This window comes from Brassica napus, chromosome C9, assembly GCF_020379485.1.
Source record: "Brassica napus cultivar Da-Ae chromosome C9, Da-Ae, whole genome shotgun sequence".
Classification (NCBI taxonomy): Eukaryota; Viridiplantae; Streptophyta; class Magnoliopsida; order Brassicales; family Brassicaceae; genus Brassica; species Brassica napus.
Genome location: NC_063452.1, coordinates 56,298,797 through 56,442,290, shown reverse-complemented (window position 1 = coordinate 56,442,290; position 143,494 = coordinate 56,298,797). Strand labels below are relative to the sequence as shown.

Here is a 143,494-nt window from a genome sequence, read left to right as displayed (position 1 = left end):
TTCTGCTCCATGTTGACATAAATATTTTGATTTAGCTTCTTACTTTTGACACATGCGGGAACGATTTATCTGACATTTTAACCCCTCTTCCCAAAGAAAAAAAGAATAGAGATCAATTTGTCGTTTGGTGTGGAGGGTGGAAGATGGAAGAGCGTCGAGACTGGTGTACTGCCTGGTATTATTGGTATTTATTAGTTTCACTTATTGATATTTATTATGATAATGGTATATTTCTGCTCGTGTCAATAAAAATGGCTGGACCGAGTAGGTGGTGCCATTGAAGAAATGGGAGACCATACTATCGCTACGTAGACAACTTCTTGAGCACATATATATCCATGTCACCTAGTTTTTGTTTGGTATTACAAATAAATATTTGCATCTTTAAATCTTTAAATGCGATTGCGATTAAAATCTCGTTTTTGTCTTTGTATATTTGATATTAAATTAACAATTCGGTTATCTTGTTTTTTTCAGCGTATATGGTGACCAAATATAACCTAAATAAACAAAAACTCAAAAGTAAATCACTGAACATTGTAACCTGATAAGTGATAATCGATTTTTGTCACAATCAAAATTATAATCGTCAACCCACATACAATCTATGGTTGATCACTAATTCAGTACAAAATTATTATATCACGTAACTGATGCAAAATGAATAATCACTCTGTCACAATATAATGGATTTAAAAAAAATATATAAATATATAATGGATTTTAGAGTTTTCCAATATACTTTAATGCTTAATCATAAATACATCATTTGCTATAATAAACAACTTATCATAGTTCTACTTCACTACAATAACTAAATAAACTCACTTCGTTCTTCAATATATCTTGAAATTTATAACTGAAGGTACTTTCAAGTTGTTATTTCCTTAAAATTTGATTTTACAGACTTTTGAAAATTCAACAATATGGTGTATATTTTTATAATATAAATAATTTATTCATATAATGGAATTTACATTATAACAAATTTTTCGTAGTCTGAAAATAGAAAGATGGAAGTCACAAAAGTAAAATAATAGAAAGATCTAGTGGGCAAGTCACTTAATCGAGGATGTCCGAAACCGAAATTATAAAAATGATTTGATAGATGGTATTCTAACTTCCAGGAAAAGGTGCATTATTGAAAGTTAAGCAATTGTACTTCATACACCCCAGAGATAGCCTATTTACAATCCATACCTTAAATCCTTCCATTTTTCTTCCCCCATCACTACCATTTTCCCCCATTTGTATGGTATCCCACTCTTATAAGTATATTGAGCTAATTAGCTCTTGAAAGTTTCCTTTAATTTTATACTGGAAACTATAATAGCCACAAGCAATATGTTGGTCCTTTTTTTTTTTTTTGTTAACGTTGGATAATTATGTTATTACAAACTATGAAAAATATTATAGACGATTTTACAGCCGACAATTCTACATGCCTTATGAGTATTCACGCCTGACTGCATCACTTGAGCCGTCCTATAGGATCCACGCTTGACGGTACTCCTTGTGCCATACTGCAGATCTCTTGTAAGTTTTTTTTCCATTAATTCGCATAATTCCGCTTTCTCTAGAGATCAAAACTCAAACATTCTAGTGTAAAAGCATTAATGAACCTTTAATCATACCACTGGACCAAAATGGTTTCCACCTCAAAAAACCTTGTTGGTCACGAACATTATCATAGAGAAAGCTTTGTTGGTCATGAACATTATCATAGAGAAAGCCTTGTTACAAAAAAAAAAGCACTATCATAGAGTTTTTCTCCGAAGATTTAATTATGTTTCTTTTTCTCCTTAACTGTTGTGGTGCAATTGGGTATTTATGAATGAATATGAAACTTAGGTTCTGGACCATTTTGCGTAGCCACTAACAACCGTCATCCGTGCATATGTTAATGTTTAAGTTGGGTGTATATAAGACATAATTAATCATATATAGTGTAGGTGTACTAGGACCAATAAGCAGTCAAAAAATAATATCAATGAATCATGATATGAAAGCAATGTATTTTGCATGAATCATGATTAATAAATGGTGTCAATATAAATAACCCGCATAACCACGGTTCAAAAAAAATGGTAAACTATTCTCCGGAGAAAGAATGTGAAAGCTCCGGTGGTCACGCGAGTGGAAATCTGGTGAGGTGCAGATTCGAACTCGGATCCCTTTAAAAATCCACGGAACGCCTTGACCGTCCGACCACATACGCGTGTTTACGGTTAAGTATCATACAAATGGTATTAAAAATCAAAAGCTACTTAACTCTACCTCATTTAAATATATGTGATGGATTTAAATTTGTTTTTGCTTCAATGAATACTATTAAAACACTACAAGAAAACATCGACATACTGAGGGAAAAAATTGTCAGTATGTCGTCGGAATAACGTTATTCCGACGACATACCGACGAAACAAGTCCTCGGAAATAACTCCTCGGAAATTTATTTTTCTTCGGAAATCCCTCGGAATTTTCCGACGGAATTCCGAGGAAACAAATTTCCGAGGAAATTCCGAGGACCACCAGTTCGTCGGAAAGCTCCTCGGAATATACCGAGGGAGAACTTCGTCGGGATATTTCGATGGACTTTCCGATGGTCCAATCCTCGGAAGTTCCGACGAAATATTCCTCGGAATTTTCATCGGAAAATTCCGAGGAACGGGGTCCCTCGGAATATTCCGAGGAACATGTCCCTCGGTATATTCCGAGGAACGGGGTCCCTCGGTATATTCCGAGGAAGGAAGATGTCCCTCGGTATATTCCGAGGGTTCAATTCCTCGGAATGTAAAAAATATTAATTTTTTTTAAAAAAATAAAATTTTTGAAATTTAAATTCGAAAAATAGAAAATTAAAATTAAAATTGAAATCATATTAATTAATATTCAAAGTTTCACAAATAAAAATAAAACATTCTGAGTTTTTGGAAAAAAAAAAAACTACGGGTCTGGCACGTCCGGGAACACCTCGTTCGGGTACATCCTCTGCATCATCTCCATCATTTGCTGGTTCAGCCTCCTCTGTGCCTCATAGCCCGCCTGTTGAGCCGCCATCTGGGTCTCCAACAAAGATATGCGATCATCCTTGTCCTTCAACTGAGCCGTAAGTACTTCTGGATCAACAAAGGGCGGTGGTACAGAAGAAGGAGGAACCAACCGGGTGCGACGACCCAAAACGACCAAACGTCCCTTCTTCTTTGGAACCGACTGAAATAGAAAATAGCCAAATTTACAAATTTAAATCAAGAAATAAATAAATTGAACTTAAAAAAAAAAGAACTTACGGATTCAACGATTTCGTTGATTCGAAACCGGGATAAGTTGGTCGAAGCCGTCGAAGCGTCATCCTCGGTTTGAAGCTGAGACACTTCGTCTTGCACCAGAGTTTGGACCAGGCTGACCACTTCCCTCACAAGACCGTTATCAATCTGGCCGGTCTTCTTGTTGGTATACGCCCTCTTCATTAGGGCGAGATCATCAACCGGCTCGACATCATTTTCTTCCGTCTTGAAAAAAAAACATAAATTAAAGAAACATTAGAAATTAGAAGAAATAGACAAAAAATAAAATTTCAAAACTTAAATAATTGAAGAAAAAACGGCTGAACTTACCATGCGATCTCCCAGAGAGGCAATAGATTGAGCACCCAAGTTATGCTTGAAGACGCCCTTCCCTTTACTGTCGCTCTTGCGGTTGGTGGAGTTGGTGGAAGAAGTTTCTTTCGTCTCTTCCTTATCCCAATGCGCACACAACTCCGTCCAGACCGTGTTGTTTATCGACTTTGTGACCTTTTAATAATAAAAAAGAAAATAGTTTAAAAATTAAAAAAATACTTTAATAAATTAAAAAATTGTTTAATAAATTAAATCGAACCTTATTGATTTCCCACTTCTTCTTCCATTCGTGGATCTGCTTCCCGTAGTTGTCCATAACTTTATGGACGAAGTGGTTATAGATAAAGAGCGTCTCATTGGAATTCCAGGTTAATTCTTGCTAAAAAAAAAAACACAATTAGTAGAAAATTTATATTAAAGATTAAAAATATAAGTAAAAAATTAGAATACTTACTGCAAACTGCCGAAACCACAGATGCTGCTTGTCGGTAGGGAAGTCAGTGAAAGTCGGATGTCCCTTGTCGAGGGCCGAGTACATCATACGGTTGATCCATGCGGTGATCCCGTTCCCGGATCGGTTGAACCTAATAAAAAGAACAAACGCTTAATAATGAATCAAATTTTAATGAAAAAAAAAATGTTTAATTACCATGTTTGACCCCGTCCATGTGGATACGGAGTGAGATAGGGAAGATGGTCACGACCAGGCTGTCGAACCAACTCCGCAACACTCATCACGCCCGGAGGACCCGGAGGAGCAGGAGCGGGTGCAGCAGCGGGAGCGAGAGGAGCAGGAGCGGAAGCAGCACAGGGAGATGTATGGTACGAGCTGTGGGGGCGAAGGGGAATCCTGAAAATGGCTTGAATCCCGAGACTGGCTCCCCGTACCACCACGACCATGACGCTGTCGAGGCCGGGTCTGATCATCATGCGACCTGTAAATTATAAAAAAAATATTTAATAAATATAGAAATATATAAATTAATTTTTTTTTAAAAAAAAATCCCAAATAATAGTTTTTAATCACAAAAAAAGTTTTATAGACATTAAAAATGTTTAATAAATATATAAAAATAGTTCTAATAAACAAAAAAATAGTTTTAATAAATAAAAAATAGTTTAATAATTACAAAAAAATAGTTTTAATAATATTAAAAATGTTTAATAAATAAAAAAATTTATATAATATAAATATAATTTTTTTTTTTAAATCCCAAATAATATAATCACAAAAAAAGTTTTATAGACATTAAAAATGTTTAATAAATATATAAAAATAGTTCTAATAAACAAAAAATAGTTTTAATAAATAAAATATAGTTTAGTAATTACAAAAAATACTTTTAATAATATTAAAAATGTTTAATAGATATAGAAATTTATATAATATAAATATAAAAAAATTAATTTTTTTTAAATCCCAAATAATAGTTTTTAATCACAAAAAAGTTTTAAAGATATTAAAAATGTTTTGTAAAATCCAAAAAATCGAATTTATATACAAAAAACGTTTTGTAAAATCCAAAAAAATGAATTTATATACAAAAATCGTTTTGTAAAATACAAAAATCGAATTTATACACAAAAATCGAATTTATAAATACAAAAAAAATCAAAAATTTATAAAAAAATTCTAAATCAATTCAACAAAACAAATTATTCAACCAAATCACAATTCTAAACCTATTATACAATCAAATCACAATCCTAACCAATCACCCTAACAAAAATCTATCAAATCTACACAAAAACCTAACAAATAGAACCTAAGAGAGTGGGATAGGGTCTTTACATGATTTGTGTAAGAGAAAGGGGAGATCGCCGGAGAAGAGGTCGGAGAGAAGGGGTAAATCGCCGGAGAAGAGGGAGAGGAGGTGCAGAGGAAGAAGAGAGAAATGGGGAAGAAGAAGCGGCTCGTGGTTATAAAACCTAGGGTCCGACGGAATATTTTCGCGAAATATTTGCCCGGTTAAATGAAAATATTCCGAGGAAATTCCAACGGATACTTAAATATCCCTCGGAATTCCGTCGGAATATTTCGAGAAACTAGTGTTTGGGGTTTCAAAACATCAATTTTTTTTTGCCGTATTTCATTTCTTATACAATTGTAATGCATACCATTGAGGATTCTTTGTATATATGATCATAAACCATGAAATAACAAATTTCAAAACGAATTGAAAGTATTCCCTTTACCGTTCATTAAAGTGTATAAGTGTTTCTCTTACGTTGTGGGGATTTCGTTCATACAATCGGAAAATTGTTTATTATAGGGTAAGGAACAAATGTTTGACTTCATAATCAGTCTAAGACACTTAATAAGGGTTATATAAGTGTTATTCAAACCGCAAAACGTTGTTTTCGGTTTAAAAACCCTATTTCCTCGGAATTTTCTCAGAATATACCGAGGAAATTCCGAGGAAACCCTTATCTTCCTCGGAATTCCGTTGGAATATTCCAAAAAAAAAAAAAAAAAAAAAAAGTCGATGCTAGTCTGTTTCCGAGTCATCATCACCAGATGAATCTGAATCTGGATCTTGGTGAAACTCTCCAATCACTGGTTCATCCTCTATGTGAACGACAGCTTCCTCTCCGAAGTCGGTTAAATCGACTACAAGGCCAACTCCAGCTAAATCTTCTGCTGCACTTAAGTTGCCGGATGTGCTTGGTTGTAGTGGGTCTTCCAGCTCAGAACTTCCCTGAACTCGGCCTCTCGGGTTGAGTCTTGTAACAGTAACCAATGGATCATCTCTGTTCCTTCCATGCGTTGTTCATCCAGATAACATACCATATGCTGAAAAATCACTTATTGTCCACATTAGTACTGCCCGCATTTGAAAGTTTTCTTTACACGAAACATCATATGTTTCAGCACCTTGAGCCCATAGTTGTTGCAACTCATATATTAGTGGCTGAAGAAACACATCAAGTGATCTCTTAGGATGCTCTGGTCCGGGAACGAGAATCGAGAGAAACAAAAACTCTCGTCGCAAGCACAAGTTTGGGGGTAGGTTGTATGGTGTAAGAATGACTGGCCATAGAGAATACTGTCTTCCACTCTTGCCAAACGGGCTGAAACCATCAGTACATAATCCAAGGTAGACATTTCTTCTCTCATACGCAAACTCGGGATACTTTGATTGGAAATGCTTCCACGCTTTTGCATCTGAAGGATGTCTGATCTCACCATCTGTTGAGTGCTCCGCATGCCATCTCATTGGTTGCACTGTGCGTTCAGACAGATACAACCTCTGCAACCTTTCCGTCAAAGGCAAATACCACATCCTTTTATATGGCACTGGAACTCTTCCACTCGTATCTTTATAACGAGGCTTTCCACAAAATTTGCATGTAACCCGCTGTTCATCCGCCCTCCAATAAATCATGCAGTTGTCGCTGCATACATCTATTACCTGATACGATAAACCAAGACCAGCTACGAGTTTCTGAACCTCGTAGTATGAACCAGGAGCTACATTATCCTCGGGTAGAATACCTTTTACAAAATCAGCAATCGCATCCACACAGTCTTCAGCCAAATTATAATATGTTTTAATGCCCATCAATCTTGTAGCAGATGATAAAGCTGAATGACCATCTCTGCAACCTTCGTACAATGGTTGCTTTCCAGCATCCAACATATCATAAAATCTCCTAGCTTGTGCATTGGGTAAATCTTCCCCTCTAAAATGATCATTTACCATCTCCTCAGTACCTACACCATAATCTACATCCGTTCTAATTGGTTCTTCTAATCTAACCGCTGGCTGAGGTTCGCTAGTACTACCATGTTCATAATTAGTTTCCGCATGATGATACCAAATTTTGTAACTTCGTGTAAACCCACTCAAATATAGATGAGTCCAAACATCCCACTCTTTAATAACCTTTCTATTTTTACAATTAGAGCAATGACATCTTAACATACCTGTTTTTGCTTCCGGTTGTCGGTGAACTAACCCCATGAATTCGGTTATACCTCGTTGGTATTCTTCCGTAAGAAATCTCGTGTTCGGATCCAAATGAGATCGATCGATCCAAGAACGAAAATAATTTGAAGAAGACATGTCTTTTATGAATCAAATTCGTGTGTAAATAGAGTAAGAGGGAGGATGAAGATATGGAGTGAATGAAGAGGAAGAGGAGTGCTTGTATTTATAGTTAAAATCCTGCCGACAGACCGAGGAAATTCCGACGGAATTCCGACGCCAACGGCTAGTTCGTCGGAATTTCCTCGGAATCTTTAAAATCCCCCAACGGCTCTCCAACGGCTATAATATATCCTCGGAATTCATCGGTTTTTTCCGAGGAATACATTTTTCCTCGGTATTTCATAATAATATTCCGACGGATTGATATTACCTCGGAATTCCGTCGGTATATTCCGAGGAAATTCCGAGGAAACCAAATTTTGGGTTTCCTCGGGATATCCTCGGAAATTCCTCGGGAAATTCCGAGGATTTCATTTTCCGTCGGAATGTCCGTTAGAATACCGCTGTTTTCTTGTAGTGAAACAGAAGCACACGGTTGAACCAACTTGTCTCTAGATAAAATATTTTTTTAAACTATATCTTATAATATTTTCATCAAATACATTAATATTAATAACAACATATCTTAAAATCTAAAATCTAGCCTAACTATGGCAAATATTGCCCTATAAACTTGCCTACTAAATATAAAACTCGGATTGCATTTTATATTTCCAAATATTGTAGTTTGCAAGTTTCCTAAATAATAGCAATAACTAGGTAGTAACCCGTGCCTTGCACGGGTGAGATTATTAATTTCATTTTTTAGGATAAGAAGACATTAGTTCTGTTTAATCTGGATATCGGTTAGGTTTTACGTTTTTTTTGTTTTTAGTCTTCTAAAATATAAGTACCATTCTAAATCCATATTTATTTATTTTTTTCTGTAAAAATGAGTGAGGTTTTTCATTTTTTTTATGAGAAACCAAAAAATATTATTATTTGTTTGGTTTCATGTTATATGCATTTTAGACTGTCTGATGTCGAGCCAATGGTTTCATTTCACAATTTCTAAACTAATGTAAAATAAAATAAAATCTAAATAATAGTTGAAGACAAAGGACATCTAATATTATTTGTGTTTTTTTTTGTAAAAACAATATTGATGACATTTTAAGATTATGTATTTTATATAAGATAATCGAATATTATTTGTGTTGTTTGAATTTTCATATATATTAGACATCATATAAAAAGTTGTACATTTATACTCATAGAAATTTGTCTTATTGAGTTTAAAAATATAAATTTTAGAAATAGTAGGTTTAATAGAATTTATATTTAATAGTTAATTTTATTTTATTTAATTTTGTATTCCCTAAATATAATATATTTTATAAAGTAAAACAATTTGATTTTTTAATGGATATTAAGAATGAGAGAAGTGAGTTTTATCTAGGTCTAATAAACCATATTAAAGTCACAATGTATCTCCAATAAATATGAATTAAAAGTCATATATTTGTACCTTGCTATATATATATATATATATTGCCATAAACCAAAGATGTGAAATATATGCAAATACACTATCATTAGTCCACTTTTCCAATCACTCAATGTAGCAAAATATTGTCAAAAATACACACAGTGGTTCCCTTCGGTATAAGAAAAATCGATTTTGTAATTCAGTTTAATAGGTTTAACCATAATAATACAAATTTCATCTACGACAAAATCTTGCGTGCATGAATAAGCAGCCTCAATAACGAACTCCAAAATGTATAAAATAAACAAAATCTTGCACGTAAGATCATATGCTATAACACAAACTAAAGATGTGCCCTCTGTTGAGAACTTGATTTCTTAGCTGACATAAGCTAAGTTTTGTACAACATCAACAAAATATTGCACGTAGGATCATGAGCTATAACATCAACGAAATCTTGCACTGACATAGCTGTCGAGAACTTGATTTATGAGCTGCCTTTAGTTTCAACCTCCACGCAGCAAGTTTTATTTGCGGTTGCTGCAAATGAGAGATGTTGAAGCTGGATGGAAGCAAATTCAATAGAACAAAATGGGGAGTAGCAGGTAAAATCTTGTTTGTCATCAACCATGTCACTCTTTCGTTAAATTCATAGTAGCTAGTCTTGGATAAACGCTAATGTGAAATGTGGAGTACCATGGCTAGTACGCGATCACATGAAATAACCTGTTGTTCATGGCCGTCGAGCTTTCTCAAGGGTATCATTGGGTATCATACGCTTTAGAGGCAGGCCTTCCAAATTTTTTTATGGGCAGTTGATTGCTACACAACACTCCATCTCTAGAACGCCCATCTCTAGAACGCCCAGGCCGCACCACCACCACAGCGACCTCCACCCGACCACGTTATCAGTTTATATAGTGTGTGATGGTCCGTCGTGGTTGAACCAATTAATCCAAGAAGAAGAAGCTGTATACATTGCACCAGACTGAGACTACTCGATGCCTTTCAACGTAGCATGCTCTCTTGAGGTGTGATGGCCTCTGTTTTGGATAAAACACCATGTTTTGAGCTCTTTATATATATTACTGTTTTTTATATGTTTCAGTCCTTTTTAAGACTCAGTTTCTCTCCTCTCTTGTACCTTTTGTAGAGATTGAGATATCTCTTTTACCATAATGAAGTTATAAAGTGTTATAGAAAAAATAGTTTAATTTTGAGCTAAATAATCTGCGATTTGGTATGAGGTAAATGAGCTTTGCATCATATCCTTCGGTATGAGCTAAAGGATACGACTTCCTTGTGTTTAATTGTAAGCAAAATAGTAAACATTATTGTGAGGAGCTCTATTAAGGCGACACGTCGACGTCTGTATTTTCAAATTAATGTGAAACTGTCACTTGTCCAATATAGTGTGAAAGCACTAAATGACAATACTTCTTTTTTAATATATAGGGATTTGTGCATAACTTTTGGAAAAATAATATATGCTACAAATAAAATATTGCCAAATCTTGTGAAAATTTGAAACTTTTTTAATCACAAATTAAGTACAAGACATTCAGAATTAGGTGTAGTATCATCCCCTAAGAGCCTATTCCATCGCCTTTCTAAACAAAAAAATAATTGGCAGCTGTTATGAAGATCACCAATTTCACTAATGTCTAATATTCTGTAATTGACTTATATGGATCCATATTCGTTTGTTACAAGAATATATAATTCTTTTTTTTAACACTGCGGTATGGACTTTTAGAAAAGTTTTTTTTTAACGTCCGATTAATTATGCTATTACAACGATGAGAAATATTACATATACGATTTTACAGCCGACAATTCTATCATCATATGAGAATACACGTCTAGCTGAATCACTCCGAGCCGTCTTATGAGATCCATATTCGATGATACGCCATGCACCATACTGAAGACCTCTTGTAATCATTTTTTTCTATAATCTGCATAATTTGTTTTTTTCTGGGGTTTAAACCCCAGACTTTCTGGTGTAGAAACATTAATGAACCCTTAATCAAGAGGGTTTCCACTTTAGAAAAGTGCTAAGCAAGACAATTGGTTTTTTTTAAATGGATAGAAAATGTTTTTCCTTTTAACTTCATATTGATAAATGACATTAATAAATGATATTAAATTTGGTTACAAATCATAAATATGATCACGCCACACGTTTAATATCTGTTATATTTCATTAGGTTTGAGATTATACTATTTGAATACTATAATTCTAAAAGATATACTATCTAGATTTCTTTTCAAACCATTTATATATAAATATTGAATGCCATAATAAATACAGTTAAAATATTTTATTTCGTATGAAACATATTAAATTAATGGGTTACTCTAATGTATTTTCATTATATAAATTACATTCTTTAAATCAAATTAATTTTTAAGAATAAAATATTATGATATTAATATTTTGAAATATATATATATATGCACCAAAAATAAGAAAAAAATATTACAAAAAAGTATCAAAATATCTAATATATTCTTTACATAATATGTCTTTAGAATGGGTTAAAATTTAATAAACTTTATATTATATATGTACCAAATAAAAAATGTTTACACACAAAACTAACAAAACTAAATATCAAAAGTTAAAGTTTCGTTAGAAAATAATTGTGATGAATCTGTGCAGTTTATGACGGGTGCACATGTGAATAACACAGTTTAAGGTAGGTGCGCGGGTATACCAGAAAACTTCTAGGACATAAAACCTGCAGATTGCATATCATACTTATTTTGTATTAATAAAACAAAGCCAAAGTGATTAATTTTGTATGTACAAAACCCAATTTTTGTAAGAGTTTGGATGTAAACAAAACCTAAATTATTCAAGCCCAATTTAATTAAATTATTAGATATGATCTATATTTTAAATTTATTTTTGAAAAATTAAAAAATTTACAAAACTACATTAGTTTTTGAAATTTAATTATATTTTACCGCTAACTTATTAAAAGGTAAAGAATAACAATTGAAAATATGATTGTTTAAGTCAAGTAAAACATACAAATTTTAAAATTCATTAATTGTAATAAAATACATTGTATTATAAAAACTTTATGTTTAAATTTAATGTTTAAGTTTAAATTGCAGATAAGAATCTGACAATAAAACATTAATACCACATTATAAAAATTATAAATATGTAATAAGATACTTAAAAATATTTAAACTCTCAAGTATACTTATCAAAGTGCAAACGTTTAAGTTCAAATCTGATCTCACACTTTGAGAAAACGTATATGATTATTATGTAAAATATAAACCAAAAAGTTATTATGTACTTTGAAAGTGCAGATTAAAATCTAGTTTCTCTTGTTAGGCGTTCTTTGGATTTGTTTTTGTTTTTGGATTTGTTTCGTCATTGTTCTCTAGTCTTTTTGCCTTTGATGTGTTTAGAGTTGCCTTTTCATATTTTCTTAAAAAAATATTTGTCTGCAATTGCAAGTTCATGCATCCCATAAGTTTAAACCACTAAAATCCCTAAACCTTTTTTCATAAGACGAGAGAGGGTTGGTCAATTATTGATAAAAAAGTACAGACAAATGTATCTCTGTAAATCATTTAACTGATCAAATAGTATATTGGGACCTAGTATGCTTTCGTGTTGAATTAACTTTTACAAGAAACATGTGTACCACTTCTGTGAACCATATGCCAGTTGCCACTCCAAATATAAAAATCCACCAAATTCATCTTTTTTTTTTGAATAAAATGTTAAATTTGATTCAAAAGAAATACACATTGTTACAACAGTTGCTACTTTGTTTTTTACTTTTTCAAACCGATGAAAAAAGAACAGCTTAAGTTCCTACATATGCAATCCAGACTTGAAAGACTCTCTCCAGTCTCTTGTCTTGAGTCATTAGAGACATAACTATGTTCTTGGTCATCTTGTCTATTGTTCTGAAGAGGTTCTCCAGAGGCCGAGGATTCTCCCCATGATTTCTTGAATTTCTCTCTCGCCAAATCACGTACACTGCCGACTGGAAAACGTAACGAGTTAGGAAAATCTCAACCCGCGAGAGCTTTAGCTGAGACATAAAAGCCAGAATGGCACTCCACTCCTCCGTATAGCTATTCCCCATGATCCCATTCATCAATTTATGCCATAAGAGTGAAGTGTAACTACACTCAAAGAAAAGGTGATTTCGAGTCTCCAAATGTTGATTACATAGCACACAGTTACCATCAATACTTGTGTTCCAAGCAATCATCCGGTCTCCTGTGGTAAGTCGGTTGCGTATAGCAAGCCAAGTGCAAAATCTGAATTTTGGAGTGGCATGACCAAACCAAATTCCTTTGTGCCAAGACACCTTTTCACCTGTGGTTCTTACAGGGTTCCACGTATCCCGAGTACTGAACTGAGGTTTATACACATCATGTTTCCCTCTCCAAAGAACCACGTCCTCTGCAGCAGATTGATTCAAACAGCAAAGCTGGTGTTCAATAGTGAGAAAACGATCTTGTCGATGAGTTCTTCTTCTTCTTTTTGTCCGAGCTGTCTGGATAGTATCATGCTGTCTGATTCCCATGTCAATCTGACCCCGTGGACCTATGGATTCCATCAAGCAACCCCCAGAAGACCACTGATCATACCAGAAAGAGGTCGACTTCCCGTTATTAACCTTAACTTTACAAAATTGTCAAGCAAGAGGTCGGATTTTTAGAATTTTGCGCCACATCCATGAACCTTTTTGATCATTCTCCTTTACATACCAGATTGACTCATTCTTGAGAATGATTGAGTTAATCCATTTTACCCAGAGAGATGACTTATTTGAGATCAGCCCCCACAAGAACTTGAGCTGAGTGACCTTGTTCATATCTTTTAGAGATCGCAGACCAAGACCTCCTTCCTCTTTAGGAAGACAAACTTCCTCCCAGGAAACCTTCGCTTTTTTTGGATTAAGATCATTGCCAGACCATAAGAAAGCTGAGAAAATCTTATATATCTCTCTAATACACGCTTGTGGGAGCCGAAAAGCAGAGAGCCAAAAGCTGGATATACTCCATATCACTGAGCCAAGGAGTTCCAGCCTTCCAGCATAAGATAAGAACCTGTTCTTCCATGATCCTATTCGGTTTCGGATTGTTTCAATAAGAGGCTGGTAATCAGTGCTTGACATGCTCTTAGTGGTTAAAGGTAACCCTAAGTAGCGAACTGGAAGTTGATCCATTTTGAAATGAAATCTATTCTCAATCTCCAACCTGTTCTCTTCAGCTACTCCTCCCATGTAGATAGTTGATTTTTCCATACTGATTCTCAGCCCAGAGTACTTCGTAAATTGATCAAAAACTCCAACAATGCCCTCCACTGAACGCACTTTCCCATCTGTTATCACCATAAGATCATCTGCAAACATCAAGTGGGTTAGGCCTTGATTTTTTCAGCGTGGGTGATAGGAAAATCGTTGTACACTTGCTGCTTTGTCTAAGAGTTTAGAGAGAACATCCATGACAATCACAAACAGGTACGGAGATAGCGAGCAGCCTTGTCGAAGCCCTCTCGTACTCTGGAAGTAGCCATATAGCTCACCGTTAATCTGAACTGAAAAAGAGGCTGTGGAGATACATAAAGAGATCCGGTGAATAAACTGCTGGTGGAAGTTCATTGCGCTGAGGATGTTAAGAAGGAAAAGCCACTGAACAGAGTCAAATGCTTTAGAAATATCGATCTTGATAGCACATCTAGATGATGTGTTTTCCTTGTGATAATCTTTCACAATCTCAGTAGCAAGCAGCAGATTTTCTATTAAGAGTCTCTCACTGACAAACGCTGACTGGTTTGCAGAAATAAACTGAGGAAGAATCAGCTTTAATCTGTTGGCAAGGCGTTTAGATATCACTTTGTAGATTACATTGCAGCAAGAAATCGAACGATAATCCTTCATCTCTGTAGCATATGTTTTCTTTGAAATCAGGGCTAATATTGTTGAGTTGACCCCTTTTGGTAGAAATCCTTTTGCTAAGAAAGCCTGAATAGCCACTACAAACTCTGCCCCAATGATTTCCCAAGTAGATTTATAAAACTCTGCATTATACCCATCTGGATCGGGTGATTTGTTACTTGGCATAAAAAACAGAACTTGTCTCACTTCTTCTGGTGTAACAGGACGTAGCAGAACATGTTGATCTTGTTCTACGCACCTGAAAGGTAGGAGATCCTGAAGGTTCTCGACAGTCATTCCAGTGAAATCATCTGGCTGCAGGAATTCTTGGAAAAATCCCTCTGCCTCTGCTTTAATTTCGCTTTCTTCCGTGACCAGAGTACCATCTCGACATCTGACTTCCCTGATACCATTAATGGCCTCCCGAGTAATAATGGCTCGATGATACGTCTTATTATTTTGATCTCCTACAGATAGCCAATGTAACTTTGATCTCTGCTTGAGGAAGTCCTCTTCAAGACCAGCCACAAATTCCCATTTTGAATAAGCTTCACTCTCCAACTGTTGGTTCTGAATCGAGGGGGAGCAAAGGTTAACTTCCAGAGCTTTGCAGAGTTTCTCATGTGCTTCCTTAGCCTTTTTGACCAAGTTACCCATCTTATCTTTGGCCAGGTTTCGAATTAACGGCTTTAGACTTTTAAGTTTTTTGGAGAAACGAAATAATGATGAAGTGGAGAGAAAAATTTCCTCTGTTCCTGCCCAAAACTCTTTAACCATGAGCTTGAATTCTTCTAAAGAAGTGACTGCATTCACAAACTTGAATGGTTTTCTTCTTGTGTGACAGACCGGTGGAGTGATATGAATCTGACACCTGAGTGATCAGAGCATCCACCAGCTTCAAAAACAGAGTACGATTGAGTATAATGCTGTCTCCAAACATCATTAACTAATACATGGTCCAGTTTCTTTGAGATAAGATTCATTCCCCGTTTGTTGTTCCACGTGAATAGAGACCCATGATAGGCCATGTTCACCAGAGAGCAGTGATTCACTGTATCCTGAAATCTTCTCATACCGGATGTAATAACTGGTGAGCAATCAAAATTCGAATGCTCAGACATGTCTAAAGTTTCATTGAAGTCCCCCAATATCATCCAAGGCTTGGGACCAATGATTGGAGAGTTATAGTGATCACATAAGTCCCTCCACAACTCCTTCCTTTCTTCTACCAGGTTTGATGCGTAAACAAAGTAGCAAAAACAAAAATTGTAATCAATTTAATGCAAACTACTGTCAATTATCAACGAACTATTTATCCCTTGGATTATAAAATTTCTTTTGCATGTTATTCTATTTTAGCTCTTCACTACTTATGCAGCAAGACATAAAAAGCACGATAGATAGAGTATACAAAGCAGCACATGTTCTAAGCCCAAACAAAATGAACGTGATCGAATTTTGATTTCCAGAGGGAGATATCACGAATTCAAATATGCATCTCAAAGCTCTATTTTTTTTCTGATAACCATGAAGATCCTAAAAGCTTTTTAAGTTCAAAGATTAATTCCACGAAATCTTGCATCCGGGTATACAAAACTCATCGTTAAAAGCGCGACTAAGTGGTCAATGCTATTCGTACCCAGAACGAAAACTTTAGTCGGAGCCCTTTACCACTAGGCAAGCCCGAAAACTCTGTTTCTCGCCGTTGTTAAGATCCAACCAGTTTTTGTTGTTAGTAACCGTACGTAACTAGCTTTTTTTCCTCGACGTGTAACCGCACATGGGTTTGCTCATTTTGATGCAGCATCTTGTCTTGGTTCATCAAAAATGATTCCCTCGCAAATCGTGAAAGTCATAACTCTACTCCTTGACAAACCAATACTTCTATAACACCTTTTAACAAATAACAGGATACCGATATTTTTCTGTTGGTTAACACGTTTCTAAAATAGAAACGATAGCCTAACCGAGACAGAACTGAAAATCATTTTGGTTATTTTGTACGTGTACACAGACAAGAGACAATACAAAGCATGTGTTGTCCTAAAAGATGGACTCCACACGTCGTCCAGATTTCATGTGATATTTTAAATGATTTCATGTGATATTTTAAATGCTTTTTTTTAATTAATCCAGGGTATCCGAGTCATGAAGGAATTTAAACTAATTTTAATACGAGATGCAGTTTACGGATAGACATTTTCTCTGAATACATCAATGGACCATAAAGAGATACCCATATCTATATAGGTGTCCAAAAATATGTAATTTAGTTTCGTGCATCAAATGTATCAACTTGAAACGTATTGGTGTACCAAACTCATCTCCTTACCATTCGACTAAAAGATACAAGATATTTTAAATGTTTTTGATGGGATAGTCTTACAGATTGCATACTATAAAAATTTAGGCTTTTATATAGGAACAAAATTTGGTTTTCTAGTCTTCTAGGTTTTCATAATTTATGTACACTTGAAATTTAAATCATAAAATGTATGAAAATATTGATATGTTTTCATTATATAAAAGATGTAATTATTTTTAACAAAACAAGATAATATATTAGAGTAAAAATACAATTATAAAAATTATGATTCATAACTATGAAATCATTGAAACTCTTTTGGTAAATCATGTATGATCTTAATTGATTGAATGTATAACAACCATATTCAATATTTTGAATTATATCATTAATCCGTATTATTTTTATAAAATAATGAAAATTGTTAAAATAGCTTTAAATTCTAATAGCACTAGGTGATTTTCTTGTGCTCATACATGTGTATAAATATTTCTAAAGTAACTATATTATAATATTTTATTAATATTTTATTTTTATTTTTAATTATTCTGTTATTTATATTGTAATCAATATACATGATTTATTTTAATTAGACGTATAATTTTGGATATATAATATCTCGACTGTTTGATTATTATTTGGATATATCAGATAACATTTACTTTTTCGATTCAACTAAGATATTTTTATTATACATATTAAAATTTTGATTACTTTTGTTATTTTAATGTAGTTTTATTTTTTTATTTATATATATATTTTAGTAAGATTATGTATAATTTAATATATGTTGTTTTGAGAATCAAACAGTAAAAGTAAACTAAAGTGTTGATCGATTCAAAGTTCCAAAAATAAACATAACAATGATACTTAATTATAATAGTTGGTTAATATATTTATAATATTATTTGAGAATTTCGTATTTATTTAGTAATATTCTGAGTCGTCTATAATTTATATGTATAAAAATATTACTATAAATGAAAATATATTATTTTTTATTTAATGTTTGACTCTGTATAAAAATAATTGGATAGGTCTAGTTACTCATTTGTGGGTATATTATGTTATATATATTCCGTCAAATTTAGTATAACTATTTCTAATCTAATTTGACCAAATCATATTTATTGTATTCATTGCATTAGTTTGGTTTTCATCTTAGATGTGTATATATATTTATGAATTGGCTATTTGTGAATAGCCTCATGGCTATGTTAATTTTATAAGATTTATTAGTTTGGTATAAGTTAATTTAAAAAAAAATGAAATTATAAAAATAAAGTGATGGTAGATACAAAACTGCATAAAAACATAACTGATACATTCTAAAAAGGAAGGTTAATTCTTTACTTTAATATCAAGATTATTTTTCTAAACTTTCTTTTTTTTATGAAATAACATTAAATATAAAAAAAATATTTTCGTTTTAATTTTTATCAATATTTTCTTTATCATATATTTTATTTGAAAATATAAAAGGAAACATAAAAAAAGAAAGATTATATTAAATTTTATTTATTAAATATATCTTAGTTTACGTTATTTAAATTATTTTGTAATATGAAAATAGATTTATTTAAATAAACTGCTTAATACTTTTAAAATATATATATATATTTATATATATTATGTTGTTTAAGACTATTTTTTAAAAAAGGAAGATTATGAAGATTATGCATTTAGGTGGTTGTTGTCTTAGAAATTTAAATATACTTTATGAAGATTATGTATAACTTAAGATATATTGTGCTTAGAATGAAATAAAAAAAATAAACTAAAGTGTCTGATTCGAAATTTCATAAATTAATATAACAATAATATTCTGAAGTCTCATGCATCACAATACTAAAAGGGGGATAATCTCCAATTCTAGCATGTCCACGTCAGCATAAATAATCCTCCAATCAGAACATTTCTTTTTCGGGCCGGGCTTAAATTTTTTTCTGAATTGACTTATGCGTGTGGGCTTCTTTTGATTTGGGATTGGGCTTTTAGATCATCTAATAATTAGACCTAGGTCTACGACGCGGAGCTGAAGTAGCGTGTCTCTTCTCGCCTCCTCTACCACTTCGTCTTCTCTCTTCTCCTCTGCCACTTCGGCTTCTCCCCCTAAACCATTTCGACTGAGTTTTAATCGATCCATCAATACTCCTTCTTTATGGTTTCGTTTCAGCTCCTTTTTTCCTCCTTCTTTATATACCAGAAGCTTATAATTTCCTGATGTCGCGGAGTTAGCTGATGTCGTTAAGCATTTCTCTGCTAAGTATGGCAAAGATTTTGTTTCAGCTGCTGTTGGGTTGCAGTCAGATTCTGGTGTGAGCCGCTTGGTGAGTTTTGGTTGCTTGTGTTGTTGTTTTCCTTTCTCTGATGTTCGTAGGAGAGAGGCATCATTCTTGATGATGATGATGATGATGATTCTTTCTCTCTCTATGTATGCTTAGTTGGTGGATGAACTATCGGTTAAAGCTCCTGATGGTCCAACGAAGAAAAAAATTTTGAAAGAGATTGCTACGGAGCATAATGTAACATGGGAACCTGAATATTTGGTTGAGCCAGATCCAAAGGAGACTGTATTGATGGTCAGTAACTACATCTTCATTTCATAGCCTAAACTTCACCAGTCTGTTTCTTTAGTATAAGTTTCCTCAATGGCATTTTCAATTTCTGTGAGCAGAGTGGAGCAAGTTCCTCTCAGTCCGTGAGTGGAATAAACTCATATTCTTCAAGAATCCAAACAATCAACCTCCAGAGTTTCAAGCTCCATCTACTGCTAACGTGGAGCGGAACTTATATGAAACTGGCGGAATATCTTCCAGCCGCACTGCTTCTACTAATCACTATCGTTAAGATCCAAGACTTTCTGGTTAGTTTTTTTTCATAAAAAAAACTTTTTGTTTAATGTTTGTTCTATCTGTGTTGAAGCGTTAGATGTAACAAATCGTTTCTTCTTTTATACAGGAGATAAGAATGGTGGCAGAGAACACAGACCCTCATCCAGGTTATGTGGATTCATCTCCATGCGAAACAGAATTTGCTGATGCTACGACTGCTGCACATGCAGCTGCTGAATCTGCTGAAAGAGTGAGTTTTGCTGCACGTGCAGCTGTTGAGCTTTCAAGTAAAGAAAGGATGAGGATGACAATGCAGAGTTCCACAGAGTCGCCGAACTCATCCTCTTATGATAATATAAGAAACGAACCTTCACATAGACATAGTAGCTCAAATGTGGAAAGCGGAGGTTTTTTAAAGAAGAAATGCCAAGAAGCATTTATAGGGAAGAAGAAGATCAATCTACTACCAGGGCAGAGCTTTCTAAGAAAAATGTTGATGAACAATCAGAAAATGCTTCATGGAAGAGAGGTCATTCTCGAGATAACTCATTGGAGATGAGGCAGAGTGATTCATTTGCTAAAGTAGGAAGAGCGAAGCAGCATCCAATTAAACATGATGTCAACGATAGCTGTTCAGAAGATGTTCAGCTCAAGAAACAGTCAAGCTTGGCTTCATCGAGTTCACACACAAGCTATGTTTCTGATGACAATAACATCATCTTTGAGGACAAACGATTTCAGAGCACTGTTGAAGATACAGAGAGAAAGAGTCATGGTCACGATGTTGCTCCAGTCATGGTCACGGCTGATAAAAGTATATTATCAGTTTTTGTTTTATGTTGCCATAGTAGATTATTTATGGATTGGGTTTGAATTTATGAACCATTATAAATATTTTATAAATGATTTTAAACATTTTTAAATGATTTATAATGTCAGTTTTAGTTTTTGGAAATTTAAAGTATTTATGAAAATGGTTATCTCTTAAAGATAGATTTAAATAATGATATCAAATTTGGGGTAAAAGCTAAAATTAAAATTCTCTCGGAAATCATAACATACATTTGTTTCTCCAAAAATTCTAAAAAAGGATGTTCATGTCTAATTGCAGCTTCTAATGTTTATTCCTTCCATATATTTAAATTTATTTTTTCAAAAGAAATTTTGGTTCATACGCTATTATGTGTTGTATTTAATTAGAAAACAGCTTATCCATAATTGTGTTTCAATTTACAGAAGTCCAACGCCAAATAAGACTTATTTACTATAATGTTATCAAAATTATATTAGAACAAATTTACAAAAACAACATCTACGCATTCTTAAAAAAGTTTTTTTTTTGTTTACCCTAGAAGGCGTAGATTTGTTAAACTATATAATCTAATCTCTCCTTAATACATTTACATAAGTTAGTTATTTATGTTATTACACAAAGAGTTGTAACTCTTCATGTTGTGTCTTTTAGTATAAAGAGTTGTGTCTCTTATACTTGTACTGATTCGATCTCTATATAAAGATCAATCATCTGTTGTAAACACAACACCAAATCTCAATAATACAAAAGTATTTTCAGAAAATTTTATAAGCCGGAAACGTCTATCTTATTCTTTCTCTCGAACTCGTGTGTAACACACTGTGATCATTGTGTAACACAAGCGGTTGGTAAAAGATTAACATGGTATCAGAGCTTTACGTTTGAGAGGACAAAGAACAAAGCACTAGTAAGAGAAACACTTGGCGTGGAGAAAAAGAGGCTAGAGGATTTTGTCATACGATTTCAGAAACACTCGAAACGATGAAGAATCAAGTAATCCCCATATTTGATGGAGAGAAGTACGACTTCTGGAGCATTAAGATGGTAACCATTCTCAAGACCAGGAAGTTATGGTCTGTGGTTGAAGAAGGCGTAGCAGCCCCACCAGCACAAGTGGATGAAACCCCTGAAACAGCAAGGGCAAGATCGCTTAGAGAAGAAGCGATGATGAACGATACATTGGCTTTGCAAATCTTGCAAACTGCTGTATCGGATCATATCTTCTCACGGATTGCAGCAGCATCAACATCCAAAGAGGCGTGGGATGCATTGAAGGAAGAGTATGAAGGCTCTCCTCAAGTTCGTTTGATTAAACTTCAAACATTGCGAAGGGAGTATGAGAATCTGAAGATGTATGAGAATGAAGACATTAAGGTCTTCACAGATAAGATAGTTGAATTGGCAAATCAACTAACTTATCATGGTGAACAGAAGTCGGATGTTCAACTTATACAGAAGATACTCATCTCTCTCCCAGCCAAGTTCGATAGCATAGTCAGTGTGTTGGAGCAAACAAGCGATTTGACTTCAACAAAGATGACAGAATTGATCGGGATCTTGAAGGCTCATGAAGCAAGGCTGGCTGCAAGAGAAGAAAGCACCAGTGAAGGAGCATTCGATGCTCGTGTTAAACACAAAAATTCTGGTGTTACACAAGACAACTCAAAGCGCCAGGGAGGCAAGAAGTGGTGTGGTTTCTGCAAGAGGAACAACCACAATGAGAGCGAGTGTCTGAGGAAACAGAAGAAGGATGATTCAAAGAAGGATCACAGAAGTAACAAGGAGTGTTACAATTGTGGCAAGTTAGGCCACTTTGCAAATCAGTGCTACTCAAAGAAGAAAGAGAAGGCACATGTGAGTCTCGAAGAAGACTCAAATGAAGATCACATGTTGTTCAGTGCGAGCGAAGCAGCAACAACAGTGATGGAAGATGTCTGGTTAGTAGACAGTGGAGCAACTAATCATATGACAAAGGAGGAGAGTTACTTCTCAACACTTGATAGGAGTATCAAGGTTCCAATAAAGATTGGAAATGGAAGCACAGTCATGACAGCCGGTAAAGGAGACATTACCGTCATGACTAAAGGTGGCAAGAAGACCATCAGAAATGTATTCTTGGTTCCGGGTTTGGCGAAAAATTTGTTGAGTGTTCCACAAATTGTTTCAAGCGGATACCGGGTGAGTTTCCAAGAGAAGAGATGCATCATAGATGATGCAAAAGGAAGGAGGATAATGGATATCCCAATGACTCACAAAAGCTATCGAATCAGGATGAGTTCGGCTCAGGTAGAAGAAGCCATGAGCGCTAGTGAGCAAGGAAAGATGGAGACATGGCACAAGAGACTTGGTCATGTAGGCGACAAAAGGTTGCAACAAATGCAAGACAAAGACTTGGTAAAGGGATTACCAAAGTTTAAAGTCAAGAAGGAAGCATGTGAGGCGTGTAGACTTGGAAAGCAATCACGCAAAAGCTTCCCAAAGGAATCTCAAACTAAGACAAGAGAGAAGCTTGAGATTGTACATACGGATGTATGTGGGCCGATGCAGCATCAGTCTGTTGATGGAAGCCGATACTTTTTGCTATTCTTGGATGATCATACTCACATGTGTTGGGTATACTTCATGAAGCAAAAATCAGAGACTTTCTCACTGTTCAAGAAGTTCAAAGCAATGGTGGAGAAGCAATCGGATTGTACCATCAAGACGCTGAGATCAGATGGAGGTGGTGAGTTCACTTCACGAGAATTCAACCGGTTCTGTGAAGAAGAAGGAATCAATAGGCAAGTCACCTTGCCTTATTCACCACAACAAAATGGTGCAGCAGAGCGCATGAATAGGACTTTGGTGGAGATGGCTAGATCGATGTTGGCAGAGCAAGACTTACCGCTCAAGTTATGGGCAGAAGCGGTATACACTGCCTCATATCTTCAAAACCGTCTGCCATCAAAGGCAATAGAAGAAGATGTCACTCCTATAGAGAAGTGGTGTGGACACAAGCCAGATGTGTCACACATGAGAATGTTTGGTAGCATATGCTACATACATGTCCCGGATCAAAAGAGGAGGAAGCTAGACGTCAAGGCAAAGCGTGGAGTCTTTGTTGGATATAGCAACCAATCCAAAGGCTATAGAGTTCTCATCCTGGAGAATGAGAAGATTGAAGTATCAAGAGATGTCGAGTTTGAAGAAAGCAAGAAGTGGGATTGGAAAAGGCAACAAGAGGTGAGGAAGACATTGGAGTTGTCTATGGAAGACTCTCACTCGCCTGAAGGACAAACCGAAGGTGCATTCAGCCCTGAGGAACAAACCGAAGGTGCATCTAGTCCCGAGGAACAATTTGGAGGTACTTTCAGTCCTATTCTCTTTCAAAATGATAATCATGATACTAGTAGTGGAGATGAAGAAACTTCTGAGGCACCAAAGAAGTTCAAGTCCATGGTCGATATCATGGAAAGGGCACCGAGAGTAGAGCTTGATGAAGCGGCTCAAGCAATAGAAGCTTGTCTTCATGCAAATGAAGAACCATACACTTATGATGAAGCGTGTGGTACCAAGGAATGGAGAGAAGCGATGAATGAGGAGATAGCCATGATTGAGAAGAACAAGACGTGGGAACTAGTGGACAAGCCAAAGAAGAAGAATGTGATAAGTGTGAAGTGGATCTACAAGATCAAGACCGATGCAAACGGCAATCACATCAAGCACAAGGCGCGGCTAGTTGCAAGAGGGTTCTCTCAAGAGTATGGTGTTGACTACCTTGAGACGTTTGCTCCTGTCTCAAGACATGATACAATACGAGCCATACTTGCATATGCGGCTCAGATGAAGTGGCGATTGTATCAGATGGATGTGAAGTCAGCCTTTCTCAATGGCGACCTCAAGGAAGAAGTGTATGTCACACAACCGCCTGGGTATGTGACACACGGGAAAGAACACAAGGTGTTAAGGCTACACAAAGCTTTATATGGTTTAAAGCAAGCCCCAAGGGCATGGTATGGAAGAATAGATTCATACTTTCTTCAAAACGGTTTTGAGAGGAGTATGAATGATGCGGCTTTATACATCATGAAGCAAGGAGGAGATGTGTTGATCGTGAGTCTATATGTGGATGATATAATCATCACAGGAAGCAACATCCAGAGCATCAACACATTCAAGGAGAACATGAAGAAAGAATTCGAGATGGTGGATCTTGGATTATTGAACTACTTTCTTGGAATGGAAGTAATTCAAGACAATGGAGGCATATTTCTTTTACAAGAAAAGTATGCAAACAAACTTGTAGACAAGTTTGGGATGCGAGACAGCAAGAGTGTAAGCAACCCACTTACACCACAAGGAAAAGGAGTTGAGGATGACAAGGAGTATGGAGATCCGACTAAGTATAGAAGCATCGTTGGAGGGCTTTTGTACTTGTGTGGATCAAGACCTGATGTGATGTATGCAAGCGCCTATCTCTCAAGATACATGTCATCACCCCGCATGAAGCACTACCAAGAAGCCAAGAGTGTGTTAAGATATGTCAAAGGAACATCAAACTTTGGAGTATACTTCACAAGTGTGAAAGAACCAAGACTTCTAGGCTACACAGACAGCGATTGGGGTGGTTCTAAAGAAGACAAGAAAAGCACTTCAGGTTATGTGTTTACTCTTGGATCAGCCATGTTTTGTTGGCAGTCAAGCAAGCAACAAACAGTGGCGCAATCAACAGCTGAAGCGGAGTACATAGCCGTGTGTGCAGCAGCAAATCAAGCAGTGTGGTTACAAAGACTATTTGAAGACTTTGGTCAGAAGTTTGAAAGAGGCATTCCGATCTTATGTGACAACAAATCAGCAATAGCAATTGGGAAGAATCCAGTGCAACACAGAAGGACGAAGCACATAGAGATCAAATACCATTTCGTGAGGGAAGCTGAGCAGAAAGGAATCATTGAACTGAAGTATTGCAAAGGGGATGATCAACTCGCAGACATTCTCACAAAGGCATTGGGCGGTTCAAGATTTGAAGATCTAAGGAAGCAGCTTGGAGTCAAGTCGAGATATGATTAAGGAGGAGTGTTAAACTATATAATCTAATCTCTCCTTAATACATTTACATAAGTTAGTTATTTATGTTATTACACAAAGAGTTGTAACTCTTCATGTTGTGTCTTTTAGTATAAAGAGTTGTGTCTCTTATACTTGTACTGATTCGATCTCTATATAAAGATCAATCATCTGTTGTAAACACAACACCGAATCTCAATAATACAAAAGTATTTTCAGAAAATTTTATAAGCCGGAAACGTCTATCTTATTCTTTCTCTCGAACTCGTGTGTAACACACTGTGATCATTGTGTAACACAAGCGGTTGGTAAAAGATTAACAAGGTTCACCGGCCAATTATAGCAAGTCATATCATATTTAATTTTTTTAGAAAAAGCAAAATAACAAAAATTTGCTAAGTTGTATTGTGTTTAAAAAAAAAAGTAAAAATAAATTAAAAAAAATAGTATTAGCTGCAAAAAATGAGTTTTTTTAAAAACATTATTAATGTTGTCAATAAAATTACACTAAATCCTATAGTTTAGGGTTTACCCAAGGGTTTAGAGTTTACCCAAGGATTTAGGGTTTACCCAAAGATTAAGGGTTTACCCAAGGGTTTAGAATTTACCCAAAAATTTAAGGTTTAGTTTTTAGGGTTTAATGTTTAGGATTTAGAGTTTATTGTTTTGATGACTGCGTTAACAATGATTAAAAAAAAATTGTACTATTTTTTATTTATTTTTACTTTTTTTTTTAATTTTTAAAAAATAATATAATTTAGCGAATTCTTATTATTTTGTTTCTTTTTTTTCAACTACTGAATATGAGTTCGCAGACTTTTATTGGTCGGTGAGTAAATAATTTTTCTAAGAAATATCAAAGTACAGATCAATAATTTTTCTATATTTAAATTATTGGTCACTAATAATAGTATTATTACATTACATCATTTCCAGTAAATATTAATATTATTTTATAATTTAATATTTTTATGATTTAATAATGCATAGACAAATTTTAAACGGTTTCAGTTCTAAAACGGTTATCAATCATCGATTTTAAAAAATTTACGTAAAACAATAATAATAAATGTAGGTGCATTATTGAACAATTTTTTTTGTTCTGATGTGTTTTACTTATATGAAATTTTGATCCCTAAAATGTTTCATATCTTATACAGAAGTTAAGTTTGCCAAACATACTAAAAGAAAAGTAATTCAAACTATCTTCCTAATTTTACTGTGAAAGTCAGGTTACTCTTTTTCATTTCATATAATAGAAACTTATTTGAGATTAATATAAATAAAATTTTAAAACGAGAAATAGAATTTTAAAACTAAATTTCCTCATTTATACAAAAGATTTACCATTAAAGTAAAAATAGTAAGTTGCAATTGATCAAATAAACACAATTAATCTTAAATTAAGATGATAATTTACATGTGAAAAAAAATAAAAGTACGCGCGGAAAAATGGTCTAGTATATATTAATTTTACAAAAGAACTAAATTGTAACAGTTGGTTAATATTTCATTTTCATTTTTAATATGTTTTGAGTTATCCTATGATTTATATTTATATAATAAATTACTATTCTTATAAAATTATATATTTTTATCGTAGTTAAATCTATGATTTTATATATAAGTTGGATTAGTCATGTCACTCATGTTGTGAGTATATTGAGTTGCATATATTCTTTAAAATTCAAAATCAAGTATAATTATTTGTATTATAATTAAGTCAAATCATATCAATTTTCTTTATCGTTGAAATATCCATGTATTTTCATAATATTTATCAAATTATATGTTGATGTTTTTTTTAAAATATATTAGAAAAATAAAGCGATGATCAATAGGAAGTTACATGCATAAGTAGCTGATACATTTTTGGAAGCTCATAAACACATATCAATATTTACAATAATTAAAATATTTTATAAATTCTAAATAACTTTATGCATTTGATTTATTGAATGGAAACTGAAATTTATTTTAATTAATCTTAAAAATGAGAACATATTTGCTTTGGTATATAGATTATGGTTCTATTAAGTTCTACAAACATAAAAACATAACATTTAAAAGAAAATAATATTAAGAAAGAAAATAAATTTAATAATGATAAAATATAATATATTTATCTCATTAAACTATTTTGTAACTATTTGATCAAAAAATGATTATTTTTCAAATTTAGTTTTAGTTTTTTAATAACTCTTAAAAATAAGTAGTAAAAAAAAATGTGATTGTATTTGAAAATAATATTATATAAGTAAATATAATTTATTGATTTTTTTTATTGTAATTGAAAGATATTATAGTCAGCTAAATATATGAAAAATAAATAAAACATTTCAATAATACTAATTATAAACTATTTTTAGTCAATTAAACATTTATCAGTTTATGTTACTTAATTATTTTATGTAATCATCTAAGAAAGTAGATAGATATATAAAAATATTTCTAATTTTTTGATTTTTTTTTTTTTTAAATTATGTTTTCTAATATCAAGATTATCTGTGTATATTGTTTTTAATAAAATCATAGTATATAAAAATTTCTATTTTTCATCTAAAAAAATAGTTATAAAGAAAGTATAACAGTATTCTAAGAAAATATTTTTTAAATGTAATATTGCTATTTTGTAAACTTTCCCTTTTGTATGAAATCATATTATATATACATATATTTTCGTTTTTCAATTCATTTTTTTAAGTTTGTAAAACATCTTTTTTTATTATTATATGTATATGCTTTTTGGAAAAATTTAAAAAAGAAACTAAATAAAAAATAAATAATAGTATTTTACATGTAATATTTTTAATTCATTAAGGGTAGTGTAATCAATCATCGTAAAAATTAACGTGAGAAGACACATAACAAACTGATTTTTTAAATAATATTACAGAGATTCTCTATATTGATAATAGACACATAACAATAAACATATGAATAAAATATTAATTTTAAGAATAATTATTAAATCTAGTAGACTGGGGCGTTGGGGGGGGGGGGGCGGGGGGGCGTGGCACCTCTAGATCCATATACTTAGCCGGCTATGATTTCACCTCCCCCACCTATAACCGAATTTGTAAACTCACATATCGCATATTAGTTGATTGAAAATGGTACTGTTCTCACAGTTTGTGGTAGATAGATAGATTCACTGGACTTGTTGACCACATCGGTTTTGAATCGGGAAGATTGTCCAGTTTTTGCTTTAATATTGTGTCATCGTGGGAGTAGAAATCACTCGGTAAGTTCATTTCTAGAGATCGAGATTGCCAATATCCTAACAACAATCAATAAATGAAAAAGTGTATTTGTGACTCAACATATATTTAAACACGTTCCCAAATAACCCTGACAACCAGAATAACAAACCTTACCCATAGTACGCAAAATACAGTAAGTAACCTGACCCATAGTATTCAGAGCAACATTAAAAAGGAGTTCTGAAGTATAACAAATTTTAACTAAAAACAGAAAGTATAACAAATAGAAAAAAAAACAGTAGTCAAGAGGAGTTCTGAAGGTTCTCACATGTGCTTATTTCAGATAATATTGTCTCTCTATCCTCTATTATTAATTTTTGGAGATACTAGGGGAGAGAAAGAGAATCCACCATTGGACGTTCCAAAGATATCTTCAATTTATAACACTATTTAATTGCATTATTTTAATGCAATTTTAACACTAATTTTTTTTTTTCATATAAAAATTCTCCAACGAACAATATAATTTCACACTAAATTCACTATAATAGTATAACTTGTGTTCCAAAGGTTTCTGTGAAAAATTACAATAAAGGTTTATGTTAGAGATGGCGTAAGCATAATTATTTTTAGTAGTGAGTCATTAGTAACACACTTTGTTCCGTACCTGTACCTGATCATTATACCCACTGAAATCAACATTTTCTCTTCTTGCACCTAATTTTCATGCTGAATATAGATAAACAAAATCCATTATCTTCCGGTATTAAATTAAAAAAAAAAATCAATTTCAATAGAAAATCTCGTTCTATTTTTCTAAACTCTGTAGAAATGATATAATGTAACAACAACAACAATGCCAATAGTTAATCTTAACAAGACCCTTCTCTCTCTCTCTCTCTTACGCACACCACAAAACTGCTTAGTCTTGATCGTCTTTAATTCAAGATAAAGACCTGCTTAGTCTTGTTTGTCTTTCATTCAAGATGAAGATGCTTCTGATCCTTCTGCGCTTCCTTGTGCAATGGCTTCTGATCCTTCAGCTTCACCTGCCTTTTCTGGTCCAGGCCCAGCAGATACCTTCACCATTGAAGGACGTAAAAGTCTTTCCCCTAGCAAGAAACCTTTCCTGTATTCTTCAAGTACTATACCTTCTTCGTATTCCGCAGAATCCTCCCTCATTATTGCCTCATGAAGCTTTCACACATCAAAGAGAAAAAGCAAAAGTATAAAAAAGATGTCAGTTGTTAGGAGTCAAGAAAGATCAACCAACAAAAGGCTTTATGTAAAGTTCAGCTCACTGAAACCAATCACCACTCAATAAAGTTCTGAAACTTTCCCAAGATGTATCCTTAGTACTAAACACATGAGCGCTTTAACTTTCTAATAACTTTTTTTTTTTTTTTGTCACGGTACTTTCTAATAGTAACTAAAAAGGCATCTCACTTGGATTAAGTCATTATTAGCTAAGAGCAACTTACCATTGGATCAAACTGCTTGCCGACTGTCTCCACAGTGACAACACCAAGCGAACCTAGAATCTCAACAAACTGTTTGTATATGCTCTGGTAGCTGTTAGTGACTCTCTCTTCTCCCTCAGTCTCCACCTTAATCTGGGACTTAGCTCTCTCGAAATTATCCAAAACCGCCAGAAGATTCTCAACAACCTCTCCTTGAGCATTTGAGACAAGGTTCAGCCTCTCCCTCTCGTTCCTCTTCCTGAAGTTGTCGAAATCTGCGCTGATCCTTATCAGCCGATCCCTCTCCACAGATAATTCGTTAGATAAAGTGGCGACTTTCTCCTCGAGCTGAAATTTTTGATCTTCAATGGACTTTAACGATGCTTCTATCTCAGCAATTTTCTCCTCGTTGTTTTCTGCTAGAGCTTCTTTATACGAACTCAGCAATGCTATGGCTACAACCGCTTCTTCTTCTTCCTCAGCGCCACCGTTTTCACCCTCCACACCATCAGTCTCCTGCTCAATGGTTTCAGAAGAAAGAAAGCAATCAACTTTACACAGACAATTCAGTTTCTCATAAGCAGAGACAAAACAGAGTCCCAACACACCATCACAATCTATTGACCTGAACAATCACATTAATAGGCTGTGTACGAATCCTTCGGGGAGTAATATAATCAACAAAGCTTAGAACTTTAAGCAAAGAAGCTGAGACAAAACAGAGTATCATCACACAAATCTTAAAACTTTTAAGCACAAAACAGAGTATCAATATACAGAAAATACCAACATAATCAATTGACTGTGAACAATCACATATTCACATTAATAGACTGAATACAAATCCTTCAGGGAGTAATATAATCAACAAAGCTTAGAACTTTAAGCAAAGAAGCTCAGACAAAACAGAGTTTCAACACACAGACAATACCAACACAATGTTACCGACCTGAACAATCACGTTAATAGACTGAATCTGAATCCTTCAGAGGCTAATGTAATCAACAAAGCTTACACCTTTGCACTAATATACTCACCAGAAGAGTCTAAACACGTACACGAGAATCCCAATTGCGAAACCCTAAACCCTAATCACCCAATTAACATTTCCAAAAGCCACCAGAAGGTAAGACAGAGATGAGGCTTAATCGAAAAAACCTGGACTTCGGGTTCGCTCGATTCCACCTCCGTCTCGGTAGTTTCAGCTTCTCCCGAAGCAAAGGGTACGAAGTTTAGTAACCGGAGAGGATAGCCACCGGAGACGGAGCGGAGAGAAGCTCGGCGAGTGAGTGAGACGCTGGTGTTCCTTCCTCCGGCGAAGGAGACGCAGAAGGGCTTGAAGGGCACAGAGGGTGCGTGAAGTAGAGACGGTGTGAGGTGTAACGACGGCGTTTTGAGTAGACCGGCCATTGGTGAGAGTGGCGGAGAGGGATAAGGGAGATAGAGAGAGAGGGCCAACAGTTCGTTCATCTCCCCCGTCGAGTGTAGTTATCTATTTGTATCGTTTGTTTTTTTCAGCCGTTGGATATAGTCTTGATTTATTGATCGGACGGTCACTGTTTAACTGAAGTACGTAGGGGAGTTTTTCTAGGAGATAGAAAGTTCTAGAAGTTTGTAAGGAACAATTTTATGCTCTGAAGAAAAAGAAAGATAGAGAATAACCATTTTTACAAGCTGTACAACCTTTCTTGCCAACATTTGAGTTGTAGAAGACACTACTAGTATCCGGCGACCTTTCTTCATACCTTTTTAAAAATTCTTCATTTTCCACGGGTGATTCTCTCGTCCTAAACTCCTAAAGAAGTTTTAAGGCATAGAATATCTCAACAATCTGATGGAAACTTCTTACCAAAGCAAAGTCTTCAACATCTTAACTCAGGACAGTTTGATACTCTCTTTAGACCGTTGCGTTTAGCTCGGTTCTGACTAGTGTTTTTCAAGGCTGTAACCCTGCAAATCCTCCTTGTTACCTCTCATTTGTTAGGTCCAAGCTCCTATAAAGAAAGATCTGTCCGGTGTTTTCTCCAGATCTGCAAACGGTGCGCATGTGCCGTAGTCTAATCTCCCTGTAAGACCTTTTATCCTCACGCTTAGTGTTACCTCAAACCTAAAGATGTCTCAACCAAGTAAAAGTCTCAACTTGAACAATAAGCAACCGCAGGAAGAGGAAGATGATGACCTGGTTATCTTTCCTGACGTCGACAACTCTGAGCTCATTGTTCGCTACCAACTCAGCCTAGTGGGTAGACTCTTCAACAAAGAGCGACGAAGTGTTGAAGGTCTTATTGCCCTCCTGCCTAGACCTAGCATCTGGGATGTTAAAGGTAGAGCCAGAGGTGTGGATTTAGGGAATCATAGGTTTCAATTTGACTTTGATTCAGAAACTGACCTTCAGAAGGTGTTAAGCAAACGTCCATGCCATTTCAACAAATGGTCTTTCACCTTGGAACGCTGGAGTCCCCACATAGGCGATTCATTCCCTAATAAGATGACCTTCTGGGTTAGCGTCATTGGTATCCCGACACACTTTTGGTTTGATCCAATCTTCAGAGCTCTTGGGAAGTGACTCGGGCTTGTAGGGAATGTGGAAGCAAAGGCAGCAAAATTCGAGTTGGAGCTGGATGCAGAGCTTCCGTTGAAGTTCAATCTTCGCGCCCAACTACCCTCGGGTGAAATCGTCCCTGTATCGCTGGAATACCCAAACCTCCAACGCTGGTGCCACCATTGCCATCTCCTATCTCATGAAATTGATATTTGCCCCCAACTACCTGATGAGCAAAAAGAACAGTTCATAAAAGAGAAAGATTTATCGAGAGACCAAGGTCCATATCCTAGAAAGGAGGCCAATAGGAATGGAGAGAACCCAAGGAGAGCAACTGCACCTGGCTCAAAGGCTCCTGTGATGCAAGAAAGGAGGCCAGTAGATTACTCTCAAAGAGACAACAGGGACAGCGTTTGGAAATGCATTGACTCCCATTATGCTCCTAGAGAGGATCACCGCCGAGACCACCGTCATGCTCCTCATGATCTAGAAAAGCAGCCACACCAAAAAGAAACATCCAACAAGAGAGGATATGAGAAATCTTTTGCCTCAAGTAGACAAAGAGAGGAAGTACGAAAAACAACTAGTAAGCAGTTACCTTCAAAGAAAATCTCTGAGGAAGAGCATCCCCCTTCTGCCTCTCGTGCGCAACAACCTATTGACCCCAGTGCCCTGCTTAAACCTGCGACCGAGAAGCCTCAAAGAGAGAGAGAATCAGAACCTCCTCCCCAGAACATGTAAGGGAAAGGCCATTCAAGCTTAACCTGTGAAAGAGATCTTCAGATAATCAAAAGTTGAAAGGGCAAGTGTCTGACTTGGAAAACGCTTCTGATGAAGGAATTTCTGCAAAAAAATGTTTAAACTTCAACGAAGAGAAGACTCCTCCTCTAAAAAAACCGCAAGACGCACCACTCCCCCCGGTAAAAGAAAAGGAAAAGAGCTGGTATGAGCAGACTCTAGAAGAAGAAGAAGAAGAGACTTTGAATCAAGAGATATTAAACAAACCTGACACGCCTGTGGAGAAGACGATGGAGACAGTGGAGGACCTAGATGCAGAAAAGATCTTAGAGGATGAAGATTGGATGGCTAATGAAATTAACTATGATGATGATGATCTGATGGATGAAGACGACTTGTTAATTGAAGATATGGAACATAAGGAAGCGTCGATCATTTCTGCCAAAGCGTCGAAGCAATCGACGACTGATGGTCTCTCTGCTTTGGAGGAAAACAACAAACTTTCGGCGAAACCAAGCCCCCAGGCTCGATCTGATCATCGTTCGGACTCTCCCCTTGCTCAGACGCCATCATCCAGCTCGCGACCATCTCCGGCGAAGAAGAAAAGCGGTTCTCAAAGTCCTCTCGCTACTGGCGTCTCTCTCAGACAGAGGAATCTCTTGGTGGGCCGGGCTACAAAGCCAAAAGCTTCAAAGAATGGTCCAAAACTCTCTCCAGCCCATACCCAAGTTCCAAGTGAAACTGAAAAATCAGAAATGTTTTCGAAGAACAGCAAAAAATCATCTAAGGTGGGAAGCAACAAACCACCAAAAATCCTAGGATGAACATAATTGCATGGAATTGTCAAGGGGTGGGAGCCGACTTGACCAAGGAGCATCTACATGAGTTGTTCCATTGCTTTTTACCTAGATTTTTATTTCTTTCGGAGACTAAGAACAATCGGAGTTTTTTGCAAAATGTGCAAGTTTCTTTTGGATATGATCATGTTTGTACTGTTGACCCTGTTGGTAGAAGTGGCGGACTTGCACTCTTTTATATGGATGATCCCTCGGTTACTATCTTATATACGGATGCACATATGATTGATATTGAAACTAGACTTGAAGGACACACGATTTTTATGACCTTCGTATATGGAGACCCTGTCATTCGATATCAAGACCTAGTTTGGGAAAGATTGTCACGCATGAGTACCAACCGAGGGGGAGCGTGATTTATGATTGGAGATTTCAATGAGATCGCTGGAAATCATGAGAATAGGGGAGGAAGGCATCGTTTAGAGAGTTTTTTTCTCCCTTTCCGTATCATGTTGGAAGATTGTGGAATGCTTGACTTCCGATATAAAGGAAATTCATTCTCGTGGGTGGAAAGAAGACGATCCGGTAAAGTTAAATGCAAACTTGATAGAGCAGTTGCAAATGAAGAATGGCACGCCCTATTTCCCCATTCCGTTGTAGAATTTTTACAATTGTGGGGCTCGGGCCACAGACCAGTCGTAGCACGTATTCAATCGAATGTTTGGCGGACAAAGAAGAGCTTCAGATTTGACAAAAGATGGATAGGAAAACCGGGGTTCAAAGAAGCGGTAACCTCGGGATGGGAACAGTTTGATGCAATTCCAGTCCAGAATTTTCATCAAAAAGTTACCTCATGCCGAAATAAAATCAGTTCTTGGAAGAAGCAAAATCCAACGAACTCTGCTATACTTATTAAAGAGTTAAAACAGAAGATAGACTTGGCACAAGATGATGAAAACTCTACGACTGAAGAATTAGAAGATTTGAGGAGACAATTAATTTTGGCCTTACGAGAAGAAAACATGTTTTGGGAACAAAAAAGTAGAGACCAGTGGCACAGAGATGGGGACAGAAACACGAAATTTCATCATGCCATCACAAGACAACGAAGAGCCCAAAACAGGATCATCAGTATTAAAGATAAACATGGGAGGCTGGTAGAGAGTGAAATCGAGGTGGAGAACGTGGTTGTTCAATACTTTCGAGACCTCTTCTCTACCTCTTCACCGACAGAGCTAGACACCTCCCTTCGATTCAATTCCGGAAAGGTGTCCCATGATGATAATAGGCTACTTTTGGAGAAACCATCGGAACAGGAAATTAGGAGAGCTCTCTTCGACATTAACCCGGATAAAGCTCCCAGACCAGATGGTATGACTAGTAAATTGTTTCAAAAATTCTGGCGTGAGATGCGTCAAGACATTATTAGACTTGTGCAAGACTTCTTTGCGACGGGCAGTTTCGACCCACTATTGAACCAGATAAATATTGGCCTCATTCATAAAAAGAAGAAACCTCGAGACATGACTGAGTTCAGACCTATTAGTCTTTGTAATGTTAGCTACAAGATTATATCTAAGCTACTTTGCAAGAGACTTAAGAGGGTTATCCCGCGGTTGATCTCAGAGACACAGTCTGCTTTTGTATCAAAACGCTTGATCACTGATAATATCTTGATAGCACAAGAAAATTTTCACGTCCTGCGGACGAACCAGAGATGTAGAGAAGACTTTGTGGCTATTAAAACGGATATGAGCAAAGCTTATGACAGAGTGGAATGGAACTTCCTTGCAGCCTTGATGTTAAAGATGGGGTTTGATGAAAGACTGGTTGACCTCATTATGTGTTGTGTCACGTCGGTCACATACCAAATTTTAGTCAATGGGCAACCAAGAGGGTGAATCTTACCTAGGAGAGGGTTGAGACAAGGAGACCCTCTCTCTCCCTTTTTGTTCATCATGTGTACGGAGGCCTTGATCTCACTTTTAAACCGAGCAGAAGCAGAAAAGAAGATTGAAGGTCTTCGGGTTGCTAGGGCGAGCCCAAGGATCTCTCATCTACTATCCGCAGATGACAGTCTCTTCTTCTGTAAGGCGGAATTAAGCCAGTGCAAAGAGATCATAGACATCCTAGACATATATGGAAAGGCATCAGGACAACGACTAAATGCATCAAAATCCTCGGTCTTTTTTGGAAATAGAGTACATTTATCTCTGAAGCAAGACATAAAAGAAGCTCTTGGTTTTTCTTCGGAAGGAGGCATGGGGATGTATCTTGGGCTCCCCGAGCAAATATGTGGCTCGAAGATGAAAGTGTTCTCCTTTGTACAAGATCGATTAAATGGGCGAGTCAACAATTGGTCATCTAGACTCCTCTCCAAAGGGGGGAAAGAGGTCCAGATTAAATCTGTGGCTCAATCAGTACCAACCTATGTGATGTCAAGTTACTTGCTCCCACAAGGCATTACTGATAAACTAAGGAGCACAACTTCAAATTTTTGGTGGAGCTCAAAACAAAACAGCAGAGGTTTACATTGGATAGCATGGGACGAGATCTGTACTCCCAAAGACTCCGGGGGACTAGGTTTTCGTGACCTTCATGACTTCAATATAGCGCTAACTGAGTATTACGAGCCTTCAGAGCCATGTATGGAAGCTAAAGACTCCGACCAAGATGAAACATTTCCTGTGGCAAGCCATATCGGGCTGTGTGGCGACGACAGAAAGGCTAGCGTATAGACACCTGGGGCCGATAGGAGTTGTCCTAGATGTGCTGACCCAGTGGAGTCGATTAATCATCTTCTTTTTGAATGCCCCCATGCCCTTCAGGTTTGGGCTTGATCGGACTATCCGTCCCTTCCGGGTTACTTCCCGAGTACATCTATATACCAAAACATGAACTTTCTGTTTTGAAAGAGAAAAGAGGTGGCTCCACTGAGACCACAATTCGATACCTTCCCATGGATCTGTTGGTACATTTGGAAGGCGAGGAACGATAAACTTTTTAATGGGAAAGTCGTTTCCCCGATGGATACTATCCAACACGCGTCTCTTGAGGCGGAATGTTGGAGGAAGGCTAATGAAAAGGAGGAAGTAAATGAGGATCATGACGATCCCTCTACTATAGAGAGAGAGATAGTGCCCCCTTGGACACCCCGAAGCCCTACCTGTCAAATTGATGCATCATGGATCAATAATGGCAGCGTTAGTGGCTTAGGGTGGAGTCTTAAGGATCAGTTGGGCTCGAAACACTTTGGATTACGGGCGTGTAACAGAAGCCTCTCAGCTTTGCATGCTGAGATGGAAGGTTTACTTTGGGCAATCTCATGTATGAGAGTCATGAGGATACCTTCGATACGGTTCGAGATGGATTGCTCGGACCTTGTGGATATGACTACGAACCCAGTGGAGTGGCCAACATTTGCGACAGAGATCGAGATGTTCCGAAATTACAGGAAGACTTCGAGGATGTGAGCATGTCTCATATTCCTCGAAGTAGGAATGGTCGAGCAGACACACTAGCGAAAGAAGCGAGAAGTAGAGGATATATCTTTTCACATATAGATCAGACCCGGACAGACGGAGATGCTCCTCGGAGAATCGGCTCGTCTGCCACCACTTGATTTAACTCACATGGGTAGCCGACAAAAAAAAAAAAAAAAAAAGAAGACACTACTAGTGGTCAGCAGTCTTAGCAAGGTCTTTCCTTTCTAAGGCATTGCTAATTTTTAGAAGCAATCTTGTGTTACTATTAACTAGTTTTACAATATGGACTTGTGCTATATGTTCAAAACGGCCTTCGTGGAAGCAAAAGCCCAAAGAGACGATATGTTATAGATAATGAGTTATAGGACAGCATGTGTGTTTGGGTTGACAAAATATTGAGAGGAGATTGTGTTTCCTCATGTTTCTGAAAATTTTTAAGCTCTATTGTTCTGTATAAGTGTATGCGTCTCGAGTCTACAAACAAAGTGATAGTATTCTTCCAGGAGATTAGAGAAATCAGCCGAAAAATTGACATAAGTTGACACTAATATTTGTCATCAATAGGCTGTAACAACTATTTCTACGCCATCGTTAACTAGATGTGTATAGTTGAATTGTAGTCATCTAGATCGATGGTGTGATGAGGGCTGTGAGTGTATAGTATTTTTTAGCCATAATAACGTGGAGTACAAAATTACATGCTGAGTTATTTATACTTTCATCCAATCAAAAAGAAAAAAAGATGTAGTCCATTTATTCCAAAATAGAGTAATACTACTTTAATCAAGTAAAATTTTACTTTCATTCCCATTTTTCTCTTTTCTCCTTTTCAACTTTGTTTTTCTAACATTTTTACTCTACTAATTACCAATCAAACCCAAGAGGATTAATATAACATAAAATCAAGCATAATTTGATGGGTGATGTATATGTACAGTGTTAGGAAAATAGTATCATATCACATATGATTGCTCTCAAATCTCAGATATCACTTTCTATATTAGTTGCATAATTCTTTGTAATCATTTTGATTATGCTCTTTGATTTGTTTAGTTAATATATATAAATATTCTCTTAATCAATAATACACACCCCAATTCATAAAACGTTAATTATGTCAATATACCGTGAGCGTGACCAAATTGTAACGAAAACCACTTTAATATTAAATATTCAACAAAAATGTGTTGTTTTACACAAAATACATAGTATAAAATTAAAAATGATTTAATACTATAATGTCTGTTGAAGACTTGAAGTTAATTGATAAACAATAACGTCTAGTTTTAGCATGCCGTTGACCACAAAACATGTTATTTTCTAATTAGATTATGAATCATTAATTAATGGTCTTAAATAATTACGTGTTTTATATTATTATTGTAAAAGTTTACTGTTATGAATCATGAAGTGAATTGTCCATAACCTAGACCATACAATTTCAAGACTAGAGTCCATTGAAGGTTTACATCCAGCCACATAGAAGACTCATTGAACCTTAGTCAAATATGTTCAAAACTGCCTTCGTGAAAGCAAAAGCCCAAAGAGACGTACTAAGACAGTTTATATGTTATAGATAATGAGTTATAGGACAGCATGTGTGTTTGGGTTGACAAAATATTGAGAGATTGTGTTTCCTCATGTTTCTGAAAATTATTAAGCTCTATTATTCTGTATAAGTGTATGCGTCTCGAGTCTACAAACAAAGTGATAGTATTCTTTCAGGAGATTAGAGAAATCAGCCGAAAAATTGACATAAGTTGACACTAATATTTGTCATCAATAGGCTGTAACAACTATTTCTACGCCATCGTTAACTAGATGTGTATAGTGAATTGTAATCATCTAGATCGATGGTGTGATGAGGGCTGTGAGTGTATAGTATTTTTTAGCCATAATAACGTGGAGTACAAAATTACATGCTGAGTTATTTATACTTTCATCCAATCAAAAAGAAAAAAAGATGTAGCCATTTATTCCAAAATAGAGTAATACTACTTTAATCAAGTAAAATTTTACTTTCATTCCCATTTTTCTCTTTTCTCCTTTTCAACTTTGTTTTTCTAACATTTTTACTCTACTAATTACCAATCAAACCCAAGAGGAATATAACATAAAATCAAGCATAATTTGATGGGTGGTGTATATGTACAGTGTTAGGAAAATAGTATCATATCACATATGATTGCTCTCAAATCTCAGATATCACTTTCTATATTAGTTGCATAATTCTTTGTGATCATTTTGATTATGCTCTTTGATTTGTTTAGTTAATATATATAAATCTATATTATTAAAAGAGAAGTACCAATTTGAAAATTTTCTTACTTCATTTTTTTTTACATGTCTTTTTCAGTTGCATTTATGAAATATCCTAAAACGAATGAAACTGCCTAGTTTATTACTTGTCTTTTCATCTATATTATTAAAAGAGAAGTATCAATTTGAAAATGTTCTTACTTCATTAATTAAACTCCTTTTTTTTACTTGTCTTTTTCAGTTGCATTTATGAAATATCCTAAAACGAATAAAACTGCATAATTTATTACTTGTCTTTTCCGTTACATCAATGAAATATGTTTAAATGAATTTAAACTTCGTATTTTATTGTTTGTATTTTTCAGTTACCTTAATGAAATATCCTTAAATAAATTTGGACATAATGTCATTTAATCAACCAAAAAAACTCATTAGTTATCCTTATGTGCATAATTTTAATAATAGAGATTTTTAAAAACGTGCATCATTAAAATGCTACCTAAAACATGCAGCACTAATATATAACATGCATCAATAAAACTAGAATTTGACTCACACAATTGTACGGATATTATTTTCAGTTGATTAAATTTAAAAATAATTATTTATTCAAAAAATATTTGAGAATGGCTATGTTTTAAAAAATTATATGGTATTATTTGCTCATAACTCATTTGTCATTTGATAAATTCTTAGAAAGAAAATTTTAGCATAATATAACTCAGTTGCCATTTGCTAAATTTATGGTTTTTATTTATATTTTTTATTATTTAATTATAATATTTTTATTTTATATTTGAAAGATAAATGAATTTTCTTTCAAACAATTTTTTGTAAATGTATTTTTTTTAAATCTATATTATTAAAAGAGAAGTACCCATTTGAAAATGTTCTTACTTCATTAATTAAATTCTTTTTTTTTTTGCTTGTCTTTTTCAGTTGCATTTATGAAATATCATAAAACAAATAAAATTGCCTAATTTATTACTTGTTTTTTCAGTTACATTAATGAAATATGCTTAAATGAATTTAAACTTCCTATTTTATTGTTTATCTTTTTCAGTTATCTTAATGAAATATCCTTAAATAAATTTGGACATAATGTCATTTAATCAACCAAAAAAACTCATGAGTTATCCTTATGTGCATAATTTTAATAATGGAGATTTTTAAAAACGTGCATCATTAAAATGTTACCTAAAACATGCAGCACTAATATATAACATGCATCAATAAAACTAGAATTTGACTCACACAATTGTAAGAATATTATTTTCAGTTAATTAAATTTAAAAATAATTATTTATTCAAAAAATATTTAAGAATGGCTATGTTTTTAAAAATTATATGGTATTATTTGCTCATAAGTCATTTGATATATTGATAGAAAGAAAATTTTAGCATAATATAACTCAGTTGTCATTTGCTAAATTTATGGTTTTTATTTATATTTTTATTATTTAATTATAATATTTTCATTTTATATTTGAAAGATAAATGAATTTTCTTTCAAACAATATTTTTGTAAATGTATTTTTTTAAAAATAATCAATTAAAATTGTTATTATCATTGAATATCATTATTTTTGACATAATTTGAGTTTTCGTTTACATCAAAACTTATCATATTTTAGGATAATTTTAATTTAAAATGTAATTTTCATATTTTTCAAACAAATTCTAAAACTATTTTTTAAATATTTTGTTATAATTCTTAAAAAAAAAATATTGAGTTGCATTTCAAATAAAAAGGTAAAGATATTAAAAATATTCTAATTAAAATATGTAAAATTAATATAGTTTTAAGGAAATGGTCAAAATAAAAAAAATTACACATAAAATAATCATGATTTTTGTTAACTGGGCGGATCATTATTTCTATGATATCGCACACGAAAGAAAAATTTCTGTTTTTAAAATTATCTAATTAACTCTATACTCATTTTTTTATATTTTTTATATGATATCACACATTCGTAAAAAATAGATAGTTTAAGATGCAAAAAAATATATTTAATTAATGAATATAATATGAACGAATATTACAAATACATCATTTAATAAAATAAATAATTAAAAACTGAAAATTCATATCCGCGCTGGCAGGGTCTATTATTCTCTTAATCAATAATACACACCCCAATTCATAAAACGTTAATTTTGTCAATATACCGTGAGCGTGACCAAATTGTAACGAAAACCACTTTAATATTAAATATTCAACAAAAATGTGTTGTTTTACACAAAATACATAGTATAAAATTAAAAATGATTTAATACTATAATGTCTGTTGAAGTTAATAGATAAACAATAACGTCTAGTTTTAGCATGCCGTTGACAACAAAACATGTTATTTTCTAATTAGATTATGAATCATTAATTCATGGTCTTAAATAATTACGTGTTTTATATTATTATTGTAAAAGTTTACTGTTATGAATCATGAAATGGATGGTCCATAACCTAGACCATACAAGTTCAAGACTAGAGTCTATTGGGGGTTTACATCCAGCCACATGGAAGACCCATTCAACCTTAGTCTTTATGAGTTTGACCATGTCATTATGTAGAGTATCTTTGTAATCAATTCTCCATTTGACTCCACCTTGTATGAACCATTATATATATATAGTGGTGTAAGCAATAAGAAATAGAAAACACATTCTCACAAATCTTCTCTCAAATCTTAACACGTTATCAGCACGAGACTCTCTCCACCTGAGCAATCCCATCCGCCGGCGATCATCTCTTTTCCGGCCCTCAGCCTTGCTCCGCCGGCCAAGTCTATCCCTCTCACGGTTTTCCGGCCAGCTCCTCCACCTCTCTCTCAACCAGCTCATCCGCGGATCAGCTCTCTCTCACGGTGGTCCATTCAGATCAATTTGGTGTTTTCTAAAAGGTAAACTAATCTATCCATAAAATCTAAGAACACCACATATCTGAATCCTGATTATTAGATCTATTTGAATCATAAAACTTATAAAAATCTATAGATCTAAAATTATCACAAATATTAATCTTGAATCTAAGATCTATATGAATCTTGATTCTAAAATTATTTGAATCTCTAAAGATCTAAGAATCTCTAAAAACTTATAAAACTTATTAATAATCTAAGATCTATATGAATCTTGTTTCTAAGAACTATTTGAAATTATAAAAGATATTAGAGAAAATCATAAACCCCTTTTAGCTAGCAAGCCTTAAAATCGGTTCCCCTTTCTCCTATTTTGATCCGGCCTTAAATCTGGATTGACTAAAGGATTGAAACCCATAATCTTTGTTTGGCCGCATTACCGGCTGTATAGCCAGATGAATAAGCTGGCCATCAAAATCTTAATCCCATTCGATGTGCTTACCGATCCAAATCGGCCCTTATCCACACCAAAATCTCAAATCCCCTTGTTTGTTTTATAACCGGATATGTATCTTGATGGTCATTATACATATCAGTTCCCTAAATCCTTTTTGCTTGATTTTTATCAATCCCCTAAACTCTAAGCAATAATCAGCTGAACCCCTAAATCCAAATCCGGCCATGATTTTTTTACGGCCATGACATTTTCCGGCCACAATCTTTTCAGCCATAATCTTTCAGTTAAACCCAAAGATATCAAAACTTAAATCCTAATCAATGCATATCTTTGACCATTGATGTTTTATATTGTAACTGATCAAAATTTAAAATTTTTATGATTGTTTTAAATGCATATCTTTGACTAGGTAGTATTTATCAAAATATTATAACATATAGTCTTGATTTAAATAGTTATGACATATGCTAAAATAAATACTAAGTTGAAATCATTTGATCACATAGTTGTTTGTCAAAATTTATCTAAATCTAAACTGGCCTTGAAATCGGTTCATTATAGTTTGAACAAATGATATAAATTTATCTTGATCTAAAAACCAACCTTGAAAACTGATTTTGTGATGATTGAATTATATACTGATCATATATACATACCTGATAGCATCTATTAGATCAAACATGGATTAGTAAATTGTTAGATCATACACATATCATGAACTGATCATTTCCATGCATCCGCTTGTCATATAGTTTTATTAAAACTGAGCATGCATACATATAATAGATCATTCTAATCATGGGACATTTAAAATAAAATCTAAATTGGTTCATATTGCTTGCATCTAATTAGATTAAATCAGTTATTTTTAAAGTTAAGCATGCTTGTTTAATTTGAAAACATAAGCCAGCTTTGAAGCCGATTGATTGAAAATCTAATTGAATTTGTTCTAGACATATCCTGAAAATTATATAAAAAAATTGTATTGGTTTACCCTGTAAAAGGGGGAAGGAATCGGTTTTTGTTTTATGATCTTTGAAAACCAAATATCCTCATGCATTAGGAATCACATATAGATTGTTTAAGTCCAATGCTTAGTTCTGAACATGCATTCAGCTATTTCTTGATCCCTGCATTTGCTTGATTTCATCCATCTTGCTTGATCTCATTTAATAAAATGATGATTGATCCTTATTCAAATTCTAAAGGGCCTTAATACCCTATATATATAATCAATCCAATTTGAATTATAATTAAAAGGATTACTAGATGCAATGATCAATTGATCATTCTCATACTAAGATTGCTTAAGCAAATAGATTATATGATTTGGGGGAAAGCCTTATTGAAATCATATACATTGATTTATTCTATTGCTTACATAGAATTCTGAGTGCTTGAATTACTCGTTAAATATTCAGATGTCGAGATTTGAACCCTCAGATTACTCGCCCTTAAATCTCTCTGGAGATAATTACCTAGAATGGGTAAAGAATACTCTTGTTGCCCTGAGATCCAGAGGACTCGGACAATGCATCAATGAGTACAATGATATCATTGACAGTGAAAGGCATAGAGCTATAACGATTATTCGTTATCATCTCACTGAGGAATTAAGAGACCTGTATCTCCATGTTGAGGATCCTTGTGACCTTTGGTTACAGTTAAGGAAAAGGTTCAAACCGGTATCGTGGCAAAAGGCCAACCATGAATGGGAGATCCTCAGATTCCAGGATTTTGAATCCGTGGACAAATATAATTCTGCTCTGATGGATATTGCTTATAGTCTTGAACTATGTGGTGAAAGGATAACACATTATTCTTTATTATATAAGACCTACTCCACATTCCATCCAAAGGATGTGCTGTTGCTACACACGGCTAAGAAGTTCACCACTTATAATGACCTTTTGTCATATCTTTTGGCTTCTGAACAAAGAAAGCAGAAAATCAAAGATACAATCAACAGATTTGACAAGCTTCAGAAAAGATACATTGAGCTAAAGAATAATGAGATGAGGCCTCCTATAGCTGATGAAGCTGAAGTTGAGCGCCATATGGCAACACATGCATTGTGAAGGCCGTATTATATAATTTTCTTTTGACATTCTCATTTTCATGTTTCCTGAGTTTATATTTCATGAATTGCTTTGATACTTTGCTTTATACACGACTTCATTAATAAAATGAATTACTTTGAGTTCATCATTATCTTATTCAAACTGTTGTTTGATAAGAAACTATATCTATATGCCTTTATTGTGCCAAGATAAATATGATTGAGGATTAATACCCCAACTCACTTTTCCAAAGAGTTCAAAGAAGCCTTTGACAAATGGCACGACATGCTCTGCCATCCAGGCTCAGTTATAAAATACTCTTGAACTCAACTGGACATTCCTTGAAAGAAAGGAAAAGAAGCTCGACCAAGGCTTTGCCTAAATGGCATTATATTCACCCTATAAGGTCCATTGAATTAAGAAGAAAAATGGTTTCCAACAATGGACAAAAGGGAATAAGAGTACCTAAATTAAAATCGCCTAAGTGGTCGAGACTACATTCTCTATTGATCTAGTGATCAATATGATATTAGGCAAATAGCCAGGGCAATCATGTTTGATTAACCCACGAAATTTATCACTTAGATGGCATTACCATACTTAGCCATTCGGATTATGATGCAAATATTTAAAAGGGCACAAATGTTATCCCATAAGATCTCACGTGTGTGCAATATATCTATGCACAAGGGAATTTATTGTCCCAAGCACCACGAATTTGAGTATGTTCATGAGGGGGAGTGAGGACAAATCCCATGATACATGACCATACTAAAATCCGTGAAACATGGTCCACAACCATATTACATATTGGTTGAATTTGATATAAAGACCATTACCTATAAGGTTCAAATTCTAAAAGTCCATATGCTTGGGGACACCATGAGTTATAAAAGAATGAACCTGCATCAGGCCATAGTAATTATATCAGGCCATATAAGTGATCATAGATATTCCCACCTCAGACTGATACGGGTCATGAGTCCAGACATATATCATCTTAAGATATTATGAAAGAATCCACCACAAATATATGTGCCATCTAAGATCATGTGATCTTAGAATCTCATAAAGAGGATTGGGAATATATGTTGGATATATATTATGAATATACTTTCTCCATAAGTTTAAAAGAAACCTTGAGCCAAAATGGGTGATCTAATTATAGACCAAGGAACAAGGATTACATAAGGTTTATGAATCCGAATATCCAACAATGAAAGGAGAAAAGTAATAAGCTGGTATAAAGAATGATAAAGAATGGTATCTACCATCTGGTATCAACCATCAATGTCTTGGCAAAGATCCTCGGACTAGAAAATAATTTATAGACGTCCATATGCTACAATGATAGCAAAATAAAATGCCAGACACATTGACCCGAGAGAAAGAATGACTATGTCATCCCAGCTTAGCACCACACGGTTTTGATGTCTTAAAGACACAACCAAGTTGCTACAAAGTCTATATAAGATAGACCAAATAAATGTTCCAAATAAAGTTCCATAAATTCTAAGGAACCTCGGAAAGAAAGAAAGGTGCATGAGATAAAATCCGAGTTTTATTAAAGGAAACCATTCCAGACATTGAGATATAAGGCTGGCCAGCTGAACAACTAGGTACCATACCATATAGCTTGGGACGCCAAGTTATAAGGTTATTAAGGTCCTAGATAATGAAATCTCAAATTGATTTATACCATGTCTGGAACTAAAAGGAACTATATATATATATATATATATATATATATATATATATATATATAAGTGTGTCGACACATACATTCATAGAAAATGCGCAAGTATGTAGCACAAAAAAAATGTGTATCGAGGATCATAAACCCACACAAGAGTACTCATAATGAATAATGAAAGAAACGTGGGGTTTAAAGTGATATATAAAAGGCGTATTGTATTGGCCATGAATATGTAAACGCCATATGATGCCCAATGAATATATAAATCCTGAAAGGAGGATAAATCGTGAGACAGACCGGGAAAAGTCTATATAATCCAATGCTGTGGATACTACTACATATTTCACTACATATGATGTCTGGAAGAAATTCAAAAGATGTAGTATGCTATATATGACTCACTGGATGATGATGATAATATTATTGGTACCAAAAGGTTTACCAAACGGTATTGAGCTCAGAATCAAAAGATGAGAAAAGAAGTTCTCTTGAACAGCATTTTCCTAAAGTTGTTCATGGACTGAATTAAATTACTACATGTAAGCAAGTGAAGAGTTCTATAAGAACAATTCAAATCAGTCCATAGAGGAATTTTAAATTCCTTGTGTTTTATACTAACCAGCCTAAGATAGGTTAAATGGTTATTCATTAAACCTTAGAAAAGGTTATAGACCATCACCACAAATTAGCCAAATTTTGGTAATACTTATGGTTGGTCGAATTCTCAGCATGAACCAACCAAGCTGTGGTATGAATGAATAAGCTATCATAAAGATAAGCTATAAGATCGAAGTTCATCTTTGAACAAAAGGTATAGGACCACATTATGCGTCCATATGCGACCCAACGGGTCCGACCATCATATATGAAGATAATGCAGCTTGCATTGCTCAACTCAAAGACGGGTATATCAAAGGTGACCGAACCAAACATATTCTACCCAAGTTCTTCTTTACCCATGAGTTGCAGAAAGCTGGAGAGGTCAACGTCCTTCAGATCCGGTCTAGTGAAAACTCAGCCGACCTCTTCACCAAATCATTGCCCTCTTGCACATTCAGGAAGTTCACGCAACAAGATTGGCACGCGTAGACTCAAGGACCTTCAGTGATGTCTAAATCAGGGGGAGTAATGTGTGTTGTACTCTTTTTCCTTTCTCTGGTTTCCCTTTTTACCACATTGGGTTTTGGGTTTTCCGGGAGAGGTTTTAATGAGGCAAAATTAGCATGTTACAAACCCTACATGGTTATGGCATCCAAGGGGGAGTTTTATGAATCATGAAGTGGATGGTCCATAATCTAGACCATACAAGTTCAAGACTAGAGTCCATTGGGGGTTTACATCCAGCCACATGGAAGACCCATTCAACCTTAGTCTTTATGAGTTTGACCATGTCATTATGTATAGTATCTTTGTAATCAATTCTCCCTTTGACTCCACCTTGTATGAACCACTATATATAGTGGTGTAAGCAATAAGAAATAGAAAACACATTCTCACAAATCTTCTCTCAAATCTTAACATTTACACGTTTTATGTACCTGTTTCTTATTCAAATTTTCGAGAAAGCTTCTTTCTGATAATGTAGGAACCACGCGTCTGTGATCGGGTGGTCAAGGCGTTCCGTGGATCCCCAAAGGACCCGAGTTCGAATCCGCACCACACCAGATTTTCACAGCGCATAGCCACCGGTAGGACTGGACATTTTATCCGTTAAATTTGATTCGATTCGTTATTCGTCTCGATTCGATCCAAAATTTTTGGATATCCGTAGACTTCCGAAGCAAAAAAAATCAATATCCTTTAAAATCGAAGCAAATCACAAATATCAAAATTTTAAGAAGCGGATATTCGCTCCGATCCGGCAATATATAAATAAATACATGTACATGTTGATTATACTTAATGTTTTAAATGTATAAGTTTATATAATTATTATTATAACATATGATTTGACAAATCCTATTCACATTATTACTTATATAAAAGTATTACATGAAAAAGAAGAGAAAAAAATTTATAAAACAATTATAACTTTTTTCTTAAGTTTTGTGTTATTATAATTGTTAACTAAGTTTAAAATTTATAAAATATGTAGTTTCACTATTTCTTTTAGTTTTCATTTTATATATCCTGCAAAAAAAAATATTAAAAAATTAAATTTATATTGAAATTTTAAGATTATTTGTATTAATCAAAGCGGATGAGATATCCGTAAGTATTCGTAAATATCCGTAAATATCTATTTATTTTTCGGATATCCGTTTTTCCGGATATCCGTATTTTTCCGAAGCAAAGCAAATCGAAAAATTAGATATCCGTAACATACGAAGCAAATCACAAATACTTTCAAAAAACCCGGATATTCGATCCGTGTCTAGCCCTAGCCACCAGAGCTTTCACATTCTCTATCCGGGGAATGGTTTACCATTTTTTTTAATAATGTAGGATATAGAAAAATTTAAACTATAAAACATGAAGAACTCTTTCAAAGAAAACATTTTGTACACTTATTCATTTTCTGTACTTGTTTCTTATTCAAATTTTCGAGAAAGCTTCTTTCTAATAATGTAGGATATAGAAAAATTCTAAACCATAAAACATGATGAACTCTTTAAAAGAAAACATGATTATTTTTATACACTTATTCATTTCTATAAATAGTTACAACTTTCTATTGTATAGTCGCAGTTAACAACAACACTATTTCTTGCAAAGTCAGTTATTAATTACAAATTTTTGAATAGACACAAGAAAGGTTACATAAATAGTCTTTTTTTTTAATTTCATTAAAATTGAAAATATACAAACAAGAACAACATCAAACCAGAGAGAACAACCACGAACTACAACAATTACGTGAAACGACAAAGGAATGTGTAGGCCAAGACCAATGCAACGTCAGTTATTAGTTACAAATTTTTGAATAGACACAAGAAAGTTACATAAATAGTCTTTTTTTTTTAATTTCGTTAAAATTGAAAATATACAAACAAGAACAACATCAAACCAGAGAGAACAACCACGAACTACAACAATTACGTGAAACGACAAAGGAATGTGTAGGCCAAGACCAATGCAGGAAACAAATCTCAACCCCAAGAGGATAGTTAATTAGGAGCACAAGAACACATCCAAGACCAGCAGCAATAAGCATACTCCCCAGGGCAACACAAGAGCAGACATGAAGGCTAGACATTGATGCATCCAGCACTCAAGACCAGCAGCAATAGTCTTCTTTTCAATATATAAATAGTATAAAAAAAAAAGAGTTATAAAAATAGGCAATACTTCACGTACGTAGCCAAATATTCAACACTTTCTGATAATTTTACTTCAAAATTCTATAATGAGCAACGATAACTTTGTTGAAGTAATTTTTTCTTATTGAAATTGGACATATTGTAAATACAACCATGATATATAGTTTCTATCAATAATGGGAAAACTATACTTCTATTTTTTTTTTGAACTAATTTTTGAAAACTATACTTCTATTGAGACGACTAGTAGAGACGAAGAGTTTTTCTTTGAAATGTAATAAAATACTCATCGCATTAGTTTTTTAGCACCATGAGAATTCCACCTCACCAACAAGGGATCGAGATCTAAGATAATTCAAAGGATTTTAGATTAATCAAATAATCCAGTCTCCATGTGATCCACATCCACTCATACACTAAATTTTTGTCACCTGAGTAGACTTATAACAACTTTGTCTCTTGTGACCACAACTTTTAATTTTTTGTTAAATTTAATTAAATTTTTATTATAATCATTCACTAGAAAAGTCTAGTTTTACTTCCATAAATTTATACTTTTGTCATAACATGAATAACCAAATACTAGAAAACCATTGTACATAAATTTGTTAATTAGGTACAACAAAGTTTCAGGCATCAATTAAAAATAAAAATTGATCAAGGTTTTTTTTGCTTGTAGTACATTTCGAGTTATATACTAAGAGCATGATTAATGAGAGAGAGCCATTTGGAGTTTTTAGAGCATGATTTGACATTTTTCTATTAAGAGACGTCTCTTAGAACATGATTAATACGGGTCTTTTAAAGTAGAGTTCTTAACGTAGTATAAGAAACATCTCTTAGCTTTTAACTAAGAAAAATTAAGAAACGTTTCTTAATAGAAAAACTTCATCCCAAAAGATCTGCATTAATCATGCTCTTATATATCTTATTTATGAGACGTTTTTTAGTGTTTCTTAATTTAAAACTAAGAGACGTATCTTATATTACACTAATAAACTCACCCTAAAAACTCCCCCATTAATCCTGCTCTAAGAAAAACTTGATCAAAGTTTATCTATTGTTATTGCCTGAATTTTATTTTCCACCTAATTAACCTTTACTTTTTTTATTATTCTTTTAAACAGAAGGGCATTTTAATAGAAATAGAATTATACTTTTATGATCATTAATTAAAATTAAATATTGATCAAGTTTTTCTTAGTAAATAGTATAAAACAGAAAAAGAAAAAAACTAAAAATGGTTATTGTTGAAAAAAACAAGAAAAAAAGTAATGATTTAAGGATCTTTTCTTGTTGTTTGCTTGCATGAGTTTATGAAGACCGTAGATAAACCCGATATTTGGAGGAGAAACTTTTTTTTTTTTTTGTAACTTAGAGCATCTTTATCGCTCTCTTTTGAGCGTCTACTAGGAGGGGAAGGCCCACGGTTCAGAAAAAAACGATGTGTTATGTGTGCAAAATAAGGGGGTGTTATTGGTTTAAGTGTTTTAATGGATTTTAAAATCCAAGCCAAATCAAATGTTATTGGTTTTATCATTTTAAAATGCAATTTCAAATCTGTTGTTATTGGTTCTATAATTTAAAAATAGATTTTAAAATCATGTGTTATTCAACATTAATGATTTCTTTGAGGATTTGATTTTAACTTAGATTTTAGTGGATTTATAAATAATTTTAAGAGTAAAACACAAAGGAGCAAATATTGAGTTAAACCTTGTTATTTTGACTGGATTTGTATTATTGAGTTTTTCCAATTCCTTATTTTTTTGTGTGTATCCTAATAAACGTAGCTGATAAGAACCTTAATATTACGTCTTTTGTTCATTTTCAAAACATGCATTAGGCACGTCTTGCATACAAACATATTGAATAATACATATAAAAACGAAATTGGTGTTATTATATCTTGTTGTTACAAAAGTGATGATGAATTGTTTTTCGAGTTGTTTTCTCATGTGAAGAGAGAACTTATTGACACTTCTTCAACTTTCAAATTGATAGGTGCAAACGAAACGTGTCTCGCATACGAAAATACTGAATTAGTTATCATTATTATGATTCAAATAACATAAGCAATGTGTTTGTGCGTGTTTTGATAGGTTCTTAAGCTTTTTTATCAAATGTATACATCATCAAACATGAATACATAATTTTTTTAGACATTAAGAAACTTTAGAAGAAGAAAAAAAAAAAATATATATATATATATATATCGCATGAAAATGATGAACTAGATGCATAATTACGCAATGAGAACTTTATATATCCATTTCGTTGATTTATAATAATCCACTTAATTATTTTGATTTTGAAATCTATATAGTTAATTTTGAAATCTGTTTGTCTGATTTTAGAATCAATAGATTAGTAAATGATTTCTAAATCCAAAAAGAATTTCTAAATTCACTAAACTACTAGAACCAATAACTCCCACTAAGAAACGTGTGTTGTGTGTTTTTTATACTGTTCGCGGATCCCACCGACACGTGGCAGTCTGCGATTGGTGCGATTTTTAATTATTTTCTCTTTTAGTCAGAAAAAAAAAATAAAATAAAAAAAAAAGCTCAAATACACGTCAGTCTTCATAAACTCATGCAAGCAAACAACAATAAAATAAAAAATGCTCAAATACACGTCAGTCTTCATAAACTCATGCAAGCAAACAACAATAAAATAAAAAATGCTCAAATACACGTGAAATAAAATAAAAAAAGCTCAAATACAACATACCTCCAAAATTTTTTAATCAAATAACATTGTTACTCACTAATTGAAGTCTATAAAAAGCTGTGTTAAGAGATGTTTTTTCATTCACAACTCACCAGTCTCTCTTTTCCTCTTTCTCGCTCTAAAAGATCGCTACGATGATGGCTTCGACTTTTCAAGAAAACTGTATTTCAGTAATCAACGGAGCTCCGAGTTGGGCTGTTTTCTTTCTTTTTGACCTTCTCGACAATTTTCTCTGTATCGTTTTCAGATTCGTCGACCAAGTTATGGAAGAAAAACTAGAGTCATGCCAATGTAGTAATCCTCAAGAGACATCCGGATACGAGTTTCTTTCAGACCATCAACACTTGTCCGAGACTCTTTACCGTAGGAGAAACATTTTCCGACAAGCCGGTTTTCTCCGGTTTGCTAGAAAACTCCCAGAGATCACCAAGAAAATCGGTATAGCTACTTTCTTGAGAAACTTCCTTTTTCCCGAGAAAATGAAGAAAGTCCCTCGTGAGGTTGCAAACAGGTGGTCTGATTGTGGCTGCAAGAATTGTGTTACTTGGACTAACAACGATAAACTTAACGTGATTGTCAAGCAACCTTCAGTATCTCCAGGTAATTAGTAATTAAACTTGGTCGTTTAGGTAAAAGCTTTATTATTAACATTTCACGATAATTTTCATTTTGTCAGATTTATTGATGAGCAACAAACCGGTGGATAACGTTATTTTCATACACGGATTCTTAGCATCTTCATCGTACTGGACCAACACGGTGTTCAAATATCTACCCGAGACCACGGAGAAAACTAACTACAGATTCTTCGCGGTCGATCTTCTAGGGTTTGGAGACAGTCCAAAACCTAGAGACTGTCGATATTCGTTGCAAGAACATGTTGAAATGATCGAGAAATCGGTTATTTTACCAAACAATCTGACTTCATTCCATGTTGTAGCACACTCCATGGGATGCATCGTTGCAGTAGCCTTAGCTGCCAAATTCTCCGGTAGTGTCAAGTCCGTCGCTTTAGTAGCTCCGGTGAGTTTCTCAGTTAAAAATCCGGTTCAACTTTAAAACACTTTACAAAACAATGTTTTCTTAAAATGTTATTTTTGGATTTAGCCGTACTTTGGTGATAAAGAAGGAGCAAGTTGTGATGCTCTTGATGTGATAGCCGAGAAGAAACTTTGGCCACCGACTTCGTTTTTCTCAGCGATGATGGCTTGGTACGAACACATTGCACGTGGGGTTTGCTTTGTTGTGTGTAGGCACCACCGTACATGGGAGAAGATCATCAAAATTATAACTTGGAGAAGGTATAAATTAATAACCAAAGACTATTGATTGATTCTTACGTATATAGGTTTTGAAACGTTATGTTTTTTTTTTTTTGCGATGTTTAGTAAACTACCAATGGCGATAACCGAACTAACGAAGCACACGCATCAGTCGTCATGGCATAGCATGCACAATGTGTTATGCGGAGGAGCGAAATTCACGGATAAACACCTTGAAAGTTTGATAAATTCCGGTGTTAAGATAAGTGTGGTGCAAGGGGATAAAGATGCTGTGGTTCCTATTGATTGTCTATGGAACATGAAAGCCAAGTTCCCGGCGGTTGAAGTTGAGGTTATAGCCGGAACTGATCATAGTTCGGTGATAATGAGTAGAAGAGAGGTCTTTGTTGCAAACCTTGTTAAGTTGTGGGCTTCTTCCGGAAAGAAACAAAACTAGTGGAAAGTGCGTAAAAGATTTCAACTTTATAATATATTTTCGTTTTTTATCTTCTAATTAATTAGGTATATTGTCCTTTTTGTTACAAAAACAAACATTTTATTTTCCTTGAATAAATCCAATTGTCATTGTTGAAGGAGAAAGTGAGAAATATAATAAGTTTTGTAAAAACAGAACATAATAATCTCAAACTTTATATTTTCTAAAGTTTTGATTAAGGAGACAAGTAAATTAAATAGGATATCTCAACCACTCGCACGTGTATTATTAGTCACACTAGAGGCTTCGTCCGCGCTACGCGCGGAAAATGTTGAGTCTTAATAAGTTTGAGATTGAAAATTTAGACGATAGATATAAATCATGTCTTTTAGCATAAGTATGCGAATAATCTCATGTAAACTCTTATTCAGCAAAAAAAAAAAAAAGATGGAATGTGGAAATCATAGATAAGATGGTGAAAAACCGAAGAAGAGGTCGTATGGATGTGATGAGATCTCTTTGAGTGAGAGCCTGAAATCATTTAGAAGTAAATCAGTGAACATATATTAATAATAGAAATTCGCTTATATATTTCATAGTATAACCTTGAAGTAGTGAGATAACAATCATCAAAATGATATCTAGCTTTCATCTGTTTATGTTGATCGCTACAACAATGAGTACCATATAAATGTGAATAATTAGATAACTAATCACTGAAAATGTATGGTATTAGGTTTTAGATTTGGAATTTTACTTACTTTCATGGGAACGGAGATAGTTGAAGATCTTTAGCTTTAATGATTTTTAGTGCTAATTTGCTTGTTACACGTGAGAGGGCCACATAGAGTTACTCATGTGCGAAGACTGGTTTAGGCAAATATAAGAGAACCTCCTTTAAACTTTGTCCTTGACTTTTGTTGATTGTCATTGCGTAACACAATCTGATAGGGAATTGCCTACGACGTAAAGTGAACGGTAATTTTATTCCATCATGCAGGAGAACAATCCTTCGGATCAAGACTTCGTGTCCAACGTGTGAGCCAGTGATTATATCTGCCTTAAGCACTCGCTCGCCTACGTAGGTTAGAATCACACGGGTACCATTGCATAATCTTTTTTATTTATTTATGTTTCTCAGAAGCATAACTGGGGCCCCAACTTTGAGAGTGAGTTTATGAGAAGGCAATCCTGAGAATTCCAAAGAGTTGAGATACTCAGTTGCGTATAATGTGTCATTTTGATCAGATTGAGTATCCGAAATCTCAAAGCTATCGCAGCTGAAGTAATCTCTTGACTCTCCGTCTGTGTTGGAGATTGTGTATGCATTGATTTCATCAACTGTTTCATTCCGGGGAGTGAGAATACCTCTATCGGTGTAGGAGTTTTGAGAGACCTTTATGTTGCTTTATGTTTCAAATAAATATGTTAAATTGATCAGGTTTCCACCATGCTATGTATGTCTAAATAGTACAGATCAAAAATGCAGATTGTGATAATATAATTTTTTCAGCACAAATCTATTGATTTTTTTATAAAAAAAATAGAGAACGCAAATTTTATTTTTTCAATAATTAATATATAAAGAAAGTGCATAAATCTTAAATATTAAAGACATGATTATGTCTTTTTAATTTATTCTCTACATATTTAAATTGCTTAACAAAGTTCGAAAGACAGAAGTTGAGTTTTAGATTTTATAGAGAAGTATAGACTTAAAAAAAAACAATGATAAAATTGTTTAAAATGCAAATAAATCTAGGTATCAAGCTATGTAGGAAAGAGAATAATAATCCGAATGATGCATGAATTAAAGTCACTCTTTGCTGCATGCTTATGCATGATCTCTTATTCGCCCTTTGAAATGCTTTATGTAATCAATTGATTTGTTGAAGTAGAAATTTGTTGCGGGTGATGAACTAAGTAGTAGTTTGCCTGGAAAATATTGGATATTATTGTTCCGTTGGTAAAAAAACAAAATTAGATATGTATTATGTTTTGATGTGTTTAAAAAAATTATTTACCTTGGAAAAGTTTAGGAATTATGCTTGTGATGATGACAACTTTAAATTTCCTAGTCTTCTTGCTTTGTAAGATGCTAAAATCTACCGCTTGCTTGTCGCACAATATGAGTTTAACAATTGTCGACCTGAGATAGAGGTGTATGTATGAAGAGAATTATGATTTCGTTTTACCTATTGTGTTAGACTTACATGTTCAGCCGTAGACCAATCGTGGCATCAGTATTGAATTCTGGGTGGTAAAGATTTATTTTTTGTATTATGAGTATCTGCCCAACGACGACATCTGCACATTGATTCTGAGTTAGAATAAACATCTATGTCTGTAACTTTTGATGTTATTGTCTTTTGATCAATCTGAATGTAATACGGCAGTTGGGTGAGTTTTCGATGTCGTGAATTATGTATGACAGAAAATCCTGAAAATTTATATATATCTCCCTCGGTTAAATTTTTTGGTTCATTTGGCTGAATGTTACCGGTGAGCCGACCTTCTAATAGTTGTCCTTGAATGTGAACAAATTTTGCTGTGCCGAACCAATTAAGTAAATAGTGAGTATTTTAAACCAAATATGTTGGATTGGAAAATACATATATATGTATGTATATGTTAAAGTTTTAATAAAAGACTTACGTGGTGGTCGTAGCACATGAAGCCGATGCAAATTTGAGTATTATCTGTTTGGTGTTTTTTAATGTCCCAAACACTTCTTATACAAACCGTGATAGGGCGCACTGAAATCCCTTCCTGAAGTTGGTGGATTCTTTGAGGAATGTGTTGCATGTGAGATATCACTCTAAAACATGTGATTTTAAGTAAGGGCATACATTCACCAGTATTACAAAGTTATAATATATTTAAATTAATATTTCGTTAATTATTAAATATTTCATAAAAATAAAAATAATTTATTCTAATGTTGTTTGAATTGATAATATATGTACATACTTTTTTTTGTAAAATTATTAGGTTCGCGAGTGCAACCAAAACAATATCATTTATACAAAGAAGAAGAAATTCATACGAAATTACAGTTGTCTTACCTACAAAACTTCTAATAGTATAGTTAGCTAACTTCTTAATACAAATTTTATATCATTGACTATATAGATAGATATTCTTACATTTCTTACCACGTTCTTAACTGAAATACATAACTTCCTGCAAAATTGTAATTGCTATTGGAATTACACAGGAATCTCCAATACGATATAATTGAGATGTATTTTGCAATATGAACATTATAATTAATATGTTTTCGGCGTCTTCTAATATGTAAAAAAATTGTATTACTTTTTGGTCTACAAATTGTATTAAATAAGTAAAATATATTTTTTATTTTTTTTAATGTTTAATTTAAATAAATTAGCACTCATCATTAAAATGGGTTATAATTTGTAAACTATATAATATTCTATACAAAAATAAATTTATTAACATAGGCTAAACTCTTATATCTATAACTATATATTATCTAAAATAAATTTATTCGTAAACTATATAATATCTTTTCTAATCACCAGATCGAATGAATTGACGGAAAATTGTTTTAAAACTATCAACAATATATTGTTTAAAAATGTTTATATACAAAATATAATAGTATATAATAAACTTTAGTTCATATACTATTTAAAAACATGTTATTAGAAAACTTCGAAATTTTGGTAATTCATTTAGAAAATTAAAGAAAAATCAAATTTAAATTATAAAATATATTTTTCTTAAATATTATGATATATGCTACTATGCATAAAAATTTACTAAAATAATAGAGCTACATTATTTAAACAGAACATAGTTTTTACTTATAAATTCTGTAAAATACTAAAAGGATAGATGTCAAAAGTATAATATAAATAAATTTAAAATGTGTTATATGCAAAATATGTAAACCAAATAATAATATATTTTAAGGATGTTTTCTACCTAATTATTTCAGATAGTTATTTTATTGTACCTAACTTGAAATATATCAGTAAGTAAAAAACTAATAAAAAGTTAAATGTATTAAAAAATCACTATCCAGTAACAAAAAAAAAATCACTATATATTAATAATACCGAATAAAAAATATAAACAATAATATCATAGAGTTACACAATATATAACACTAAAATATAAATTATACATTTAGAACATTGGTTTGGAGTCTGTTTTTGCAGGTCTTTCTTAGAATTTTTTTATATTTAGTCTATAATTTTTCTTTATGTAATTGTCAATCCAATCTTTGATAAATAAAGGGGTTGAATAACGTTTTGGAGCAAAGATAATAAACGCAACAAATGGCCTCAAACAATTATAAACCTTAAGGGTAGAGCCTAGCTTAAAAGCAAGGAAAAGTATAAAAGCTTCTACGCTGAATAATTCGAATCAGTTCTTAGATTTAGCCATGGCTTATTTCCGATTAAACACTGCAGAGAAAGAAACAGGAGATGACTTGTTTACCTGCAAGCGATGTGGCTTGGTCGGAGGGTGTGCTATCCATTCTAGTCTTGGACAGCGACTGTTGCTACCAACTCGCTGCAGATCAGATATGTCAATACAGGTACCTGCTTAATATTGATTCTATTTAGCTTCCAGAGCTTCTGGAGAATAGTCGTGAGAAGGTGGGAGAGAGCGGCTGTTGGTTTAGGCAAGAAAGAGGTAGGTTTATGAGAGAATCGTTTCCAACAGGGTATTAGGCAAGAGTTCCACTATTTATTTCAAAGAAGCATTGTTAAGAATATTAACTTTCCTTTGATATAAATATTCATACGCAGATTGATATAAATATGGTATTCTGTAATAATTTTGGAAAAATACGTTTGTAGAGTAGACATCGAGAGGTATTAATATGTTTGCTTTGATTGACGTATGCAATTTAAATCACAGTTTCAAATCATTAACGTATGCAATTCAAGCAAAAAAATGAATAATTAAAATCATTTCTTCTACCACTTTGTTTCAAAACAGGGAGTCATTCTATATGACTAAAGGAAACTTCAATCCAAAAACATCAACAACAAAGAAAAAAAAAACAATGCAAAGAGAGTGGTGCATATAGATGGAGCGCAAAGTCAATCCTGTCTTTTTGGATCACTGCTCGTGTGATGATGCTCCATGGCGATGATTAATGGTGGGTGTTAGTTATGGCTAAACGTGTCTGCGTATTCACAATACGTGAGCGTTTAGTTTCTTCTGATTCTCACCTCCTCTTCAAACATCTGCACACTGCATCATTTGAGACAATTGGAACAATCAAATCAAATTTTTCCTAAAGTTTGGAAATATCGAAACAAAAAATATCACAAGTGGAGTTTTAGCTTTACTACTACTACCTTCTGCTCCAAGAAACGAACCTGAGAAGATAGAGCTGTCCCCCTTTATGTCTGTGAATATTCACAAACTTAAAAGACTCATAGCACTCTGTCCTCATCACACCAAATTGCAGCATAGGAAAATACAATACATAAAAGATCATGATACAATATGTAAAGATCATAATACAATATGTAAATTGCTCAGAAGGATAAGAAGAAACCATATAACGAAATTGTATTAAAAAAACTTAAACATTAAAGCCAAAAGCCAGAAGTCTAAAAGGAAAAGAACGCAAAGCCAAAAGAGAAACAAAAAAAAACGACTTGGAATGCAGCAAAAAAACAATCACTGCATAAGAAGATAAGTAGAAAACCCATTAGCCACTCTTGGAACGTTTTGCTTCATCTGCCTCAAGGATCTCAGCGGCTTTTCTAGCCTTATCACCTGCAGTATCTCCGGAGCTTCCTGAAGAACCAGACCCCACACCTACAGTCGACGGCAGTGGGGCTTCTGGTGGGAGTATCTTGGTGATGGTTATGGTCTGAGTCTTGCCAGTCAGACTATGATCCGAGACCTTCACAATAAACTTGCGTGTCTGCCCTATTGTATCAAGTAAAGCTTGCGGAACAGGCACGCAGTGATCAGCTCCTACTCCATCATTAGCCTAACATCCAAGCAAAATGCACATGAGTTGAGCTAATATATGAATCGATGATGTCATAACTACTTTCCTGTAACCCAAACATATCTGCTATATAGACAGATCTGAAAATACCTCAAAGTAATTAGCAACCAACTCTGATGCATGTTTACCGGTCAGCTCCTTTCCAGCATCACCATGAATGACAAAAACTGCTTGCTCAGTCTTATCATACACAGATATCTTCGTGAGGTACCTACAACAAAAGAAGATTAGATACTAACACTGCCAAAACATAGATGAAAAGACTCAGCACTTACTGAAGTACGCCTGTGACTTCAGTCTTCACGCACTTCGTGTTGTTGCAAATCAAAGAAGTAGGCCCTTTGACCGCCTTGCTATTACATCCACCGCAGGAGATGTAATACCATGCAGAACCCTGGACAACATCATCTATAGTCGCCATGCACTCAAACCAAGCAACCTTCATTGTGGAAAAATTAAATAAGCCTAGTAAGTACCCAAACGCATGGAAACAAACGCAAAAACAGAACAATGCTTATACCTTAGAAGAGCCTTGCTTGATGTAAGAGAATAGCTCTTCAAGAGTCACTGACTCAGGCTTAGTGACTACCTCAGCTGCAATCCTATTAGCAATATCAGAGTTGGAATTCAACTTGAGAAAAAGACAGGAGCTCAAATACGTTAGAAAAGCCACATGAAATGTTCAAAAAAAATTGAACGAACAAAGAACTGAATACATATCTGTCTACCATTCAAGATAATCTCTAGTAGGCTAAACATCGGCATCCATAAACACCCGAGACGATGACATAGAAGTGAGAGCAAGGGTGCCTGTTAATACCAAATGAACCAATGTGATTATTAAAACATGCATTACTACCGCCTAATCTAACAACAAAAGAATGACTAATACAGTTCCAACTGAAAGACTACTAACCTCCAAGGTGTTTAGGGTTCACGGTGGTAACCAAAAGAATGCTTGGGGTGTTTCCATACGACTTGAATTTCTGGCAGAAATCGGCTGCAGCTTTGTCCCACAGATAAAGCTTCATCACCGGTCCGCTACATAACATAAAAACATGTGTTAAAAATAGCATACAAAACAATGAAAGCAATAACAGTAGAACAAACTTACTTATGTGTCTGGACATGAACACATAAATGCCGCTTCTCTGCAATATCAACTTCGTCAAGAATCATATGGTCCGTGATAGTCTACTCATTCACCAGCTTCATGTGGCCAATGTAATCTGAGATAGAACAATTTAAATACGCAGACATCAAACATCAACTCTAATCATATACCAAACGTGTCATCAAAACTAAATATTCAAACATGTCTTACCATAAAGATCACCCCTGGAGTCGCAATTGGCCTTAAACTCCTCATAGTTGTGGAACCTGAACCTATCTTCTGGAATCAAAACCGGAGGGTTCTCAACCACCGCCAAAGAAGTATTCCAAGAAAACGATACGGTGGCGACATGATCAGCAACCCGATACTGATCTTTGCTTCTGGATCCAAAAAATTTGCTCAGGTTATAGACAGAACCAGCTACCAGATCAAATGTCCCAACACGTCCGGCTGGGACAAAACCCTGAATAACGGTACCCTGTGAACAATCCAAATCATTGATTAATATAATACTATCCCAATCAAAACTATACTAAAGCAAGAGGAAGTGTAAAAAAACCAAACTCTCTCGACCGATCAATATTAAAGCAAGAGGAGGAAGCTAAAAAGTCAGACAAACCTCTTGGTCGATAAGGAGCATCTCTTGTCCAATCAAGGTTTTCGTGTTTGGATTGCGAGCCTCCCAGAAGTGAATCAAACAAAACATCAAGTCAGCTTCGCGTGGGCCGTGTGAAACATCTCTGAACAACATCGCTTGGTCGCCACGCGCGGAGGAGAGAGCGGTAGCAGCGTCTGGGTTCATCGGATTGGCATATGAGACAGCAGTCCTCTCGTTAGGTTTCATCACAGTCGCGGAGGCAGCAACGGACTTCCCGTTTGGTTTCACAGACGCGGAGGAGACTACGGTCTTCTCGCTGATATTGCGGTCGGTGGAGATCGAAGATCCATTTGGTTTCACAGACGCGGAGGAGGCAACAGTCTTCTCGCTGATCTTGCGGTGGAGATCGAAGATCCGTTTGGTTTCACAAACGCAGAGGAGACGACGGTCTTCTCGCTGTTCTTGCGGTCAGTGGAGATCGAAGATTTGCCGGTGGATTCCATCGCAATGAATTTTAGAGAGAAAATTATCAACTTTGAAGGAATCATAAGATAGAAAAACAGATTTATAAACAGAAAAATGGTGAGGAAGGCGGAAAGGATCCATTGAATGATTTTAGTATAGTTTTGATTACAGGAGTTAATGGCGATATTACTCGGCAAAACGGTTTTGGAGAAAAGAGAGATGGAAGAGATGGATGTCGAAAGGCGAGAGAAGATCGAAGGAAGAGATGGAAGTCGAAAGGTGAGTGAAGATCGAATTAGGGTTACGACGACGAACGCGTAACACATCGGGTCGGGCCAGCATCTGCAGACTGTGGGCCGAAAAATCAAAATAAAAACAGGCCGAAAACATCAGAAGCCCAAACCAACTTAACTCGCCGATGACGTCGCCATTTGCTGCATTATTACTGGACGAATTTACATGCCGACGTGGACCCCCTCAGAAGGCTTTATATCTGGCTTTTAGTATTGTAATAATGGATAATAGATATCCCCTGAAAATATTTTGAGTATAGATGATCTTCCGTTTTAATGATCAGACAAGCGAATCACACTTTATTAGAAAACCAAATGTTGTATAAATGCTTCGTGGGGTAGTCTCTGTCTCTCCACACCTTACCCATTCAAAAATTATTTCCATATAACTAAATTAATAATGTGCACTGTATAACATTCTTGGTAATTTGTACCTCCAAAGACTATATCAGCAATCTCTATGAAGAAAAATAAAGTTCCATATTTCTTAGTGGGTCTATAACGATTCACAACCCTATATATATAGAAAATATATAAGAAATTTTTAAAAACACTTAATTTATATCATCAGAGATTTCAAAACAATCTTGTTAACTTTTACAATAGCACGGCTCTTCGGTCTATTTATGTCTTCCTCATAATCTTTCTTATTTGAGCTAAATACTGGATCACATAAGTTTCTAACACACTGTCTTAGGTCCAAAACAGAACAAGTTTCTTAATCCTTTTACGATTCTTCCTCGGAGAACCCTCAGCATCACGCTTTAATGCCATCTCATCCATCTCCAATCTACCCTCCTCCTTCATAATCACCTGACTCGATTCATCAGCTTTAAACCTCATCCTCTCTAAAACACTCACCAAACCCTCAAGCGCCATGTCAGCATCCTCACTTTTCATCAGCTCCTCTGCCACTTGTGCCGGCGTAATCACACCCCCTTCCATCAGTCGCTCTATCTCCGGGTAAAGACGGTGTGGCATCGTTGTGTCGTTCAAGCACAAATAGTTAGAGGCTAGTCTCTTGAATCCTTGGAAAGTGCAATGTCCCATGTAAATGTGCATATCCATACGACCCGGGCGTAGTAATGCCGGGTCAAGCCTATCTTTATGGTTCGTCGTGAATATTATTATCCGCTCGTCTCCACAGCTTGACCATAACCCGTCTATGAAATTCAGCAGCCCTGATAACGTCAAAGGACCCTAAAACACACAAGAAAAATGCCAATTAAATACACTAATAAAAAGTATAGTAATTAGTATCGATTTCGGTTTGGTTCAGTTTGATTTAACCGTAACAGATCCATAGAAGACAGAACCAAACCTGAGACTCGCCACGGTTCTTGCCTTCACCAGGCTGTTGTTGCTCCACTCTATTGGGCAAATCCACCGCACAGTCGATATCTTCAATGACAAGAATCGAGCGGTTACGTGTCGCTAGCAAGAGCCTCCTCAGGTCAGAGTCACGCATCACACTCGCCAGCTGAAGATCATAGACATCAAACTTGAGGTAGTTCGCCATGGCTGCAACCAAACTAGACTTCCCGGTTCCCGGCGGCCCGTACAGCAAGTAACCCCTCTTCCAAGCTTTCCCCACCCTCTTGTAAAAATCTTTCCTCCTTATGAACCGGTCAAGATCGGCGATGACGTCACGCTTGAGCTCGTCTTCCATGGCCATGGTCTCGAAGGTGGAAGGATGCTCGAGGATGACCGGTTCCCACCGGAGAGAGTTGAGAGAATGCAGCATCAGGATCCTCCTCTCGTCTCTGATCTCTTTAGCTTTGGTCTCGACGTAAGGGATGTAAGAGTTTAGGATCAAGTCTTTATGCTTCTTGTCGAAACTCAGCTCGAAGTACTCGCTTTTACCGTCGTCGTCGACAGAGCTTCTCCTCCCTCCGCCGCCGCCTCTTCCTCCTCTTCCGCCACCTCCGCCGCCGCCGCTTTTCTTGTCTCCTCCGCCGTCTGTGACGAATATCCACTTCAGCTCGACGTCTTGGTACACGTCGTTGACGATTTCTCCGTCGCTGAGGTACAAGTTGACGTGTTTGTCTTTGTGGCCTTTGCTGATTCTGAGCCTGATGGCGTCTGGACTGATCTTGGTGGAGAGATAGGTCTGAGCGGCTCGGTAGATCTCGTTGCTCATCCCCATGTTGTCGTCGTCGATGGTTAGAGTCAGAGTCGTGGAGGAAGAGCGGTGGAACAGAGACCGGAGAGAAGAGTAGATGAAGTCTTGGATTGGTGCTGGGATGAGCTCATGAGCCATTGATCGAATCATCATCATGTAACCAGCCATTGATGCGTACGCTGTGAAGAACGATGTAGGTGAGGGAAGATCTGTTGAGAAAAACATCGTGTCTCTGTTTTTTTTTTTCTTCTCTGTTTCTACTGTTGTGTTTGTTGAAGATGGAGAGAGTGAAAGGGAGAGGTTAAAAGAGATATATAAAGAATGAGAGAAGCTTAAGGAAGAAGGTTTCACTTGGGGTTAAAAGACATTATTAGTCCCCTTAACACTTAAGATCTCATTGTCTTATTAATTCAATGGATGCGTAGATGATAATTGACCCTTAAAATGGAAAAAGTAAAATAAATAAAAAGTAGAAAGATGACAAAAGAAACTCTTGGAAAATTTCCACGAAGAGTATGTCCATTTATTTTCCAATTTTAACTCATACGAAAGGTCTTTTTTTTAATATTTATTGCGTGACAAATGAAGATTGAAGACTCCAAAACTCTATTTTTTTAAAAAAAAAATAGAATAAAAATGAAAATTGAGTAAAATTGCTTCAAATTCTACTCTATTTTTTACTTTATAATGGAGTGATGAACAAACAAAAAATAAATTACTCTATTTATAGAATAAATTTCATTATAGAGTGAGATATGAAGTTGGTTTGAAGTATTTTTTATTTCATATTCACTTTTACTCCACTGGGACGGAGATGCCTTAATGTATATGAATGTAATTGGGTCAGCTTATGTAGTTTGTTCTCAGATTCGATATCTTAATTCTTTTTCATGGAACGGTTCAAAACCTTTTCAATTGATTAGTTTGGATTTGTTTCGTCATTATTTACTGATAATGTGATATAACTTCTTTCGTAATATGTCACAAAACTACGTATATTGTCAACAACAAAGCTATCTACTCATACGCAAGTGAATAATCTAATCGGCATGCATCATAATACATGATGACGACAACATCAGTATTATACATAGAAAAACGAATATGATACATGCATGGTGTATAAATATTCCCATTTAAATATTGAATAAATGTTTTCACATAGATTCAAGTTCTAATAATCACGAAATAAGAAAGTTTTCTTTTCTTTTTCTTGTTTTGTGAGAGTGATATATAGATAACCTTGTTTAGTTATGTTGGAAACGTCACGTGGCTTCACAGAAAACTTTATAAATTGTAATTGTGATAACCAACTTACGGTAATTAATATTATATATATGGTTATACATGTTGGATTTTGCTTAGTTTGTTCAGGTGGTGATGACTGATAACTTGCAAGAATATACACTTACGTAAAAGAAGACCATTACAAACTTGATTTTTCTGTAACTCGATTACCTACCAAAACAACCAAAAACTTTTATTATCTTTTAAAAGTCATTCCTACCAATAGCAAAACCTATTACGCTGGTACTTTTGGCCTTGGATAACAGTTTTGGAGATTTTTGTATGTTAATAAGTTTGGATATTACAGTAACTATTTATGGTTGGAATTTAACTTTTAAACATTGGTATTTATGACATTTGATGATTGACCCATAAAAGACCAAAAAGCAAAAAGATGCGCTATATTGTCGCGATGTAGCATGTGGGACTTCTTATTGCGTGTTGTAATTCCATCAGTAAAGAAATGTAAGAGGAAGAGGTACGTGTCAGAGTAACAATGGATAATGTGATTCATAACCAAGAAGAGAAAAGTAAGTGTACTGCTGAGTCATGAGTTCATCTTTCTTTGGACCGTGGCGTACCTACTTTAATATATCAAAATATGCTTTTTAACAATATCGAGACGACGCAAAATTCTCTATCGCTAGCCTATACTTCAAAAGTAAATTTATATTAAAATATATTTTTTTCTCTCAACAACAAAGCATTATTCATCGTTCACCAACATTTCATTTTATAATGTCACTAGCAGTATGACTATGATGTCAAGAGAAAAGTTTGGTAAGATGATAGTTGATGAGAGAAGGAAATACTTTATTAAACTTATTGTAACACACTTTCACTTCACTTCATTTTTTAGAAGGATATTTACATTCTTAACAAAGAGATGATATTTTTTCATGGTTTTGCAGTTTATTAGCTACTTACTGAAACATCTTTCACTTCATTTTTTGAATGATATATACATTTTTAACCCAAAAAACAGACTAGTAACTTCATAAAAGTATTCTGCAATTCAAAAAAGTTATTGAAAAGAACAAAATAAAGGTTTTCTATAATAATAATCTTTTCATCAAAAATCAATTTCAGTCATCCTTTTTATAGCAAATGCTATTAAAGTGACTCATGATTCATGCCTAGTAGGGCCAGTAGCCCAAATTGATTGCAACAGACCAAAACAAACATATAGGGCAGGTCATGTTGATGTCGATGTCCATGTCACTATCAAGTCTTTATATGAATACCAAACCAAACCAAACCGGTACAACTAAACCAAATGCCTAACCAAATCTTTTACCAATAAATCAGAACTTCCAACGAGATAACAAACGGTCAAACAAACTTGGAACAGAAACACAACTCTCACTCAATTAAGACAGCAACTCTCAGTTGGGAATGTAACTAAAATTATTGATCAGAGATAATGAGTTTTTTTCTTAAATAGCTCCTTTTGTGGAGAAGCAATCAGAAGCAGAGATTTTAGATCAGAACTGGAATTGCATCTCTGGAGAGTAACCAAGAGCTTCAAGGTTTGCAGCCATGGCCTTGTTCATAGGCGGTGGTCCACATCTTAGGATCTGCAATTCAAACATATACACCAATCTTATGTTCATCACTCAAATTACTTCTTGTCAAGTGTTTCATTCACTTGCAGTGTTCTTGGTTTTGTTTCACATAGAGATTTAGAGTTGGAAACAGTGATGACTGTGGTATGTTTAAGATCAAGTAACAATGGAAAGGTATTCTACCTGAATATCAGATGCTGGTGCAGGGCAATGGGACTGAATCATTTCTTTCGATACAAATCCAACACCACCATCCCATGTCTCCGGAGGCTAATCATATTTGCCACACAAGATTGAACCAAAAAAAGCATCAAGAAAGAGTTACTCTAGAAGAACGCCGAAACATTTGGATTTGGTGGCTAACCTGGTTCAGAACATAGTAGATTTTGAATTGATCTGGGTAATTGGCTGTAAGACTCTCCAATTCTTCCTGAAAGAAGTATTGCGTCACATAATATTTAGAGTTTGAAAACAATCTATATGTTCTCGACTAGTACAAGGTGATAGACTCTTTCTTTTTACCTTTAAGAGAATGTCTTCGGATGTAACATTGGCGTAAATGAGGTGCACCTTTGTCTTGTCTGTTGGGTTTTCTAGAATCGCTCTTGCCACCTTCAAAAGAGAGAAACAAAATACGGTTTAAGCATATACATTGGCTGCAAAACATGATATTAAACACGCAAACGTATGAGACATACTTGGAACATGGGAGTGATGCCTGAACCTCCAGCAAGCATTCCAAATGCTCTAAACTGGCCTGGCTGATACTTGAATCTGCCCTGGCAAGTTCAAATGTAACAAAACAACAAAAAGTTTAAGATTTAATGACAATTTTGAGATAACATTAACATCTGAGTTAATAAAGTAGTGAGTACCTTTGGTCCCTTAACAGCAAGATGGTCTCCAACACGCATCTCCCTGAAATGATGAGACATCCTTCCTTGCGGATACATCTAGTTGGCAACGAGATTTTCATAGCTGAATTAGTGAGAATACAAAAACCGAGTCAAGCTGAGTGAGAGAGTAAAAGCATATATATACACACCTTAATAACAAGTTCAAAACGTCCAAGGTCAGAATCTAAGGTTGTGGGAGTGTAGGGCTTAATAACATCCTCTCCTTGAGCATCCTTTCCCCTATGGACAAAATTCATTATATTTCATCATAACACCAATTAAAGCCTCTCCAAACACAGAACCTAAACTAAGGTTTACATATGAATATGTTCATAGCAAAACCTGCAGCTGATGTGTTGACCAATGGGAAGACCCAAGACGGAGGAAGAAGTAGGAAGCTCAAATACGAATTTAGCCACATTGTGACTAAGTTGCTGCTTCTTAACAAGCTTGAACTCCTTGAAGTTCTCCGGATCCAAACACCCTATAATATAATCCAACAAAACCCAAGCTGAAACAAGTAGACAATTACAAAAACGACCACAAAAGGCTCAATTTTTTAACATTGATGTAGGCTAATTCAACCTTCCAAACACGGACGAACTCTATACAAATCTTTGCCTAAACTTATACAAAAAAAGTTTCATGCTTTTTTTCAGGGGAATAAGATAGGCATTGTGAAAACTGAAAAGGTTTTGAATTTGGGGGGATAGAACCAACCTCTGCGTTTTTTGGAGGAAGAGAGATAGTAAGCAGCACCAGCACCAGCACCAACTGCGACGAAAGCGACGAAGACGCCCAAGAGAATCTGGCGATCGAGGTTTTGGAGGAACTCTGTATCCATGGCGAGAAATGAAAGGAAGAAAGAGAGAGAATGGGGGAAGAAGAGACTGGGAGCAAGATCAGTTCTTTTAGCGAGGAGTCTCTTTAGCTTGTTATCTCCGCCATTAAAACGAAGGGATGGGAGCTGGTAGACCTAACACCCCCATGACGTTATTTCTAATTACATTTTATTTTGACCGGAGTTAAAAAAAAAATAATCGAAAACTATATGAGATCACTGTTTGAATCCAGTGGTCGAGTGTGCAAGATCTTGAGGGTCTTCCAAATTCATTTCTACTTAATTATGGTTTAGGTCCGGTTAGAGTTCACTGCTATTTACGAGTTTGCAGCTAATCAATGGAGAGATCGCGTGTCATTGAATGGACATTTACGTGATTAAGCACAAGATTACTGGAGCATGTTAATGACGGTTTCTATACCTAAATTCCCTTGGATTACAAGACAATGTATCCTGTGTCTCAGCCTAGTAACTTGGTCCACCAAAAGGGGCTTATTGTGTGAACTTGTGATGAAATTGGGAAAGCTTGCATCTACATTGTGAGCGGAGATACGTTCAAGAAGACTCCGGTTGATACTTTGCTTGCTCCGTGCCCTTATCACCTTTCTCATGTTCCCAGTTTGGTATCCATCCTTCAGATCAAAGAGAAGAACAAGAATCAGCAATTAGAATTTTGGTTTCTTGTATTGTTTTGTACCAAACTGACTTGATCCAGAGTTTTTAGTAACTAGAACCTTATCTACATGAACCCCAAATGCTCTCCAGTTTCTCAACAAACTCTTCTCTTCTTCCGCCTATAACACTCTCGTGATCAGCACCAACAACAATCTCAACTTCCACCGCCGGAAAACTCCTCTTCATATCACCAGAGCAATGCAATGGAACCATTTCATCACGGTCGCCTTGCATCAAGTGAATCTTAACACCGGAGTTTACAAGGGTTTCAAGATGTTTATCCGCGAATTTGGACCCACCGCAAATCACATTGTGCATACAATGCCATGCAGAGTGATGTGTGTGTCTTGTTATGTCCTTTATCTTCCAAGGAATCTCCCTAACAAAGACCAAATCTTTACTAAACAATAAACATGCTGATCATTAAACCGAACCAAAATAACAAAACCGGTTGAAATGTTTTTACCTTTTACCAGTACATAGCTTGATGAGCGATTCCCATATCTTATGATGCTTGCAGACTATGAAACAAACGCATCGACCAACATGTTCGTACCACGACATGACCGCAGTACCAAACGCTAGTGGTGGCCAGAGTCGCTTTCCAGCGATTCGGGTCAAGACCGATTCTTCAAGTGATGAAGGAAAATAAGGCTGAAATGTTAAAACACATTAGCTCACGAATTAAACTGAAACATAAGATAATAAGACAACAAACTAATCTCTCACCGGCGCGACAAGAGTAACTGATTTTACGATGGTTGAGTGTTTAGCAGCCAAAGCAAGAGCAATCAAGCACCCCATTGAATGTGCAACCACATGAAATGAACCTAACTGGTAAGGCTCGATGACAGATTTTTCTATCCTTTCTACATGATCCCTCAACGTATAGAGACTGTCTCTCGGCTTAGGACTCTCCCCAAATCCCAAAAGATCGACCGCAAAGAGCCTGTAACGATCTTCTTTAACGTGTTCGAACACAGTCTCTGTCCAGAAATAAGATGAACCCATGAAACCGTGTATGAATATTACATTCTCAGACGGTTCTTGAACAGAGTCCTCTGTTTTTTATCAAACATGAAAAAAAAAAAATTAAAATTCAATCGTTAGCAAACATATAAAAAACGTATTGTTTTTAAATAATATTTGACACCTTGAGGAGTTGAATCTTTGACTACGACGTGAAGATTCCCATCTTCGTTCTTCGTCCACGAGTTGCAAGATTGGCATCCACAATCTGACCATCTATGAGCCTTCTCAGACTTCACCATTCTCCCGGAAAGCTTGAACCTTCTCGCGAACCCGAGAAAACCCATTTCCCGGAAAACGTTTCTCCTCTTGAATAAAGTCTCTGAAACCTCATTTTCACCGGTGGTATGAGGAGACGCGTTGCAGTAACAGCTTTGGGATTTTCCCTCCAGAATCTCGTCTAGGAGCACGTAAACGACGCAGAGTATCGCGTCGGTGAGGTCGAGGAAGAAGAAGACGAGTAAAGATAGGGCGGCGTGAATGGCTGTCCCGGATTGTCTCGCCCATTTCTTCGTGGAGATTGCGAGGAAAGACATGGAAGCGGGGAGAGAGAGAGAAGCTAGAGCGCCAGAGAAGTTTGAGATAAATGGTTAAGCCACGTCTCGAAAGAGAGAAGTTTTGACTTTTATTTTATCAGATAGAAACGACGTCATCTTGGTTAAATGCTTGTAAACAAATGGCTTCAAGAGTTGGTTAGGAATTAGGATGCTCTTTGCATTATACCTTAATTGTTTATTACATGAAGGTATTGGTTCATGAAGTTATCTAACCTATACTAAAAGGGTTATATGAGGAGTAGTGAGTGTGTCCACATAGGACAATTAAATCGGCCAATAGGAGAACAGCTCTCCGCCACATCACCTCTGCTTGTGACAAAGCAATATCACGGTTCTGGTGAACCCGATTTCACAAACCCTAATCCCACAATTGAATCGTAGATCGATTCCCTTTCACTCGCTTCATCTTCTCTGTTTCCCCTTTTCGCGATATTCATCACCATTGACAATCAAACTTTCTCTTTACTCTCATCTTTAATGTCTTTCGTTTCACCTCCCTCTCCATCTATTTCTTATAAACCTTTTCACCATTTCCTGGTTCCAATCAAAATCCAGAGAATCCTCTCAGGAAGCCAAATCCGCATGAAATTGAATGGCAAATCCCCACCGATCAGACATACCGGGTAAACCGGTGTCTCCTCCACCAACTCTGTCTCCGGCGATTCAGACTCCTCTGAGAAACACAAAGTCAACCTTTTGATTTCTATGGAGCCAAGTTGATATTATTGATGGTGGCTATCGTTGGAGAAAATATGGCCAAAAAGCGGTCAAGAACAACATGTTCCCCAGGTTCTTATTCCTTCATCCCCTTATTAGCTTAGTTACTCCTCCCTTTTCATTTATATATACTGTAGTACTGGACACATATGCTTGTGCTAATCTCGAACCAAGATCGAGTCTATATTGATTGTAACTTGCAGACTTCAAACTATTGTCTCAGATGATCTTTATAATCCCCAAAAAGCTTAAAGCGGGCAATGGAGTTGACCTTGAAACAGCAAATGGGCGACATAATTTCAAAAATAAGGTTATTTTTCTTCTTCAATAGATTTTAAGTTCAAAAAGTTTAACAAGAACTCATAAATACCAAATCAAATTTTATTTACAGAAATTTTCAGATCCGGCTACCGTCACTAAATGGAAAGATGAAAGAATGGTAAGATTTTATTGCTGACTTCATTACTATTGCCGATTGTTTCTGTTCCCTCATAAATCTTTTTATACTGAAGAAACACCGTTTCAAGTACTCCATGGTCATACTGGAGATGTCTTGGACTTGGCATGGTCAGACTCAAATGTGAGTTTTAAGTCTTTTCTTTGTTTGTTTTTTTTTTGAGATTTTTTGATCCATTTTTCGTATGAATTGGGTATTGGTTTTTGCAGTTGCTTCTTTCAGCTTCTAAAGACAAGACAGTTCGGCTATGGAGAGTTGGTTGTGATGAGTGTCTTCATATCTTCTATCTTAACAACTACAGTAACTTTTTGAACTCTTAACTCAGTTAAAAAGAATCATGTCTGGTATGAGAGTGACTCATACCAGACATGAGGAGGAAAAAGACTTATGTTCAGCTCAATCCTCTGTACTTGTGTGACATATACGTTTATATATGTATATGTATGAGGAGGAAAAAGAGCAATATTATTAATAGTCAAGGACTGAGATTGAAGTTGGCCTTTCCACAGCATGGACTCATGTTTCAGCAACTTCATGAAGACAATGCTCATCACTTACCTTCTCATACCTCTCCCCCTTCTTGCCCTCCTCATCTCTTCTATGGAAAGTCTCTCTCTCTCTCTCTCTCTCTCTCTCTCTCTCTCTCTCTCTCTCTCTCTCTCTCTCTCTCTCTCTCTCTCTCTCTCTCTCTGTATATACACACAATTACACATGTATATAACAGTATGAAAAGGGTTTAAGACTACCAAATCATGATTTGAAGTGTCAAACCTTTTTTTTGGTGTAGGAGGAGGAGGAAACTACATGATCAACAGATCAATGACGTTCACGGGAGTATCAGACCACCACCATCTAACTCAAAGAAGCCCGACCACGACGAAGACAATCTATCAGATGATGGGTCCCATATGATGTTAGGAGGGACGAAGAAGAGGCTGAATTTAGAGCAAGTTAAGGCATTAGAGAAGATCTTCGAGCTAGGGAACAAGTTGGAGCCTGAGAGGAAGATGCAGCTAGGTAAGGCCTTAGGGTTGCAGCCTAGGCAGATTGCGAATTGGTTTCAGAACAGGAAAGCTAGGTTGAAGACAAAGCAGCTTGAAAGAGACTCTGAAGAAACAGTTCGATGTTTTGAAATCGGATAATGATTCTCTTCTAGCACACAATAAGAAACTCCATGATGGGTTCCATAGATGTCAAAGCTCGAATCTGGGGTTTATCAGAACAGAGGGTGGTCGCTTGGACCGATGCTCATGACTCCATTTCAGCAAGTTACCAACACAACGGAAATGTAATTTTCTTTTCAGTTTTGCTCTGTTTTGGAGATTACAAAGTTCGCAGTTTTGCTCTGTTTTTAAAATCGCAGCTTTGCTCTGTTTTTTTATACAGCCTTCTAATTTTTTACGCTTCGGAAAAAGCAAGATATTTATCGAGTTACTGATCATAGTTTAACCATTTCTTTCTTGCACAACTCCGTTGGAGAGTGGTTGGAACAGATGGGGCAGCAAGAAATATTTTTTTTGTTGGATCCATCGCTTTTCAGGATGTAGCACACAAGGTCTTTGCCCTTAAAGTTTTTCTTAACAGGGGAGACATGGCAAGACTTAAGGAGATTCAAGAAGCTGTCTTACAAATGAGCGCACCAAAGGCTCTGGTAATAACTAGACATATAATTATTTTTTTCTTCCCATCTTCTGCTCATGCTTTTCTAGATGCATCACATGATGAGTTTTTGAACTCTTTGGTAGAGAAATGAACTGATTCACAAACTGAGAAGTGAAAGAATGTCGTATCATGGAGATGAATCAAGCTGGAACCGATCATGGGTGGCAATTAAGAAGGTAACAATCTCTTAAGAGTTTGTTGTGTGTAAGAAAGGAACAAGCACTTTACTGATCTTCTGAACATCAACATGTAGCTCTGGGCTTCAAAGTGGAACGTGAGAGCTTACGTCAGTAGAAAACTAGAGTTGACCCATGATGCCATCTGCATGTCGGTGCTGGTTCAAGAATCATGTGGTGATTATGCTTTCGTCATTCACACAAACAATCCTGTCACTGGTGATCCTTCAGAAATACACACAAGAGGTAAATTAAAAGACCTTGCTTCCTTTTTATGTTTTTCTGAGTAAAATAATCAAGAACTTGCGTTTCTCAGATTGTGAAGGGTTTGGGAGAGACCTTGGTTGGAGGATATCCAGGACAAGCAATGAGCTTTATCACCAAGAAAACAAACCTCAACTCGCCAACCGTGAGAAACAAAAAACAGATAGTGTTTGCATGTTAACTCCAGTAAGTATTTGAGCTGTGCAGGTGATCAGTAGTTACCCAAGTAAGAGGATAGTTCTGTACTCTAAACCCTCTATCATGTTCTTAGCAGGAATGTTGTCAAAGTCTGTACACATTAATACCAAATAATTAGTTTCCCCCTAAGTAATAGACAACCTATAAAAACCATTGTTTTCCTTAATGTTTTTTTTTTTGGATTTTTGTTTCTCTTAATTGTTGGACTAAACATATATCAATAAGTCATGTTCCTAATTTAATAGAATATATATATTTTTTAAAAAAAATTAGGTTCAACCTTTTTGAAGTTAGAAACTTTTTTTCAACAATTTTATTTTTCATGCATACTTCTATACTTCTAGAAGGATTAGTTTCTTACTAACACTTTAAAAAAAATGTTAGTCACTAATTGAGTAATACAAATCCAAAAGATAGAATTAATAAATAAGTTAGGAAATCAAAATTTAAAATGATTTTGAGTTTAAACCTGATTTTTTTCTGCTGTAATAATATTTTGAATAATGTAATATGTGCGTTTTTATTATTGCTTACATTTTACACTTTTCCGGGCTACGCCCGATTTTATTTCTATAAATTGTTAGTTGTTTTCAGATATTGAGTTATTTCTATTGGAATATTTAATTATATATGGAAAACAATGACAAATAAAAATTATTAAAATAAAATTTAAATTATTAGAATAATTTATTATCATGTTTCCAGGATAAGATTTCAGTTCAATGCATGAGTTTGAGGAAAAACTCTCGACAACAAATAAGATCATCATCAACAAACCACAACTAATAAAAAAAAACATCCCATCATCTTCCAACCTATCTATGTATTCCAAAGTCAATCTTGCTATTTAGCCAAACTAATATAACAAAAATATTACATAACAATATGACCATAGAAAAACTACATACAACATTCAAACAACATAAATCAATGCATCGAACTCCACTTATACTCAATCTTACACTTCTAATACTTTAAAACATGTTTATTCTTTATATTTTTAGTCCACACAACAAAATCAAAAGTAACATATCAAACACAATTTTCCGCGCATAGCGCGGACAAAAGATCTCATCACAATACTAAAAGCACACTATAATCTAATTAGGCTATCCACGTCATAAAAAATAATCATCCAATCAGCTCATTTCGTTTTTACACATCAGACGGGCTTCAATTACGTCTAGGCTTCAAGTTTTTCTTTCATTTGCAGTGGACTTATGTGTGAGCTTTAGTTTCTTCTCATTTTGGACTTATCAAACCTAACTTTCATTTTTGCGACACAATATTTGGTTTTACTATTTTAGATTTTCTTTTTCTCCTTAGTATTTGGGCATGATATCTCTAGATATATCTTTTGGTCGTCTCAATGCCATTAACGCTATAACATACTACCGTAACATCTTTTGTCGTCTTATTATGTATTTGATTACGAACAGAATCACAATACTAAAAGCACACTATAATGAGCAATTAGGCTATCCACGTCATCAAAAATAATCATCCAATCAGCTCATTTCGTTTTTACACATCAGACGGGCTTCAATTACGTCTGGGCTTCAAGTTTTTCTTTCATTTGCAGTGGACTTATGTGTGAGCTTTAGTTTCTTCTCATTTTGGACTTATCAAACCTAACTTTCATTTTTACGACACAATATTTGGTTTTACTATTTTAGATTTTCTTTTTCCCCTTAGTATTTGGGCATGATATCTCTAGATATATCTTTTGGTCGTCTCAATGCCATTAACGCCATAACATACTACCGTAACATCTTTTGTCGTCTTATTATGTATTTGATTACGAACATAATATTATAATATTTTGTTTAGTGAACTAAATGAACAACTCCATTGTTTTTAATAAATATATTAGAGCAGGATGTTGTTTCTACCAAACCTGTATAATGCACAATGGACCAAAATTAGAAGCGGCACGGCTGCATTATTATGGCCACCCCCATGGATCGTAATTTTCCATAACTTGCAAGCTTTCAATTAGAAACATAAGTAATTACGTTAGCAAATTATTATTCATACAAAATTTAGTTAACAACAAAAAAAATAACAACACAAAATATTTAAAATCATCTTGAACTCACAAAATTTAGTTAAAAAAAAAATAAAAACACAAAATATTTAAAATCATCTTGAACTTGCTTTTTCACTCGCAACAAGATTTTACTTTGACAGCTCAATCAAATACGTCAAGCACTTCAAAGGATGGATAAAAACCATCAAGAAGATAAAAGCTAGAGAGGAAAAGAAAAACTTCAACCTCTTTGTTCGTTTTACAAATTGTTTTTTGTTTTTTTATCTTTCTAAAGAACAATTTCGTTCATTTACAAATTTTATCTCTATTTTGTAAATACATAGCCTAGATAAGCTTATTTACAAAAGGAAAAATTCATAAAAATTTACCCATTTTAAAAATAATATCAAATAAAAATATCAATGTTGATCAGCTTGATAGATTTTTTTTTAGACAAATTAATGTTTTCTAAAATGTTAAAAAAACTATAAAGAGTTTTGGAGAATTTGGGGAGTATTGTTAGATGGTTCTACTAAAACCATATAAATGATGCAAATATTTTTAAATTCAAAAATTAGATACGGTTTTACTAAACTAACAAAATGGAATTCAATTATATTGTAGTATAATTACATATAGACTATAAAATTGAGAATTGAATTATAGATGGGATGAAACTGGTCTCCACAAAAGGGATATATTTAATATTCCCCAACAGTTCTGACCTCCCCTCCCCGTTTTGTATAAGGTGCATTAATGTTTTAGATTTATTGGGCACATGAAGCTCATCGTTGGGCATCATCTCCAGCAACATCCAGTCCTTGACATGATCACGGGGAAGGAGATTGTTGGTACACGTACAACCTAAAGAGTAAGCAAATTGTATTCCATACTACCACCCAACTTCTTAATGCTTCCATAGTAATAATATCCCTCAACTTCTTCCATTTTCATGTCGACAGGAAAGAAGTAAAAAAATATTATTACCCTTTCATATTGAAGATGGAAAGCACTTTCTAATGATTCAATAAAATAAATGGTGCAGAAGGAGAATCCGGGGACGATGTTGGACGAAGACACACAGCTCATGGAACAAAGAGGAACCTAATCCAAATGGCTCAATCTTTACAAACTAGCTTGAGATGTATCGATCCTGTGCCTTAGATATATAATGGGTTCTAAGCTGGCAGTACTCTCCTCTCTCCATTCTTAACACGAAGAATGAAGAGCAAGTTTGTTGTGACTCCTCCAGCTAATGTCACAGAGACTCTTCTAAATAAGAACTCCATACTATGCTCTAAAAGTCAATCTTTACCATAACATTAATGCATTGTGGCTTGATGAAGGTACTTTCTTGCAGAGGAGATCCCGGTTCAGTACGGTGGTAACGAAAGAGATGAAGATACCAAATTCTCCAACGTAGCTGTTTCTGAAGTTGTCGTTAAGCCTGGGTCATCTGTAAACATAGAGATCCCAGCTTCTCAGGTAATAACTTAAAAAACAAACTCCTTTCTGTGTTCGGGAGTTGTAAAAGATCTATAGCAATATTTTTGTTTAGTCCTTTTCTTTTTAAATCAAAGTTTATTTCTAGATTGTTGAAGACTTAATTTTTTTTGCATGGGTTCACTAATAAACTCGAAACAGTTGCCAATAAATTCCCTCTAGAGACAATGGTGCTAAGTGTTATCATTAATCTTTTTTTGGACGAATTTACCATTCATCTTTTATTCACTAATCAATTCTTGAGCTTGAGACTAGAGATTTATTTCTTTCTTTAATACAGGAACAAGGTGAAACCAAAGCCTTTGAAGATGATACTCAATCTTCAAAAGTATTTGTCAAATTAATTACTGGCGCTAAATGACATGGGATGGGGGAGTCTAAATAATTTAGCAACGCGTGTCCCTGAGCTTCGGCTGTTTCTATCCATTGAATACATGGCCGGAGGATGTAATTCTTGCTGCCTCTCTAGGGCACATGGCAACCATTGCAGCCTTTTTTTAATCTTTATTTTAGGTTTCTAATAACTATCCGCTAAGTTTCGTGATTTTAAGCTTTTAGTTCTCTCTCTTTCTTGAGTTATTGCTGATGCCTGGAAGAATCTCAGAAGAAGAAGATATCGTTTGGGGGACAAAGTGATCTTTGCACAAAAAGATAGAAAGATTAAATGTTTCTGAAGACTTTCAAGACCATATATACACATAAAGTTTATATATCAAAATCCAAGCTGGGACCTTTTATAAATTATTTGACTAATAAATTAGCTAAGATACATAAAAAACTTAGAAAGACAATTGCACCAAATTTTAGCAAAAAAAAGCATAAAAAAACTTAGGAAGACAATGTGTGAGACTTGCCCGCCGTTGAAAGTATTTAATCTTACGACATATATTGGAAACTAATCACTGTCAATTTGTTCCAATGGATTACATTTTTCAAATAATTTGTATGTTCTTTTTGTAACATGGTACGGTGAATAACTGGGCGCAAAACAACATATGTAGTTAGTCTAGAATTTAATACGAAAATTGGTAGTAATTACGATGATTGAAATTTTGTACACATTTCATTGGTAACAATTATGATGAAAAGAGTGTAAAATAGAGACTCAAACACATCATGGAGAGTTGTTTAAGGATTTAGACTTAGACCACTTCTTCAAATTATATTCATTCAACAACAATCTTCATAAGTAATTTAAAAGTTGTGAATATTAAACTAAATCCTCACAATATATAAATTTTAAAAAAAACACCAGATTATAACTTTAAAATAAATAACCAAAGATAGAAATCAACATAAAAGTAAAGACTAATAAACTGGTTTGGTCTGTTATAATTTTTATTTATTATGTATTTTCATTAATTGATTTAGAGAACAACATTATCCTTAGTTTGGATCAATTTTTTATTCAATTTAATTTCTGTTATGAAACTGTTCAATATGGTATTACAACTCAATAATTCTAAAGTTAAAACAAAATTTAAATCGGCTTTAAATTTACAATTGTTTTATACAAAACCTAAATTAATAAGATAAATGTATTTTAAAGTATAACAAGGTTTAGTTAACTTTGACTCATCTTACTGATCATTCTATATATAATTTCCTTTAATAACAAATTGTGAATTAAACTATATGAAATATTTTAGACACAAAGCAATCAATAAATTCAAACGAATTTAAATTTCTTACCAATTTAATAGTTTAAAATCGATTGTAGCACATATAACAATTTATATTAAAATGTTATTGTAATTTTTTTAATTTAATTAAAACTTATACGAATACCCCGGACATAGCCCGGAAAAAGCCTCTAGTACAGAAGAAAGATGCTTTCTTCTAGTCTCTCAGGCCTACTTTTTTTTATAATTTTGTTTATTACTTTATAGATGTGATTTTTTTTTTTTTGGTCGATCTTTATAGATGTGATAAATCTCATAATTTTGTAATAAATAAAAAAATAGTGGTACTGTAAATTACACTGCAAAAATTGTTATGTTACAAGTTCATGTATCTCTGTTACTAGCTGGATCGGAATCGGTGATCGGAGGAGGATCTCTCTGCTGGCGTTGAGAAGCTAAACGCCGTTCTAGTGGAGTTTTTCTTTTGCTGACGACAAACCTATTCACTCCTTTCCTCATTGGCATTATCGACGGGAAATCTTCGTCAGGGATCTGACTTAGCTCTGATATGTTCTTAATCTCAGCCACTCGTTTAAACCATCTCTCTGCTTTAGCTTCCTCCGACATGTCCAACAAGTCAGGCTCCTTCACTAACGAACCCTCCAAGCTATTTCCATTTCTTATCTTCTCTGCCATTGGTTCTGGAATGCTACTTGAAGGTTCTTTTTGTACTACTACCTGAGAAGGGTTTTTAGCAACAGGAGCTGAAATAGTATCTGTTGTTGTTGTTGTTTCCTCTGGCTGTTTGTGTTTGGCGAAATAGTCAGGTGGGAAAGGTACAAAAGGGACAAAGTCTGAATCTTTTGTTTCAATGGAGATTCGTCTCTTGTTTGATGGAGAAGTCACTGAACGGTCTTTCTTCCTGCTCAGTGGCATTTTCTCAGGAGATATCTCTTCTGGTATTGCGCTTTCCAGATCAGAAACCTTGTGCAGTTCTGTCATCTTCTTTAACCAATCTGATTCTTTCTCATCTCTTTCTTCGCCAAAAACACTTGCACTTGACTTGTCCTCTTTGTAGACGTCTCCATTGTCCTCTGAGACACCGTTCATTTTGTTTTTGGCGGTCAGACCTATCTGTTTGTCCTCCTTATCATGCTTCTTGGCAAACATATCGGAGGGTAGTGGCACGAACGGGACAAAATCAGAGTTAACTACCTGAGAGGATTCGAACCTCTTGGAAGAAGCCGAAGAGGATGAAGAACCGAGAATCTCATTCAGGCTCCTATTCGTTTTAGTTCCATCTGTCTCAGTATTAGCCAACCTTCTCTCAAGAGGTGTCTTTCTCGTGTTAACAACATATCTATTCACTCCTTTCCTCAAAGGCATAATCTCTGGGAAATCTTCATCTGTATCAACACTGTTTGCATCAGAACCACCACCCTGCGCTAGTTTACTAAACCACCTCTGTGCTTTCTCTTCATTTTCCACCAGTCTTCTCTCAAGTTCAGGATCCTTCGAGTGAGCAGAGCCAGAGTTAGCTGAATTGAGTGAGAAGTCCCTGGGTCTCTTGCAGTCGCATCTTAAGCACGCTATGTTCCTCCCATAATTGTAAAAATCGCATCTGATGGTTGAAACAAACAAGAAAGAAAAGGGAAAGTTAAACTCACCATTCATCGTTGCATTGACCATAAAGCAGCAGAGAAAACAAAAATAGTTGCTTACTGAGGACACTCCCATTCGCTACCAGTTAGCTGTCTCTTTGGTCTTGCTTCATCACACTGGAAGCATTTGACATTTCTCGCAAAGTTCATGCCACTGCACCTGTTTCAACAAGTTCCCACACCATATGAAAGACAGTGTATAGTCAGTGATATACCATTTCAACAAGTACTCTGAGATTTATATCAAAAGGCTACTGAGAATCCAACTAACTCATTCATACCTCGAGCAAATCCAGTCACCTCGTTTCATCTCAACGTTCTTCTGAAATGAACCTCCATTTCTCTCCGAGAACTTATTTTGCATTGCGCCGTTCGACTCAGGAGTACGAAAGCTCATCTTTGCTATCTCGCTCAAAAGGTTTCGAACCGACGACTCCATGATCTCTCGGTCATGGTGTTTGATTCCCTCAGAAGAAGCAAAATCCACAACATAGCTCAAAATAAGCCTCATCAAATCCAATGTACTCGCCTTATCCATATCCACTACCTAATCCAAAACACAAAGGATCAAACCATCACGACACAATCTCAACACTGAAACGAGATTGTCTGTAAGCTACCAACTCTAAAAGAGTAACCTTTTTTTTTTTACCTTACCAATGCCCTGACGACCACTTGTAAGGTAAAGGCTCATCCTTTTGAGAGAATCAGGACCTGTCCTAAACAAGAACGGCTTCACATTCTCCACCACCACTTGAACATCTCTCCTCGAAACCATTCTAATAACATCAACAAAAGAAACCATTCTAATAATATCCGACGAAAGGAGAGTTTAAACTAGATGGAAATGTCAGCTAACTTACTCAAGCAACTCGGGTCGATCACGAGCTAGAGCCAAGCAAGCAATCACTGGACGAAGGAGAAACTCTTCCGGTAAACCGGGAAAGAACTCGTTTTCAAAACCGGAACTTGGCGCGGAATCTGTAAAGTAGCCAGCTTTGGAGAGAGACTTGATCAGCTCCGCCCATTCAGGCAGCTGGTGGTGATAAGAAGGAACAGAATCGGAGGCGGAGACGCGAACTCGGTGAGTATGGAACCGAGCGATAGGTATCGTAGAGATAAGCGGCGGAAAAGACAACGGACAACGTCGATGGGACGAGTCAACGGAGGAAGGAGCAGAGGCGAGACGGTGGAGACAGCGGAGATTGGTTAAGCGGCTGATGAAGAGGCCACGTAAGATAGGGGGAGGAGGAGAAAAGAGGGAGAGGATTCTGGTGGAGTTGTTCATCGTCTCTCCTCTTCGACGGCGACCGTTCGGCGGAGGATTAGATTTTTTCAGTTAACCGTGAAATAATTATTTCTACACTTTTTTTTTATAAAGTATGGGCCTAATGGGCTTACATAGGCTACATTGTGAAGCAAGTCTATGTGCTGTTTGTACCATATGGGCTTAACATCATGGATGTACTTAATTACTTCTTTATCTTTCTTATCAACGGTTGTGTTGTCAAGATTTTACTAAAGGCCATTTGATTTGTGACTTATCAAAAACACTTTGTGATTTATGAGATCTTTTTTTTTGTCAAGTCGGAAACAGACTCTATAGCCTATATTGAGAACACACATATATTTCAGTTGTTCGTTTACTCAAGAAGCTTGAAGCCTCATACAGCTGACAAAAGCAATTCACCTAGCTGCCTCCATTGATTTCACTGACGGTTTGGTCAAATCTCGCCAGATGATATGTCTACCACCTGTGGGAGTTTCCTGTAACGTCTTTCCGTCAATGTATTGGGCCTAATTATTTAGCCTAGTGGCTCAAATAATATATGGCAAAATGTGAAAACAAATGGGCCTATGGGTTCTTATAAAAAGCCTTGTTGGCTTTAATGAAATGAAGTTAACAACATCCCACATTGGTTGGGAGAGTTGATTTTGAGGAGTATATATATGTCTTCATGACATGAGAGGTTAAACAGCTCAGAGGAAGAGAGAGCTCCCCACGCGCGCGCCGCCGCCGCCGTCCGGCCGGCTCGGCTCGGCGTGGACTTGGGCTTGGGCTTGGGCTTGGGCTTGGGTCTTGGGCCTTGGGTCTTGGGCCCGATAAGAATATTCTTTTTGGACCAAGTTAAGCTCAACGTTTTGACGATAAGTTTAAACGAGAAAAGATCTTGCGGAGGAAGTTTCGTAACGCCTCGCCTCCGAGATCCTCGCGAGATTTCCGCCAACGTGCGCACGTGCGGCATTAGTTACGGAAAATGGCTCGTCTTCTCTTCTTTAAAAACTCGTCTCCTCCTTCATTTTTCTTTAAGTTTTTACGCAACAAAACATCACCAGATCCCTCAACGTAAGTCTAGAGAGTGTTTCGTAGAGTTTATAGTTCGATAGGGCGATCACGAGTGAGGCGTGATTCGTCTGCCATGGTTGTATCCTGGGACTCTATATTCGTACAGTCCCGTCTCACTAACGGAGCGAATATTTTGAGTTAAGGAAAGAGATCATATCTCGACTCCATGTCTCTTTGCGAATACGATTTCTTATCGTTCTTGTATTCGTTTTTTACATTCGTTTATTTCCTTAACATCGTTTTTTATTCTATCGTTTATGTCAGTCCGGTTTTCCGGCTTCTACAATCTTAACTCAAAATCGCTTTATGTTTAAAGCTTTAATCGGGTTGATAAACGATTAATAGAAACGGGTTTTGGAACCGTGTTTTCGATTTGCTTTCTAGCATTTCCGCGAAACGTTTTGTTCTTATCTCACAACGATGTTTGCGATTTGCTATACGCTTATCCGCGAAACGTGTCTGCCTAAATGTGTTTGCGATTTGCCTTAGAGCACTTCCGCAAAACGTTTCTGGTTTATTTCATTACACTTTGCGGATTGCTTTCTAGCATTTTCGCAAAATGTTGATACATTGTTCAAACGTTATATATATGAATCGTTTCAGTAACCGTTTTCTTAAGCGAGTTTGTGAAACATTCTAAGTCTATAAAAATGGTTTCTGCGAACGCTTTTAAGCGAGTTTGCAAAACGTTTTTTCCAGACTTATATCGATATGATTTGGTTCAAATACCAAAAATGAACATCGATTTTAGACTATTATTTTCTTTAAAATAATATGTTATTTGTTGAATGGAGTACTAATCCGGTTTTTCATGTTTTCTCTACAGAAAAATGACAAACGATAACAACACCCCCATTGACACCACAGATGTCATTCAGACTCCACTCAACGCTGCAGCAACTGATGCAACTGGCGTGACAACCGCTGCAGCAACAACGAGCACTATCCTCCCTGCGGGAAATGCTGCTGATGAAACCACTCGCCGTAGCCTATTCGGTGCTGGTCTTTATCAGACGGGTTCAGTATCAGCAACTGCAAGTGGTCCGGTGGCAGTTCAAACTCCTCCGGCTGTACCTAGCTTGTTCACTCAAGGGCTGATGCCAGACAAGTTTGATGGCAAAGGCTTCAAAACGTGGCAGAAGAAGATGATGTTCTTCCTGACAACGATGAAACTGGACAAGTTCATCCAGGAGGACAAGCCCCTGATTCCGTACGGGATTGATGATGTCCACAGTCTTGCAACTGTTGACATATGGGTGCATTCCGACTTCATCTGTAAAGGTTACATTTTGGGTCGTCTCATTGACCCATTGTACCGTGTCTACTGTGAGATCCCCACGGCGAAAGAGCTATGGAGATCACTGGACAAGAAGTACAGAGGTGAGGACGCTGGCTGCCAGAAGTATGTGGTCTCAAAGTTCCACGACTTCAAAATGGTGGATTCAAAACCCATCATGGATCAGGTGGAAGCGCTTCAGCTCATTTGCCATGAAATCGCTGCTGAAGGAATGTCCATCTGCGAGACATTCACAACTCTCAGCTTCATTGAAAAGCTTCCTCCAAGCTATGCGGATTTCAAGAACTACTTGAAGCACAAGAAGAAGAAGATGGGGCTCGAGGAGCTCATCATGAGGCTTCAGATGGAATCCAGAAACCGAATTGCTGACAAGGTCACTGCTAAGGAGCACAGTGTCAACATGGCTGAGCACAAAGGCAAAGGAAAGGCACACGCCCATTCTCCTGCCAAGCCTTCCAAAACTGCTGCAGCCCTGAAGGCTTCTGGAAAAAACTTCAAGAACAAAGGCATTGAAATCAATGCGAATGCGAATGTGGAGAAGTTCAGAGGGAAATGTCACTACTGCCACAAAGTGGGGCACAAGACTGTTGAGTGTCGCAAAAAGATCAAGGATGAGAAGGCTCAGGCAAATCTCACAGAGGAGGATCTCGTTGCTGTGGTGACTGAAGCCAACATGGTTGAAAGCAACAACCCCAAGGAATGGTGGTATGACACTGGTGCAACCACCCACATTTGCACCGATAGGGCGATGTTCAGCACCTATCAGAAAAGCATGACTGAGGAGAAGCTCAAGATGGGAAACACTGCAGTCTCCAAGATTGAAGGACGCGGCAATGTGATTTTGAAGATGACATCTGGACATGAGGTCACTCTGACGAATGTGAAGCATGTGCCTGACATGAGGAAGAACCTGGTCTCGGGAACCTTGCTCAGCAAGAATGGATTCGCCACAAATTTTGAGGCGGACAAGCTCGTGATTAGGAAAAATGGGATGTATTTGGGAAGAGGGTATGTTAAGGGTGGACTTGTCAAGTTGAATGTAATGACAGTCCCTCCGAAAGTTGTAGCTTCAAAAGTTTCAATGAATAAGAAAGAGCCAGTTGCTTATTTGGTTGAGTCTTTTAATATATGGCATGAAAGATTAGGCCATGTAAACTACAAATCTATACAAAGATTAATGAATTTAAATCTAATTCCTAAATGCAAAACAAGTAAACAAAAATGTGAAGTATGCGTACAGGCTAAGCTCACGAAAACGCCATCACCTCGTGTTGAAAGAACTAATAAACCTCTAGATTTAATTCACACAGATTTATGTGATTTAAAATACTTACAAACTAGAGGTGGGAAAAAGTACTTTGTGACCTTCATAGATGACTGCACAAAATATTGTTATGTATATTTATTACATAGCAAAGACGAAACCTTAGAAAAATTTAAAGAATTTAAACTCGAGGTCGAAAATCAGCTTAAAACAACTATTAAAGTAGTTAGAAGCGACAGAGGAGGCGAGTATGATGGTCCATTCAATGCATTCTGTAAAGAACATGGAATAATCCATCAAACTACAGCTCCTTACTCACCAGAATCTAATGGAGTTGCTGAACGCAAAAATCGAACTCTAAAAGAGATGATGAATGCAATGTTGCAGGAATCTGGGTTACCCCAGAACATGTGGGGGGAAGCATTGCTTACCACTAATTATATCCTCAACAAAATTCCACACAAAGTAACTGGCAAAACTCCATATGAATTATGGAAAGGTAATTTACCTTCGTATAAATACCTCAAAGTGTGGGGGTGCCTGGCAAAAGTTGCAGTACCGCCACCAAAGAAGGTCACTATTGGACCTAAAACAGTGGATTGCATCTTCATCGGATATGCACATAACAGTAATGCTTATCGATTTCTGGTACATAAATCTGAAATATCAGACATTCATGAAAATACAGTCATGGAATCAAGAAATGCATCTTTCTTTGAAAATATTTTTCCATATAAGGAAAAACAAGGTTCAAAACGAACTCGAGAAGAAAGAGACAATGACAAAAACTCAGAAACTGAGACAAACGTCGAGATTTCTATAAATGATATTTCAGAAAATGAAGAAAAAGATGAACCTCGAAGGAGCAAAAGAGCTCGAAGGAAAAATCTTTTGGAGAAGATTTCCTAATGGCATTTTTAGTAGAAAATGTTCCAAAAACTTTGGCAGAAGCCATGGCTTCACCAGAAGCTCCATTCTGGAACGAAGCGGTCAGGAGTGAATTTGATTCGATCATGCAAAATTATACTTATTACATAACGGATTTACCACCTGGCTGCAAAGCATTAGGGAATAAATGGATAATGACACGAAAACCTGGTGGAAAATACAAGTCTAGGCTTGTAGTTCAAGGATTCCGACAAAAGGAAGGCCTTGACTATTTTGATACATATTCTCCAGTGACGAGAATAACATCAATAAGACTGATGATAGCAATCGCAGCCTTAAGAGACCTAGAAATCCATCAAATGGATGTAAAAACTGCTTTTCTAAATGGTGATTTAGAAGAGGAAATTTACATGAAACAACCTGAAGGTTTTGTCATTCCCGGACAGGAAGACAAAGTATGTCGACTTGTAAAGTCACTTTATGGGCTTAAACAAGCTCCTAAACAATGGCACGAAAAATTTGACAATACAATGATGTCAAATGGTTTCAAAATTAATGAATGTGACAAATGCATATACTACAAAACTACCAAAAATGCGTATGTTTTGCTATGTCTATATGTAGATGATATGCTCATTATTGGAAGCAATAAAGACATTATCAATCAAACAAAGAACATGCTCAAAGGGACATTTGAGATGAAAGACTTGGGATTAGTAGATGTAATTCTCGGGGTTAAAGTCACAAGAAATTCAAACGGAATTATCTTAACCCAATCTCATTATGCTCAAACAATATTAGAGAGATTTAAAAATTACTCTAATAGTACGGCGAAAACTCCGTTAGATCCCCAAATGCACTTGACAAAGAATTCAGGTGAAGCGGTTTCACAAAACGAGTATGCACGTGTGATCGGAAGTCTCATGTACTTGACCAATTGTACTAGACCGGATCTGGCGCATGCAGTAAACGTACTTAGTCGATATACAAGTAATCCAGGTCATACACACTGGAAAGCTATAACGAGGGTACTCAATTACTTGCGCTACACCAAAGATTTTGGGCTTCACTATGGTAAAGAACCAGCAGTTTTAGAAGGATACAGTGATGCTAACTGGATATCAGATTCTAAAAACTCAAAATCCACGAGTGGATATGTCTTTACACTAGGAGGAGCAGCAATATCATGGAAATCTACCAAACAAACAGTGTTAGCCAGATCTACCATGGAATCTGAGTTCATAGCCTTAGACAAAGCAGCAGAAGAAGCTGAATGGCTTAGAAATTTTTTGGAAGATATTCCTATGTGGGAGAAACCTGTGCCAGCTATACGCATACATTGTGATAGTCAATCAGCAATAGCTCGGGCTCAGAATAATCTCTACAATGGAAAATCTCGTCACATCAGAAGACGACATAAAACCATTAGACAACTTATCTCAACTGGTGTAATCACAATAGACTACATCAAATCGGCTGACAACCTAGCGGATCCATTTACTAAAGGTTTGCCACGAGATGTTGTTGCTAAATCATCAAAAGGAATGGGTTTAAAGCCTATAACGAATGAGGATGCTTGATGGCAACCCTACCTATCATGACTGGAGATCCCAAGACGTAGGTTCAAAGGGAAAACAAAATCAAACAGAATCTAACCAAAGCACTTGAGACAAAGTAGTCTATTCCCAGCTCCTAAGATGATAAAAGTGCTAACAAATGTGTGAAGGATAAGCATAAGCTTTTAATGATTCCATAGCTTCTAAGCGGGGTATTACTCAATACTTTTCATGGTCAATCACCTAATGAGTGTGAAATGGGGCCGTTTCTAGGAGAATGAATGCAAGGCTATATTCTCTAAGTTCACTCATGAAAACCAGGAATAGTTCAGGGCCACAATGAACACAATAGAGAACTAAGTTCTACGAGAAAATGAAGCTGCGTTATGCCTGTTGTCTCGGTTTACATAAAACACCGGTTGGTTCAAGACATCATGTTCACCTTCTGGTAAAGTAAACCCGACAGATATTAACTATGAGTGGTTCAAGGCTTAAAAATGCCACCAACTCAAACACAGTGAATTTTTCGCAAACACTCTCGATAAGTTTGTCTAGTCTAGTAAAGATTAGAATAAGTATAGTTTTTAAAGTCTATCGAGTCTGCATTTAGTCTGCATATGTTTTAGAATAGTCATTTCTTTTCATGTGGGGGATTGTTGGGCCTAATTATTTAGCCTAGTGGCTCAAATAATATATGGCAAAATGTGAAAACAAATGGGCTTATGGGTTCTTATAAAAAGCCTTGTTGGCTTTAATGAAATGAAGTTAACAACATCCCACATTGGTTGGGAGAGTTGATTTTGAGGAGTATATATATGTCTTCATGACATGAGAGGTTAAACAGCTCAGAGGAAGAGAGAGCTCCCCACGCGCGCGCCGCCGCCGCCGTCCGGCCGGCTCGGCTCGGCTCGGCTCGGCTCGGCGTGGGCGTGGGCGTGGGCTTGGGCTTGGGCGTGGGCTTGGGCGTGGGCGTGGGCTTGGGCTTGGGCTTGGGCGTGGGCTTGGGCTTGGGCTTGGGCTTGGGCTTGGGCTTGGGCTTGGGTCTTGGGTCTTGGGTTTTGGGTCTTGGTGGAGGGCCTCCGGAGGAAGTTTCGTAACGCCTCGCCTCCGAGATCCTCGCGAGATTTCCGCCAACGTGCGCACGTGCGGCATTAGTTACGGAAAATGGCTCGTCTTCTCTTCTTTAAAAACTCGTCTCCTCCTTCATTTTTCTTTAAGTTTTTACGCAACAAAAAATCACCAGATCCCTCAACGTAAGTCTAGAGAGTGTTTCGTAGAGTTTATAGTTCGATAGGGCGATCACGAGTGAGGCGTGATTCGTCTGCCATGGTTGTATCCTGGGACTCTATATTCGTACAGTCCCGTCTCACTAACGGAGCGAATATTTTAAGTTAAGGAAAGAGATCATATCTCGACTCCATGTCTCTTTGCGAATACGATTTCTTATCGTTCTTGTATTCGTTTTTTACATTCGTTTATTTCCTTAACATCGTTTTTTATTCTATCGTTTATGTCAGTCCGGTTTTCCGGCTTCTACACAATGTGCTGGAGTTTGTGGACCTCCCGTAACCAGCTACTCTTCAAGAATTCCAGCTCTATACCTACAGAAATCGCTCATAAAAAAATCACCGTAGCTCGTGAATGGTGTATGGCACCAACGTCAACGATAAAATCCACACATCAAGGAACAACACATAAGATTCCAAACCATCGCTTACCTTCAGATTCATGGACTGCCTGCAACACCAATGCATCTTGCGATAAAACTCAAAAAGGGCAGGCTTTGCTTGGATCTTTTCGGATTCCAGTAGACGCATCCATCTTAAGGGATCCCAAGTCCAAAATTTCGTTGGATCACCCCTCATAACGGAAGCTCTAGCTGTTAAAGCATGACTCCAAGCTGCGCTCAATATCCACATCACCAATCTTAGTCTTCTCTGGTTCACAAACGCTCATCCGAGCCATCTTCAACAAACATGCAAATAAAGAGATCATCGGCATAGTGGCAGATATCGCCCATGTCTATTCTTTGTTTGAAACTATCGATTTCGTTTTCATCCCTAGATCAGAGAACTCCGATGCCGATTGTTTGGCAAAAGAGTCTCTTCGTTTCTCTTCTATTGGGCTTCCAGTGGGCTAAGACAATTTCTAATTAAGTAATGAATCTACGTTGTATCACTCCTGATGCGACACGTCAGCGATTTGTGGATTCCACTCTTAAAAAGTGTGAAAAAATGTCAAGTCTGTGACTCAAACCCAGGTTATTGAGATCCAAACAACAAAATTTATATCACTCAGCTAAATGATTCTTTGTACATTGATGGCTGAAACAAATATATATTTATGAAGGTCGGAAACCTTTACTTCTTCGGTTTTCTCTGTGGAACCTACACTTATTTATTTTATCTAATGATTTAATAAATACTTTATAACTCACGTTTTGAAATTAATAAATACTTTATAACTCACGTTTTGAAATGGGATTCGTTAAAAAAAAACTCAATAAACCTCTTTGGTCTGTAAGCGTTCTCTTCAATGGAAATTTAGGGCTTTCAATTTTTAATCATCGGTTCATGACTCATCTAAGAAACATAGATTGGCTCTTTGAGTTTCATGAATCAGTTTTTCTTCTTTAGTCTCTACATCTCCCCATCTTTAATAAATTCATCATCGGTTCTTTTATTTTGTCTGATAAATCATGATTGTGTGGTTTAAATTTTCTTTGGTCATCCTTAGTTTGCACCATTTGATCTAACCAAGAAGAAGAAGAAGACATTTGTCGTTTAGGATGCCATCGAGGACTCAGCTGAGTCACACCGGAGACATACTATCTATTGCATGATTGTTCAAGAAGAGTTTATGTGTTGTGAAACATATTTGTTTCTTTTCATCAGTTGCTTTGTTTAATCTTTTTTCCTGCAAATAATGATGGCTTTGACAGTTCATTCACGGGAGCCAAGAAGTAAAAGAAGAAGAAGCCAGTGAGTGTTTGACATTTTCTGTCTTCCTGATTTTTTTTTCCATTCATTAAACTTGGATTTTGAAGATTATGTGCCTCACATTCGTTTTATTTTGATGGTTGTTAGGTTGAATGAAGATCATTGAATAAAGAAAATGTCGATGCTCCTGAAGATTTGGAGGGTACTTTATATTTCTTTCTCTGATAATTCTAGCGACATAAATTTGAACCTTACAGAGGGTATAATGCAGAGCATCCTAATGATGAGGAAGAGGTGGAGGGAATTGATCTGCACCAGCAACGTTACCCGTGGGAGGGAAGTGACATGGATTACTTATACGACGAGGTAAGCATATCATTAGATGGTTTGCGGTCCATCTTTGAGAGCCGTCGATTGTAAGTGTCTATCGTTTTGAAGTTGTACGACACTAAAATGTAAAGAATTACTAATCACGATTACCTTACTAGCAGAGTTTTTTTTGCACAGCTATTGTCAATGGAATTAACACTGGAAATTGATGGTGCTATATTTCATGTTCCAAATGCTAACGCAAGCTCCAATGTTGATTCTCAGCTTTAACATGCCAAAATCACAATGCAGTGGGTGTTGTAAGGTAATTCAGTAGACACAAATGTTCAGTTGAAAAAATTCTAAACTGTATTTATGCATCAAACTTATCATTCGTAACATAATAATATGCTTTTTCTGTGCTAGGAACCGTTTGTAAATAAATGTCTCGGATGTATATGACTGCTTAGTTTGTTGCTTTTGACAGTGAAATCACTAAACTTGCAATGTGTCAGGACATCAAAAGCATCTCAGCTGATGGTTAACTTTACAATTTCGTTGGTTTCTTTTTCCTATTATGTTGGATGAATTATTTTAGCTAACAAAAATCGCAACAGAGCGCTGGCAATAACTCTAATAGATTTATATATACATTTAGAATTGGAAGTTTGGTGAGAACAGGAACAAGTACTTCTGTCACGCTATTGGACAGTTATACGCCATTTCAATAGAATTGATTTCTTATATTTCCCATAATCAGTAAGATTTTAACTGTTTTGTCTACTTTGCATTCATACCTCATTCTCCATCTAACTTCTCGGTGCTACTATATAATGATCAAGTCATTTTCTGCACAAATAGGCAAGTGGGGATGTTAAGTTGGGTGCTTGGTTTATTTGGCTTGGCTATACAAAGTCTGTTGTGACTCTAAAACTTTTACCTCATTTAACATTGATTCTGGTTCTTGGGAGAATTGCAGATTGTGAATGAAAGGCACAAGCAGGAAACATATGTGTAGCTGCGTTCGACTCGACATTTAGCGGTATCTGCAGATCCGCTGATCCCATTGTGGAAATTAACATGCAATGTGTTGACCTGTAAATCATTATTTGGAAGTTACATTTTGAGGCATTTCCTCAACATATATATAGACCATAGACAGAGTTTGATATTTATAATACTCAGTGATCATGGAGTCTGCAGAAAACAGTCATTTTGCATATTCTATATGGAACCAAGAGATATGTCCTTTGTTTGATGGTTGTATTATGATAGCTACTAACATAGGAGATGACTAGAGAAAGAGAAATGAGTATGAAACTCTTATATGGTAGCTTTTGTAAACACATTTGGGTTTATTAACAGTTGTAACAAACAATTATGTTTATAGTAAAGGAAACCCGCCGCAGCGTCAATAACAAATGCGCCTGTTTTTTTGTTGTTTGGGATTGAAGTAGCTTATGAGTTTTCTAAATCAATATAATTGATTTGAATAAAGCTATCTTGGATGACAAAAAGAAGGATTGCAAGTTTAATAACTTCTACTTTAGACTTTAATTTTAACTAAATTATAATCAGTCTTTTATCCATATCATCTTAATTATAATCGTAAGGATTTATTAGAATAAATAAACAGTTTCAACAATATTTAATATGTGATTTAATAAACAAAAGAACACGTAGGATTTTTAGGATTTAAAGAGATTGGAGACAATAGTTAATGAATATGAAAAGAATACGAAGCAGATGATGAAAAATGATTCGAGCAAATTAGTGGCAACACAGAGCTAAGCGAGATAAAAATATCAATCAATAAAGAATGAAAGAAGAATGAGCAGGGTTAAGTTATTACACAAGCCAAAACTAAGACAAATCAAACGACAGAACGTGAAAACAAATGTAAACAAGACAAGAAGAGATGGTGAAGATAAAATGCATTGAAAAACTGAATGATAGATTAGTAAGCAAGAGACAAAAATAGATTAAAATGCAAAAACCCTGCGCCAAGGCGCGGGTAACGATCCCTAGTTGGTTGAATAAAAAAGTCTATATAGACTCTGCAAACAAAAAAAAAGACTATGTATCTATATGGATATGAGATCTTTTTTTTATCCAAAACCTTTTTTTGTCAACTTGTTATGTAGGGTGTTGAAAGAGATTTTGATGATATGTGAATATTTTATCAACGCGATCTAAATTGATATCCAGTTTCGTGAGTTCAAAAGTTTGAAATATACAATAAAAGACATGCATCCAAACAATACTTTCACTTAAAACCGTTTAAAATCACAAAAACTAAAAAATTCATTAAAAATTAATAATATAAATTAATCAATAATAAATAATGCGATAAAAGATTATTGATTACTCAGTATTCAATAAAATTAAATTAAATTTATAAACTATTAAAACATTTTATGTTTTGAAACGTTAAATCTTCTCTAAATATCTTGTATTATAAAAAGAAGGAAATATTTTTATATATAAAATAGGGTTTTATCTCTCATCTTTGCGCCACATGGGATGCCAGCTAGATAAGTAGCTGCTTCTCATCGCGTGTCCCTGCGTCCAAAACGCGTCACTTCATTTAATCGATCAATTTATGGGCTTTTTTCAATCGCTAAATAGAGCCCAATAGAAAGAGTGACGAGTGGTGTTTCAGGAAAAAAGAGAGAGAGAGAGAGAGAGACGAGCGTCGTCTTCACCGAAGTCGACACAAAAATTTAGGGTTCATGTCCTTCTTTAATCTCTAAGAGCATCTCCAATGTACACTTCTATATTTTCCTCTAAAATAGAGATCTCTATTATAGAGTTGAAAATGCTCCAATGTATGTCTGTATAATAGAGTTCCTCTGTTTCACCAGAAATGTTCTGCTTCGTTCTCTAATACCAACAATGGAGTTTTGGGGTGTTCAATCGATGTGAAGAATCGTTGTGCGAATCTTCAGTCGTGACGTTTTACCTTCTGTTCAAATCAATCGAGACGTTACGACGTATTGTATTGATTCATCGTCTTTATCATACTTCTTATTCTTAACTCTATCAACCCACGTCGAGCACGATCTAACATTGAATGAAGCTTATAAAAAGATAAGTCCTCTTACCTTGAACATCATCCTCTCAAAGTTGTGGATGTCATAAAAAATCTTTCCATAAAAATGGCTAACTCCTCTTTCGATGGTTTCTGGGTTTAGATCCTTGGTTGATGGGTTGATTATCTGACTGAAGTTGATTCAAAGTTTCGCTCTTATTAGAAGATTAGGGTCTGTTGGTTTATCAATTTACTTAATGTGAAATGTTAAAGTGATATCTGTATATAGAGGGGAGCTTTTTTTTTTTTTTTTTTTGTTTTGTCAACTGAAGCTTGTTATAGCAAACTTACTCTCCAAAAATGGAGTAGAGGTTCCATACAACTGAAAATACAGCCAAGATGGCCAAAGGAAATGTTGCAACAAACGCAAAACATAATGTAAAAGCATGATAGATAGAAGGAATCTTGACGCAAATACCACAACAGAACGTAGAGAAGTCCTCGATTGTCGACGTCAATGTTGGTGATGAGCGTAAGGATGCCATGTAAACTAGCAAGCACACACGATGCTTCTAAACCCGAAATTGTAACCAACGATGTCACGAAGTCACGTGGACAATACGGGAGGCCTTCCGACAAGACCTTGAGAACACATCCATCCTGTAGTAAGGAGGAGGTAGAGGAGCATAATGCTTCGACACATAGCTTGCTCATTTCACCGAGAAATGAGAAAGGAAGTCTAGTAGCAATAAAGTAGACTTGATTCTCTGTAAAAGGACCGAAACTCTCCACAAAGGAGTAATATTTCAAACACAAACACGACCAACTAGAGACGGTAAACTTGAGAACTACCAAGGCAAAACGAATTGCAGTTGTAATTAACAGAGGTTTAGGAGTTCGTCCAAAGAGACTGCTCGATCTATTACCAGCCAGAGAAACGCAATAAACTTGGGCTACAAGCGGGAGATAGACTAAATAATCATAATCTTCCCAAAGGAGAACAAAGGAAGCCGGATAACAGCCGGAAAGGAAGCTGCATAAAGCAGTAATGTTTCGATTGAAACTGAGAGACAAACTCACACAGGTTGGAGTAATGGTAACCAAGGCATTCACAAATCGGGAACATACCAGATTCAGCCCAGATGAAGGAGAAATGGCATGGGAGAGACCGAGCACTGACCAAGCGAGAAGGTTTGAAGGTCCAGAGAATCTAGAAAATCCAAAGTCGCACCACGAGCAAAACCGGTTTCAGGGAAGGTCTCACAGAGGAGAGCTTTGGTAACTTCTTGGTAATGGTGAGAAGCGAAAGACAGCGATGTATCTGGAGAAGCGGCGGCGAAAGACGGTGAGTTCGCAGATAAATCCGGCGAGGAGGCGTAAACCAGTGATGGGATACCACGGTTGTCCTGCGACGAACTCTTATGAGTAGAGTCGGGTCTTTCCACGGCCAGATCTGAACTCGAAGAGGCACCAAAGAGATGAGAGTGGATGAAGCTTTTAGCGAGAAAACAGTAGAAAATTACATCGTAGTGGAGCTGGAGGAACACATAAGAGCTTAGATGTCGACGCCGGCGGCCAGAGGCACCACCGGCGTCAAGATGTGGAACTTGCGGCGGCTCCTCGATTCTCGTGTCTAGGAGAGTTTTAGGGCGAACCTCCTCAATCGATATATAAGTTTAGAGGGGAGCTTATATAGTTTATTTTCTTAGTAGGCTGAGCTACGTACGAATGTGTTTTAGCAAAAAAAAATTGAAAAAGGTATTCATGCGTTTTAGGAAATTGAAGAATAAAGATGAGGATGGAGTAGTTGAGAACAATGAAGGTCTGGCTCAGGCTTTGTTGGGAAGCTGCAATGATTGTGCAAGGCAGCTCCAAGCTTCTTCTTCAGGTATTTCCCCATGTTTAAAGGTTTTATCCCTCTCACACTTCACTTTTTATCATTCAGATTATTTATTTTTTTGTTTGTAGGAAAAAGGGAATGAACGACTGTGTTTAAGTATGTTTTGTTTGTAAAAATTAGATTGTTTCTTTCCAAGTATTTGTAAATAGAGGGATGAAACTTGCGATTGTTCTTTGCAGTGATGGTAAGAAGGGCTACTTGACTCCATTAGATTGTTTCTTACTGTTCCGTCTTTTGCCATAGACAACTACTTTTCAGGATTCTTCATCTTCTTATACATTGTTGTACCTATCTTTTACTGGAGTAATACTTATGATGCACAGAAGTTTCCGTTCTATACTTCGTAAACCTTTGATCATGCTGGACATACCGAGAAGGACTTTGATATCAATCTAGATGCTTACAACGGTTACAGCAAGCTCTATTTGAGTTTGATGTTTGCTTTGCTCTATGGACTTAGCTTTGCTTCTTTTTTTGCTACCATCTCTCATGTGACCCTCTATGATGGAATGTAAGAAGCTTTCTATCATCTTTTTGAATACATGATTTGATGTTCTCTCACTCAAAGCTTCTTTTGTGTCTGTTTCTTGTGTCTCAAGGTTTATATGGGGAATGTGGAAAAAGGCAACGACAGCAACAAAAGACAATTTCGGAGATGTGCATTCAAGATTGATGAAGAAGAACTATCTATCAAGCGGTACCTCTGACCCAGATCAGAGGTTTCTTCTAACTTTTAATGCCTCAGCTTCCTAATCTCTCGCATTTTCTCTCGCTCTTCTTCTCCTGCCATCAGCTGCTCTTCCTTTTCATCCTCCTCTCTCCATATTAGTGCTGATTGAGTTTACCATCTCTGGCAAGTGGCAACCATGCAACAACGTATATGCCGAAATTATGTTTTGGCTTTCTAGGCGAAGAATATTTCCTTCTGGAGTTTGGTCTGAGAGGGAACATTATGGAAAGTATGTCCTCAACTCCTCGAATGATAATTTGATGATGTATAGAAGCAATACAACATATAACGTACGGTATACTTGAAGACTAATATTCTGGAGAAGATATCATTTGTAATGGTTAACTTTTGCAGCATTTTTAATATAATTTGTGAAAATCTAGCTGTTATCGAACTTGAACAAATATTTGGAATAAAATGTGGTGATTCATCTTAGTAACTTTTTAGAGTCGTAATGAATTGAAATATAGTTACTATTGTATGTGATCTTCTTTAGATTCATTTGTATCATAAGAAAATTCATAATTCTCGAATATTATTTTATATAGAAAGAAAATTAGTCACATAGCTTAGGATTTAGTAAACATAAAACACTAATAAATATGCAAAACATTTTTTTTGAAACACCTATGCAAAACATATTATAAACATTTTAAAGTATCAATCAGAATTATATAAATGATCATTTCAAAAATATATTAAAATAAAATAAAGTTTGTCTTCGAATTTACACATAAACTTTTTTAATATATTTTAAAATAGTTTATATTTTAAGTAAACGACTAACATATTTATAGTCCAACCAATTAAACACCGTAACTCAAAATTTAATTAATTTTTGTTCATTTTGCTTACCACCTATATATTTTCCAATAACAAAAATAAAAGAATTTGGATACTGAAATTTGAAATTCGTAAGACAATAACAGTGAAACTTTTAAAAAATAATTATAATAATATATCTATTTATATTATTTATATATATTAAATAAACATACAAAATATAATCAAAATTAAAATTTAAACAAAAAATCCGGGCGTAACCCGGGCCGGCCCTAGTATTTTATATATATATGTTCATAATAAAACACTACATACTGAATTAATTATGATTTTAATAGTTATGATTTTAATTTACTATATGTTTAGAATTTACGTGGTTAAGAATTTTTGATACATAGTTTATTTTAAACTTAGATTGGTTATATTTCATTTCAACTCTATCTATATGATATAAAAACGTTTTAGCCGGTTTTTCGTTGATGATAGAAACTACATAATTGCTGTTGAAAATAAAATGTACATAATCTAAAATCGTTTCAAATAATTTGTTAGTTAGAAAACGTGTACCATAAAAAACTTAAAATTAATAATAGCAATAAAAATACATCTTATATATTAAAATAGAAGTCATGACTTCTTTTATGTGTGATTTTTTAATTTGGACAATCACATAAAAATCTTATTAAATGTATTTTATTAAGACTAATAATACATAAAAATTTTAAAATATTTTAATCATAGTATCTTTCGATATCTTTTCATTTTAAATATAAATATATTTATTTTAAAATTCTAACAAATCTGTTTTAAAAGATTTTTACAAGATCTTCATTTTTGAAATTATATTTAAATATTTTAACTAATTTCGAAATTAGTTTTAAATATTATTATACATTAATATATTCAGTTTTCGTTCATAAAATGAAAAATAAAAAATTCTATAATATTTTATCTATTATATAATTATAATCAATCATATTAAAAGAAATTATTATATTGAGCTAAATATAATAAAATTGAATAAAATTTATAAATTTATATATTTTATATATTTTATTTTCGTAAGTATAAAATATTTATGTTCAAAAATAAAATCTAATACATTGGTAAGATGAGCTAACATTAGCAAATTATATAATACATGTAGAAACATTAACATGTATTTCTTTAAAGCTAATAATATAAAATCTTTGTAACTAATTTAATCATAATATTTTTTCATTTTAAATATAATATATATTTATATATTATATTTTAAAAATTCTAATAAATCTGTGTAAAAATATTTTAACAATAACTTAATGTATTTTAAGTTATCGTTTATAAAATGAAAAAATAAATAAATTATATCCTATTTTATCTACTTTATAGTCATGATCATGTTAAAATACAATTATTATACTTAAATAAATATGATAAAAGTATATTCAATTGATAAATTTATAAATTTTAATTTTCATAAATATAAACTATTTATTTTAAAAATATAATATGATGATAGAACGGCTTAAAATTAGCAAACTATATAATACATGTCTAAAAATTAACATATCTGAGACTTTTGTATATACAATAATATATTATCTAAAATGAATAAGCATAAAAAATATTAGTAAAAGAAATCCAGCTTTGAAAGACGGATCAGAATTTAGCATAAATTAAATACAAAATAATCTTTAAATATGTTTTCTCATGAATATATTCATTTGTTTAATAACTAAATGCAAATACAATAAGATAAATATATAATTTGAAGTGACAAATACATACGGTTTTAAACAATTGATTAATTATAAAATATAAATTATAAAATTATTATATTTTAAATAGTTAAATAAACATTTAAGTATATGATTTACGTTAAAAATATGTACCCCTTATGTTCTAAAACAAGAATTTATGTATAGAAAAATGAAAACAAACACCCGTGCGCACTACAAGAAAACATGAAGGATTCTGAGGGAAAAAATCGTCGGAAATAATTCCTCGGAATTTTTTTTTTCCTCTGAAATACCTCGGAATTTTCCGACGGAATTCCGAGGAAATCAATTTCCGAGGAAATTCCGAGGATCCCTTGTTTGTCGGAAAAGTCCTCGGAATATACCGAGGTAGAACTTCGTCGGGATAATTCCTCGGAAGTTCATCGATCGATGCGTGTCTGGACATATATACATCGATCGATAGGAGTATACCGACGGACTTTTTCCTCGGAATGTTCCCTCGGTATATTCCGAGGGATCCGTTCCTCGGAATTTTCCGAGGGAGTTGTCCCTCGGAAAATTCCGAGGAAAATGTCCGTCGCTATATTTTTAAAAAAAACGGATCGATCGATGCGTTTTTGTTCAAAAACGCATCGATCGATCTAGTGAAAAATATAATTAATTTCCTCGGAATGTAAAAAATATGAATTTTTTTTGAAAAAATAAAATTTCTGAAATTTAAATTCGAAAATATGAAATTAAAAGTAAAATTGAAATCATATTAATTAATATTCAAAGTTTCACAAATAAAAATAAAACATTCCGAGATTGGGGAAAAAAAAACTACGGGTCTGGCACGTCCGGGAACACCTCGTTCGGGTACATCCTCTGCATCATCTCCATCATTTGCTGGTTCAGCCTCCTCTGTGCCTCATAGCCCGCCTGTTGAGCCGCCATCTGGGTCTCCAACAAAGATATTCGATCATCTTTGTCCTTCAACTGAGCCGTAAGTACTTCTGGATCAACAAAGGGCGGTGGTGCAGAAGAAGGAGGAACCGACCGGGTGCGACGACCCAAACCGAACAAACGTCCCTTCTTCTTTGGAACCGACTGAATAGAAAAAAGCCAAATTTAGAAATTTAAACCAAGAAATAAATGAATTGAACTTTAAAAAAAAAGAACTTACGGATTCAACGATTTCGTTGATTCGAAACCGGGACAAGTTGGTCGAAGCCGTCGAAGCGTCATCCTCGGTTTGAAGCTGAGACACTTCGTCTACCACCTGAGTTTGGACCAGGTCGACCACGTCCCTCACAAGACCGTCATCAATCTGGCCGGTCTTCTTGTTGGTATACGCCCTCCTCATTAGGGCGAGATCATCGACCGGCTCGCCATCATTTTCTTCCGCCTTGAAAAAAAACATAAAATTAAAGAAACATTAGAAATTAGAAGAAATGCACAATAAATTTAAATTCTGAAACTCAAATAATTGAAGAAAAAGCGGTTGAACTTACCATGCGATCTCCGAGAGTGGCAATAGATTGAGCACCCAAGTTATGCTTGTAGATGCCCTTCCCTTTACGGTCGCTCCTGCGGTTGGTGGAGTTGGTGGAAGAAGTTTCTTTCGTCTCCTCCTTATCCCAATGCGCACACAACTCCTTCCAGACCGTGTCGTTCATCGACTTTGGGACCTTTTAATTAAAAAAAAAGAAAAAGTTTAATAAATTAAAAAATAGTTTAATAAATTAAAAAATTGTTTAATAAATTAAATCGAACCTTATTGATTTCCCACTTCTTCTTCCACTCGTGGATCTGCTTCCCATAGTTGTCCATTACTTTATGGACGAAGTGGTGATAGATAAAGAGCGTCTCATCGGAATTCCAGTTGAACTCTTGCTGAAAAAAAACACAATTAGTAGAAAATTTATATTAAAGATTAAAAATATAAGTAAAAAATTAGAATACTTACCGCAAACTGACGAAACCACAGAACCTGCTTGTCGGTTGGGAAGTGAGTGAAAGTCGGATGTCCACTGTCGAGGGCCGAGTACATCATACGGTTGATCCATGCGCTGATCCCGTTCCCGGATCGGTTGAACCTTATTAAAAGAACAAACGGTTAATAATGAATCCAAATTTAAAGAAAAAAAATGTTTAATTACCATGTTTGACCCCGTCCATGTGGATACGGAGTGAGATACGGAAGATGGTCACGACCGGGCTGTTGAACCAACTCCGCAACCCTCATCACTCCCGGAGGACCCGGAGGAACAGGAGCGGATGCAGCAGCGGGAGCGAGAGGAGCATGAGCGGGTGCAGCAGAGGGAGATGTATGGTTGGAGCTGTGGGGCGAAGGGGAATCCTGAAAATGGCTGGAATCCCGAGACTGGCTCCCCGTACCACCACGACCACGACGCTGTCGAGGCCGGGTCTGATCATCATGAGACCTGTAAATTAAAAAAATATATTTAATAAATACAGAAATATATAAATTAATTTTTTTTATTAAAAAAAAATTCCAAATAATTTAATCACAGAAAAAGATTTATATATATTAATTTTTTTAATAAATATATAAAAATAGTTCTAATAAACAAAAAATAGTTTTAATAAATAAAAATTGTTTAATAATTACAAAAAATAGTTTTAATAATATATATATATATGAAAAATATTTTTTAATCCAAAATAATAGTATTTAATCACAAAAAAGTTTTATAGATATTTAAAATGTTTTGTAAAATCCAAAAAATCAAATTTATATAGAATTTTTTTTTGTAAAATCCAAAAAATCGAATTTATATAGAAAAATCGTTTTGTAAAATACAAAAATCGATTTTATATACAAAAATCGATTTTATAAATACAAAAAATAAAAAAATTATAAAAAATTCTAAATCAATTCAACAAAACAAATTATTCAACCAAATCACAATTCTAAACCTATTATACAACCAAATCACAATCCTAACCAATCACCCTAACAAAAATCTATCAAAACTACACAAAAACCTAACAAATAGAACCTAAGAGAGTGGGATAGGGTCCTTACATGATTTGTGTAAGAGAAGAGGGAGATCGCCGGAGATATCGTCGGATTTCAGGGGGAAATCGCCGGAGAGGAGGGAGAAGAGGCGCAGAGGAAGAAGAGAGAAATGGGGAAGAAGAAGGGGCTCGTGGTTATAAAACCTAGGGTCCGACGGACATTATCCGTCGGAATTCCGTCGGAATTCTAATTTCAATTTTCGCGAAATATTTGCCCGGTAAAATGAAAATATTCCGAGGAAATTCCGACGGATAGTAAAATATCCGTCGGAATTTCCTCGGAATATTCCGAGGAAATACCGAGGAACTAGTGTTTGGGGTTTCAAAACATCAATTTTTTTTGCCGTATTTCATTTCTTATACAATTGTAATGCATACCATTGAGGATTCTTTGTATACATGAGCATAAACCATGAAATAACAAATTTCAAAACTAATTGAAAGTATTCCCTTTACCGTTCATTAAAAGGTATAAGTGTTTCTCTTATGTTGCGAGATTTCGTTCATACAATCGGAAAAGTGTTAATTATACGGTAAGGAACAAATTTTTGACTTCATAATGAACGTAAGACACTTAATAAGGGTTATATAGGTGTTATTCAAACGGCAAAACGTTGTTTTCGGTTTAAAAACCCTATTTCCTCGGAATTTCCTCGGATTATTCCGAGGGAACTCCGAGGAAACCCTCTTCTTCCTCGAAATTTCCTCGGAATATTCCGAGGAAATTCCGACGAACTAGTGTTTGGGGTTTCAAAACGTAATTTTTTTAAAAAAAACGCATCGATCGATGCGTTTTTGAACAAAAACAAATCGATCGATTACTAAGATGGCCCGGGCCGTAAGATTGTGATCGATCGATGAGAGTATCCCATCGATCTATCGACAATCTGAATTGTTCCTCGGAATTTCCTCGGAAAATCTTGTATGTTTTTTTAAAAATGCATCGATCGATGCGTTATAAAACAAAAACGCATCGATCGATTAGTAGGATGGACCGGGCCGTAAGATTGTGATCGATCGATGAGAGTATCCCATCGATCTATCGACAATCTGAATTGTTCCTCGGAATTTCCTCGGAAAATCTTGTATGTTTTTTTAAAAATGCATCGATCGATGCGTTATAAAACAAAAACGCATCGATCGATTAGTAGGATGGACCGGGCCGTAAGATTGTGATCGATCGATGAGAGTATCCCATCGATCTATCGACAATCTGAATTGTTCCTCGGAATTTCCTCGGAAAATCTTGTATGTTTTTTTAAAAACGCATCGATCGATGCGTTATAGAACAAAAACGCATCGATCGATTAGTAGGATGGACCGGGCCGTAAGATTGTGATCGATCGATGAGAGTATCCCATCGATCGATCGACAATCTGAATTGTTCCTCGGAATTTCCTCGGAAAATCTTGTATGTTTTTTTAAAAACGCATCGATCGATGCGTTATAGAACAAAAACGCATCGATCGATTACCAAGATGGCCCGGGCCGTAAGAATGTGATCGATCGATGCGTTATAGAACAAAAACGCATCGATCGATGCGTGTTCGGAAAACAGAATTATAAGGCAGAACCCGACCTTTTTTGGATCTAAACCTTAGAACTCTCATCCCCTCCGATTTCCCCTATAATTCGCCCCCCCTTTCTCTCTCTATAATCATCCGATTTGAACAATTTTGGGCTCTATTCCACTTGATTTTTCGAGCTCTACCTGATTCCTACACTCGTCTTCACCCTAAGACAGGTATACTCCGCGAATCTCCACATTATGAAATCGTGTTCTTGAGCAATTTTTGGGTTTTGTGAATTTCTTATTTCCGTGTTGATTCCTTGATCAAATATGCATGAAACAGATGTTTAAACATGGAATAGAACACAATTGTCTGTGATCAACAAGTTTGGAACATGATTTGAGATGATTTAGAGATAGAGAATTTTTTTCAATTTCGTTTTTTTTATCACAACTCGATTTTGCTTTTCATTTTCATGTTGCTTTGAGTTCTTAATTGATTATAACCATGTTGAGAGCAATGATTCTATTTTGTAGAGAATGAAGCACACGAAAACATCAGCAAAGAAAAACACACAAGAAGAGGGTTCGTCACAGCTGGAGAAGCAAAGGCCAAAGAAGTGGGATAAGTCTGATACCACCCACTACAACAACATGAAGAAGGTAGCCGTTCCGGCTACACAACTAGCATGTCCTGAGACGATGACAATATTGGGAATCAAAGCAGACATTGAAGGACTGTTCCAGAACATGGGTCTAGGCCAACTATGCAACCTCAAGGAACCCACTTATCCGGAGTTGGTACGCCAGTTCATAGCATCCGCATACGTCACCCGTCCCGATGATAGCCATCAGGAAGGTTTTCTGGCATTCGTAGTGCAGAAAGTATACTATGAGGTATCTTTCACAGACCTCTGCGGACTATTTGGATTGAGTGCGGGGGAGAGGACATATGGTCTTTATTGGACTTCAGAGCTGTTGAACTTCTGGGAAACGATTGGCACAGGGGTTTATAGATCTTCTCAGGCAAAGGAGTCACTTATCCGGAGCCCAGTACTGAGATATGCGACACGCCTCATTGGCTCATTGCTATACGGGACAACCACAGCCGCATCAGTCACGCAATGGGAGTTGTGCCTCCTGTACCAAGGTGTGAGGCATTTGCTACCGGCATTTGGAAACTCTACATTCCCACCTGCTACTGCCTTCAACATGGGAGCGGTGCTGGCCGCAAACTTAGCAGGATACAAGGGGAAAGTAACCAAATCCAAGAGCAATGCATGTGGATTTGGTGCAGTGATTACTCGGATCCTTAGACATGTGGGTGTAGACTGCGAGAACCAGCAGGTAGCACTGGACAGATCGAACAACATTGCTTGGAACTACCTGGATGTCATTTCTCTAGTAAGTAAGGAGTTCATAGCTGGTCCCCACTCGAGGATCCATCGGGATGGTCCTTACGTCTACGTATTCCAGGACCGAGCGAAGAAAACACTCTACTGCCACCTGCCTCAGATCGGCCTGACTGCTCTACTTTCAGAGGCTGCAGTTGAGTTCCTACCCCCTGCTACCGCACTAGTAGACAAGCCATCCTTCTTCACGCCAAAATATCAGACCAAAGGCAAGGGCGTGGTTGATGAAGAAGGACAAGATGAGGCTGCACAAGCCATTCCAGATGATTCACAACCCCATCAGCTACTCCCATCAGACTCCAGCCAGTACAAGCTGCAAGAGCTTCCACCGAACGCCACTTCGCGCCAGCAACAACATTGGAGAGATCAGAGCATAAAGACAAACAACGACATGCTACACAAGATCTGGGCTGCCATTTCACGTATCAGGCCGTGTCGTTGCCAAAAGGATGATGTAGTTCATCGGGACAACTCTCCATCCAGCTCTGGTTCGGGTTCGAGTGGTACACACAGGGTAAGAAAGAGGTCCAAGAGACCCAACGATGCAGGAACATCTGGAGCAGGAGACGAGGAGTAGGAGCTATCACCGGCTATTTTATTTTCTTTTCTATTCTAACGTTTTATGGTCTTATTTTCTGTTAATTTTGAACTGAGTTTTTTTTTAGGTTTCTTAATTATGAGTTCGTATTTCTTTTACATGGTTTCTTTGTTTTATTTGGTTGTGTTTTGTGTAGCTTTTAATTCGTATTCAGCTTTGCCTTGCTAGATAAACCAAATAACTATTATCCGAGGAAAGAGGTTATATCAAGTGTTCCTCGGAATTTCCTCGGTATTTCTTAAAAAAAAAAAAAAAGTTCAATGGTAGTCTGTTTCCGAGTCATCATCACCAGATGAATCTGAATCTGGATCTTGGTGAAACTCTCCAATCACTGGTTCATCCTCTACGTGAACGACGGCTTCCTCTCCAAAGTCGGTTAAATCGACTACAAGGCCAACTCCAGCTAAATCTTCTGCTGCACTACAGTTGCCGGATGTGCTTGGTTGTAGTGGGTCTTCCAGCTCAGAACTTCCCTGAACTCGGCCTCTCGGGTTGAGTCTTGTAACAGTAACCCATGGATCATCTCTGTTCCTTACCCGGGGGTACTTGATATAACAAACCTGTAACATTTAGAAAAATTATAAATTAATACACATGATGATGAATCATTCTGAATAATTAACATTTAATTACCTGATCGGCCTGGGAAGCAAGAATGAAAGGATCATAATATTGCAGCTTTCGCCTCGAATTTACTGATGTAACACCAAATGCATCTGTTCTCACACCTCGATCTGGGGTGTTGTCGTGCCAATCACAATAGAAAACAGTACAGCGCAATCCAACCATGCCCAAATACTTGATTTCCAAAATCTCATGTATGTGTCCGTAGTATACATCATCTCCTGATGCAGAACAAACGCCAGCATCATAAGTCGTACTCGAACGTCTCCTCTTCTGAGTTGTGAATGCATATCCTCGAGTACAAAATCTCGGATATGACTTCACAACAAAGTTTGGTCCAACGACCATCTCACGTATCCAATCGTCAAATGTTTCACCTCTGGCCAAACCAGCAGACACCTATTAATAGCACATATATATATATTATATCAATAAATGTGAATTAGTATAAATATGTGATAAAATATATTTTAATTTGTTTAAAGCACTCACATAAGTAAACATCCATCCAGTAAATTCTCTCTGCTTCATTTCTTCTAGTTCGTCCTCTGTGGCGTATCTATACTCGAACCGCTTTTCTGCCATGAAAATCCTGTATATGATGACAATAATGTAATTAATTAAGATTTAAATTTCAACTTGTTAAAATAAAAATTTGTAAGCTCATTTATTTACCTCTCATATTGAAGAACGTCTTCGCAGTTGGTGAGCAAATATGTTTGCAAATGACTGCGCTCCTGCTCAGTAAGTCGACGGTCCTTTGGTTTTCCGCTAAGTCGTCCAACGTCTGTGAAAATGTCTGGAACCGTAACATGATATGTTGCCCGTTCGCCTCTATCATCATGCCGAGCAGGTCTTCTGTTTTTGGTCTGAACTTCTGCTGGAAAGTAGTACTCGGCAAAGTTTGAAGTTTCTTCATTGATCATCTGTGCGACTATAGAACCTTCCACCCTACTTAAATTTTTCACCATCTTCTTCAAATGGAACATATACCGCTCATACAGATACATCCATCTATACTGCACAGGACCACCAAGTTCCAATTCTCTTGCCAGGTGAATAACAAGATGCTCCATAACATCAAAAAATGAGGGAGGAAATATCTTCTCAAGGTTGCACTGAATCACGGCTATGTTAGTCTTCAAATTTTCAATACCTTCAAGAGTCACTGATCTCGTGCATAAATCGCGGAAGAAACCACTTATCCCTGCAATTGCTTCATGAACATTTCGTGGTAATAGTTCCTTGAAGGCGAACGGAAGGAGGCGCTGCATCATTACATGGCAATCGTGGCTTTTCAAGCCAGTAAACTTTCCTTCCTTTCTGTCGATACAGTTACGCAAATTTGATGCGTAACCGTCTGGAAATTCCACATCGTTTGAAATCCAATCAAAGAACGCATCTTTCCCGCTGCATCAAGTCGGTATATGGGAAAAGGAGCCCTACCATTCTCATCAACATGAAGTTCTGAACGAGCACATATATCGACTAAATCCAGTCTTGACTTCAAATTATCCTTTGTTTTACCTTGAACATTAAGGATCGTGTTCATGAGATTGTCAAAAAAGTTCTTCTCAATATGCATGACATCTAAATTATGCCTTAGCAGATGATCCTCCCAGTATGGCAGATCCCAGAAAATACTTTTTTTGTGCCAGTTATGTAGTTCTCCAACAGCATCTACCGGAAAACGCTCATGTCCACCGACTTCTGGCGTCCTTTCTGCACCAAAATCTCTTAGTTGTATCTTCAAATCTTTCCCACAAATTTCCGGAGGTGGACTGTCAAACACCCTCTTGTTCTTCGTAAACAAATTCCTACTCCTACGATATGGATGATCAGGTGGTAGGAATCTCCTGTGACAGTCAAACCAACACGTTTTCCTTCCGTGCTTTAGTTGGAAAGCATCAGTGTTATCTTGACAATATGGACATGATAGCCTTCCATGCGTTGTCCATCCAGACAACATACCATATGCTGGAAAATCACTTATTGTCCACATTAGTACTGCCCGCATTTGAAAGTTTTCTTTACACGAAACATCGTATGTTTCAGCACCTTGAGCCCATAGTTGTTGCAACTCATATATTAGTGGCTGAAGAAACACATCAAGTGATCTCTTAGGATGCTCTGGTCCGGGAACGAGAATCGAGAGAAACAAAAACTCTCGTCGCAAGCACAAGTTTGGGGGGAGGTTGTATGGTGTAAGAATGACGGGCCATAGAGAATACTGTCTTCCACTCTTGCCAAACGGACTGAAACCATCAGTACATAATCCAAGGTAGACATTTCTTCTCTCATACGCAAAGTCGGGATACTTTGATTGGAAATGCTTCCACGCTTTTGCATCTGAAGGATGTCTGATCTCACCATCTGTTGAGTGCTCCGCATGCCATCTCATTGGTTGCGCTGTGCGTTCAGACAGATACAACCTCTGCAACCTTTCCGTCAAAGGTAAATACCACATCCTTTTATATGGCACTGGAACTCTTCCACTCGTATCTTTATAACGAGGCTTTCCACAAAATTTGCATGTAACCCGCTGTTCATCCGCCCTCCAATAAATCATGCAGTTGTCGCTGCATACATCTATTACCTGATACGATAAACCAAGACCAGCTACGAGTTTCTGAACCTCGTAGTATGAACCAGGAGCTACATTATCCTCGGGTAGAATACCTTTTACAAAATCAGCAATCGCATCCACACAGTCTTCAGCCAAATTATAATCTGTTTTAATGCCCATCAATCTTGTAGCAGATGATAAAGCTGAATGACCATCTCTGCAACCTTCGTACAATGGTTGCTTTCCAGCATCCAACATATCATAAAATCTCCTAGCTTCTGCATTGGGTAAATCTTCCCCTCTAAAATGATCATTTACCATCTGCTCAGTACCTACACCATAATCTACATCCGTTCTAATTGGTTCTTCTAATCTAACCGCTGGCTGAGGTTCACTAGTACTACCATGTTCATAATCAGTTTCCCCATGATGATACCAAATTTTGTAACTTCGTGTAAACCCACTCAAATATAGATGAGTCCAAACATCCCACTCTTTAATAACCTTTCTATTTTTACAATTAGAGCAAGGACATCTTAACATACCTGTTTTTGCTTCCGGTTGTCGGTGAACTAACCCCATGAATTCAGTTATACCTCGTTGGTATTCTTCCGTAAGCAATCTCGTGTTCGGATCCAAATGAGGTCGATCGATCCAAGAACGAAAATAATTTGAAGAAGACATATTTTTTATGAATCAAATTCGTGTGTAAATAGAGTAAGAGGGAGGATGAAGATATGAAGTGAATGAAGAGGAAGAGGAGTGCTTGTATTTATAGTTTAAATCCTGCGGACATACCGAGGAAATTCCGACGGAATTCCGACGGACAAAACTAGTTCGTCGGAATTTCCTCGGAATTTTGTAAAATCCTCCAACGGTTCTCCAACGGCTATAATATTTCCTCGGAATTCATCGGTTTTTTCCGAGGAACACAGTTGTCCGTCGGAATTTCCTCGGAATATTCCGACGGACTGTAGTTTCCTCGGAATTCCGTCGGTATATTCCGAGGAAATCCAATTTTGTTTTTCCTCGGAATTTCCTCGGAAATTCCTCGGTATATTCTGAGGATTTCATTTTCCGTCGGAATGTCCGTCAGAATATCGCTGTTTTCTTGTAGTGGCGGTTGCGCGATCAAAATCTAGTTAGATTTAAAATATAAGTTAAGGTAAAAGAATAAAAGATATAAAGCATCAATGATTCAAAGGTAGTAAAACGGAGATAATAATAGTAGCGTTATTTTCGACTTGGAAATTATTGCGAGTTAAGAATTGGGTGTGGTTAGTTGCCGATCACTGCCGTCAACTTTTGACTAATGCTTATTTTGATTAATACTTTTGCAGTTTTGCTTACATCAAACTATTTTCATTGGATTAACTAAACTTGTTATTTGGATCCATATGGACTAACATATTAGTGGGTGCGTGGACAATTAACTGCCTTGATAATGACAACTTCCAATCTAGTCCGTAAGGTATAAAACCACAATAATTCCCCCAAAATGTATTAAATCATAATAAATTACAGTGTACAACTGATGTGATATGTTCGTTATATACATCATACAAATGCAATGAACCCGCTAACAACTTTGACATGATGTATAATTAAATTCTATACATATAAAGAGACTTTATGTCATTACATCATGCATGTGATAAAGCCCTGAATTCCTCAAATTAGTTAAAGTGTCCACTTTTAAACTAATCAAGAAACTTTCTTTAAATGAATGAAAGTAGTGTGTGGCTTATCTCATGATTACCGAAATTTTATTATCTTAGTATTTGGAGTATCGATTTTTCCTCCTCTCTCCACCTTTTGTTTTGTGATTCCATAGTTGTTAAAAATCTTATCCAAAAAAGGACAAAAAAATATAAGTCCCTTGACAAAATTGCACAAGTGAGAATGGTAGAAAAACAATATGATCATATATATTCTGACCGACAATAATATCGACGATGAACAAAGCTGAATCTGAGAATAACCGTATGAAATATTTGTTTTGGTTCCCAAAAATTTTAGAGGGCTTATGCCTTCAAAATTATAGAAAAATTAATAAATTTCTTAAGAAATGCTTATAGCCTTAAAAATCTCAAATTTGATCCAAACCATCAAAACCACTAACCATTTTGAACTTTTTTGTTGATGTGCAGGATCACATATATAAAGTTTAAACTTAGTATGCAAAGAGAACACTGATTGATTGCAAACAAATATATCGACCACTTTATCAAATAACAAACTTAGTCCGAGATTCTGACGGATCCACAAACTAACTAGAGAACCAATCAATCATATTCCACGTCCAGAAAAATAAGCTATACTTCTAAGTCTAACCCCTAAAAGAAAGTTGATAACATCTGATAAAACAAAACCCCATACTAAACAAAATTTTCATATTATCTATAAATATTCAAGATTAAACAAGAATCGATTACGCCCCTTTTTGTAAACTGTTGATAGATAAATTTTACATTTCAACAAGTAAAAAGAGATAAAACAAGAATTACAGTTCCATACATTTCATGGTCGTTGGAAAAAGTTATCCCATGGTCGAAAGTTCCAGTTTGTAAAATGTCATTAAAGAATTATTATGCAAGATTTTTTTCCAAAAAAAAAGAATTATTATGCAAGACAACAAATAAAAAATAAGAGGAAATGGTCCATAACGGTTCGAGCATATTTTCTTTAAAACCCGGAAACGGAAATACGAGATGACGGGACATGTGTTAGGTAGCAAAACGATCCGCTCGTGTTCATCATATCGTCATTCCACGCCGGTACACGACTTTTTTTCTTTGTCGTCAGCAGAAGATTTCAAAATTATAATGAAACCGTTCCCATAAACAAAACTCACATAAAACAAGACACTATTAAATAATCTTTTGGGTACTTTTCTTTGGTTTCTAACGTTTCTTTTCGTTGTATTATATTTATTGTTGTGTGCGTTTTCTGTTGAAATTAATTCCAAGTTCGACTTCAGTTACATTTTGTTAACCCCTCCATTTTGTAAAAGACGAAAAAACTTTTGCATTCTAATGTGTGACCATTCAATTGATCTAATACATAAGGATATCATGTTTTACATCATTTTTTTTTGTGCACACATGTTTTACTTCAATTAAACTTCAATATTTAAGAAGAACAACATAGTCCATATCATTGAACAATAACAGTCTTTTTTTTTTGTAACTTAACAATAACAGTCTTAAACAGAGTTGGTATTGCTTTTAGGTTTTCCAGTAATTATTGTCGCACAACATAGTTTGAGCTCACTGGATAAGTAGAGAAGTGTGTTTGAGTGCACTGAATATATAAGGAAAATGTATTCATCTAAAACGGCTTCGCGCCCTTTGTTCAATAGATTCTCGAAGTACTTAAAACTAGTTGTTGAGCTACTCACGAAGTTGATTAAAAAAAAGCTACTCACGATTACTTTATAGTAAACACCTAGGGCATCTGCATCGCTAGAGACACTTAAAGTCTCTTAAAAAAAAACGCACCAATTGCGGATCGCCACGTGTCGGTGGGTCCGCAAACAGTGCAAAAAACACACAGCACACGTTTTTTATTGTGCACACTTTGTATACCGTTTTTACTGAAATCATGGGCCTCCCCCTTAGAGACGCGCATGAGACTTGCGATGAAGATGGCCTTATATGCTCGTAAATATATGTCTATACACACACACATTCGCATACGTTAAACTGAGAAAAGCAATTACTTTATAATCTCCCTTTAAGATCTTTTCTTGCTTTGTGTCCGAAACAGACAAAAGTTGATTCTGTTGTTTTTATCCCATAATTAACTCCCACCCACACGTTAGTACGTGCACACGTGCAATATATCAATGTGTGTATAGTAGTGCCATACGAGCGTTTCAAAACTGTTTTTTGGAGTTTCCAAGACTGTTGAGTCTGTGGGGGCTACAGGCATCGAACCCTCCAAACGCACGAGCGGGTCTCGTTTTGCATGCAGCATCACCACACGTACCCACCGACTTTCCAAACCCTTACTTTTGCACGTGTGGAGAGAGATAGAGTGAACTCAAACCAAAAGTATCACATTATTCGAAATTTTCTCCAAGTAGAAATTGCAACCTGAAGAAGAACGTTAGCATAAATCTTCTAATACATGTAAAGAAGAAGAAAAAAAATTACGAGCAGCTCATATAAAATAGTGATGAGAAATTATCATACTCTTAAAAAAAAAAGAAATTATCATATATACTTTGATCCTTTCTACAACCGATTCTTTTTTTCTACAACCGATTTTTCAAGACCATTAACGACTAAAAGTATTAGTTCAAATGATAAAGCATACGTAACTATATAAAACGATTGGAATGAAATTATCAACATCTGTAAATAAAAAGATTATAGTTAAAAATATATTTGACACTGATATGTGATAGAAAAAAAATCCATAGAACTTTTTGATATGTAAATAAACCAGCTAACAATAAAAATTTCAAGTAAATTGAATAACAACTCATCATCAGATTTTTATAATATTATTTATATATGTGAATATATGGTGTGAAACTAATCCTATATATATAGTAGCTTGTGAATACATGTCAGTCAAATTCATACATAAATCCATAAAAAATTAGAGAATCTCATTTTCCTCTTCCACCATATAAACAGTGGAAAGCCATTCAAGTGCTCTCCCCTCTCTTATTCCTGGCTTCTTCCTCTAATCTCTAGCCTCAGAAAGAAAGAACAAAATGAATCCAAATCTCCTTAAGAACAATCTTACAGGTAATTATACCATCAATGACTCTGGAAGATTCGAAGTAAGAAACAACTTCAGATCTCCACCACACTCGCACCCCAACTTCTCTCTCGCAAGAAAACATCTTCACAACAAATCAGTCTCAGTCTTGGAGTCAGGAGATGAACATGAGAAAGAGAGAGGTGGAAATGGTTTGAAAAGAAGAGGTAAAAATGGAATAAATTCCAAACTATGCTCAAGAGGACACTGGAGACCAACAGAAGATGCTAAACTCAAGGAGCTTGTTGCCCAGTTTGGCCCCCAAAACTGGAACGTGATTGCTCACCACCTTCTTGGTAGATCAGGTACTTTTATTTATCTTTTTTATTAAAATTTCGTTTATGTTTTTATCCTTTTAACTAAGAGAAAATAATTAAATTTTTAAAAATTAAATTTTCTTTTTTTCACAAATAAGTATTTTCTCCATTTGACCAAAAAGAGGAGATTTTCTCTAAAATTAATGCCTACTAAGTAAAACGTATACATTTTTATATATATATAGTGGAAAAGATATGTATTCAATCATACACATCAGTGACATATTTGACAGTAACTAATTAATATTTTTAAATGGAAATTAATGTTGCGTCTTTGATTTTAGGCAAGAGTTGTAGATTGAGATGGTTTAACCAACTTGATCCAAGAATTAACAAGAGAGCATTCACCGAGGAAGAAGAGTCTAGGCTTTTAGCTGTTCACCAAGCCTATGGCAACAAGTGGGCTTTGATCTCACGTCTCTTCCCGGGTCGGACAGATAACGCCGTCAAGAACCATTGGCACGTCATCATGTCTCGACGGACTAGAGAGAGTCAACGACAACGTCAAATGCAGACTCCTCAGGCACCGTCAGGAAACGCTGAAATAGTCTCTTCCTCGTCCAGCTATAATCACGGTGAGTTATTCGGTACGGTCGCGAATGGTGCTGTCGTCAACGGAGAAGATGATGACGGCGATGATGAAGATGCTTCGGCTGTCTCTACTTGTACGACGGAGCTATCTCTCACTCCACCCTCTTCAACTCACCAGGCTCGCTTCTTGAATTACGATAGTACCCTTGTCCCAGGTAAGAATTTATGCATTTGTTTGCTTGTTTTATTATTTTTATTATGTAGCTAGTACTTTGTCTCTTTTTAGAAAGAAATGATATTCGTGACATTCTTAAGATATGATTAGTATAGAAACTTGGAATGTTTTTCCCTTTCTTCCCTGGTTTTCCTTGAAAAGCGTTTTCGTGAATCTAGTTAATTATAGTGATTTAGGTCAGTGCTTGGTCGAGATCATATTTAAAATTTACTGGAGTTTACCGTTGATCAAGATCGGCATATACATAATACATTACTCGTTGAAACCACCTACGTACTTATTTTAGCTAGAATTATGTTAGAATCAAGCCTTGTTAAGATGTTTTTAAAATGTTCAAAGCACATTAAACGATGATTTTGGCATACATGTTATATAACCGACGAGGAGTAACCACTTCTGATAATGTCATCCCTTTTCATATATATGGCAATAATTACAAATTTGAATGACGAGAGAGAAAGAAACAGTGTTTTACATCGTAATAGTACATACAGGTATTATTTATATAAAGAGTTGTAGTACAATGTCACGGTACTATTTCAATACAACAAAATTTCACGTGGGGCTAAAATAATTATATTGATAATCTTTGCAGGTAAAGATGGTCAGTGTGTGCAGAGAGCAGAAGTAAATGGCAGATATAGTAAAAAGATGGACCATCAAAATCACCACACAATCACAGTCAGTGAAGAAAGGAAAGTGGAGATGCAGAGTGGCTTTTACTTCTTTGATTTTCTTGGAGTTGGAGCTTCTTGATTAATTAATTATATGGAGAGTTATTCCATGTCCATAAGAAACTTTCTAGAGTTCCTAGACAAAAATATTTATCATTTAATATAATTTAGTTATATAATTAAAACTTAGTCTTATAATAAGAATTGAACCGATAAGAAGAGATGAGAGTGTTCGTAGAGCACATACAATGGTGAGTCACTCATCCAAATTTCTCAGCATTTAAAAAAGATATAAATAGAAAAAAGAAGAAAGAGAAGAGAAACAAGAAGTGAGAGAAGTGAATCGTCTCTTTATCTAGAAACGTTGCAAAAGCTGCAAGAGACGTTTTGGTGTGTTGTCGTGCAGTGACTGGTTGAGTTATCTTTAAATAGGCTCCAACTGGAATGGATGTTTTTGGAATAAAAACTTCCGGAATGCTTAATTCCTATGCATTCCAAAAATTGTTCACCATTTACAAAATAAAAATGGAAAGTTTATTCCATTCAATTCCAAAACATTCCATATTATTCCAAATAAAATTTTAACTATCATTTGAAAAATCATTCCAAATCAAAAATGTTCATGAACAAATGGAATGCTGATTCCATTCCACAAAATTCCATAAATAATGATTCCTATCATTCCATATATTCTTTGTCACCAGTTACACCCTTAAAGTTTATTTGTTTTATCAACTGATGTCGTTATTATAGTATGAGAGACCACGAGGAAGAGCTTCTCTTGTTGCTGATGCTCTTAAAATCTCAAAAATTTAGTTCCAAAATAAGAATTGAACCAATAAGAAGAGATGAGTGTTTTATAAATCTCAATTACTCGGCTTGGGTCGGGTCGGGCCCATAGTGTCCGTTCAACTCCTTATAGGAGCCATATACTTTAGTTGGGACCTAAGAATTCAAAAGAGACCAATATACAGTCGTAAAACAAAGGGCCTAATAAAGCCCACACTGAAGTGGCCTTAATAAAAAATTTCTCCCAAATAGAAAAACTAGCTAGCGGTCAATGACGCTTAACTAGTGTATTTGGTATTACTAAGTGTTATTCATATATACCTTGACACTCTTTTTTCTATTTTTCTTATAATACCTTGACACTCTTATTCGTAGAGGTTTATTTAAATGTTCACTTGGATATATTAATTTTGACATATCTTACCAAACCAAAGAGATTTTATTTTGTATACGCTTAGGAAACGTTTTAAATTCATCCTCCTGATGAGTATAAGAAAATAAGCATTGATCGAGAAGGATATATCCAAGTTCGAAATTCCTAAACACCCTTCACCCAATGGTTAAATAAGTTAATACCAGCTTGTATATACTAAGATTCATTTTATAGATTGACGTTAGTTAAAAGCTAATTAATCTTTAGTTTAACTTGGACATTTTACAAAGTAGATCTCCAATTAAGATTTTTTGCTTGTTTTGTTAGTCAAGGTTTGCGTTCGGCCGAGCAAGAATCGACAAGAAAACAAAATATCTGACGAGTCCAACATATATATTAATCTACATTTATACACGGTGGACGCAAAATCAATACAAGTAAAAACAAAATAATCGACCGTATATGTTGCAACTTGCAAGTTGCAACACAAGCTAGCCAGTTCATGTCTGTCTTGGTACCTGTCGATGATAAAACGAAATCAAATAAACAAATATTTAAAATTAATTTTTGTTAAATAAAATATCTATAATTTTAATCGTGTTAGTTAAATTAATTGATGACAAATATCGAAAAACCCTAACAAGGAATGATTAAAACATTTTATATTTCTAGAAAGTGTTCACATCGTCTATTTATTTGACCAAGAGAGAATATAATTTCCCGAGGTCTCTTTTGCCGATGAACTCACTAAAATACTTAATATTCTACCAAAATACTCACAAGTCACATTTATTGGTTCATGTTCTTTAGCTATATATTTTTTTTTGAACAACAGCTATATTCTTTATCTATGAAAAATAAATACACACTTGTTTTGAAACCATGTACTTTTACAATTTTATAATATATTTATATTATTTTCTGTGTTAACCTACAATTGTATATATACTTATATGTGTGTACATGAGCTGACATCGATTTCACCTTAGTTAAATATATAAAAGAACTTCAGTTACAGATATTAATTTCTACAAAAATATGATATTCAGTTAACCGACAATCATCAAATTGAGATATATTTAACTATATTTTCTGCAGAAACTTTTATGCTCCAGCTAGTTACAGAGTGAAATGGGTCCTTGAGATTAATTTAGCAGACATTTAGGACTTGACCAAAATTAGGTTTCAGCGCATCTTCTACACATTGTGTCTTAGTAGTTTATAGGAAAAAACAGATTATCTCGTAACTAACAGAAAAAGGATTCACACAGACGAACACAAAAAGGTCTGAAAATCATTAATCAATATATTTATTAATACTTTTGTTAATAGTTTATGTATAAATCATATATAGATAAGAATAAACTAAATTTAGTTACCAGGAAATAAGATTGGCCATGTTGTAAAGAAATCAAGAAGCCAAACTCATCAGTAGGAAGAGGAAGACCAGAGGAATGAAGTAACACCAAATCTTCCCCGAACATTGCTTTCATGTCTATTGCTCCATTCGTTACTTCCGTAGGAACTCCGTTTATGAACACCGTCATTAACCCTTTTATCCATTTTTAACAAAATTCAAAAAGATAAGAACAACAAAAAAGAGCCATGCAAATGAATGATTCACCTTGTTGGTAGTGGATGTTGGAGTTCTGATCAGATGGGCTTGGAATTGATGCATCATTTGAGCTGTGCTGGGGATGATGAAAATGATGATGATCAGATTCATGGCCATACATTGTGAAGAGATCAGCCATGCTATTGTTGCTTTCACATCCACCATTTGTTGAGGAAGAAGAGAGGCCGAGTAGAAATGAAGAGACTTGAGATGAAGACTCGTTAAAAAGGTAATTAGCTGACGAGTTGCTACAACTTCCAAATCCCAAATCAATCTCGTTGTTGCTATAAGGATGATGCATGCTCATGGTAGTCATGTGCTGGGGGTCTTCGACTCCTCTGGTGGCGATGGCTGCAGCATTGGCGGCTTGAAGTTGCCGCTGTCTCCGGCGAGATCGTGACCGCCGGTTTTGAAACCAGTAGAAGACGTTTGCGTCTCCCACTGCACCAAATTTTTCTAGCATCTTTCTTATCCTTACCGTTTCATCTTTTGGTGGGTTAACAATACCACTGTTGAAGATGGATTCGAGTATCAAGATTTGCTCCGGTTTAGGTGACCAACGTGTCCGGACCGGTTCCGTAGAGTTCGATGTGGCGGAGGGAGAACGACCTTGCCTACTTTGTGGTGATCCTTCTTGATCCATATTTACTTCAAAGACTTTTTTTTCTTTCTCGTGTTTCTTTGGATTATGGTATTAAGAAAAAAAGGAGATTCTGTGGTGACTTGTGGGAGTTCTTTGTAATGAATTTATAGGAGAAATTTTCTGGTTTCTCAATAAACTTATTTTTTGTTTTAACTTACATATTAAGTTACACTACTGTAGTGTTCAGTGTTCTCAATTAAATATAATAATTTTGTATATAAGTACGGTCGATTTGTTAACACGTGTTCCAAGAGGCAGACGAATTTATATAAACTGGGCTTGCATATATTTGATGATATACCAAGCAATAGCTAGGAATGATCTCACCGTTTATTGAACCAACTCACAATCAAAACTGCGTTTTCCGCAATTTTGAATTTCTAAAGATTATTTTACTTGTGTTCTTGATTCACAATAATCACCAAAGCAAATGATATGCAACCCAGTTTATAAAATTCTTTTACTTGTGTTCTTGATTATATTCTACCTCATATTTTTTACCAAAACTAAGTCATGTTTTTTTTACCAAAATTACATCATGGATGTTATAATCTACTAACTGGTTTGCCCATCGTTGATGTGAAATCTAATGAGAAAATTATACATATAGTTTATCAATCGTGATTAGAATCTGGGTTTTTTTGCAAGATTGACTCGAAAATTAAAGTAAAACCTAAAATTAACTTATATTTTTCTTGGATTTTTCTTTTATTCTATTCACCCCACAAGTTCATATTATTCACGAAAATGCTATTAGTTTTTTTTTCTTTTTTTTTCGAAAATGACATTTTTACTCTCTCAACCTCATCATCTTCAAGTATTTACAAGATTGCAATTACAATTAATACACCAACCACCATGAACAACCAATTTGAAGCTCTTAATGCACCTCAAATCGATTTACACTCTCTCTCTTTCTCACTTGTTATGAACTAAAAACAACTTCTCTTTCACTTTGCCTCCATATTCATCCAAAAAACTCAAGCTTTTGATTCAAATTTTTTTTATGGTTGATAGAGCCATTCAAACATACTATTCTTGGTGAGTTACTTTCGTTTGAAGTTATGGGTGGTTGGAGAAGACTCTGTGTGCTAAGGAAGTCATCTCACTAGTTTAAAGTATAAAATTTGAATTTTTTTACAGATCTGTTCGCGTAGAAGACTTACCCGTAAGTAGTCTGGCTGTAGAAGACTTACGGGTAAGTCTTCTGGTAAAACGGACGACTTGTAAGTCGTTATCTTTGTTTGTTAAAAAAAAGTCTAGAGAATACCCTAGACGACTTACTGGTAAAACTATCTTTGTCGTTTTGCATTTGACCGAATTGTGTCAGATATTTGACTTTTCCTGGACGACTTATCAGTAAGTCGTCTCCGGAAAAACAAAAATTTCAATATTTTATTAAAGCTAGACGACTTATATGTAAGTCATCTCAGGTTACTTTTGCAATTGGAAAATAAAACTTAAATATTAACTTTTCCCAGACGACTTACGCGGAAGTCGTCAAGTAAGACGACTTACTTGAAAGTCGTCCGACTTACTTGAAAGTCGTCCAGGATAAACAAAGTCGTCCAGATTTATTTCCTAGATTCTGGTCAAACCTTGCTTATCTCGGACGACTTTCTCGTAAGTCGTCTACCTGGACGACTTTCAAGTAAGTCGTCTGGGTAAAGTTAAATATTTAAGTTTCTTTTTCGAATTGCAAACTAACTTGAGAAGACATACAAATAAGTCATCTAGCTTTAATAAAATATTGAAATTTTTGTTTACCCAGAGACGACTTACTGGTAAGTCGTCCAGGAAAAATCAAATATCTGACACAATTCGGCCAAAAAAACTAACCCGTTTTATCAACAAAACTGGTAAGTCGTCTATAGTTTTTTTTTAACAAACAAAGCAAGACAACTTACAAGTAAGTCGTCCAATTTAAAATTCAATTGCAAAAATGACATGTTTGGATGACTTACTGGTAAGTCTTCCAGACGACTTATTGATATGTCGTCTGCGTCAATGTTTAGTAAACTTTCATTTTCTCTATGTTTACTAATGTGTTTTATTTTGAATTTTTGTAGATGATGCATCAGTTACATGCAGTGTATAGAGAATGGTTGTTGAAAGATTGCCGTTGGGATTTTGTGGTTGATAATGTCAAAGGAGCGAGAATCATTTTTTTGGGGGAAGGTTCGACACATGCTGAACTTCTTGCAATGACTCAAGAAGATTATAACCTGGACATGAGCACATAATCTGTGGAGATAACCTACTCATTACCAGCAGAAATGATGCTGGCTCCAGACACCCATCCTATTCATGTTACAAGTGATAGACAAGTTCGAAACTTGCTCGAGATAACCAAAACGCATGGAGTACGGCTTTGTGTATCAAGCCGTAGCAAGGTGGAAAAGGTTTCAGAGTTCAGGGAAGAAGATGATGAAGCTGATGAAGCTGATGAATGTTTTGAAGATGATGATGATGATTTGGTTGAAGATGAAAATCATGATGGGAGGAGGACGATGGGGAGGAGGATGATGGGGAGGAGGATGCTGATATCTCTATTGTTGCTGAAGTGGACGAGAATGGTGAGGATTACAGTGTTTATGGGAAGGTTGAAGATGAGGATGAGGAATATGATGATATGTGTTTTGAAGATTTCAAAAAGATTGAAGGAGGAAGATCGAATGGTAACATTATCTATGTCAACCAGAGTTTTGTTAGCAAGGATGCACTGCTTTCAGAGCTGCGGTTGACATCAGTGAGGTTTAGGTTCTCCTTCAGAATATACAAGTCAATGAAAACTCTCCTTGTGACAACATGTCCGGTTAGTGGTTGTCAATGGAAGATCAGAGCGAGTGTGAAGCATGGGAAAAACATGTTTTGGGTAACAAAGTATGTGGAAAAATATACATGCTCAGTGGGAGACCAACTCGTTCAGCGGAGACACTGTAATCCGAAGTATGTTGGTAGGCTTTTCATTGATCGTGTTGGAATCATTGATGGGTTGAATCAGCAGCATATCACTAATGCAATGAAGAACATGTTTGGCATGACGCTTGATTACACCACTTCATACAGAGCACTTTTATATGCACAAACATTGGTGAGAGGATCAGCAGAAGATGGGTATTCGCGTCTGCCATCATATCTCGAGCAAATCTTCTTAGCAAATCCCGATTCTATCACGGCTATAGAACTTGATTCTATCAATAGATTTAAGTATCTATTTCTCTCTTTTTGAGCTTCTATCAAAGGTTTTAAGTATCAGAGAAGGGTCATTGTGGTGGATGAGACTCACCTAAGTGGGAAGTATGGAGGTGTTATGTTAGTTGCAGCCGCACAAGATGAGAATTTTCAGATATTTCCATTGTCTTTTGGGATCGTAGATGCTGAAGATGAACCTTCTTGGGAATGGTTTTTCACAAAATTGGCTAGTAATGTATCTAATGAGCAGCCTCTGGTGATAGTCTCCGACCGGCACACGACCATTAAAAGTATGTGTGATAAGGTGTTTCCTTGGGCAACTCGAGGAATATGTTATTATCACCTTCAAGATAACATTGTCAAAAAGTATAAAGGGAAACATCTCTTGTACTTGGTGAAAGGTGCTGCTTATGCTCATACGATTTCAGATTTGACCGGTACATGGGTGAGATACGGAGTGCAAACCCGGACCTTGCAACATATTTGGAGAATACCGACGTCAGCCTATGGTCAAGGGTTTATTGTCAGGGGGACATGTACAACATAAAGACAAGCAACATCGCTGAATTGATTAATTCCGCTCTGAAGCGAGCTAGAGGATTTCCGGTTCAGTTCCTGTTGGAGTTCATAAGGGAGAAGCTAGGAAATTAGTTTTGGAAAAGGAGAGAAGATGCTTTGAGTCTCTCAACTCAACATAGTCGAGGTGTTGAATACTTGCTTGCTGTTCGATCGGAGATAGTGGATACGATGACGGTACAACCAATTGATGGATGGTGATTCTTTGTGAAAGGTGGCAAAATGGATTGTGTGGTTGATTTGGAACATGGAAAGTGTGATTGTGGTGTCTATGCAGTGGAGAAAATACCTTGCTCTCATGCTATAGCTGCTAGAACATCTGCTGGTTTGCATATCTCCACACTTGTATGTCCAGTGTACTCAAAGGATTTTCTGTTTGCAGGATACTCAGAGAATATATATCCTTGTGTTGGACAACAAGTTGAGGAACGCACATGCTTTCCTCCGGATGTAAAGCGTGGTCCGAGAAGACAGAAGAAATCAAGATGGCAATCTTGGTTGGAGCTATCCAGGATGAGAGGACGCAAATCTCGGAAGCAACATATGGTTTATAGATGCTCAAAATGCAAGGAAACTGGCCATACGAAACCACAATGTAAGAAATGACGTGGAAGACCTTCAAGAAAGTCGTCCAGAAGGTCGTCCAGTTAGTCGTCCAGGGTTTTTTCTTCTAGAAGACCTTCAAGTTAGTCGTCCAGTGTGTAGTCTTCCAGAAGACCTTCAAGTAAGTTGTCCAGAAGACCTTAAAGTTAGTCGTCCAGGGTTTTTTCTTCCAGAAGACCTTCAAGTTAGTCATCCAGTGTTTAGTCTTCCAGAAGACCTTCAAGTAAGTCGTCCAGAAGGTCGTCCAGTTAGTCGTCCAGTGTTTAGTCTATGTATTAAAAATTTGTGTTATGAACTTATCTGTGTCAACTTTTTTGTCAAATTGCACTACCAAACAAATTTAAGAAGGTCTTGCCCTTTATATTATCCGAAAGGTTACAAAAGGTCACTGCACAGAAGACTTTCCAGACTACTTATAGGTTACAAAATATGGATCAAGTTCAAATACACACATCAGCCTAATTTATCATACAAATAATCTAACGTAGCTTGTTTATCACCCCTCATACGCACCCAGGTTGGCATCATTGTCCTTATTTTCGAACTCATGTGCGTCATGAAGCTCTTGAAATATATCCACCGCCATCTTATCCCTCATAGTCTTCCCGTTGGGCTTAGCAAAATCTTTTTTACTAAACTTTATCCCAAGAGCATGACATTCAATGTACTTTAGAGAGTACACGCCACAATCACCAGCTCGGGCCGGAGGTATATTGGTCGGTCTCTCATATGTGAATGGCTCCAGGCTGTATTGGGCACGTTGTTCGTCTGAGGAAGCGCACTCAACAAGCAGATAAGAGACCATGTAGAGAAAATGCTCCATTACCACATCGAGTTCTTCTGGGGAGATACTGGAACAAATGATGTCCCAGACAACTATGTGCCTCTTAGGGATCGATATCCACATAGCAATCCAATGAGTGTCGTTGTAGTTCACTGACGCATAGACATTATCAATATCCGTCCCCCAAACCTTGTTCGATTGGCAAAGTGATGGTATAGTGCCTGTATAATAATTCCACGCCCCACCAGGGAGTCTTCTTCCTAAACCGTTCTGATCGGGCTCCGAGTCCTTAAAATCCTTGTAGTTGAATCTCCATTGCTGAGCAAAGAGATGATCAATGAAGCACATTCTCTCGCTCCTGAAATGTTGTGGGTTAGCGTCGTAGCTCTTCCTCAGCACATTAATCCAAGCATCAATATGCTGCATATAAAATAGGGTACAAGTCAGAAGATATCAGACGACTTACTGGTAAGTCGTCTACGGAGAAGACTTACCAGACGACTTACTGGTAAGTCATCTACAAAGAAGACTTATCAGTAAGTCATCTAAGTCATAGCAGAAGACTTACATAGTCCTTCAGCCACTCTAAGGAGGTCCGGAGAATTTGATACCACCAAGTTCTACTTGTACGTGGTTTTTTATCGAGAGGTGTTCTATAATGACTGCAAACACAAAATGTTGAAAATCAATCAGTTTTTGTAGACTAAAGCAAGCTATTATGGGAAAAGCAAACACTTACGGACAAGTTTTCAACCAATCAGCGAGCTCCTTCAACTCCTTCTTGTCAATTGGTACAAAAGGATTATAGCCTGGATAAAGCTTTTTGTTTGGAATGATCACTTTGGCCGTGTTGTTTGCCGCAGAAGGAGATTGCTGTGAGGCAGCAAGTTTCCTTGTTCGATCACTCTTTGCACGGCAAAGTGCCAAAGCAGCATCCCTCTTTTCCAGATATCTAGCATCCTCCTTCTGTAAATCCGAAACAGTGGATTGATTTTGTCCAATAGAACAAGGCTCGGTTCTGGAGCTTTATCTTTCGAGGAACTAGCATCTGCGGGTACATCTGGACCTTTATCCTCCGGCAAGCTCTTCCTTCCCGCGATCGTCCCATTAACACTTTCCTCTGCAATATACAAGATGGGTTTATACAATAATAACCAAAGATCCATTTCAAACAATAATAACCAATGACTTTGTCAAAAGATCCATTTCATACACTATAAACAAAGCACACAAATTCTGACATACAAGAAACAAAGCAAATGCAACTTTTCAGTTCTTATTCTTAAGACTTTGTCTAGTCAATCTCTTGTTGGGAGAGGATTCGTTACTAACCCCGGGTTCGAGCGTCGGTTTAGGTAGAGGGGTAGAGTTTTGAGCTGATGTCCCTTTCCGTTTTGTGGTGATACCAACCTTCTTCTCCACAACTTCCATCCTTTTCGACAGATACTTGATCTCCTTAAGGCACGTCCCAAACCCTTCCCTCATGGCATCAACTATGTCTTTGAACATGGTATTAATATCATCTTTGGTCAACCCACCAACAGTCGTATGAACCTCTTCACTAGCCTATGCAGTTGCCTCTTCACTAGCCACTGCAGCTGCCTCTTCACTAGCCTCTTCACTAGCCTCTTTACGAGCTTTCTTCCGAGGTCTTGAACTGTCTTCCTTCACTACTTTTTTCTTCGTTGGACTCACAACCGCCAACTTTGTATTGACCCAAGTACCAGTGACTTCCCAGCAATCCATGGTCCACTTCCACGGTTTCTTCACAAACATGAGTTTAATTATGTTCTCCGCGGGCGTGTCCTCAACATCAAACTCCCATTTTGGAAACATTTCACCAATGTCCTTCTGAACAAAGTTGATCACCCTAGTCTGCAGTAAATAGAAGATATGAACTTAGATATTTGACGGATTAAGAAAGATGGAAAGAAAAGACTTCGCAGACGACTTATAATTAAGTCATCTGGAAAGTCTTCCAGCTGGACGACTTAGTAGAAGACTTATAATTAAGTAGTCTGGATCGTCTTCCCAGACGACTTAATTATAAGTCTTCTACTAAGTCATCCAGCTGGAAGACTTTCCAAACGACTTAATTATAAGTCTTCTACTAAGTCGTCCAGTTGGAAGACTTATCAGACGACTTAATTATAAGTTTTCTGCGAAGTCATCCAGATTGAAGTAAATACCTGACTGAAGATAGCCTCTTTAAACTGTCTGCGTCCTTTGCGATCCTTGTAAGCCAATATCGGTGGAGACGGATTGTTTGGGAGAGGATTACCATAATTAGCACCCAATTCCAGCAGAGCTGTGTACACCCAGGCCTGGAGAGTTTGCACAAACCCATTAATAGTGTAACAACCCGAAATATCTCTGCCCTTCACAGAGTCCATCAGCACCTTAAACGCGGCTCTCCCCCATGGATAATTCTCAAACCGTTCTAGCTCCATCACTAGCCTTGCCAGACTAACCCGTGTAGGGGTTGAATACTTTTCCCCTTCAATGTATCCAGTGAAGATGGCAAGGTACGCGAGCCACTTGCGATCATCCCGAGACCACCCTTTGCATCTCTCAAATGCTGCTATTATCTCCTGAGTATATGGCCCAGCCTCGACATGAACTCCCAACATCTCCCAGAAAGAAGTCAACCCCTTTGTAACAACACAGTGAGGTTTCTCAAGGTCCTCGATGTACTCGCAATTTAGACCAGTGAGGTTTTCAAACTCTAATAGTGAAAACCTCACAGGTTTTGGACCAACGAGACTCCACAGCTCATACTTCTTCTTTATGTCCAGCTGGAAACCGAGCATGTAGTGAACCAGCCTTGAAGCCCAATCAAATCCCAGCTCTTGGAACTTGATGAAAACTCCCAACTTCGACTCCTTCAACTCTTCATATTCGTCATCATGAAGAGCTTTCTTTAAAGCAATATGCAACGTCCAACAAGTATGATACGAAATGCTATGCACTGCGGGGGGCTCTTCCCCTAATGTATGTATCCTACGGGGGAGTTCAGGTATATCCATTTTTTTTCCTGCAAAACGATCAAAGACAACCATCTCAAAACAATCAAAGACTTATAATTAAGTCAACCATCTCAAAACAATCAAAGACTTATAATTAAGTCGTCTGGCAAGTTTTCCAGCTGAAAGACTTATAATTAAGTCGTCTGCAAATTCTTCCAGTTGGAAGAATTTGCAGACGACTTAATTATAAGTCTTCCAAGACTTCCAGTAGAACATTTTAAAGCCGACCTGAAAATTCGGAGAAGATATATTCGCCTTCGACATAGCGGTTATATATCTGCAAAAATAGACGTGAAAAAAGAACGAGTGTATAAATTGACAGAGACAACGTTTTATGTTCATCTTTTCCTCAATCAATCACTCGACAGTAAGAGATATAACTTACCGGCAGCGGAGTTCAACGAGACGCCTCTGAGAGAATGCGCGCTAGGGTTTCCTCTTAGATCTTATATAGAGGAAGCAGCTGTGAGAACGGTTGTGAGAACGACGGTGATAACGGCGGAGAGATAACCGGCGGTGAGAATGATGGATTAGAGAGAATCGACGGAAATCGCCTTCGAAATCGCCTTTGAGAGAAACGGCGTTAGGGTTTTCTGAATTTCGCGAAGCAGTGAATAAAAAAAACACCTTATATATGTCCGGTAAATAATCCGGTTTGGTTTAAAAGTACATTGAAAAATTAAAGGTTCGGTCCGGTTTGGACGACTTACTAGTAAGTCGTCTGTTGAATACTGTACATCAGACGACTTACTAGTAAGTCATCCCAGACCATAAATTTAACCCCTAAACTAAATTGACTCAATTAACTAACTAACCACGTTATAAAGCCGTAGTTATACTTAAATAGTGTTTACTATACACTGAAATAAACACACTTAGGTAAATTTTATAGTTTTTAAAAAAACATTTATGCATTCCAAAATCTAACCCTAAGAACACATATAATACTACAACATATGTTGGCAAAACCTAAACCAAAGAATATCATGATTCACTACTTTCACTCATCTATGTTGAAAATAATTAACTTTTGTTATATCTTAATTTATATCTCTTAAAACATATGTTAATTACATGATTTCAATTTTTCACTTATCAAAATATTTTTTACAATATTTATAAATTATTTAGAACTAGTCCAGACGACTTATGGGGGTTAGAAACGTAAAAAAATTTCGGTTTTTTTGTTTGTTCACAAGGGGCTGGTTGTAATTTCAATAGCCTTTTATATTATTTTTGCATTTGATTCAAATTTGAGTTTACTTTTGCATTTGAAATCAAGTTGTGAGTAATATTTGGCAATTTTCCCTTAGAATGTAATACATAACCTTTTTAAAAAAGGGAAGGCCGGTGTTACTGTAACGGTTCCGAGAAAAAGTATGTACACTATTTGTAACGTAACAAAAAGGTATTGTGAACACTCGTAGGCCCAGACCGGGAAATAGTTAAGTGGAAAAATACCGGTTATGATTGTCCTGCTTTCTGCTGTAAATATGATAAAAGGTGATAAGTATTTTATCGGTTATAAATAAATTGGCGAACCTGGTTGCTTTTAGATAATTGTAAGTTTATCATGACGTCATGCAATAGAGGCCAAACAGATTTGGTTTGTCCGAGTCAAGAGTAGAATTCGTCTTTGATTTGAGATTTCGAATGATGAGACAAAACACATCACAGTATATAATGTATTCAACTATAAAATCTAAAATTCAAAATGATGAGTAAACAAAAAAAACATGCGCAAGTTTGTGTAAACACAAACCAACTGTAGTATGATAATCAAAATCATCCATTTAGTTATCAATTAGACATTTAGACCCCATCAAAAATATCATTTTTTAAAAAGCTATATATCATAAATTTTGATTAACACTCATTCCGTTTCAGAATGATCCATGTTTTAGAGTTTTCACACTTATTAAAAAAATACGTAAAATTTTGATAATAAATGTATTACTTTCCGTGATTAGTTATTTTCTATGATTTTTAACCAATCAAAATTCACTAAACATAATTAATGTTTTTAAAGTTTACAATTTAAAATAATTACGTACATTGAAAATGTAAAATATTGATTTTTTAGAAACAAAATATTTTTCTAAAACATAGATCATTTAGAAACGGAACGACTATTTCCTAATCATCCTTAAAAAGTTGTTCTTATACCGTATGTTGTGTATGTATTGGTAAGTGTGCATACATATGAATATAATATACATTAAAAGCTAGAGTGTCGAAAGATACAATAGGCGACAATCTGTTTCTTCAGATGCATTCGGGTTTTTGACGATCGATGTTACTTAGACCATGATTAACCCAGATTCTTAGAATGAGATTTTTAGTTTCGGTTAAGAACCGTTTCTTAGTTTTTAACTAAGAAAAGCTAAGAATCAGCTTTTAAATAAGAGATATAATAACCGGTTCTTAGTCTAAAAATATTAAAAAAAAGTGTCAAATCATGAATTAAGAATTCCAAATCAAGAGTCCGGATTAATGATGCTCTTAGCTGTTTCATTATATCTTTTTGTATTGTTACCATCTCAAAATACTATTTAAAATCCCAGTTTTCTCTGTACTTCTTCTTGCTTTTCACATGGCCACCTGTTGAAGTTATTACCGACTTATATTGTTTTTCTTTGCCTTATTCCTAGTCCTAAATTTGTAGTTATTTGACCAAGAAAACAAATTTAACTGACACTTGATTTTAGGGAATTTGTATATATGATAAATGTAAATAGCGATGAAGTATGATAGATGTTTGCTTACATATGCTTCATAGGATCATGATAACACCAGCATACATATGCCTATAGTGTGAAAATGGATTACTGATAAAATTAGGAAGAGATTCACCTTTATCCCTATTATTTACAGTATTACTGATGAAATTAGGAAGAAATTCACCTTTATCCCTGTTATCTACAGTTTTAGATGAATGTTTCTTCGTATTTATTTGTTTTGTTATATTTCCTTTCAATATTCATGCGCGTCAGTCTTTACCAAAAGAAAAATTCATGCACGTCAGGAAACACAGAGAAACTACACTACTAGGAGTTGTGAAAGAATCCTCCCGTGACTTGTTAAATAAAAGGAATCCTAACAGGCTAACACCTAGTTTGCGTCCACTGTATAGCTCTACTTCTTTATTTTTCTTGCATCATATTTTTGTATTTGTAAGAGGTAACGATTGTCAGTGTTCCAAAAAAAAAAGAGGTAACGATTGTCCAAATGATTTTATCTATTTTATTATAACCGACTGTGACTGAGTTGATACAACTGGGTATTACTTGTCTCTTATAACTTGCCCAGCTGGTTGCCCCTTTTCCGTGAAAATAAATAAATTGATATAAAAATAAATACATAAAAGATATTTTATACAATTACTCTGAGATATTCTACACTTATAGATTACACTTTTACCAATGAAACTAGTATACGCGTTCACGAGTTATCCATTCTACAGACATATACTGTCATAGATTTTATTACTTGGTTGGTTAGATGTTCTCATGACAGCCGAACAGCTGTGCAATGCTGGCCAAACTATCCATTATTCAATATACTTAAAGTACCACAAGCCTACGCAGATACAGATCCGAAATATTGCGATCTATCTTACAAAAGTATCTAATATAAACAGGAGATTACAAAATATCTAATATAAAAAGCCTAAAGTTGGGACGTTATATATACCTTAATGATACATGCACCTTTTTGTTTAGGATGTATTTCAAAACCTAATTATTAAATAATTAGTCATTAGATGTCTTATTGCAAGATATAGAGCTCCACGTATATATGGTTAATATATGCGAGCAATACGTCATGAAACTTTAGTGAACAAATAAAACATTGACATTGGTAAAAAGAAGTCTTATACTAGCAGGCATAAAATATACCTCTAGGGATCCGGCAGAGGAGGTACGAGGATTCACAAAAAGTGATTATCAAGCCACTCTCTCTGTGGTCCTGAAGACCAAAATTTTGTAAGAGATTGAGACTTCTTTCGTCTGTAATTTTCTTTTATGTGGTCCTCCTGGTCTGTAACAACGTACGGCTTCTCTCTTTAGTCTTTTATATAAGCACACAGATTGACCTACATGATATTAATATAATACCTGCATATATACGCAACGTTTATATCAAATTGGCAATTGTGTACATAAAATGTAATTATTTTATTAAAATGATTGTTACGATGCATTTTAAATTCGTTATTCAGTGTATTGTTTAACTGGCATTTATCCTCTCTCTTCGTATGGCGGTATAGATAATACAGTTCTTTCAGAATATAGCTTCGCATTCTGAGATATGTTATTTGCTATAAAATTATATCTAGAAGTCCCTTGTGTTTTTTTTTGTTTCGATTGAATATGATAATTGATAAACATGTAGGTATTAAATTTCTATGACTATATGAAACATTTTTATCTCAAATTAATCTTAATCAAATGTAAAACTTTTTGGGTAATATACACCGGGTCATTATGCATTATTATTATTTTAATATTTAAATGCAGTATTATTTTTGTCCAAAGGAACTAGAGCAGTGTATATACACGTGCACATATTTGAATTTTTCAAATAAATGTTTTTCCTAACATGTTAAGAAAAAGATTTGTATGAACATCTGTTAAGTTAATTAGTATTAGATAATATATCTGACGCAAAAACGGTATCTTGGTAGAAAGTATGGTAAGCTTAAAAATTCCTAGAGTTGTGTTTGCTGGACAGGAATTAGATATCATTGGGATGATTGAAAGACCAAAAGCTTGGCCATCCTTTAGATTCTTCTCTTATAGTCTGTCAACCTTAATCCAGAAAATTCCTTTTTGGAGACTTTGTGTTGAAGAAAAGCGATGCAACAAAGGAGCTTTTCTAATTGCAAAAAGTGTTACTAGGGATGATCGTCGGCAATCTTATGTGGCTGCAGGTTACCCTTTTTGGCTCCGTGGGTTATTCATTCATGAGAGCAAATCTTAGTTATTTTTTGGTGTTTGATATTGCTGCCGCGTTTGATTGTATTCCATCCCGTTGGTATCAGGTGCTAGTTTGTCTTGGGGTTGTTGTCTTTCCCCTTTATGTATTGATTGTAAGATGGATCTTAAATGTTGTGAATGAAAGTATATTACAGGGAAAAAAAAAAGATAATATATCTGACGCATATATGAAGTAGTAAGTTTTGACCAAAAATAAATATGTAGTAGTAATTGAGCTTTGTTGATTTGGCCGGTGAATCTGAAGATCACCCATAGGGACCATAAATACAACTAGAAAGAAGACAAAAGTGAATATAGGGGAAAAGAGAGAACACATATATTATACATACAATATAATATATTAGTGATATGCATGCATCCTGACAAAACAGATAGTGACATTATTTTTGTCTATTTTAAATAGGGAGAAATATAAATATTTTACGCGTCATGAACAATTTAGTCAAACAAACAATTTTTCTACGCCTCAGTCCATTTGTTTTCACCGCATCCATAATCCATTTTATTTGTATGAACGATTTGGAGAGATGTGTACGAAATAATACTACGTGTTTAGCAAAAAAAATTAATACTACGTTCGGTTTTCAAAGAAAAAATAAAAATAATACTACGTGCTTTCTTCATTGAAGGCTGTTTTCTTTATTTTTTACTTTGTTTATATTGTACTCACTTGAATTATTGAAATTCGAGTTAAGCACGAGACTATTGCTCCGATGTAATATTATTACAGATTTACAGGTTTCAGGTATCTGCACCAAAATGAAGACGATTATTCTACAACTACACCAACGAACAAATGTTTATTTCAGCGGTAAAATGTTTCAAATCCGAAGTTAAGAAAACGTCAACATACTTTTCTTTAACAATAGATTGAGACTATTGCTTCTATGTAATATAACAGGTTTTAGGTATCTGCACCAAAATGAAGACGATTATTCTATAACTAACCAACGAACAAATGTTTATTTCAGCGGTTAAATGTTTCAAATCCGACTGTCATAGTGTCATCTTTGCATATTAGTTAAGAAAACGTCAACATACGTTCTTTAACAATGATTGTAACTCTTGCTTTGGTCCAAACACACACCAAACAAACGGCGCAGGAGTTTTTAAATTACTTTTTAAACTGGTGTAAGTGCATCTGATGTGTCGCGCACTTGAATGATTAGCAATCACAAGAAGTGCCAAAAGGATACATTCTTATGAACTTTTTCATTTATTTTTATTATAAAAAAAACCTATAAAGTCTAAACGATCAATTAATAGACAGATTCATGCATTCACATATATATTATCTTTATAAAAATGTACTCTTAAATTTAATATTCATTTTCGACTCTTTGAAATCTATTATATTAAAACAGCCGTGTGACCAATTGATATATGTTCAGTCCAACAACAATTTTTCCCCATAACCTACTTTAAAAAAAAATAAACCAACTCTTTTATAACTACATCTAAATTTACATATTTCTTCCTCTTACGTGACCTCTTCTTTTTTTCCTATATTCTAGGAACCCTCATAACTTCCTTTTTTTGATAACTATCATCTATCAGAACTTATAATTTATTTATTTCATTTTAAAATTGTTTTGTTTAATTAACCAACGCAGATTTTGTAAAAATTATATTTTATTCTCAGTGTAGAGATCTTTGACGGGGGTGGTTCGTCGTGACTTCTTTCTACTCAGTTAAAAACACAGAATGTTGAAAAAATTATGTATAGTGTTAGTTTGTGTAAAATCTTTTTTGTTCTTAATTGTTTGTGGTTTTTTTATAAATTTAAGAACTATGAAGAAAAAATGATGAGAAAACTAAAAAGAATAAAGAAAGAGAGGCTGAATTAAGTTTACATGGAGAGAGAAAGAAGAAGACTTTTTAATGCTTTGACTTTTCTATTTTCTTTTAATGCGAACATCATAATGGAAAAGATATATTCTATCCGTTTCATTTTATTTGTCGTTTTAAGTTTATACATACAGATTAAAGAAACATATGATTTGGTAAATTTCTAAGATAAAAACATGATTACCTATACACCTAATCATATTTCAACCAATAGAAAAATAAAGTGGAGAATCTTATTTATAAATTTTGCATTGAAACTATAAACAACAATAATTTTGAAACGAAAATTTTTCCTTGCAACGATAATTAAATCAAAACGGAAAAAGTATAAATTGACCTAAAGTTGGACAAATTTTTGGCTCTTTAGCGAACCCAACTTCATATTTCATTAAATAATGAATAGCTTTTCACTGGCTCATTTAAACAACACATTTTACATTGGAAGCAAATGATATAAATCCACTTCGCAAGCCTGGTAAAATTAAAATTATTTTTGTTATATAATCAAAAATCCAAACAATAAATGTATAGATGTAATAAAGTACAAAAAATGAAACTTGCAATTTATAGAAATAAAAAGTCTGTAAAAATAATAAAATAGGTTTTCAAAACTAAAAAATACGCATTTTATTATAAAATAATATGGATTGGTGTAAAGAATAAACTTTCTTAATACTTACACAAGAATTTGGCATAATAATTAAATTAAATTTATAAAACAGTTTTTTAAAAAAATGAAAATGTTAAAAATGAAATTAATACACTGGCCCTAAACGTATACAATTAATATACTTACAATGTATATATATATATATATATATTTAACAGAATAAATAAAAATTATTTTTTCACATTTTTCAAAAAAAATGTTCGTTCTTCAGAGTGGGTTGGAACGGGTTGGATTTAATATTGGTTTTCGAATATAAAATTTTAAAAATTATCCGGGTATATAGTTCATGTCTAATTGAGTACAAGACTTGATTTTCCGGTCGATTCCAAAAAAAATTTTATACGAATATTTTTGACTAATTATGTTAGGTAACTATTAAGAAAATATAAATAAGATTCTCCACTTTATTTTTCTATTGGTTGAAATATGATTAGGTGTATAGGTAATCGTGTTTTTATTTTAGAAATTTACAAAATCATATGTTTCTTTAATCTGTATGTATAAACTTAAAACGATAAATAAAATGAAACGGAGAGAATATATCTTTCCATTATGATGTTCGCATTAAAAGAAAATAGAAAAGTCAAAGCATTAAAAAGTCTTCTTCTTTCTCTCTCCATGTAAACTTAATTCAGCAACTCTTTCTTTATTCTTTTTAGTTTTCTTATCATTTTTTCTTCATAGTTGTTAAATTTATAAAAAAACCACAAACAATTAAGAACAAAAAAGATTTTACACAAACTAACACTATACATAATTTTTTCAACATTCTGTGTTTTTAACTGAGTAGAAAGAAGTCACGACGAACCACCCCCGTCAAAGATCTCTACACTGAGAATAAAATATAATTTTTACAAAATCTGCATTGGTTAATTAAACAAAACAATTTTAAAATGAAATAAATAAATTATAAGTTCTCATAGATGATAGTTATCAAAAAAAGAAAGTTACGAGGGTTCCTAGAATATAGGAAAAAAAGAAGAGGTCACGTAAGAGGAAGAAATATGTAAATTTAGATGTAGTTATAAAAGAGTTGGTTTTTTTTTTTTTTAAAGTAGGTTATGAGGAAAAATTGTTGTTGGACTGAACCTGTATCAATTGGTCACACTGCTGTTTTAATAAAATAAATAATTTTGAAATACATATAGCACAGTGTATAGTTATGCAACTTGACATATTTAATACTTCTACCAAAATTTAAATTAAATTAATTTAAGATTAAATACAAATATGATTACAAAAAAACACAAATATGATTAAAACGTAAATATAAAAATTAAATGTTTCAAAAAAAAATTAGAACAAAAATATACCCGCCCTTCGAAGGCGGGTCAAAATCTAGTTTCCTTTAAGCCTGCTCTGACTGTAATTAATTCATTTCATATTTGACGAAAAATGTTTCATCTAAAAGGTCTTCAACAGTATAGAGGCCCATTAAAATCCTTGCTACTTAATTAGTGAATCACGTTAGCCCATTTAAAAGACCATATTTACTACCCACCGAAAATGCATAAACACTGATATCCTTTGATTGCATATAAACATTTTTTTTTTTGTTAAACCAGGAGGGTGATCCAGGCCAGTGGGCACTAACTCTTCTAAAGCCGGAGACGAAGACCGGTTGCTTAATTCTTTTCTCTGGATATCAAATTTATTCGAACCAGAGATCTCTTTCCCAAATACCTCAGATCCTTTCCAGCTAAGCCAACTCGTTCCGGGTAGTATGAACACATTTTGATGAAGTAATCGTATGAAACATATTTATTTACACTTTTATAAACTTAATGAACACATATTTTATGAAGTAATCTTATGAGACTCAAGTTTGAGAAGTTCACTTTATAAAAGAGTAAATAAATGTCAGCTTTGGCCAAATGCAACTGGAACATCGTTATGGCTTCTTTTAGAGTTAAAAAATATAATTCTCTTTGAATCTTATGCTATTGGCTATAGAGTTCCTATTTCAATGAAGTATGAAAACAATTTTTCTCTGACAGAAATCCCTTATATATTAGTTAAAAAATATTACAACATTTTTTTTTGTAGATATGTGTTATCACTATGATGATTCTTAGAATCCTTAGCAAATATGCTGGTTCATCTAAACATATATTATACTCCTATTAAACTAACTATGGAATTGATTATTAGTGTACAAAATAATATTTTTCATTAACAATATAATAAAAATTTAGATTTTTTTTCTTATATGTTATATTTTGATTTTTTTAAACGACTATAAAGTCCAAAAAATGTTACAAGTCCTACATTTAAAATTTTGTGGTCAATGGCTTAACTTTTTGTTTGTTATAAAAAAGCGCATAAATCTTATGAATAAGAAATCTCATTTAATAGATATTCATATTATATATATATATATATAAAATATTTTTTAAATTAAACTATATACCATATAAAAATACATAAATATGTTAATTTTGAAATTTGCATTGAAAAATATTGAGACCTTTATATTTTAATTTTGAAATTACATTGAAAAAATGTCACATTGAAAATTTTGTAATTAATGGTTTAATTTTTTTTATTACACAAATATACAAATGTTAACAACATCATATTAGTAGGAAGTCTCGATAATAAATATTTATATTGAAATATACTATATATCTACGCAAATATCATTAAAATTTAATTATATACCATATAAAATAAATAAAATGATCTTTTTGATTTACTTACAAAAAAATATTGTAAATAAACAAGAGATATTGTTTTGATTTAAGTGTCTAATCTAATTTAACTATATACATATATAATACTTAAATTGAACACAAAATAAATAATAATATATAAAAATCATTTGTATGCATAATCTCATCCCCTAGTCATTATTAAATTGTATTGTATATACTTATAATTTATGGTAATTTATTAATACATTCACCTAGAATGTAAAACAAAAGATCTACCGGTCAACCAAACTTAAAAGCGTAAAAATTAGACTACTATTATAAAAAAAAACATGTTTTCACGCCGCGAAACACACAAGTGATGAAAAGTGAAGTGGGCTATGAAACTTGATTTCTAACGAAGACAATACGACGAAAAAAACTCAAAGAAATTAAGCTTGAGAGAGACAGATAAAGGTAAAACAAAGAATCTGAGATTTGAGATTATAAAGACTGAAGTTTTATGATTTATTCTCTTAGGGTTTTACAACTCTCTACCCTTCTTATTTATACAAAATGATTGAACCCTCTAGACCTCAACAGCTGGCCCTTTATAGCTCACTCTCCTTGCTCCAATAGCGCATCAAATCTGTTACTAAGGATAACAAGACCAGCTGGTGAGACCGTACGTTTGTCTTCTTCCTTTCCTCTGTTTTGTCTTACTGCCATCGTTACCGTTGCAGGTTTTGATGACGTGGTTGTGGGCTTTGTTTGCTGATGGGCCAGGACCTTCTTTTCTTCTGGTTTACTGGGCTCAATACCCCCGCGCAAACTCGAGGTGGGTGAGTACTCAACTCCGAGTTTGAACTGAAGATTGAAGTAACTCAGTTGAGGCAAAGACTTGGTGAACACGTCTGCAAGTTGTTGCGCAGCTGGTATGTGCTTAAAAACAAGAGAACCATCAGCCACTTTCTCCCGAGCAAAATGGTAATGTGTAGCAAAATGCTTCGACTTCTTATGCAAGACAGGATTGACAGTTAGATGAACTGCTGATAAGTTGTCACAATATATCTCTGCAGGATCTGTCAGTGAGACACCAATGCTCGTCAACATTAAGCTGATCCAAGCTACTTGAGCTGTTGTATCAGACAGGGTTCTGTACTCTGCCTCCGTAGAAGATCTAGCCACTGAATCTTGTCTTTTGGCTGACCATGATATCAGGTTTGAACCCAGGAAAGTACAGAAGCCTCCAGTTGAGCATCTTGTGTCTTGACATCCGGCCCAATCACTATCACAGTAAGCTCTCAATCTTGTATCTGAGTCTGCTTCTATCTGTAAACCCATCTTCATTGTCCCTTTAAGATATCTCAGAACTCTTTTCAGTAGATTAAAATCAGATACTAAAGGATCATGCATTTTCTGACACACTAGGTTCACAGCAAATTGAATATCCGGCCGAGTTAATGTAAGATACTGAAGTTTACCTGCCAAACTCCTGAAGTAAGTCAGATTGCTGAATGTTTCTTCCTGATGAGGGACTCTATCTAGTTGCAGAGGTAGTGGTGTGGGCATTGGAGCACAATCCAGCATACCTGCAGCCGTTAGAAGATCCGTTTTTCAAGAAACAATTGTTGAATTCCAAGAAAATAACTTAATGTTCCCAAGTCTTTCATTCTGAACTGCTTGTTTAGAGATTTTAACAGTTGTTGAAGAAGAATTTTGTTGTTACCAGTGATCACCATGTCATCAACGTATAGTAGAAGGAAAATCACATCTTTCTCCTTCTGATAAACGAACAAAGATGGATCATGAATGTTGCAAATGAATCCAAACTCCACCAGATAGGAACTGAACTTGTCAAACCATGCCCGTGGGGATTGTTTGAGTCCATAAATAGCCTTATGCAACAGACATACATGATCCATATGATTCTTGTGTTCAAATCCCGGAGATTGTCTCATATAGACTGTCTCTGTCAAGTCGCCGTGTAAGAAAGCGTTTTTCACGTCAAGTTGTCTAATATCCCACTTTTCAGTCGCTGCAAACTGTAGAACCAGTCTGACAGTTGCTGTTCTTACTACCGGACTATAAGTCTCCAAAAAATTGACACCTTCTTCTTGTTCATTCCCTTTAGCTACCAGTCTTGATCTTAGTGATTTAAATGTACCATCCGCATTAAGTTTTGTTTTGTAGATCCATCTACAGCCAATTGGTTGCACATCTGGAGGTAGAGGAACCACACTCCAAGTACCTATTTCTTCACATGTATCTATTTCTTCTTGAACCATTCCACCCTGGATGACTCAGAGCTTCTGCTACACTTTTAGGCTCTTGTGGAATGCCTTTTACAGTTATTAAGGCGTATCTTGGATTTGGTTTCCTGACTCCCACCTTGCTTCTTGTAGTCATCCCATGAGAGTTATCAGTAGCCTGAGGTGGAGGCTCCACAACTGCTTGATCTTCTTGTTCTTCATCACTGTTAGAGGATGAACTAGACGAGCCATCTGTAGATTGCTCTTGATGATTGTCTGTGACCGGCAAGCTTTGCTGATTCACAGGAACTTCTACTGTCGGCAATTTGACTGAAACTGTCCTCCCAATGTCTTCTTGTGATGACGAAGTCTCATCAGATGGTGGAGCTTCTTGAGCTGTAGGAAATTGAAGTCTCCATGCTGAACTGAGTGGTGTTGTTGGAGCAGTCAACAAATGTTGATAAGTATCTTTATACGGTAGCCTCTCTTCATAAAAAAAAGCATGCCTATTGATATAGACACGACCAGTTGGGGGATGGTAGCACCTATAGCCTTTATACCTTTCATTGTAGCCAACAAAAACACATAACAAGGATTTTGGATCAAACTTGTTTTGTGCAGATAGCCTAAGATAGGGATAACACGCACAGCCAAATGCTATGAGAGCGGTATAGACCGGAGCCTTTCCATTCAACAACTCAAAAGGACTCATCATTTTATTATTGACAGAATTAGGTAGAAGATTGCCCAAGAAGGCACCGGTATAGAAAGCTTCAACTCATAGCTTCTGAGGCAGAGAACTCTGAAACATCATTGATAACCCCAGTTCTGTGATGTATCTATGCCGCCGTTCAGCTAATCCATTTTTTTCTGTTGATGTGGACAAGAGACTAGATGTTTAATACCATTAGCTTCAAAGTGTTACATCATTGATAACCCCAGTTCTGTGTTGTCAGAGCATTAGCCTGTGGAGAGGGGTCTTGAACAGCAAACGTTTCATCAAAACGCTTGTAACACTTGTAAGCAGGATGACCATACTTTCCACAGATTTGGCAAGTGGGTCGTTGATTGTCAGAGGAGAAACCACGACCCTGATGAGCTCCTTGACCAAACTGTTGTGGAAAGCCCCTTCCTTGAGTGGAATAAGATCCTCTACCACGGTAACCTCCTCTGTTATGTCCTCTTCCTCGTCCATAATAACCTCCACGATTCATGTAAAACGCTTGATGAAGAGAGACTTCAACAGAAGCTTCATAAGACTTCAACTTATCTTCAAACCCTGTAAGCTTATGCGCAACATCTTCAAAACAAGGACCAGGAATCACATCCATCGAATGCTCTATGACCGTACACACCGACTCATACTCCTTTCCTAGGCCATTTAAGACTCCATAGATCTTCTCTTGCTCGGATATAGGGGCTCCAATAGAGTCAAGTTGATCACAAAGTGACTTGATCTCAGCAAGATAAC

The 143,494-nt window shown here is 35.5% G+C and overlaps 12 protein-coding genes, 3 long non-coding RNA genes and 2 pseudogenes across 16 annotated transcripts; 9 read left to right on the top strand and 8 right to left on the bottom strand.

Moving 5' to 3' along the window:
* The first annotated feature begins 19,525 nt into the window (after positions 1-19,525).
* LOC106426121 lies at positions 19,526-21,745 on the top strand (annotated as a pseudogene).
* An 8,227-nt stretch (positions 21,746-29,972) lies between these two features.
* Positions 29,973-32,164, bottom strand: LOC106426194 (protein GrpE). Its single transcript, XM_013866908.3, has 3 exons — positions 31,825-32,164; positions 30,688-31,182; positions 29,973-30,403 (listed from the first exon to the last, which is right to left on the bottom strand). The coding sequence occupies exons 1-3, from the start codon at positions 32,134-32,136 to the stop codon at positions 30,188-30,190; spliced, it is 1,023 nt and encodes a 340-aa protein (XP_013722362.1). The 5' UTR covers positions 32,137-32,164; the 3' UTR covers positions 29,973-30,187.
* Positions 32,165-32,299: 135 nt separating this feature from the next.
* On the top strand, positions 32,300-33,982 carry LOC125593087 (annotated as a pseudogene).
* Positions 33,983-53,098: 19,116 nt separating this feature from the next.
* LOC106426122 (probable lysophospholipase BODYGUARD 5) lies at positions 53,099-56,105 on the top strand. Its single transcript, XM_013866827.2, has 4 exons — positions 53,099-54,151; positions 54,228-54,574; positions 54,659-54,852; positions 54,940-56,105. The coding sequence occupies exons 1-4, from the start codon at positions 53,686-53,688 to the stop codon at positions 55,268-55,270; spliced, it is 1,338 nt and encodes a 445-aa protein (XP_013722281.1). The 5' UTR covers positions 53,099-53,685; the 3' UTR covers positions 55,271-56,105.
* Positions 56,106-60,950: 4,845 nt separating this feature from the next.
* Positions 60,951-63,474, bottom strand: LOC106426124. The gene is made up of 10 exons (XM_013866828.2): positions 63,332-63,474; positions 62,993-63,287; positions 62,584-62,851; positions 62,458-62,488; positions 62,176-62,300; positions 62,017-62,069; positions 61,780-61,890; positions 61,535-61,698; positions 61,350-61,470; positions 60,951-61,238 (listed from the first exon to the last, which is right to left on the bottom strand). The coding sequence occupies exons 1-10, from the start codon at positions 63,472-63,474 to the stop codon at positions 60,951-60,953; spliced, it is 1,599 nt and encodes a 532-aa protein (XP_013722282.2).
* Positions 63,475-64,270: 796 nt separating this feature from the next.
* LOC106426198 (AAA-ATPase At5g17760-like) lies at positions 64,271-66,158 on the bottom strand. The gene is made up of 2 exons (XM_048769078.1): positions 65,051-66,158; positions 64,271-64,929 (listed from the first exon to the last, which is right to left on the bottom strand). Exons 1-2 carry the CDS (start codon positions 66,074-66,076, stop codon positions 64,423-64,425), a joined length of 1,533 nt encoding a protein of 510 aa, XP_048625035.1. The 5' UTR covers positions 66,077-66,158; the 3' UTR covers positions 64,271-64,422.
* Positions 66,159-68,415: 2,257 nt separating this feature from the next.
* On the bottom strand, positions 68,416-70,574 carry LOC106426196 (NADH--cytochrome b5 reductase 1). The gene is made up of 9 exons (XM_013866910.3): positions 70,320-70,574; positions 69,942-70,083; positions 69,749-69,839; positions 69,579-69,656; positions 69,402-69,482; positions 69,226-69,315; positions 69,068-69,133; positions 68,887-68,973; positions 68,416-68,715 (listed from the first exon to the last, which is right to left on the bottom strand). Exons 1-9 carry the CDS (start codon positions 70,441-70,443, stop codon positions 68,623-68,625), a joined length of 852 nt encoding a protein of 283 aa, XP_013722364.1. The 5' UTR covers positions 70,444-70,574; the 3' UTR covers positions 68,416-68,622.
* A 205-nt stretch (positions 70,575-70,779) lies between these two features.
* On the bottom strand, positions 70,780-72,834 carry LOC106426195 (probable lysophospholipase BODYGUARD 4). Its single transcript, XM_013866909.3, has 5 exons — positions 72,269-72,834; positions 71,845-72,176; positions 71,582-71,769; positions 71,175-71,494; positions 70,780-71,072 (listed from the first exon to the last, which is right to left on the bottom strand). The coding sequence occupies exons 1-4, from the start codon at positions 72,678-72,680 to the stop codon at positions 71,176-71,178; spliced, it is 1,251 nt and encodes a 416-aa protein (XP_013722363.1). The 5' UTR covers positions 72,681-72,834; the 3' UTR covers positions 70,780-71,072; position 71,175.
* A 209-nt stretch (positions 72,835-73,043) lies between these two features.
* Positions 73,044-74,477, top strand: LOC125575517. Its single transcript, XM_048769077.1, has 5 exons — positions 73,044-73,490; positions 73,642-73,728; positions 73,810-73,857; positions 73,931-73,998; positions 74,085-74,477. The coding sequence occupies exons 2-5, from the start codon at positions 73,642-73,644 to the stop codon at positions 74,185-74,187; spliced, it is 306 nt and encodes a 101-aa protein (XP_048625034.1). The 5' UTR covers positions 73,044-73,490; the 3' UTR covers positions 74,188-74,477.
* LOC125592758 (homeobox-leucine zipper protein HAT7-like) lies at positions 74,244-75,017 on the top strand. Its single transcript, XM_048768150.1, has 2 exons — positions 74,244-74,482; positions 74,663-75,017. The coding sequence occupies exons 1-2, from the start codon at positions 74,244-74,246 to the stop codon at positions 75,015-75,017; spliced, it is 594 nt and encodes a 197-aa protein (XP_048624107.1).
* Positions 74,664-76,359, top strand: LOC106426171 (alpha-glucan water dikinase 2-like). 2 transcript variants are annotated; one of them, XM_048769075.1, is made up of 5 exons: positions 74,664-75,163; positions 75,460-75,526; positions 75,621-75,713; positions 75,791-75,959; positions 76,030-76,359. In XM_048769075.1, exons 1-5 carry the CDS (start codon positions 75,066-75,068, stop codon positions 76,173-76,175), a joined length of 573 nt encoding a protein of 190 aa, XP_048625032.1. In that variant the 5' UTR covers positions 74,664-75,065; the 3' UTR covers positions 76,176-76,359. The 2 variants fall into 2 exon arrangements, with proteins under 2 accessions (XP_048625032.1, XP_048625033.1); XM_048769076.1 differs by having other exon boundaries at positions 75,369-75,526.
* Positions 76,360-81,631: 5,272 nt separating this feature from the next.
* On the bottom strand, positions 81,632-84,346 carry LOC106426202 (zinc finger protein VAR3, chloroplastic). Its single transcript, XM_013866917.3, has 5 exons — positions 83,854-84,346; positions 83,643-83,769; positions 83,272-83,537; positions 83,052-83,150; positions 81,632-82,950 (listed from the first exon to the last, which is right to left on the bottom strand). The coding sequence occupies exons 1-5, from the start codon at positions 84,276-84,278 to the stop codon at positions 81,714-81,716; spliced, it is 2,154 nt and encodes a 717-aa protein (XP_013722371.1). The 5' UTR covers positions 84,279-84,346; the 3' UTR covers positions 81,632-81,713.
* Positions 84,347-93,428: 9,082 nt separating this feature from the next.
* On the top strand, positions 93,429-95,370 carry LOC125593086. Its single transcript, XR_007328995.1, has 3 exons — positions 93,429-93,483; positions 93,553-93,915; positions 94,017-95,370. It is a non-coding gene; the product is annotated as an uncharacterized LOC125593086 (long non-coding RNA).
* Positions 95,371-97,429: 2,059 nt separating this feature from the next.
* Positions 97,430-98,475, bottom strand: LOC106377396. Its single transcript, XR_001275797.3, has 2 exons — positions 97,750-98,475; positions 97,430-97,654 (listed from the first exon to the last, which is right to left on the bottom strand). It is a non-coding gene; the product is annotated as an uncharacterized LOC106377396 (long non-coding RNA).
* Positions 98,476-98,790: 315 nt separating this feature from the next.
* On the top strand, positions 98,791-99,686 carry LOC106379274. The gene is made up of 2 exons (XR_001275944.3): positions 98,791-99,032; positions 99,121-99,686. It is a non-coding gene; the product is annotated as an uncharacterized LOC106379274 (long non-coding RNA).
* Positions 99,687-115,919: 16,233 nt separating this feature from the next.
* Positions 115,920-118,291, top strand: LOC106426167 (transcription factor MYB56-like). The gene is made up of 3 exons (XM_013866880.3): positions 115,920-116,567; positions 116,864-117,325; positions 117,941-118,291. The coding sequence occupies exons 1-3, from the start codon at positions 116,216-116,218 to the stop codon at positions 118,099-118,101; spliced, it is 975 nt and encodes a 324-aa protein (XP_013722334.2). The 5' UTR covers positions 115,920-116,215; the 3' UTR covers positions 118,102-118,291.
* A 1,254-nt stretch (positions 118,292-119,545) lies between these two features.
* On the bottom strand, positions 119,546-121,554 carry LOC106426169 (WUSCHEL-related homeobox 12). The gene is made up of 3 exons (XM_013866882.3): positions 120,806-121,554; positions 120,561-120,733; positions 119,546-119,699 (listed from the first exon to the last, which is right to left on the bottom strand). The coding sequence occupies exons 1-3, from the start codon at positions 121,437-121,439 to the stop codon at positions 119,682-119,684; spliced, it is 825 nt and encodes a 274-aa protein (XP_013722336.1). The 5' UTR covers positions 121,440-121,554; the 3' UTR covers positions 119,546-119,681.
* Positions 121,555-143,494: the final 21,940 nt, after the last annotated feature.

Bases quoted from the DNA above. Each gene is read 5' to 3' on its own strand.
- LOC106426124 (XM_013866828.2), bottom strand. From the start codon at position 63,474: ATGGAATCCACCGGCAAATCTTCGATCTCCACTGACCGCAAGAACAGC. The intron at 61,891-62,016 runs GTTTAGCCTACT...CTTTTTCTCAAG, and splicing joins GGGTGTTTATGGATGCCGAT to TTGAATTCCAACTCTGATAT. The intron at 61,239-61,349 runs GTATTTTCAGAT...CTTGGATGTTAG, and splicing joins TGGTTGCTAATTACTTTGAG to GCTAATGATGGAGTAGGAGC.
- LOC106426196 (XM_013866910.3), bottom strand. From the start codon at position 70,443: ATGGATACAGAGTTCCTCCAAAACCTCGATCGCCAGATTCTCTTGGGC. The intron at 70,084-70,319 runs GTTGGTTCTATC...ATTATATTATAG, and splicing joins TTCCTCCAAAAAACGCAGAG to GGTGTTTGGATCCGGAGAAC. The intron at 69,657-69,748 runs GTGTGTATATAT...GTTGCCAACTAG, and splicing joins GTTTTGAACTTGTTATTAAG to ATGTATCCGCAAGGAAGGAT.
- LOC106426122 (XM_013866827.2), top strand. From the start codon at position 53,686: ATGATGGCTTCGACTTTTCAAGAAAACTGTATTTCAGTAATCAACGGA. The intron at 54,575-54,658 runs GTGAGTTTCTCA...TTTTGGATTTAG, and splicing joins CCGTCGCTTTAGTAGCTCCG to CCGTACTTTGGTGATAAAGA. The intron at 54,853-54,939 runs GTATAAATTAAT...TGCGATGTTTAG, and splicing joins AAAATTATAACTTGGAGAAG to TAAACTACCAATGGCGATAA.
- LOC106426169 (XM_013866882.3), bottom strand. From the start codon at position 121,439: ATGGATCAAGAAGGATCACCACAAAGTAGGCAAGGTCGTTCTCCCTCC. The intron at 120,734-120,805 runs GTGAATCATTCA...AATGGATAAAAG, and splicing joins CAACATCCACTACCAACAAG to GGTTAATGACGGTGTTCATA.
- LOC106426198 (XM_048769078.1), bottom strand. From the start codon at position 66,076: ATGTTTTTCTCAACAGATCTTCCCTCACCTACATCGTTCTTCACAGCG. The intron at 64,930-65,050 runs GTTTGGTTCTGT...TGTGTGTTTTAG, and splicing joins AGAACCGTGGCGAGTCTCAG to GGTCCTTTGACGTTATCAGG.
- LOC106426171 (XM_048769075.1), top strand. From the start codon at position 75,066: ATGTCAAAGCTCGAATCTGGGGTTTATCAGAACAGAGGGTGGTCGCTT. The intron at 75,164-75,459 runs GTAATTTTCTTT...TTTTCTTAACAG, and splicing joins GTTACCAACACAACGGAAAT to GGGAGACATGGCAAGACTTA. The intron at 75,714-75,790 runs GTAACAATCTCT...ATCAACATGTAG, and splicing joins CATGGGTGGCAATTAAGAAG to CTCTGGGCTTCAAAGTGGAA.
- LOC106426195 (XM_013866909.3), bottom strand. From the start codon at position 72,680: ATGTCTTTCCTCGCAATCTCCACGAAGAAATGGGCGAGACAATCCGGG. The intron at 71,770-71,844 runs GTGAGAGATTAG...TTAACATTTCAG, and splicing joins CAGTTACTCTTGTCGCGCCG to CCTTATTTTCCTTCATCACT. The intron at 71,495-71,581 runs GTAAAAACATTT...GGTCTTTGTTAG, and splicing joins AAGCTATGTACTGGTAAAAG to GGAGATTCCTTGGAAGATAA.
- LOC125592758 (XM_048768150.1), top strand. From the start codon at position 74,244: ATGAGGAGGAAAAAGACTTATGTTCAGCTCAATCCTCTGTACTTGTGT. The intron at 74,483-74,662 runs GTCTCTCTCTCT...TTTTTGGTGTAG, and splicing joins CCTCATCTCTTCTATGGAAA to GAGGAGGAGGAAACTACATG.
- LOC106426167 (XM_013866880.3), top strand. From the start codon at position 116,216: ATGAATCCAAATCTCCTTAAGAACAATCTTACAGGTAATTATACCATC. The intron at 116,568-116,863 runs GTACTTTTATTT...CTTTGATTTTAG, and splicing joins CCACCTTCTTGGTAGATCAG to GCAAGAGTTGTAGATTGAGA. The intron at 117,326-117,940 runs GTAAGAATTTAT...TAATCTTTGCAG, and splicing joins CGATAGTACCCTTGTCCCAG to GTAAAGATGGTCAGTGTGTG.
- LOC106426194 (XM_013866908.3), bottom strand. From the start codon at position 32,136: ATGAACGAACTGTTGGCCCTCTCTCTCTATCTCCCTTATCCCTCTCCG. The intron at 31,183-31,824 runs GTTTTTTCGATT...ACCATTGAGCAG, and splicing joins CGAGCGAACCCGAAGTCCAG to GAGACTGATGGTGTGGAGGG. The intron at 30,404-30,687 runs GTAAGTTGCTCT...GATGTGTGAAAG, and splicing joins GCAAGCAGTTTGATCCAATG to CTTCATGAGGCAATAATGAG.
- LOC106426202 (XM_013866917.3), bottom strand. From the start codon at position 84,278: ATGAACAACTCCACCAGAATCCTCTCCCTCTTTTCTCCTCCTCCCCCT. The intron at 83,770-83,853 runs GTAAGTTAGCTG...TGATGTTATTAG, and splicing joins GATCGACCCGAGTTGCTTGA to AATGGTTTCGAGGAGAGATG. The intron at 82,951-83,051 runs GTAAGCAACTAT...TTCAACCATCAG, and splicing joins AGCGAATGGGAGTGTCCTCA to ATGCGATTTTTACAATTATG.
- LOC125575517 (XM_048769077.1), top strand. From the start codon at position 73,642: ATGATCTTTATAATCCCCAAAAAGCTTAAAGCGGGCAATGGAGTTGAC. The intron at 73,858-73,930 runs GTAAGATTTTAT...TTTATACTGAAG, and splicing joins AATGGAAAGATGAAAGAATG to AAACACCGTTTCAAGTACTC. The intron at 73,999-74,084 runs GTGAGTTTTAAG...TGGTTTTTGCAG, and splicing joins TGGCATGGTCAGACTCAAAT to TTGCTTCTTTCAGCTTCTAA.